This window comes from Loxodonta africana, chromosome 19 (genome assembly GCF_030014295.1).
Source record: "Loxodonta africana isolate mLoxAfr1 chromosome 19, mLoxAfr1.hap2, whole genome shotgun sequence".
NCBI lineage: Eukaryota > Metazoa > Chordata > Mammalia > Proboscidea > Elephantidae > Loxodonta > Loxodonta africana.
This window is the reverse complement of record NC_087360.1, coordinates 26,588,911-26,712,321: the sequence shown is the minus strand read 5'-3', so window position 1 is coordinate 26,712,321 and position 123,411 is coordinate 26,588,911. Positions and strand designations below refer to the sequence as shown.

The window sequence follows — 123,411 nt, the reverse complement described above, 5'->3', positions numbered from 1 at the left end:
TGGAGCCTCCATTTCCTATCTCTGCGCCCTGCCTGTCCCTAGTTCTTGACCTGAAGACTGGGCGACCCCTCCATGTGCTCTAGCTCCTGGGATTCCCCATTCTGGGCTGGGAGTGGAGGCGCTCAGAGCCATCGGGACTCAGCTCTGAATGCAGAGCAAATAAGCCACGGCCCTTGTTTTAAAGACAACCCCAGCCCCCAAAATACAGCACAGTAATAGGCTCACACTGACATCCCAAAGTCTCCATTAAGTGGAGTTAGACTTAACACTCTCCTGTGTTTTGGTTTTGGGGAGATCTGTTGAGTCCTCTGCTTGTAGAGTTTGTTTTGACCATGCTTGTAAACCCAAAGTGGCCAGCCGCCCCTCATGGGTAGTTGTGGCATTGGCAGTACCCCTGTCTGGGCCATTCTGGGCCCCGTCGTCCTCTGCCTTCGGCCCCCACCTGTAGCGCTGTGTGCTGGCAGCTGCTCCCTGGGGCAGCCCATCCCAGAAGCCTTCACTTTGGAGGAGCGGATAAGGAGCCACCCACGTGTTATGAGGTGCTGGCAGGAAAGGTGTTGGTGAGAAGATTGCGGCAGCCGTGTCTAACCCAATTTCTTGCCAGTTTGGGGAAGAGAACGTTGAGCCATACTCCTATTCCCTGGCTTCCCCCAGACAGCCCAAAGCCGCATCTCCACGCCGAGAGGCCAAGTACTCTTCTCCCTCCCCAGCGGGGCAGGCTCCCTGGCAGCTTGTCATTACTGCATTATGGCCGGCTGCAGGCCGCAGTCCCAGCTCCATTGGGAGGCCCAAGCCGAGAACAGGAGACAGCTCCGGTCCGCGAAGCAAGGACAGAGGCAGCTGAGGAAAATTACAGAGCCCACTTCCCAGCAGCAAGGACTTGGGCTGACTCAAGAGAGGAACCCCATGGTGTCCTCTCGCAATCCCCACTGGTGCCCATTTCTCAGTGGGCTGGTAGCCCCAGGCTAGCTAGCACCTGGCATGTTGCCTGTGAGCAGAAATCAAGGCATCTCCTGAGGAGCTGGGTGGGCAGCCGCTGCACACGCTCCACCCTTCCCAGAGGGCCAGAACCTGCCTCCCCCTCTGAAGAGAGGGCTGACAGTTATACCTCTGGTTCCCTCAGGGATGTCAGGATAACAGGAACTGAGGCAAAAGTACTCAGACTTCTAAGAAAAAAGGGGTATGGTTCTGTTACTTACAAAGAATAGCGGCAGCAAGTACCAAGAAATAGGGAGGGGTTTTTGTTTTTGTTTTTTGCCACCAGCCACGGAGTGAGTGGGAACCAGCCCAGCTGAGTGGTTAAGAGCCCCTGACTTGGAACTCAGGTGAACCTGGGTTCAAATGCCTGCCAACCACTCCCCAGCCACATGATCCTAGACAATGTACCTAGTGGTGTCTTCATCTGTAAAATGGAATTTTCTAGGGGCTTATGGGGGTTCATAATGCCCAGACAGCTCTAAGCACAGTACCTGATCTGGAGTCTCCACTGCAGGAGGGAGGGATGGCTTTTTTTCTGACTGGCCCTTTAGTGGGGCTGGGGGACACCGTGATCCAGGAGGATGTCCTGGCTCAGAGGGACCTAGGCCCACGTGTACCTCCCTCCAGCTCCACCTGTGCCAGGAGCTTAATGAACCTGCATCGAGCCTGTTTGCCTGCGCTGTTTGCTCAGTGCCAGCCGCAAAGCCCAAGAGATGATATATAACCCGGGGATGGGGCTGCCTGGGAAGGATGTTCTTATTTTGTCACATTAATGCCCGCCACGCGGGTCAATAATTGACTGCAGGCTCCGGTGGGAGAGCGGGGTGGGCAGCGGTGCTCTGCGCAAGGAGCGCTCGCTGGACCTGAGCCCTGGGTACCTGGGCAGTAAAAAGGCAACTGCAGGCTCGGGGAGGCACACGGTGACCCAATTCTCTCTTAACAGGCAGAAAGAAGAAGTCCCCTTGGAGCCTTGCCCATTTGCAATATAAGTAATGTACTTCCCCCGCCTGCCTGCCCTTGGAGGGGGCAGCCTTTGATCTGAAGGAATTAAGTCGGTAAACAAAAGCAAAGCTTTGGAGGGTGTCTCAGCGGCATGCACTTGCCATGGCAGCTCCCCCAAGAGAAGGGAATGAAGTTCAGACAAGTGGAGGGGTCCAGTGGGGACAGCCTCCTGCCCGCTGCTGTCCCTCCCCCAATAGCCCTGAATCTGGAGCTCCCTGAATTTTCCCCAGCTGAGCCAGGTGACTCCCCTGGCCCCTGGGACATACCTGGCACAGCCGAGCCGCTAGTGGTGTCTCCCCATCTCCCCCCAGCAACGGTGGCCTTGGGCTCCATGTGGTTTTCAGTGGAAGGTAATTCTGAGGTGGGGTGTGTGTAAGAAATGGAAGGGGCTGCTCAGCCAGGGTCATGTCATGGTTGCAGGGCCACGGGATGCCCTTCTGACCACCTGGGCTCAGACCTCCCCAAGGACTGTCCCAGCAGAGCATGGCCCAGGTGTCCGGCCTGGGCTCAGGAAAGCAGTCCACAGGTTCCAGGTAGCACAGCACTTCCCCTTGGAGCAGTGTGACCTGAAGTGAGTCCCTACCACACTTGGTTTCCACATCATTGGCTGTAGAAGGACACGTTTTGGCCAGAGGAACTCCGAGACCCTTGTGGTTCCAGAACCCTGTGAATGGAGTGTTTCTAGAGGACTTCCACGGGCCAGTCTCCCCAGGCACTGTCCACGCTCCGGAAATGAAGAGGGGGCAGTGGCTGGCCCAGATGCCTCACAGGGATAGCCAGCCTGGGCTTGGCGTCAGGCGTCCAGGCAGAAGACCAGCCAGGCGCGACATGCCTCTCTGACCCGTGCTCCTCTGGCTGAAATTGGGCAGGGACAATTGTGGTGCCAGCTCCCGAGTCAGTGTTGAGGGGCAGTGGGCACAGGGTAGGTGTGCTGGCATTGCCGCCTCCCTGCTGAGCAGTGGGCACCAGCTCCTGTCAGCTCAGGTGGAGGGTGGGGGCAGAAGCTGCTTGGCCACAAAGCCAGCTGTGACAGTTGCTCTACCCCAAAGCCCTCGGGGACCTCCCTTCTCTGCCCACTCCCGAAGCCATCCCAGCCCCCAGCTTTCCGCTCCCAGCCTGAGTTCCCGAGTCTGAATCTATTAAGTCCTTCATATTAACCAGCAAAGGGGGAAACAACCCTCTTTCATCTTAACTGGAGTGAATTTGCATTAACACCTGGGGAGTTCTGTTTGCCTTGAGAAAGCACATTGCTATTCTGAGCTGTACACGCTGTGGAGTTAGTCGCAGTATCCTATTCTTTTATTAATACGGTGGATTTTCTCTCCTCCCTCCTCTTTCCCGTGGAAGGCGGGGAGCAGCTGGGGATGCCAGGGCTCCCTGCCCCACTTAGGAAGGTCCCCGAAACACCAAGGAGGGCGGCAGGAAGCTGCTCCCAGGCAGAGAGAGCACTTTCCCCTGGGAGGGCAGCTTGTGACTGCCTCAGTGCGAGGCCAGGAGGCTCCAGGGCAGCGCCTCCCCAGTCCAAACCAGGGTCCCCTCTGTCACCCAAACAGCATGTACCAAGCTCTGCTGTGGCCAGTCCATGCTGGGTGTGTGGGGGGTGGGGGAAGGCCCAGAAGGGCAGTGGTCAGGGAGACATGACCACCCCCCTGAAGGAGCTCCTTATGGCAGGGAAGGGATGGAAAGCGGGTGGCTGGGACACACAGACAACTCAGCGATGGCTTCCACTGGGCTGAGGGACCCAGTGAAGTCACAATGTGAAGTTACAGCATTACAGGCAGGGCCACACTTGGTGGCTGCGGCTACTGACCCCCCACCCCCCGGCAACAGGATGGACAGTGGCACCTGACATGCTGTCAAGGGCATGACTCATGGATGCCAGTCGTTCTTCAGGTGTGGTCAAGCCCAGAACAGGCGGGGTCGGCAGATGTTGGTTTTCAGGTTCTCAGACCTGGATGTAGAGATTCAAGGAGGAGAGAGGGTCCCAGCAGGGAAGGTATCAGGGATCAGCACTGCCCTCACCTTCAGGACTCTCAGGAGGCCCAGCTCCTCCCCCAGGCCCCTTCCTCCAGCTCCCGTGGGCTGGGAAGCTAGAGCCCAAAATGAACCTCCAGCCCAGGTACCTTCCCCCATCACCCCCCATCTCCTCGTCTTCCCACAGACGAGGAAGGGGCGACTATGCAGGCAGACAGAGGGGCCAAGCCTGTCTTGAATAGAAGAAGGGGCTCCACGAGGCTGTGGGTGGCTGGCAGAGCTTGAGGGGTCCTACCTCAGGACTGCCCGGAGAAGGGGCTGGGCCTCCCTGGCCGCACATCCCTGTCCCTCACGGTGCGCTGACCACAGGGTCATCATGGAGGTTGGCTGAGCTCACGGGTGCCACGTTGTGAGCCAGAGCCTGCCGTAGCACGAGTTTATTAGCTAGAGCTGCCGCTATGTGCTTATTGCTCTTTACTGTTAGCTGGTCCCAAGTCCATTATCAAAGGAGACAGCTCAGCAGGGGAGGAGCATGGGCAGGGCGCTCAGCCACCAGTCTGCCACCGGCCCCTCTTTGGGTCACCAGACTACCCCCATGAAGAGAGGGACAGGAAGTGGTAGTCTGGGGGGACCCCTCCCTGCACTGGGGGCTGGCCCTTGTGGTTTGACAGAGGAGAGGGACTAGCAGCTGCAACTGCCCCTGTGAGTGGGTGACACAGCAGCCACCAGCTGGCTGCAGCCTCTCCTTGGGCCTTGGCAGGGGCATCAGCATTCTACAGGCATCCCCGGCCCCCAGCAGCCTGCCCACCCTCACCCACAGCTAGGCCCATGCCAGGTGACATTTACCGGCCAGGAAGTGGCCACCGAGACGTGAAATCACTGTGGCCTGGGGCTAGCCCACTTCATTAGAGCTGGCTCCGCTTGGTTGGGTAGCTCAGCACCAGCAGGTAGGGCCCTCCACAAGCCCCCAGCTCCCCCCAGCTGGTCCAGCCCACCCGGCCTGGCTCTGGAGACCAGGCCCTGATGGGCTGAACCCCCACCCGAATACTGACCCTATCTGCCTTTGGTCAGGGACACATGTCTCCTGAACACCAGCACTGGCCAGCACGCACTGAGGAGGATGAAAATGACAGGAACAAGAGTGGCCCGTGCTGGCCTTGCCACCCTTGGTCCCTCTTTCACAGCAGTCCCAGGAGGGGCCATGGTCACAATTGTGCACACAGGGTCCAGGTCCTGGCAAATGCTGCCAGCCAGAGATCCCCTACCAGGGCCCTGTGCAGTAAGACAGAGGGAAATTGAGGCTCAGACAGTCCATGGGTTCAAATGCTGGCTCCATCCCCCCTCAACCTGGGTGACCCCAAGCATGTCACCCCACCCCTTTGACGTTCAGTTTTCTTAGCTGGAAACCGATGTCTGCCTCGGTCAAGTACACGGATGTGGTACTAAAGGAGCTGAGCACAACACCTGGCCCTGAGCACAGGCCCGTAACTACCAGGGAGCCTGAGGCCACCTTTGGGATGATGCCCTGACTTTCTTGTTGATCCAGCAGGCCCAGGTCAATGCACACCCCAGACCAATCCCTCAGAAACTTCCAGGGTCCTGGGGGTAAGCAAGTGGTCTCAGCCTTCTTGCCAGATTCCCCTGTGTCCAGCATGGGGCCTGGTGCATAGTAGGTGCTCGGTGCATATTTGCTGAGGGAACGAATGAGCCTCAGTTTACCCATCTGTGAAATGAGGATCTCCATGCCTGCCTACCCCACTCCCTAGGCCATTGTGCAAATGAGGTGAAATAATGGTTCAGAAAGAGCTTGTTTTTGTAATTAAAATGCTGAGAAGGAAGAGGGAGGTGGTGATTTCCCAGCAAAGGGGTGTGAGGGCTGGGAGAGTGTCCCAGTGCTGGAGGTGCCTGCACCGAGCCCTGGCAGGCCAGCTGGGCTGTCATCACCTTGAGCCTGGGCATCACTCAGCCACGGCCCAGCCCCCAGCCTCTCTGGCCAGGAGGAGCATCTGTCTCGTTCCCCCGTTGGCCTCCTCTTCCTCTTCCTCCCTTCCGCCTTACCAGCCTGAAGAGCAGAGGCCAGGCAGGAGATGTAACACCTTACCCCTGCTGCCGGCCCCGCGGGGCACTGGGAGACACCAAGGTTCTGCCTCATCTGTGAGTCCTCTCCTCTCTTTGTGAGGGGGCACTGCTTCGTCCCCATTTTACAGATGAGGAGACTGGCTCCTAGAGGCCAGAGAGTTGCCCAGGGCCACACAAGCCAGTCCTAGAGCAGTCACTCAGATGCTGGTTGGTCTGGCCCCAGAATCCCTGCTTTTACCCTCTGCTGCCCTTACCCCTCCAGGCCTCAGTTTCCCCTGCACAGGAGAGAGCTGCAGATTTTTCAGAAGTTATGGCCTGACAGAGCCTGGTGCAAGGGCTACGGCCTGCTCGGCCCCATCCCTACGTCCCAGGCGAGCATGATGGATGAGGACCCCCTGGGGGGCAGGTGTCACCCACACACGCAGATGATGGATCTTTTCCTCCTCTCCCCCTCCGCAGGGGCTCCGCTCCATCTGGCCAGGCACAGCGCCAGGCTGATGGATGGGGCGCCTGCCGGGCCACCCTCGCTACTGCCACTGCTGCCACCACCACCCGCACCCTCACTGGCACAGCTCCGGGGTCAGGAGGCCAAACCCAAGAAAAAGGCCGGGAGGCCAGTTTAGTGGCCACTCACTCAGTCACTCAACAAACACACATTAATTGAGAGCCTACCATGTGCCAGATCACAGCAGTGAGAAAGACAGACCAGGAAACCAGCCGTCACTCTCTGGTGTGACCTGTGGTTCCGGGGAAGAGAGGGTAGCTATGAGAGCCAGAAGAGCCCCTGAGCCGACTTGGACAGGCCAGGGAGGCTAGTCTGACTGAGGCTGGGGAAGCAGCTTGTACAGAGGCCTGGAGTGGGAGAGAGCAAAGCACGTCCACACAGCTGCAACAGGCACAGGGTGATGAAAGCATGGAGACGAGTTGGGGTGAGAGGGAGCGGGGCCACGCTAACACCTCTGAAAGCCCCTGCTGCTGCCGGTGGGGGAGGTAAAAATTCAGGAGTGTGGGGTGAGGAGCCCTGAGGCAGGTGGGGGCTGCTGGGGCAGGAAGGGGAGGGACAGGAGAGACCCTGGAACCTCTGTGGCCTGTGTTTCCTCACCATACCTGTGGGGGACGCCCCATTTCATAGATGAGGAAGCTGAGGCTTGGAGGTAGGGAAGGACGCATAAGTTCATGAGGGGGTGAGTATCGGGGCCACACTGGAGATGAGCTTCTGGGAAGGCCCCTCGAGCCCCGGAATCCAAGCCTCCTCCCTTGGCCTGGCCTGGTGACACCCCCACCATCAGCGCCACCTCATCCAGGGAGACAGCTGTCCCCTTCGCGCCACCACGGACAGGAGCCAGGCAAGACATATCACATCATTAAAATGACAAATCCCTTCACTAACTGAACCGGAAGGCCTGCCTCCTGTCTCGGAGCCCCCTTCCCCCACCATGGGCTTGCTCCCCTCCCAGGCCAGCAGGGAGGTTTTCAGGACTATGGGGGCTGTCCAGAGTGGCTGGGACAGAGGCCTTGTGTGTGAGATAACCTTGGGTCTCTGCCCTTTGTTTCTTGGAAGGACTGGCATCTGGGGCCTTGTCAGAAGGGGAGGGGCTCCATTCTACAGGTGAGGAACGGGGAGGCTTGGAGAGAGGATGCAACCCCCAGGTGAGGCCCCTCCTCTGCAAAGGACTAGGCCGTTGGCCTCTAAGAGTCAGCCCAGGGCTGTGTGGAGCAGGGGCTGCCCCGAGGGGCCCCAGAGGGCCCTCCATCCTGGGATTCCACACCTGTGCCTGGTCCCTGCTCAGAAGAACAAGGCCAGGCAAGACTCATTCCCAGAATACTGCCTGCACCCAGGATCTGCTCCAGAGCCTTTCGTTGGAGTCACGCCCGCCTTCCCACCTTGGGGGACATTCTCTTGTTCGAGCCCCACCTTGTAAGGAGGATGGGGCGGGGATCATTCTCCTGAATTTGCCATTGCCCTCAGTTTCCCCGTCTGACAACGGGAGTTGGTCCTGCTCTTTATGGCTGTGGCTGAGGCTGAGCTTGTTCAGGGCCTGGAGGGAGCTGAGCACACACATATCCTTCCCTCTCCCTACATGTATGTCCACATCTGCACACATATGTGCAAAGTACACTATAGATGTATGTGGATGTGTGCACACTCAGGGGTACATGTGTCCACATGCATGTGCCCTGTCTCCTCTGGCCCTGCCCCATGTTTCTGGGGCCCAGGTGTTCAGACCCTGTGTGTGCACGCACACCCAGCACACACTGACAACCCGTGCCACATGTGCACATCCGGCACTGACAGGCCCATCTGCACCCATGCATGCCCACACCCCCTCACATGCCACCCAGACCCATCCCTGTGCATCTGTGTCATATCACTATAGCCGTTGGGAGCCCCACGTGGGGTCTAGGTCCCTCTGGGGAGCAGGCAAGTGAACAGCTGGCAGGAGACACTGCCTGGCCCCCGCAGGCAGCCCCAGTTCCCAGAATGATCCCCCCCCCCGCCACCTCTCCCTGCAGCCCAACCTACAAGGACATGCCATCCGTCCGCTCAGTGTCCTGTTCTCCTTGGACGCAGACAGAGCCCACGGAGGCGTCTGGCGCATCCTGACTCGTCCGCAGCTGTGGCCTGGCGCTGTCCTGCCTGTCCTTCCCACCTGCTGAGCCAGCCCCTGTCTCCGCCCTCCCATGTCCACAGTGGGGAGGGTGCTTCTTGCAGGGATCACCTAGAGGGCTCTCCCGAGCCCTCCCACCTGAACTTGGGCAGGTCCATTCTCTGTTGAGACCTCAGTTTTCCCATCTGAAAAATGGGAGGGAGGCCAAACTAGAAACTTTCCAAGGTCCTATACATCTCTAGCTGTCTGATTCTCCCAAAGGCCAGGAGAGGGAAGGACGAGGGGATCAGGTGGCTGGGGGACAGAGTTTTAGGAACAGACCTACAGGGTGAGGGTATTGGTGGTTGGGGCACCCCTGAGTCTGGGGCTGTACTTTGTATGCATTCTCCCAGCTCGTCCTTCCTGCTGCCTTCCAGTGGGTGCTTCATCCTCATTTTGCAGATGAGGAAATTGAGGCCTGGAGAGGGGCTACGAGGGTCCCAAACTCCCTCAGCTCCTTGCACTACCCCTATGACCCTGTAAAGGGCCAGGAGCCAGGACAGTGCCCAAAACTTTGCCTGCACTCCCCTGTCCTGCCCTTAGTCATTCCGGGAATGGCTTTCTTCAGAGCCAGGCACACCCCCCACCACCCCGCCTGCTCTTGCCTCCTGGCTCCAAGCCTGCCCCTCGGCACTGCCCATCCATCTGCTGTCACTTCCTGGCAGGGTGAGTGAACCATACATCACCTGGTAGAGGCTGGAGGCAGCCAAGCCAGGCAAAGGGCAGGGGGTGCTGAGGAGCGCTGGGTCTGGGGTTGGGCCTCGGGCACACCCCCACCTCACTCGTTGTTGGTGGGACTACAGGCTGTGACCCACCAGAGGACAGGTAGCTGGGCTGGCTAACGAGGGTCCCAAGCCTACCTCAAAAGGGACACTTCTTGTCGGAGCACAGAGGAGGCAGTGGGAAGCCATGGGGTGACCTGGCTGAAGTAGAGGGCTCAGAATGATGGCAGCACAGGTGGAGGAGACCGAGGTATAGAGGGTCCACAACATTTGGCAGAAGGACAGAGATTTTTATCTCCCCACCTGTCACCTTGCTGAGTAATTTGCCGGTGTAGGTCGCTGGGGTGCTGTCTCCTGACCAAGCTGCCTATTAAGGGGGAGTGTGGTTTGGGGTCAGCCAGAGGGAAGGGCACTTGGCCAGGGTGTCTCAGCTGCCGCCACCCCACATCAGCCTTCTGCTGCCCTCAGCCCACCACACGCCCCACAACCTGCTTCACTTTCTAAGGCTGGCTCTTTGGAGAGCTGCAGTTCCCCGTTCATTCGTTCATGAGCACCTGCTCTGTGCACAACAAGGGGTCAGCAGTGAACAAAATCCAACCCTGGGCAGGAAAGTAAAGTCTACAGTACGTTACAGAGAGGTCAGGGCAAGAAGGACACTGAGGTGGGGAGGGGAAGAGGAAGCTTTTGTTTTGGGGGCTTTTAAGCTTGTGGGGTCAGGGAAGGCCCACTGGGAAGGTGACTTCTGAGTAAAGACCTGAAGGAAGTGAAGGAATGATGCACAAACATCTGGGGAGAGCATTCCTGGCAGAGGGCACAGCTGGTGCAAAGGCCCTGGGGTAGGTGAGCAAGCAGGGGCCAGGTGAGGCTGCTGGACTGGGTGAGAATGTGAGCGAGGGGAGGGGAGGGCAAAGAGAGGAGGTGGGGGCGTTGCAGGTTCTTCCTAGGAATAAGGTGGGGGCCCCTGAAGGGGTCGGAGGGGGGACCATGGGTGGAGTCAATGGGAGGGACTGGGAGGACCAGTGGGCTGGGCATGTGACAAGAGGCTTTCTGACCATGATCTGTCTTTCCTCCCTCCCTCCCATTCTCCTCTTTTCTTTTTCATTCATTAATAAATCCAGTAAATATTTCTTGTATGCCAGGCACAATTCTAGCCTTATGTGAACTCAATCCAAAGGACACTCCACTCTGCCTCCCCACCAAGGCACCTCCCAGTGTCTGCACCATCTCACCTGGGGCGGGGCCCCAATAGCCCTTCTTCTCTACCCTCACCTGAGTACAGAATGGCACGTGTGTGCATGTGAAGAACTCACTCAAATGTTGGCATCCAGGGCTGGTGAGTGTGTCACACATGCACATGTGGAATGTACAAGGCTGCCCCTCCCCTCCCTGGGCCTCAGTTTCCCCACCTAAGAGCAAAGTGAAAGGACCTAAGAACACTGAGTCCCAGGCCACGAGGGTGGCCAGTGGCTGTGGCTCCACCCATGTAGGCAGGGATGCTGGTGCACGTGGTGAGCCCACAGGCAAGGTGGGGACTCCCATGTGAGCCCCATGAGCACAGGGACACTGGGGAGGACGCAGGTGGGGCTGGTCCTGTGAGAGCCCGCCTATGTGGGAACTCTGAACCTCTGGTATCCCTTCAAAGGCACACTCTCCAAGGCGCAGGGGCCCCCTCCTTCTGACATTATTGGTCCTCAGTTCTGGGAGGATGGCACCTAGGCCCTGGAGGCGGGGGGGTCTCACTCTGCTGTCACAGGGTCCAGGCTTGGAAGGAACAGCAGAGAAGCAGGAGGTCCTCGTGGTGACCTAGCTCTGGCCCCAAGACTCCCTACCCCCTGCCCCCTCACGGTCCCCCAGCTCACCCCAGCCCCCCATGGCTTCTCTAATTACACAGCCATAAAGCACAAATCTCTAACGATCCAATTAGTTACGCCATTACTGCTCTGTCCAAATTAAAATTACCAATTATACTGCCGTCGATTTTATCATCACTTAGGCTCGACATGACCGGGGCACTGTGGGCCACAGAGGCGGAGGCTCTGTGGGGGGACTCCAGAGGAGGGTGGAGGTGAGGCGTGTCCCTCTGCTCACCATGCCTGCTTTCTCACGCCCTGCCCAGGCTCTGCCCTGACACAGGACTCCAAAAGGTCATTGCCCAGTTCCAGTGGCAGTGTGGGGAAAGGGTCTTACATGGCCAGCCCCTCCCAGGCATCATCTCTAGTCTGAGCCTCTCCATGTCCCTGGTCCAAGCCTGCCTGCTCTATGGGCATCCTCTCAGTGCCAGGCTGATCGGGGCACTGAGCCCTGGGACATGGGCAGTGGGTGCCCATCTGAAAGCCTGGCCTACTTCCCCTGCCCTGACCAGCTGCCAGCCTCCCACCGCCCCCACCCTGGAGGGAGGGCACTACTCTGAGGAGGTTAGCAGAATCCTTCCCCCAGGTAGCATGCAAGTGCCCCCTCTTAGGGGCTCTTGGTGTCTTCTCTCAAGCCTGAGCCCAGGGAATAGGCAGGTGCTCAGTGCTGCCTCCAGGGGGTGAGGTCCTCCCTGTCCCTTGTTGTTAGGTGCCATCGAGTCGGTTCCGACTCAGCGACCCTATGTACAACATAATGAAAGACTGCCCAGTCCTGTGCCATCCTCACAATCATTGTTATGCTTGAGCCAATTTTTGCAGCCACTGTGTCAATCCGTCTCATTGAGGGTCTTCCTCTTTTTCCCTGTCCCTGTACTTAACCCTGTCCCTGGAGGTATACAAACACAGGTTGCTCCCGGGCTACAGGGTGGCAGCAGGCGGAGGCAGCAGTTCACACCCACGGAAGGGTAAATGTGTTGGAGTAGATGGCTGAACCAAAAAACCAAACTCACTGCTATCGAGTCAATTCCGACTCATAGCGACCCTACAGGACAGGGTAGAACTGCCCCATAGAGTTTCCAAGGAGCGCCTGGCATATTGGAAGTGCTGACCTCTTAGTTAGCAGCCATAGCATTTAACCACTACACCACCAGGGTTTCCAGATGACTGAAGGCAGATAAATCATTTGGCTGTCCCAAGAAGGAAGTCGCAATGTCGGTCTGAGGACCACCTTGTAGGAGACACAGGGTTTAGTGCCCGCTCACCACCCCTTGGCCTGGAGGCACTTCCGCAAGACGAGAGGGACAGAGGCAGGGGAGGTGGAGAGGGATGCCTGCAGGGAGGTGGTGGGAGGGGGCTCAGCCAGGAGGGACGAAGAGGCAGGCACCAATCTGAAAACTCAGCCCAAGGGGAGGTACTAAAGATGTGTGTGCCTGATGTCATGAGGACCCCTCCCGACATGACCCTAATCATGCTGGCAAGCATTTGTCTCTGAAATCCATGCCTTCCTCAGTCATCCCCACCTGAGGCATAGGGGCCTTATATCCAGATGGGGCACCAAGGCATAGAAGTTAAATGACTTGCCTGAGGGCACACATAAAGGCCAGCTTCTGGGGTTGAATTCTGGAGGGCATGTTCCCTGAGTGGGGGAAGGGGGCAGGGTACACCTGGTGAGGGCTGCAGAGCCCACCTGCAGGGTCTCAGCACCTGGGCAGCCCCTCGTTGGAATGGAGGCTCACACACAAGCCCTTATGTCACACAGAGCCGTGCAGAGCAGAAGGGACAGGCCCCTGGGGCCCTGTAGGATCTCGACCCCACCCACCCCAGAGGTGGTGAGACCCAGCCAGGCAAGGAGAGGTGACTGCATCCCCCAGCCCCAGTGAAGTCTGGCCAGCCAGAGATGGAGCCTCTTCTGGGGGAGAGGCCACTCCAGGCAGGTCCAGAAGCATGTGGTCAGGGGCAATAGACTGAGGACAATTGGGAGCTGCCTTGTACCTTGTCTCCTGCCAGCTGTCACTCAGGAAGTGGGCCTACAGCAAGGGTCAGGTCCTCGACCCATCATCCTCCTTCCCATCTGTACAGGTCCTGATCCCTGGGGAGCCTCCCAGCCTCCAACCTCACCATGCCCTGGGTACAGGCACCCACTTCCCAGAGGAGTAGATTGAGGGCCAAAGGGGACCAGGAGCAGGGATCTCTGGGATTTCCAGGCTCCCCTCACCCTGCCCCAGAGTTTCCCCCACTAGGTCTCCTTCCTCTGGAAGGGTGGCTCTCAACCCTGGCTGCACCTTGGAATCTCCAGGCCCCACCCCAGACCAGTGGGAGCCGAGTCTCTAGGGGCAGGGCCTGTGATTGTAAACGTTCACACATCCTGGCCTGTGCGTCTCTCCTGGGCCCAAGTTTTGCAGTCATGGATATCAAACCCTGTCTTGAGGGCTAGAAGCTTTTCTGCTTCTGTGGCAGGCCTCTCCCTGCCTTCCAGCTCCATCTAGAACAGCCCAGGAGGAGCCCTGGGGAGTGGGGAGCGGGGGGGGGGGGCGGTGGGGGCAGCTGCAGCCCAGGAGGAAGGGAAAGGAGGCTGGAGAAGGAGGCCCAAAAGGTCCAGCCTCAGCAATGCATCTCAAGCACTGTGCGTGGCAGGAGCAGTGGCACCAGGCACTGTTCCCTTCACCATCTCATCAGATCCCAGCAGCAACCCCCTTCTACAAGGTAAGAAACTGAGGCCAGGAGAGGCGCCACAGTCAGGCACTGAGCTGGGAACTGCAGTCAGGCTATGTGCCAGCCACACCAGACTCCAAGTCCAGTGCTCTTTGTCCATCCTCAAGTTGCTGATCCGGTTCCCTGCTCTGTCCTCTCTACCCTATTACCTGTAGGAGCTGGGTGTCTGAGGACTCCAAGGGGGTGGCCAGAGCAGGGATCAGGACAGACAGGGACCCCTGGGCTCCAGCCCACATCCCCCACCCAGTCCGTCTGTGTTCTCGAGTCTATAAATTCTATTATTCATCAAGTGACTGCGTGAGCTTGCTTGGACAATGAATATTTTATTCACTTCCGACACTGTCTGCAGGGAATTTGGGAACAATATTATTGTTCCCTAGCCAAGGAGCAGAGGCCAGAGCAGCTGTCCTACCTGAACACCTTCTCTCCAGCCCCTCCTGGCTGCCTTGTACCTTCTCCCCCAAAGGGTGCCCCAGCTCAGGCAGGGCTGGCATGACCTTGTGCTCCGTACTCTCACTCCCTCCACCTTGATTTCCTTCTCCAAGCAATGGGTTTCCTTATTGCCATGCCAGGCTTTCCAGGCCCGGAGGAGCTCTCCCTGGTACTGAACATGGCAGAGAGAGGATGCTGGCTTTGGGAGGCAAGGCCTCCGGCTGGGAGAGGGCTTCTGTTTCAAGAAAGGATGGGTCCAGCCTCTGGACAGGGTGGTCCCCACTTTACCTCCTGTCCTCCTGCCACTTGATGGATCCTCTCAGAGTCGCACGTGTCAGCAGGTCACCTTTCCCAGTGTTTCAACCCCAGAGCCAAGGACTAGGGGCAAGGTCTGGGCAGACCCCCTTGGGCGGGGCCCTCAGGCCATGAGTTTCCAAGTGGGCACCCCGGGGAGTGCAGTGTGACGGCAGCAGCTCCTTCCCCAGATGGGGGAGCGACAGACATAATTCACACCCTGCAATCACGCCATCTGCTCCCCTGTGACGTGCAGAAGAGAGGACAGGGCCACAATGCCAGCGGGCAGACAGCGTTTGTTCATTCATTCCTTCATTCATTCATGTGGCAGGTGTTCATCCAGGCCCTGCTACCTTCCCAAGCCCTGCCCTGTGGCAGGCATCGGGAGTCTGGAGGGCACAGACCTAGACCCTGCCCTCCTGAGCTGAGAATGGTCCTCTCACACCTCAGAGCTTTTGCCAACCCTGGCTCCTCTCTTGGAGCCCCCAGCTCATTATAGTTGCCACGGAGATCCGAGCCCTGACCTCCGAGCACTTCACGTGCAGGATCTTATAATGTGTTCCTGTTTAATAGGTGGGTAAACTGAGGCTTACAGAGACTAAGACATCCAAGGTCACACAGCAAGCTCTGGGTTCTTCATACAGAGTTATTCTACCCCATAGCCTCCTCTACCCCATGTCCAGAGACTTTTCAAGTCCTTCCTCCTCTGTAAAAACTGTCCTCCCCCTTCAGGCAGAATGAGCCACTGCCCAGCCCCGTGGCTCTTCCTCTGTGAGCAGCAGGCATGCGTAGTGCCCCCTGTCCTCTGACTCCCGGCCTGGCTTACAGCACCTGGTACCCAGGTGCTGCCCAATGAACTGTGAAGCTCAGCGGTAGAAGGCAGAGGGGGAGGAGAAGGAGGGGGAGAAGGCAGAGGCCTCCACTCTGCTGGGGTCTAGGCAGCTCCCAGAGGAGGCAGCATTCGAGAGGAGCCTGGAAGGGCAGGGAGAGCTTGGCTCCCCTCCCTGCCATGGGCTCCAACCCCAGTTCTGCCTCCTGTGGTTGTGTGACCCAGCCTCGTCCCTTCTGCTCCGAGCTGGGTGTCCTCCTCTATGAAGGGGGATCCCCACGGCTGTCCCAGGTGCAGGGGAATCAGCAGGTTGCATGCACAGCCCAGGTGGCATGTGGAAATGTGGTGCGGATGGGCAGTCCCGCAGGCCATGGCTTTGCACCAGGGAGGAGGACAGGGACTGGCCTGAGTCCCCGGGGGATCAGGGTGACAGGGACAGACCAAGCAGTGGCGTGCACCATAACCTTGGTACTGTAACTCCCAGGTGGGCCCTGGCCCCAGAGATCCCTCTGAGCCGACAGAACCTGCCCCAGGGAGCACCCTGGTCTCTAGGTGGGCATTGTGTCCCTTGGCCACAGATGGAAGCCAAGGTCCTAGGGGAGCCTGAGGCCCATGTCTGCCCATGTCATGCTTCCCCTCGGATTCACAGGACCAGACCTGTAGGTTCCCCCCTTCATTTTTGCTTCATTTATCTCAGGAGCTGTTGTAGCTCATTCCTTTAAAAACTTCCTGCCTGGATAGCAAGGCCAGAGCCACAGGGGACACGGCAGGAGCTGCCCCTCTGCTGGGCAAGCGCCAACCTGATCCTCTGCAGCCTCCCAGGAAGTCGCTGGGAGCTGGGTTTCCCACCAGCCCCTCAGCAGGCTCCTGCCCTCCTCTTCAGCCCAGGGGTCTGATTTAGAGCCGGGCTGCCCTGCTCACCGAATCCCAGACACACAGTAAACACCAGAGGAATGAGCTGTCACTGCTTGGCTTTCAATCAATACACGGCAGCTGTAATTATTATTAATTCATATTCCCCAGGGGATTTCATGCTAATAAAAAACTTGCAAGAGGTGTGGGGAGGCACTGCCAGGCACCTCTCATACATCCCAACACCTCATCACCTCATCCTCACGGCTGCCAGCTGCCCCGGTTACAGAGGTGGAAATTAAGGCCCTGGAAGGCTAAGGGGCGTGACTAGGAGATGACAGACACAGGAGGCCCTGGTTGGGCCTGCCTCTGAGCCAGTTCCTTCTTCCTCTGCTCCACCACAAACCCCGAGGGAGTGCAAAGCGTTCGGCACCGATGGCAGAATGGCAGGCCGAGGAGCAGACGTTTGACATAGGAACTTTTCTGGGGCCTCTCACACTCCCAGCCCCAGGTCTTCATGGCACCCAGTGGGTGCATAGAGGCCTGGGAGACACAGAGAGAGGGCTGGAGTTCTTCCCAGCTCCCCTGCAGGTCATGGATCTGCTGGGAGCTCCCTCCAGGGCAGTGCCTGGGAAGTGCTGGGAGGTCTAGCCCAGCCTGGCCAGGCTGCCAACTCTCACTGAGCCCCTCTCCCCAGGCTCCAAGATAGGGCTGAGAGTAATCATCCACAAAAGCAGGAACAAGCAGAAAAATGTAATCAGCTCGGGAAGGGCAGGGCAGGGTAGGACGGTGGCAATCAGCTTTCCCCCTGGGGCCTTTGGCTGATTGGACCAAAGGGGGCAGGAAGGTGGTTCCAATAGGGGTTCCAGGGTGGGGCCATAGAATCACCCCTCCCCCACAAATATACACACCTCTGTACACTTGTCCGTGACCCTACCAGCCCAAGGGCCTGCACACCATTCCTACCCCTCACAGGCTCAACCCTGGGCTTCTGTGCATCCCTCCCTACCAGCTCACAGCCTTGGCACACACAGGTGTCTGCACACACTCCCAGCACACAGCCATCTGCATGCGGACTTGAAAACACATGTCCACACAGCCGATGGCACGCACATCTCTGGTGGGTAACAGATAAAGCACACATGCTGCTCCCGTAGACGACCCCCTGCCCCGTGCGCACTCCTGCTCCCAGGTCTGGGGTGAGCCCTATGCACACACAGGAGGTCTAACCTGCAGCTGTGTGAACTGCAGCTGTGTGAACGGACAGGCCTCCAAACCAGCCCCACAAAGCAGAGAAAGCATTGGTGGCATCTGGATCCCTCACTGCCCCAGGCCCAGAGACAGATGCTGCCTTCTCCTCTGCAGGCTGAGTGATTGGGCTTTGGGGAGGATCCATGGCTGGGGTCCCCCATGCAAGGGGGCAGGGCAGCTGCTCGGCAGACCCAGAAGAGCAGGGTCGCAGTCATAGAGCAGAGGAGCTGGCCCCAGGCCGGTCCCCCTCCCGCTGCCGCCTCTACCTCATGACCTTGGTCAACGCCCTCTCTCTCAGCCTCAGTTTCCCCACCTTGGAGCCATTCCCCGCGCTGTGATTCTCCTCGAGGATCCGGGCGCCTGGGATCGTCCTCACCTCCCCCAACTCTTTGGGCCTCAGGTCTCCGCTCTCAGCTCGTGGCGGGGCAGGCCCGGGGGCCCGAAGCAAGGGCCCCACCCCCAACCTCCCCTACTCTGTCCTGGCGGCTGCAGACTTGGGGGCACGCCATCTGCGGTAGCCGCCCGGGGCAGGGGAGCCGGGCCGGGGGGAGCAGACGCCGGCGGGCTCGGGGCGGCCGCTCAGGGGCCGGCGGCGGGCGGGGCGGGGAGCGGAGGGGGCGGGCGCGGGAGGCGGGAGCGCAGCCGGCGCGCACAGCAGACCGGGCGGCGAGCTCGACCAGGCAGCTCAGGGCCGGAGCGGCGGGCGGGCCGGCAGCCGCGCCGGCGAGCGAACTAGCGGGCTGCGAGTGGCGGAGCGCGCGGGCCACCGAAGTGAGGGCGCGGCGCTGAGCGGGAGGCCCGAGCGGCGCCGCCCCCGCCGCCCTGCGGGGCCCGGCCGGGAGCCCGACTAGGAGGGCAGCCATGAACCCGCAGCCCGGGGCGCGGGGGCGCTAGGCCCCCGGGAGGACACCCCCCGCCTCCGCCGCCGCCGCCCGCCGCCGCCTCGCGCCCCGCCCGCTCCAGCTGCCCCCGGGGCCGCCGGCGGCCCATGAGCCCCGGCCTCAAAGTTTGCGGCGGGCGGGCGGGCGCCGAGCTCCAAGATGCCGTTCCACCCGGTGACGGCGGCGTTGATGTACCGGGGCATCTACACCGTGCCCAACCTGCTGTCGGAGCAGCGCCCCGTGGACATCCCCGAAGACGAGCTGGAGGGTGAGTTCGCCGCCGGGACCCCGCCGCCGCCGGCCCTCCTACCTGTATGCCCAGGTGGAGCTCGGCAGGGGCGCCGGGTCGGGGGGCTGGCCGCAGGTACCGGGTGCAGGTGCACGCTCCCGGTGCAGCTGCGCGCGAGGCAGGACCAGCTCGCACCCTGGGCGCCGCGTTGGGGGTCGCAGTGGCGGAGGGAGTGGCTCAGCCCCTGCCCGCGGGTTATCTTGCCCTGCGGAAACTTGCCCGCCCCGCAGCAGGGTCACGGGGCCGCGCGACCGCGGTGACAGTGCGGCAGCGCGGCGGGCCGGGCCGGGGTTCGAGCTGCGCCCCACGCGCCGAAGCACCCGCATCTCGATCCCCTACGCGGCGCCAGCCCGCGGTTCTGCGCTCGCATTGACATTCTGCTCGTGTCGCTTTAAAAATTCAATCTGCTCAGGCAGCGGGAGAAGCCGAGAGGGCGACTGCCCAGCTCTTGCCCGGGGCCACCCCCAGCCCCTCCTACAGCCGAAGCCCCTTCCCCGCAGCCCTGCGGGGACCCCCAGCCTAGAGCGCTGGGAAGGCGGCCCGGGAGGCGGTGGCGACAACAAGTGGCTGGATTGGGCGGCTGGGTCGCGATAACTAAGCCTGGAAGGGAAAGGCGACAGCCAAGCCTGGGAGGGAAAGGCGGAGGGCTGGGACCCAGACACCTTCAGCTCCTCCATCTCCAAGACATGAGCAGGAGCCTCAGGTAGTGGGCTAGGAGATCAAAGCGGAGGACAAGGCTAGGGGTTCTTGGCCAGGGGTGTCCTGGGGCGGGGGCAGAAAGACCCCTGGGGCCTGCCTGGCTTGGCCTATGCTGGGTTGGAGGGAAGTGCTGTTTCCCCTCCCCCAAACCTCCTGGCCCCGTGTGGAGAGGGGGCTCTGGGCTCATGGGAGCCTTGCCCCTTGGGATCTGGTTGTCTGCCGTTGGGGGAGGGGCCGAGACCGCCTGGGGGTTGGGCCTACCTAGGTACCTTGGCTCCAGGGGGTCCTCTGAGATCCAGGGTGTTCTTCAGGACCACTGTTGGGGGTATAGCTGAGATGTGAGCACAGTCAGGCATGATGATAAGTGTTGGAGGGCAGCATGAAGGGCTGAACACCCCCCCCCATCCTGGAGCTGTGGTGGGGGCAGATCTTGGGGGAGTCAGACTGCGTTGTGGGAAGATCCAGAAGGAGAAGACAGTGTTCCCCCACCCACCACCCACCCACACTGCACCACAGTCCACAAGCCACCTGCTCCTCACCAAGTCCCCCACAAGCCCCTGGATGTGGGGAGAGCCAAAGAAAGGGTCTGTGTTTGCTGTCGGCAGGTAGGTGGATGGGTGCTCATGGCCTGACTGGTTCATCACTGGTCCCCAAAGCCCAAGCCCCTGCCTGGCTGGGTGGAAGCCAGTTGTCCAGGGCCTGGGGAAAGGAGAGGGTGTGATGAAGGCGAGAGGGCAGGGGATGGGGCCCCAGCCATCTCTTCCCTACCTTTGTCACCTCCTGCCCTGGGCCACTCCCAAACCTCCCACCAGTTTCCCCCTCCATAGCCCCTCATCCAGCCCTTCCTCCCGGTCACTTGAGCAAGGGTTAGCATGTCACTGTGCCCCCCACTTCATTCCCTCCCTTTGCTCCAAGCTACCCCCACCATGGCCCTGGTACCCTCACTCTGGACCTCACTGGGTCCCTCTTCTTCTGATCCCTCAGCCCTGGGGTGCAGACCATGTGGAAGAGGGGAAGCTGCAAGGAGGCCAGGGTGCAGGGGTGAGTGGGGCATGGGACAGGTGGCGCAGGGGCAAGGAGGCTGCGGCTCCCTTTGGGCCTCGTGGTGGACATGCTGGCAGGAACCCAGCAGTGTTAGTCACCAGCCACACCAAACACACTCCCTGCTTCCCTCCCGTCCTCTTCTTCTGGCCCGTGGAGAGGAGAGGGGCCCTGGTGCAGGGGGCATCTGAAGGGCAGGCCCTCCTTAGGGCAGGCAGGCAGGGGCTGGGGGGCAGGCAGAGACCTGGACATTCCCCCACAACATCCCCCATCCATCTTCTGGACCCTGGGCTGCTACGGATGAGGGTGAGAAATTCTCCACAACCCAACCCCTTCTTGGCTGCAGATACCCCCAAAACCCTCCTCCCAAGAGACCAAGCCTCTACAGCCCCCAGGTCCCCTGTGGACCTTGATTGCCATGGCTGGGTGGAGAGGGTGGCCAGCCCTGGCACAAGTCCCCTATGAGGACCCTGCCTTCTCTGCCTCCCCGGTGCCCCATTAATGCTCCTGCCCCAGGGCAGTGTGGGTAAGACTCAGGCCCTTTGCTGGGAGGACGTCCATCAGTGGGGGAGCCATGCCACACGTGCCAAGAAGAGGGAGCCCAGCAGCTTGGGATGAAATGCTGCAGACAGCATATGCCGCAGAAATCCAGGGGGCAGTTCACTTGATCGAGTGGGAGGAGGTCTCGGGGGGTGGTGCAGGGTTAGGACAAGAGTGTCCCAGCCAGGCAGTGCTGAGTTCAAGGGTCTGCACCCTGGACTCATGGAGTGACCTTGGGCCATTGCTTGCCTCATCGAGCCTCGGTTTCCCCATCTGTAAAAGGAGGCCGACATTGCCCCTCTGTGGGGCTGGCTTCAGGGGATGTGGTGGAAGTACTGAGCACGGCGCCTGGCACACAGTGGGGGCTTGGGGCCACGGACATGGCAGCAGGGGGACAAGGAGGACTGAGCCTGGAGTGTGTAGGGACCAAGGAAGGCCCATGAGGCAGGGATGCAGGTGTGTGGGAGGCCGAGAGAGAAGTGCAAGCTGGTGTCAAGGGCCTTGAAGATTGGGGACCTGTGGCCCTGGGGAGCCTCGGGTGGGCACGGCTGGGCAGAGCTGGCCCGAAGCCTGCCCGGCCCCCATGAGGGATCGACACAGGCTCTCCTAGACTCCCTCTTCACCACCCTCCTCTATAGCTGTGGAATATGCACACAGCAGAGATCACCAGGGCCTGTAGGAGTATGAGGCTGGCCCCAGCGCTACTAGTGGACTTGAGCACCCAAGGGTGGGAATGGGGTGGCTGCTAGCAAGAGGGGGAAAGAGGCAGACAACCACCAGGGCAGGGTCTTAGGGGTGGCACTTTGCCTGCTCAGTCGGACAGTGGAGCTTGGATTGAGAGTGGACAAATGAGGGCCTTCGGGCCAAGTGAAGCCCCTTTATTGCCCCTATTCCCTGCAAGTACAGCAGCTGCCTCTTTGCAGGCCAGAGGCTCTGGGAGGCCAGGTGTGGGGTGTGGCACCAGTGCTGTGGAGAGCACAGCACTCCAGGGGACAGACGCTGCCCCCCGACCCAGTAACCTGGAGTCCATGGGCACCCCCCCGACTCTGGCTCCCTAACAGAGGCTGCATCCTATGGGGCCTGCCGGGGGCTCATGCCTGACACAGCTTCACAGGTTGGGGAGGGACTTGGGGGGTGTCAAGCCAAATGCAGCCTATGGGGTACAGTGTCGTCCTGGAAGCCCAGCAGCCCTGCCAACCAGGCCTCCCCATGCCAAGAGGGAGCAGGACAGGCTTCCCCAGAGTGGGGACCAGAGCGAGGCTTTTGGGGAAATGCACTCAGGCCTTGGTGGCCATCAGGGATAACGTCCCCATTTCACAGACAAGGTGCCTGAGCCTCATCCGAGGTTACGCGGCAGCTTCGGCAGAGCCCGAATCCCAGCCTGGGCCTCCCGTCCCAGCACCGGCCCCAGTGCCAGCAAGAAGGATGCTAGCTTGCCCAGTCCTCCCTTTTCCTCCAGCTCTGCCGTCTGAGACTGGGCTGATATACAGCGTCCACCTCAGAGCCAGGCCAGCCAAGCACTTACACACCTTGTTTCCTTATTCAGTCCCCCCCAGCAGCCCCATTGTACAGGTCACCCAGCTAGCAGATAGGAGAGCTGGGATTTGAACCTGGCTGTGTGTGACTTAGAACCATCTCCCTCCTTGGCCTCCATGATGAGTGAGAGTCAGCTAGGGGTGGGGCAGCATGAGCATCGTGGAGGTGTGGCTGGATGAACACAAGGATGGAGAGGTGGATTTACCTGGCGGTCTTGGGGGAGCCCTGCTGAGAAACGGCCCGCCAGGGCCTGCCAGCTACCACACTCCCCAGTTTAGCCTACCCTCCGCTGCCTTCCCCTATGGTTAGATTGTTGTTGTTTGGTGCCTTCAAGAGGGTTCCTACTCATAGCGACCTTATATATAACAGAACAAAATTTTGCCTGGTCCTGCTCCATCCTTGCAATCATTACGTTTGCTCTCATTGTTGCAGCCACTGTGTCAGTCCATCTCATTGAGGGTTACCCTCTTTTTCACTGACCCTCTACTTTACCAATCATGATGTTCTTTTCCAGGGACTGGTCCCTCCTGATAACATGTCCAAAGTACGTGAGACAGAGTCTCGCCATCCTCGCTTCTAAGGAGCACTCTGGCTGTACTTCCTCCAAGACAGATTTGTTTGGTCTCTAGCCATCCATGGTACATTCAGTATTCTTTGGCTTCCCCTTCCCCAATGGTGCATTTCCTCAGGGCCTCCAGGAAGGGGGTCAGGGGCTCCTTTTGAAACAGCTGTGGCCTCTGGAAGCCAAACCCGGCCCCTGTCAGGGTGGGAGAGACAGCCTGGACCCCAGCTTGTGGCAGGGGAGGGGGCCAGCTCCCACTGGAGCTCCTGCCATCGCTCCAAGGCTTGGCCACTCCACCCTGAGATGATGGTTCGCCAACACCCACCCTCAGCTTGATTTCTCTCTCCCGACAGTGGTGGTTTTAGGGATGGAATTCTCACCTTCCATGTAGGAGACCTGGCTTTGATTCTGGCCAACGTACCTCATGCGAACCACCACCTGTCAGGGGAGGCTTGCCTGTTGCTATGATGTTGAACAGGTTTCAGCAGAGCTTCCAGACTAAGATGTACTAGGAAGAAAGGCCTGGCAATCTCCTTCCAAAAATCAGCCAATGAAAACTCTGTGGATCACAATGGTCTGATCTGCAGCCGACTGTGGGAATGGTGCAGAACCAGGCAGTGTTTCGTTCTGTTGTGAATGGGGTGGCCATGAGTCGGGGGCTGACTCTATGGCCACTAACAAGTGGGTGGCCCATGGGGTGGGTGGAGGTAAGGTCCTGGGGGGCTGGACAAGGGGACAAGCAGCCCCCTCAGCCTCCCCTCGTGCTTCTTGCCTGCTTGGGGCTGGAGGGCAGATGTCTGCCCTTCCTGGAATGGTCTGCAAATGAAGAGTAAATGGGCTCTAGGCAAAGGGCTACATGAGCTTCTCAGCTCCATTTCCCATGTGCTTGAATGGGCCAGCTTCCCCAAGTCATTCATTCATTCATTCAGCAAGTGTTTCTGCTTGAATAACGGGCACTGTTGGAGGCAGTGGGGACACAGCTGTGAACAAGACCGACCGGCCTTGCCCTCATGGCACTTAGTTCGTGACCAAGGTGGTCAGTTTGAGGACAGGGAAAGGCAGGGGTCCTGGGAGCCCAGAGGAGGGTTGGGGTCAGCCCAGAGGCAGGGAGGGCCTCAGAGAGGTGGTGCTGCCCAGGTTGAGAACCGGGATGCCAAGTTTGCTGTGGTGGGGGCAGAGTGTTCCAGGCAGCTTTCTCAAAGGCCCATATGTGGGTATAGCCCTGGTGCCCACCAGCAATGAAGGGGCCCTGGGGCTGGAGTTCGGGGCACCCAAGGTGGGGCAACACCGCTGGCCAGAAAGCGGGGGTATGCCTGCTTATGTGGCCAGAGCCTCTATCTCTGCCCAGAGACTCTCAGTGCCTGGAATCCCCTCAGCAGCCTCTGTGGATCCTAGGCCTCTATTCACACACCTCTGGTGATGGGAAGCTCACCACCTCCACGGCAACCAGTAAAGCTCCAGGTGGGAGTTGGCCTAAAGTTCATAGTTTTCCCAGCCCAGCTGCTCTCCTGGCCCCATAGCCACAGGCTAAAAGGCCAGATTCTCAGGTCCCACCTGGGATGAACAGGTTTAGGGTCAGAGGGCCTGGGGAACCCAGGCAACTCAGATGTAGTGCTCTGTCTTGACTTCTATGTCAGTCAGTCTGACCTTCAGGCCTTGTATGTGGATGCCAGGTGAGAACATGATGAGGGTTGGGGCCTTGGCCTCACTGTGTGGCCTGGGACACGTGACCACCTTCTCTGAGATTGAGGAATGACCTCAATGTGCAGGATCCCACAGGCAGTTTCAGGGGTTCATGGGCCCCTAAGGACCCCTAAGGACCCCTAAGGCCAGGCCTGGGCCAATCTCCACATTGACCCTGAGCTAGCCACCAACCCTCTCTGGGCCTTAGTTTCCCCATCTGCGGTGTGGGGCATCTTGCCTACCTGTACTTCCATATATACACCCATGAGCTCCCTTCTGCCTGCTGAAGCCCCATCCAGGGGAACAGCCCAGGCAAAGGCCAGGAGGCTGGCCGGTGAATTAGGAGACTCCCAGGGAGATGCGGCAGAGGCGGCGGAAGAGGGTTGCCATCTGGGCAGGGGACCTCCCTGGGGCTCTGATTGGAGGCTGAGGCTGAGCACCTGGCTGGTGCCAGTCTCCTGAGGGAGGGGATGGCGGCCCCTGGGAAAGAAATGCTCTTCAGGACCCTGCCGGGCTGAGTAGTAATTAAGGCTTCACATGCAAAGAAACAGGTGGAGGTAAGAGGGGAAGGCTCCCCAACAGTTTCTGGGTGTCCTTGGTAAAAAGCCCTTGTCCTTTCAACATCGTTAAACCAGCTGCCGTCAAGTTGACTCTGACTCATGGTGACCCCACATGTGTCACAGTAGAACTGTGCTCCACAGAATTTTCAAGGCTGATTTTTTGGAAGTAGATCCCCAGGCCTTCCTGCCACGGTGACTCTGAGTGGACTCGAGCCTCCAACCTTTTGGTTAACAGCTGAGTGCATCAACCATTTGCACCATCTAGGGACTCCCCCATACCATTACTGCCCACTTTACTGTGGCTAAGACCAAGGCTGGCCCAAGGTCACGGATTGAGTTACTTTCTTGATCCCAGGCTCCTGCCTACTTCACTCTCCCCACCCCTGAGTCCCCCAGGTCCTCAGTCTCCCCCTCTGTACAATGGGGGCAGAGGGAGACTCCCCACATCTGAGTCTGCCTGGGCCCTGCTGCCCCGCCTCTGTCTTCCCCCAGACCTTGGGCTCCAGGAGGCCGTCTCTGCCAAGCTGTCAGCCCATTAGTCGGAGCCGCTGCTGCCTCACGTGGCCACCATTGAGTGTTGGACAGTGTTAATGAGCTGAGCCTGGGGAGGAATTGCAGCCTGATGCAGAGGATGGGGCAGGGAAGCTTTTCGCAGCTCACAGAGCTCTGGCCTGGCAAGCTCAGCGGCCTTCTGCACCCCCCCGCCCCGGGGTCATCACGAGCATGCCAGAGAGGCTGTGGGTGCCTCCTCACTTTTGTTGCTGGGTTTGCTGTCTCGAGGTTCTGGAATGCAGCACCAAAGGTGGACTCTGGGCAGAGCTCTGCAGGCCCTGGAGTAGATTCTCAGTGCCGTGCTCAGGCTGCCGGTTCTGGATCCAGGGGTTCTGGGAAGGGGTTGTCAGGGCAGGACTGAGATCCCAGGCTGCTCTGCACCCCCCCACAGAGATCCGTGAGGCCTTCAAGGTGTTTGACCGAGACGGCAATGGCTTCATCTCCAAGCAGGAACTGGGCACAGCCATGCGCTCCCTAGGCTACATGCCCAACGAGGTGGAGCTCGAGGTGATCATCCAGCGGCTGGACATGGATGGTGAGCAAGGCCAGCACGCCCGCCCCCAGCCTGAGCGTCGTCATCTGGGCTGGGCGTGGCGTCTGGGGCCTGAACCCACCCTGGGGCTTTCACTGTCCCCCCATTCTGAGCCACCCCAAAGCCCATAGTGTGTTGTGGTCAGGCCTGGGCCCATTTCTCAGACTGGGGAACTGAGGCCAGAGAGCGCTAACCCAGCTCCACCCAGGGGCCAGAGTCTGCCTCTCTCACTCTCTATTCTGAAAAATTTTAAAAATACAGAAAAGTAGAAAGAAGAAAATACATACTCTAATTTCCACCACCCAGCATTAACAATTGCTAATTTAGTTGTATTTGCCCCGGGCATTTTATGAAGGAAAAATTACTAAGAATAATTGTGGTGCTTTATCCTTGCCCCTTCATCTCACATGGAGCCTCCCCCTCCTCCTCTCCAGTCCAGAGCCTGGGTGGTTCTCACCTCCCAAACATCACTTCCTTTGACGGGGAGAGTCTCAGGCCCCACACCCACCCAGGACAAGCAGCAGGGGGCTGGGAGCCCATGGAGGATTCTGAGTGGAATCAGAGTCTCCCATGTTACTCCACCCCCGGTCCTTTGGGCCCCAGGCTGCCTGCCCAGGCCCAGACATGGCCCAGCCCACTGATTGGCCCTGTGCCTACTCTAGGTGATGGCCAAGTAGACTTTGAGGAGTTTGTGACCCTTCTGGGACCCAAGCTTTCCACCTCGGGGATCCCAGAGAAGTTCCATGGAACCGACTTTGACACTGTCTTCTGGAAGGTACATCCTGGCTGGCTGGACCCAGGGCTGGGTACACTGTGGAGGGCCACACTGAGGCCAGCAAATGGCCCGGCTCACACTGTAAAGGGGGCGACAACTCCAGGCCTGTCCATTAGATGTCTTGCCTCCCAGAGGGCTCCCTAGATGGGAGGTGAGGACTCAGGAATGGGGTGAGTGGGTCCCAGTCCCCCAGGATCTGGGTTTGTGTGGGGTGCTAGGTGAGGACGGTGTTTGTGGTGGTGGTCCGAGCACTGTCTCCCCGCCCAAGTGTGACATGCAGAAGCTGACAGTGGACGAGCTGAAGCGGCTGCTCTACGACACCTTCTGTGAACACCTGTCCATGAAAGATATTGAGAACATCATCATGACGGAGGAGGAGAGCCACCTGGGGACAGCTGAGGAGTGCCCCGTGGACGTGGAGAGTGAGTGACAGACCCCTGGGGCCCCATGGGGGGAGCGAGCCCAGGGGTTTGAAGAGGGGATGGGGGACCTCCTTGCTTGCCCAGAGCCTTGGTGTCCCCATGCACCCCATGAGGTAAGCCCCTCCTGGGTCTGTGTGCAAGCGCAGATGGCTCGAGTCCATTGGTTTGCTGTCTCATCTCTCCCACTCCCCGGCGGCCATAGCCTGTTCCAACCAGCAGATCCGCCAGACATGCGTGCGCAAGAGTCTCATCTGCGCCTTTGCCATCGCCTTCATCATCAGTGTCATGCTCATCGCAGCCAACCAGGTACTGCGCAGCGGCATGAAGTAGACCCCGCCAGGCGCCCGTCCACACCCGCCGCCGCCTGCAGCCCCTTCTCCGTCAGCTGGCTCCCTGGGCCACCATCGTCGGCGTGTGCCCTCAGGGCCCGGACGCCGGCGACCCTACCATTTCCCCCTGCCACCCTGGGCCTTGCATGGAGCTGTAGCCCGGATGTGGAGGGCCTGGCGGTGGCTCTGAAGACAACTCCCAGCTCCACCTGCACCTCTGCCCTCCCCATGCCCCTACCCGGCCTGTATGTAGCACTAACTCTTCCCTGGTGTACACGCGCTCCTGGGAAGTTAGGGAAGAATTTGTACAGGAGACCCAGGGCTCGGTCACTGCTGTGGCCCCTCAGGTGCTGGGGGTGGGGGGCATCCTGTGCTCAGAGATAGCAGTCGCCTGCCTGAGGCCACACAGCCAACCTGACCCTAGTTCCTGAGGTTGCCCAGGGCTGTAGGCAGGGTGGAGGTAGGGGCAGAAAGCCTCCCCTGGAGGAATGCATGAGACCGGTGTCTCCCTGGCTCCTGCTCCCCGGCATGGCCTGAGGAGGCTCCTGGCCTTCTGCTGCATCCCTTCCTCTGACCCTCCTAAGCTTAGACCTAAACCCAGCCTCTGCTCCTCTCTGCACCTGCAGGGGCCAGAGAATTAGCCCATTTCACAGATAAGGAGCCTGAAGACTCAGAGGGCCCTGGGATATGGCCTCAGTTCTCCCTTCAGCAGGGATTTTTGGGGAGGGCAGAAGGTCAAAGGAGGATGGGGAATCAGAGGTGGCCCTGCAGCCCCCACCTCCAACCCAAGGGCCATGCCCCCTCCAACCACCTGAGTGCACCGAATCTAAAACTGTAGTACACTTGGGGATGGAGACAGAGTTGGGGAATGGAGGCAGAGCTGAGGAATGGAGGCAGAGTTGGGGGCTGGAGGCTCCAAGAACCTTGAGCCGCCTGTGAGACCTCTGCCGGCCAAAGGGCACCTCCAGGGCAGAAACCTCGGAAGGACCCCTGTGCCACCCCCAGGCCAAGGGCCTGCCCAGCCCAGTGCCATAGAGGCTAGGAAGCTCAGACAGGCCTCTCCCAAGTGCAAGGCCTGCCCTTGCGGGACCCCCACTTCTTTAGCCCTCAAGGTGGAGAGCCGGCTCACGCCCTGCCCCTAGTTGTGCCACCCTGCACATCTGGCACCGCTCAGCACGAGCGATGTGGGGGCTGCCAATCTGCCGGTGCTGGACCAGCAGGCGGAGCCACTTCTCAGAGGGTCCCATCACAGCTAGACTGCTGTATCCTGCCCAGCTAAGCCTCTGCCAGCCCCCAAGGGAGAAGCATTCGTCTCATTCCAGTCCTGCCCACCCCCGTCTAGGGCCAGAGACCGAAGCCAAGGGCAAGGGGAGTGCAGCCAGAGCCACGGTGGTGACGGGCTCTTTATACACATCTGGAAGTTCGTTTTCTCACATGTCCTGGGAGGGAGGGTGGGTGCAGCTGTCTGGCTCCATGCTGGGACCAGGGCTGCACCTGGAAGGGGTTCCTGGGTCTAAGTGAGGCCAAGCAATACTTTCAGAGGCTCTGTGAGGCCTCCCCAGTTCTTGTCTTTGTTGTGACTGATAGGAAAGCTGACCAGGTGGGAGCCAGGTAGGGCCAAGGGACTCAGATCAGCCCCACTGGACGCTGGGCTGCAGGGGCCACCCCCCAGGTGGGGGTGCCCGCAGGGATGGGGGCAGCTCCTGGATTGGTGGCCAGCCCATGGGGTACTGGAAGATGGTGGTTCTGGCGGGTTCAGCCCTAGGGAAAAGAACCAAGGCAGAGAATTAGATTGGGACATAGCCTGGGCTACCTCCTCCCACCTCAGCTGTGGGAAGGGTCAGCACCTGCATGGCTGTTCTAGAAGGCAGAGCCACTCCTTCGAGCCAGCAACCATACGTCTAGGGACTGAGCCCAAGGAAATAGCCAGGTCGTGGGCAGAGATTTAGTGACAAGAATGGCCACCCAAAAATAGAAATGACCTAAGTGTCCACCTGTGGGGGACTGATGAACTATGTTATGCACGTCCACAGCCTGTAAACATTATGGCAAACTTATATGCAATGACGAGGGAAGATGTCATGACGTACTATGTAAGCAGGGAGAAAAAACAGCTTATAAAATAATGTATATAGCATGATACTATTTTTGTTTAAAGATATATAACGTATATAAATGCATAAAAAAAAAACCTGGAAGACACAGCAAAATGTTAATAGTGGTTCTATCTGAGTGGCGCAATTACGGGTGATTTTTTACTTCTTTATATTTTTCAAAAGTTTTCCAAGCACGTAAGTCACTGAAATCAGAAAAAAAATATTAAGTCTAAAATTTTTTAAAAGCCTCATTTCTCATGCTGCTCTCTTCCCCTGAGGCCCTTGGTCCCAAACCAGCTTCCTCAAAGCCCATCTGAAGCACCTGCCCTTGGTCAGGCATCCTCTGTGCCCAGCTCGGGGCTGCTCATTCCTGGTGGCTGACCCAGCTCAGGGAGGTGCAGGGCAGGCTCCAGCCCTGTGAACCTGCCCAGCATTCCCATGGTAAGCAGGGTCCTCCTTGGGCCAGCTCTGCCACTGCAGCGCCCCTACTCTCAGACCATGGAGCACATTGAACCTTATGTTCCACTCTCTCTGTCTCCCTTTCTGGACTTGGAGTTCCCGAAGAGATGGGTCGGGGAGGTGGGGGGGCGGTCTGTCTGTACCCTCAGGGCCCAGGGAGGCCACCCAGTGAATGTTTGCTGAATACAAACGGCAATGCTGAGAGCTCTCTCTCATGACCAGGCCCTACTCTGGGTCAGAAACCATGGCTTAGGGGATCCTCAAGAATCTTTACACAAACCCCATTTTATACATGAGGCAACTTTTGGTGCTACAGTCAGGGAATGGAGGAGGGAGGCCTGGAATGCAACTCAGACGTCAACCCCACTTGTTTCCCTCCCCTCTCATTCCCTCTGCTCCCTATTCCCTCCCCGCCACCCCATCCCCCGGGGCCAGTGACCAAGGTCCTGGCAGCTCCTAGCAGGCTTAGGCCCCACTGGCCAACCCTCTGCAGAAAGGAAAGGGTCTCGAGGTGTGGAGAGGCCTCAGGCTTCCAAGGTAGTGGTGGGGGGACTGGGAGTTTGCCTGTCCTCAGGACCTGGCTGCTGTACCAAGTGTGGGCTTCAGGCAGGCTTCAGCCCTCAGTGCAGCCTCTAGGGCCTCCTGCTGCCAGAGGACAGGGAAACCCCCTGCTCTGCTGCTGGTTGCCTGCTGGAAAGAGCAGAAAGCAGCTCTCAGCATGATTTATGGTGATGGGGAGATTTCCTAGACTCTGCCAGCCAGCCGCAGAAGGGTGAGAGTGGAGGAGGCTCCGCGGTTATGGGAAGGGAGTGCCCCAGCTGTCAGGCAGACCAGGCTCTTCGCTGGGTTGGGGCTGATAGCAGGGCTCCCCCAGGGAGCCTAGAAATGGGCAAGATTCCCTGACAGCTGGGTTCCCAGCTACTGGGTTCAGGGTTCAGCCACAGACATTCACACATGGCCCAGGCCCCAGACACAGGCAAACCGCCTGATCCCCAGAGCGCACCCTCCAATCCCACATGGTGCAGATGGGGACACTGAGGCATGTGTGCGGCATGACTCTGCACTCGTGGCCTCTCCTGTAGCCTCAGTTTCCCCCATGCAGAAGGACAAACAAGAGCGACTCTGTTTTGCCTTTCTCCACCCATGTCCTAATCCTAAGGAAAAAAGAGTCTGGCAGGTGGCCGGGCCAGAACAACAGCACTGGCCCAGAGAGGGGTACACACGGGGAGATTAAGTGGGATACAGTCACAATCTAGAGCCAACAATGGGAAGCAGGGACAAGCTCTGGCCTCGCCGGAGGATTAGCCTGTGTGTCTGAGGCTGGCCTCTCCTTCCTGCCGCAGTCTGCTCTTGGCAGGTGCCTTAGGGTCAGTCTGCTGAAGGGGACAGGGCAACGCTGCCAGGCCGGAGCCCTACGGAGCTGCCATCTCCCGGGTTTACAAGGAGCATTGACCCAGCTGATCTCGAGGCTCTGCCCGGCGATGGGGGTTAGAGCCTGAAGGTCTGGGTGGCCCCAGGGTGGGCCAGGTAGCCATTGTGCCCTGTGCTCTGGGAGAGGAAACAGATACCCAGAGAGGGACAGGGGCTCCCTGAGGTCCCCTAGACTGGTCCCCACAAGGGGATCCCAGCACTAACACCTAGGGTGGCAGGCCTCCAGGTCGGGACCCTCCTCCCCTGAGTGCTCACTCATGCAGCCACCACACACTGGGCACACACCCGCCCGCCCAGGCCTGCCCTCCAGGAATGACAACGATGCGTGGTTAAGGGCCACCTCCGTGCAGGACTGGCTGGAGGCTGGAGGAGACTTGGGAAACAGAGCAAGGCAGCCGAGGGGTACAGTGAGGGGCAAGGGTGCAGAGACAGAGCCTAAAGCCCACGGGCTGCAGGGTATGGGCGTGATTTTTCACAAGATCGGCCCGCAGGAAGAGGGCTGCAGAAGACCAAGGTGGCGATGGGAAAAGTGATAATAAATGGTCACCTCCCTTCCAACAACCCCTTTTTTTCTCCAGGCTGGACAGGTCTGTCTGCCCAAAGAGTAATTACTTATGGCTCAGAGCCCTTAAGAAGCAGGTGGACAGGCAACAGGCACAGAGATCAAGTGGTTCCGGGAAAGCAGATCCCTGCAAGGGGCCAGGTTGGGCATCAGAGGGTTCAGACCCCCTAGAGCCTAGGGTGGTCCCCAGTTGTAAGCTCCATTCCAGATACAGCTACTGCCATCGTGGCATTCAGCTGCTGTCGCTGCAGGACTCCAGCTAGACAGGGCCTTTGGCCAGCCTGAACATGGCCCGTGCGACAGATGCGGCCTAGGGTCCAGACCTGGAGCAGGGGTTTTCTCTCAAGTGACAGCTAAGGACAGCAGGTATGTAACAACCTCCTGGAGAGGCTCAGATTTCTCAGCTGCAAAATGGGGTGCTAATCCCCCTAAATGCCCAGGCTGCTGGGCACACCGTAAGTACCAAACAACCCTGTTATGTGGTCCTCACCTCTCCCTGTGACTCTGGGCCACCCATTTAGCCTGAGCTTTTCGATTTCACCCCCTGGGTCCTCCAAGTCTCATGATCACTGGCGCTCTGCATTAGAGAGCTCTGGGACACACCTGTCTGTGTCAAGGTGGGGACTTCAGGGCATCCTGTCTCTACAGCCCGTGAGGTCCCCAGGCCTGAGTTACTCCCAGGGCAGGGCCTGGGAGGTCCGAGCAGGGAGGTGAGCAGCCGGAGTAATATGATAAGTAAGTGGGAGAGCACAGATGGGACGCAGTGTGGGCCAGATGCAAGGAGCAGCGTGGAGGGCAGTGGAACTGAACTGGGCTTATGATAGCGGGGAAGCCCCCGAAGCCCCCCATCCCAGGGCAGCCTCCAGCCAGCCCAGCCTCTGATGCCTGGGCTGAAGCAGCCTGGGCACAGACAGGGATCCTTAACGAGGGCCAATTCCAAGAGGGTGCCCACATGACCAAAATCACAACCCTTCAGACAGGCCCAGCAGGAAGGCACATCACATCCAACATTTCAATCATGCCTATACTGTTTTTTTTTTTATATACTGTATTTTCATAAGGTGGGAGGGACAAAAACTGGGCACAGGTTTAAAATAAGGGTAAAAAACAGTTATGTTCAACATCCTAGTTTGGTGAGTACTGTCTGGGGTCTTAAAAGCTTTCAAATAGCCATCTAAGATACTACTATTGGTCTCTCTCCGTTTGGAGCAAAACAGAAAGAAGAAAACCAAAGACTCAAAGAAGAAACTAGACTACAGGACAAACAGTCTACATGAACTATGGACTCATCTACCCCGAGACCAGAAGAACTAGATGATGTCCAGCTACCACTACCAACCATTCTAATCAGGGCCACAATAGGTGGACCCTGATAGAATGAGAGAAAAATATAGAAGAGAACCTTAAATACGTTAAAAATAATAATAATACAGACCTACTGAAGTGGTCAAGATTGGTGGACTCCTCAAGACTACTGCCCTAAGATACTCTTCAAACCTTAAACTGACATTAACCTCTGCGGCACTTTGTAGCTAAATTACAGAATGGCTCAAAAAATAATTAACATCACCTATATAAAAAAAAAAAAAAAATTTTTTTATAAATGCTGTGCTCTTAAAAAAAAATCACCTGTATGAGACCAAACGGTCAACAATTACTTTAAAACAAAGATTAGAATGTTAGGGAAAAGAGAAACTAGATTAATGGAAATGTAACCACCAGAATGGAAATAACGAGAATGTTCACGCATCGTGAAGAATGTAACCGATATCAATGAACAGCTTGTGTAGAAATTGCTGCATGGGAACCTAAGCTGCTGTGTAAACCTTACCAGAAACACAATGTTATTAAAATATATATTTATTGTTTTATATTAAAGTTATTTAAAAAATATATTTTTTTTCACTAGGCACAGAGAAGGCAAGAAGCAAACCCTTCCCCTCCTGGCATGGCCCTGAAGGCAGGCCTCACCCACAGATGGTTTGACCAGGCTCCCTAGGCCCACAAGCCACCAGCCCATGAGGCCAAACCACAGCAATCTGGGGAGGACCTTGGACATAATAGGGTCTGATGCCCCGTTTCACGATGGGGAAAGTAAGGTAGCCCAGGGTGGGGCAACTTGTACAAAGTCACCACTCACGGACACATTCTTTTAAACCCCTTGTTCTCTCCTTCAATACCTGGGAGAATTGCCCAGGAGACCTGGCTTTGGCCTTGACTCTGATGTTGTGTGGCCTTCGCAAGTCCCTGCCTCCCCTGTGTCTCGATCAGTGAGTGAAGTGTGGGCAGAGGCCCTCCCCTCGAGGAGGAGGGCACAGGATGGCACACAGCACACACTGAGGACCCCTTACCCAGCATGGTCCCCAGCACAAGAGCTGAAGTGGCTCCCGTCTACTTCTGAGCACTGAGGGCTGGGGCTGGCCCACCCTTGCCCACTTCCAGTGGGAAGTGGTCTTGTTGTCACACTCTGTACAATCTCAGCTCTGCCTCTTCCTAGCTGTGTACCCTTGTGCAAGTCATACCCTACTGTGAGCCTCAGTCTCCCCTTCTGCACAGTCAAGGTAACCATGCATACTGGCAGAGCCCCAGGGGGACAGCAGGTAAGGAAGCAAGTATGCAGTGACTGGCACCCAGGGGGGTGTCAGTGACCAAGGGCTCTGGCTCCTCCCTCCTAGAATAGAGCAGTGATGTGGAGTCAAATCTGCTTGGCCACTCCAATGTGGAGATGACCAACTGAGGGATAGGACAAGGCCAGGGAAACAGGCCTAGGGGACCAACAACTCCCAACATGGTCCTGCCCTCAGGGAACTCTGCTGGGGGAGTTATGTCTGGCCCCTGAGCCTGGACAGTTCACAGAGACTCAAGTCAGGGCAGGCTGGCTAGGGTCTTGCTTCCAGAGGGCATAGGAGGAGAATACTCATGGAACCTGTACCTGCTGCTTGGGGCTGAGCTCAGCCGCTTGGCTCTCTTCTCCAACCAGTCCTCCAGATGGACCTCGGGGAGCTCCACAGTATCAAGCGGCCACTCCTTGGCCCGCCTCTCCTCTGTGGTGATAGGGAGACAGAGGCAAGTGAGGGATACACTCATGCCAGCCTGAACCCCCCTCCCACCAAGAAGCAGGAATTAGCAGACCCTGGGGAAGTCCTAGGGATCTCATCGCTCCGTTCCTGGGAAGCAGGCTGAGCCTGCAAAGGCAGAGCCTCTGGCTTGTCCCCATTACGCTGACACCACCTCCCCAGGCCATCTATGGCCGAGGGCCACCCCCTGGCCTCACTCTGCTTCTCCATCCAATGAAGACCACATCGGTGGCTGCCTGAGCTTTTTGGGGATCAAAGCAGGAAGATGGATGTAAAGAATCCGACACTTGGGAGTGTCTAAGTCCAGGGGTGCAGGGAAGCAGCACGGGCACAGAACCAGACAGGGCAGGGCCTGAATCTTGACTTGGCTACTTGCCGGGTCTCTGACCCTGAGCAGAGTAATGAGCCTCAGTTTCCCTGGCTTTCCTTCCCATAAAATGTCCTACATAAACGTTTGCTCACTGAATTAAAACCAAGCAACAAGTGGCTTTCATACACACTGGGCATGAGAGTGTGATGTGGCCCAAGTCTCTGTGCAGTCTTGGGATGCGGCCTGGGGTCAGAGGAAAACAGTCACACTCACTTGTGGCCGAGCACTCACTCTGTGCCAGGGCCTGGGCTAAACACACATGTGCGTCACCTTACTTCATCTTTACCAGCACCACACTGGGGAGGTCAGGACACTGCCCCCAAGAGGCTAAGCCTTGTGCCAAGGTCACAGCTGGACAAGGCAGAGCCAGCACTTGTCTTGAGCTGCCAGATGGGGGCATGCCTCTGCTCCCGGCCTCCACAGGCCCCTCAACATCCCTGTCTCCATCAGGCATGTCCCCAGCTCCAGCTGCGTGGCCTGTGCCCTCCCCACCAAGGACCAACTGTTCCCTGAGAGCCCACGGCCATGGAGACCTGGAGACGCCACTGCTACCAGGGCTCGCTGGCTGTCCGCATGAGCCCTTGCTTCCACGCTGAGAAAGCTCCTAGAAACCCTGCAGCCACACTGCCACTGGCTCCCCAGGGCAAGGCACTTAGCCCGCAGGCCACCATGGGACAAGGGCAAAGGCCAGGCTGCCCTAGAACACTTGCTAGCTCCCTGAGGCCACCTGGACATAGAGAAGGGTAAAGGGCCGAACACTGCCTCCTAACACTGAGGGGCTCAGGTCAGGCCTTCTGCCCCTGGCGCTGGTCTTGGTTTCCCCATCTGATCAATGAATGACTGCGAGAGAAGACTGATACGAAGGCCTCTAAGTCAGAGCTTCCTCGTTCTCTAATAGATGGGCATACCAGTTTCTTTCTTCCCTGGCAAGCTGAACTTACTCTTCCCTCAGAATCAGCAGGCTGTGAGAATCTAAAGGGCAAGGAGGGTACTTTCTTCATCTATATCCCCAGGGCACAGTGGGGCATCTGCCCGGTGCAGAGTAGGGTCTCTGTATATGTTGACAGATTGAAGGAGGAAGGGGCAGAGGGGGAGGGTGAGCATATATGAAGAGCGCCAGGCTTGCAGCCGCTGCACAGGGCTCAGGTGGGGCAGAGGCACACCTTCAGGGCTCCTGGGCGCAATACCACGCAGGTATCACGTTAAGCCCCATGGGGGCACAGATGGGAGCTCCTGCCAGCCCTGCTCCTTCTCCACAAATACTCACGCCTAGGGTGGTCTGGAGGCAGTTCCTGACACCCTGCCACACTGGTGCTCAGGGCTCCCCTATCTCCCTGGGCATCCCTTGGCCTCCCCTGCATGGAGGCCACAAAGAGAGGGGATGGTGGGGAGGCACAGGGCAGCTTCCCCAACTCAGGTCCCTCCCCACTTCCCCAACACTCCCAGCATCCCCCCCTGCCCCAGCCCAGGTCCCTGCTGAGACTCACCCTCCACTTGGAGGCTTAGCTTCTGCAGGTCTTGCCCCGACATGTGGGAAAATCTGCACTTGGAGCCAAAGTCACACTGGCCTGCGGAAGGAAGGAGCAGAGTTACCCACTGCTCAGGGAAAACCCCACAGTGGGCTCCTGGGAGTTTTAGGAGCAGGACTTGAGGGACTCCACCCCTGCACAAAAACTTGGAGTTTCTCCAGCCCCGCCCATACACAGCAGCCAGAACAACGTTCCTGATCCACTGCTCTGCTCAAGCCCCTTCCCTGGCTGCCCACTCCTCTGGGGGTCCAATCCAACTGCAGCCTTCCACGAAGGCTTGTCTTTTGTTACCACCTCCCCCAACCCCACCCCTGTTCCTCAATGACCCATGAGTGGGTCCCTGGAAGGGTCATTTTTCCCTCCCTCTAGGCCCCTGCATGTACTGTGACTCTGCATGGCACTCCACCATCTCCTCCCCTTTGCTCCTGCAAGCAGCTGAACTGCTCACATAAAAAGCTTGAAGGGCAGGTTTGTTAAGGAAGTACCAAAGTCCAGGGTAGCTTTCTGAATCTCAACGGAGGAGACCAAAACGTGTCTCAAAATAACGGGACTGGGGGTGGCCTATAACAGTGTACCCTAACCAAGATCAAACCAAACCCAGTGCCGTCGAGTCGATTCTGACTCATGGTGACCCTATAGAACTGCCCCATAGAGTTTCCAAGGAGTGCCTGGTGGGTTCGAACAGCCGACCCTTTGGTTAGCAGCCATAGCTCTTAACCACTACGCCACCAGGGTTTCCTCCAGTGTACCCTACCGGTGGCATATTCATATCCAGGCCAAGTCTGTAGGGAATCCACTAATCTGCAAGCCTAGTGCCCGTTCTAGGGGCAGCACTGTCTCCTGAGTGGAGCATGGCCTCCCCTCAATGGTAAGCTCCCTTTAAACCTTGTTAATTATTGTGGCTTTCCTCTTTGTCTTAGCTGCTAGGAAGCTCAGGGCTAAACTCCTAGAGAGCACCCATGACCTCAAGGGCAAACATAACCAAAAAACCAAAACAAACTCGTTGCCGTCAAGTCAGACTCATAGCGACCCTATAGGTCAGAGTAGAACTGCCCCATAGAGTTTCCAAGGAGTATCTGGTGGATTTGAACTGCTGACCTTCTGGTTAGCAGCTGTAGCATTTAACCACTACGCCACCAGGGTTTCCCAAGGGCAGACATAGAGGATAGTAATCGTACTCCTAGATTTGTTGTATTTTTCCGACTCTTTTCACCTGCCTTTGGTTCCTTTACTTGCTTAAGTTTTTATCTGTTTGAACTGTACACATCTTTATTAGCTGAGTATTATCTGCCAAATCAACACCTAGCATCCTTGGTTCTCATTCTGAACGTCCTCAGTGGCCTCTGGCCTGTGACGATCTCTGGCCCTGACTACTGGGAGGGAGGGCACAGGGAGGCCCAGCTCCCATGCCAGTTTAATCAGCTAAGCTATTACACCCAGCGTCTCTTGGATTTACTTTCAATCTCCGAGTGCTTGCTTGTTCTGGGCAAGTGGATAAAGTCACATTCTAGGCCTGAAGAGCTGAGGACCAGGCCCTGAAAAGGCTCTGGAAAGTCAGCCAAGGAAGCCAAGGTCACAAAGTAAGCTTGGGGTGGTAGCCAGGGGGCCAGCCTGGGTGTTGCTGGTCAATGGAGAGGACCTGAGTGGAGCAGAGCACTGTACCTATCAGCAGAAACTTCCAGCAGGGCCGCTTGTTCTGCTCATCCACCAAGATGGTGGCTGCATCTGCAAGAGAACAGAGGGGCAGATTTCAGACAGGATCCACCAGGAAACATGGGAGGTCAGGGTGGAAGCCACAGGCCTGGACTATAGCTGGACACAAGCACTTCCTCACACTGACATCTGTTGGGAGGAAAGAGCTCCCATCCATGGAAGAGCACAAGCAGTGGACGACACAGGTGGGGATGCTGAGCAGTGGACCCCGGCTTCGGGAGACCCCAAGCCTACCCACCCCATCCAGAACTAGCCAAAGGCAAGAACTGGGTTTTAGGTCAGAGGCTGTTGATTTTGGCTGTGCAATGGAATCACCTGGGGAGCCTTGTAAAAATCCTGGAGCCACAGAACCTCTCTGTACTGTCTTTGCAACTTCCCATGAATCTATAATTATTTCAAAATAAAAGCTACATCTCTCCACAACCACGACTGAAACCGGCTGCTCTCCATATTCCCTCCAGACACTAGCTGTGGGCACTCAGAGTCACATCACACTGGCCGTGGCGGGCTTTGTGGCAATCATTCTGGATACCCGGATTTTTCCTTTCTTTTCATCATATATGTATTGTTTTAAGTTTTATATGCTTCTTTGTAGGCAAGGTATCAATGAGTCATATCCACAGGTAAGACATTTAACTAAGGACAGTACCCTGATTCAGAGACTCTTAGGTCTGCCCTGGAAGAGGGGAGAAGCCAGGCCTGTGCTGGAACCTTTCTGGTCTACCACCTCTTCTAGAGGCCACTTGGGGTAGAAGAAAAGCCAGGGATTAAGGAACCTGAGCTAAAGTCCCAGCTACACATGACCACGGGCAAGGTGCTTGATGTCTCCAAGTCTCAGTTTCCCCACACGTAAAATGGGAAAAAAAAACTCCCACTTGGCAGGCTGCTGTGAGAGTGTGATAAGATAATGGACAAGAAGCACTTGGCAGAGTCAGGCAGTGGTTCCCGGCCCTGGCTGCACGTTAGAATCACCCGCAATGCAGGAACAATTCAATCAGTCTCTGGGATTGGGCCCAGCCTCCAGCCTCCGCATCATGCTGCCCAAGTGGGGCGAATGTACAGCCAGGACTGAGAAGCTCTGCGGTAGGTGCTCAACAAACGGAGCGATTATTTCATTTCTCTTCACAAACCTGCTCTGTGGTGCTCACATCTCCATTTTGCAGAGTGGGAAACTGAGGTTTAGAAAGGGAAAATGATTTGCCTGTGGGCATGCAGTTAGGAAGTGGCAGCATCAGGTCTGACCCCCGATGTGAGTCTAAGGCCTGCTCTTTCCCGTGCTGCAGGGTGTACAGCAGACACTGATGGGGCCTCCTCCTTTCCCCAGGACAGCAGTGTATGGGAGGCAGGAGCTCCAGGGTCAGGAGTTACTCACCAGGGTGGCCTGGCAGAGCCATGGGTGGGACGAGCAGGGTGGGAAAGGGGTCCATCTGTTAGCACTGGGCTGATTAGACTCAGCCCACCCAGATGGTGCTGTCCTGCCTGCCCTTCCCGGGCTGATGTGGGGAGTGGACATTGAACATTGCCTAAGACCACCCCAGCCCGGCCGGAGCCAGCGCAGCTGAGCTGGAGGGCGGCTAAACCTGAGCCCTAGACAAGGGCTCTGGCTGGATGGCTGAGTGTGGGAGGAGAGTTCCTGGCTGCTCATTTTCTGACAGGTGGTTCTTATCCCTGGCCATACATTAGAATCACCAGGTGGGTTTTTTTGTTTTTTTTTTTAAAGTACATGGAGGCTGGGACCCACTCCTCCTAGGCTCTGCTTTAATCCTGAGGGGAATCAGAATTGTTAAAAGCTACTCAATGACTCTGAAGTGCACCCAGGGCTGAGAATCTCTGGCCCAAGCCCTGCGTAAAGCAGCCTGCACTCCTCTGCTTGGTGTTCAAGGCTCCTCGTGATCTGACCCTGTTGGTCCTTCTCGCTTCATCTCCCAAAACTGACGGCTGCCCTGGGGCCCCATGTTTGTTCGTTCATTTAGATGTTCATTTAGCAAACATTTACCAAGGGCATCCTGTGTGCCAGGCACCACGCCAGGCCGAGGGCTTAGTGGACAATAAGTCAGATCAGGTCCTTTTCCTTCCAGTCTGATAGTCACAGTAACCCATGTGGAGATAAACAGGTAAGCATTTGGCAGGTAGCTGAATGGCCTGACCTGGCTCAGGGTCTGCCTGAATGAAGCTCTGAGGTGGTTCACGTCACCTGGCTTGGGGAGTGGGGAGAGCAGCAGGAAGGCAATGCCCGCAGAGGGAAGAGTAACACGCAAACAGTTCATGCAGTGGCCAGTGGGGCTGGAGCTCAGAGGGAGAGGCCAGCAAGGTATGGCGGCCTCAGCTGGACAGGGGCTCTGCCAAGAACACACTATTGTAACTGGGCATGAGGCCTGTCTTCCCATGCCTGGGACAGTGGGCCCTGTTTTACTCATCTTGGTGCTGTCAGAGCCTATCTGGGAGTGAGGACACATTAGGTGCTCACCAAGTGTTGGCTGAAGGAGTGAGCCTACTACGTAAAGAGTCTTAGGCCCACCCTTTGGTGGACCAGTAGGCATCATTAGCGCTCATTAAACCCTTATGAGCCATACAGTCATTGTGAGATTACTGAGCTTTTGTCACAGCTTTGGGAGGTGGGTCCTGTCACTGTGGCTGTTTTACACATGACAAAATTAGGGTCACCCTGTGAGTGAGTGACAGAGCCAGGACTGATGTATGCTGACTCTGGGCCTGGGCTTGCCCTGACTGTGGCGATGGAATGTCAGCCCTTCTGAGGGCTAAGGGACCGGGCCAAGGCCATGAGGCTGGGGGCAGAGGGGCTCAAGTTGAGTCCCAGCCCAGCTAGGGCACCACGGAGCCTCCTCAGAGTCTGTGCATTGCTCAGGGTAAGCTGGGGTCCAGGGAAAGCCTCTTGAGGGTGTGGAAAGAGCTTGGGCCCAGTGCAGGCACCGGCCACTGGGGCCCAGGGCAAGGCAATCCACCACTCTGGACCGCAAAGAAACTTGTATGTGGGGACACTGCGACATCTGCCCAGCTTCCCCACAGAAGCTGTTCTGAGCACTGAATGTGGAACTGATGCGGATGTGGGAGGACCCTGGGAATGTGGGAGCCCTGAGAAGGGGCAGATGGTCACGCTGTTTCATCTTTTCTACAAGTACCAATGGCCCTTCTGGGCTGAGATGGGGACTAGGAACAAACAACAAGGGGACCATTGAGGCCCAGCTCCATGCCAGACTCCAGGCCACAGCTCAAATGGACTTGGGGTACAGGGAGCCTTTCCCTGACACCAGCACCAGAGGCCTCTAGGCACACAGAAGACCTCCCACCACTGAACTCCCCCTTTGTCTCTACTCCCAGCCCCTTACATCCACAGCCAGACCTGGTCCACTGAGTGGCCAGGCCACACTCCCTCATCTGAGCCTGAGCCTCAGCATCCTCATCTGAAATGGGGAGGGCCTAGGCGAGCTTTCCAAATGCCATGCCTAGGCCATACCCCAAACCCACCTCTGGAGATGGGGTCTGGGACTGGTGTTTTTTATTTCAAGGTCTGGGATGGGACTCAACTTGACACCTCTCTGCCCCAGCCCATTCTGCATCCAGGGTTGAGAACCACTACCTTAGAATTCTTGAGATAAGCAAAGGACAAATGACAAACCATGGAAGCCTGGCCTGCAGCACGTGCTCACGTCCTTCTGGCGAGTCCTGAGTCTTACCTCAAGGACCTCTCCCTTTTCCCACATCTTGGCTGCTGGGATTCAGTTCCTTCTTTCTGAGTTCAGGGCTCAAGTCTCTGCACCGTCCCAGAATCCTGCTCCTCAGTTTGAGGGTGTGAGCCCCACCCAACTCACTCCAGGGCTCCTGGCTTACCCCTGCCCCACAGCCAAGCTCCCTCTCCACTTGGTCTGGCTCTGGGCCTCCAGCTTCTGCCAGCTCCGTCGCTCTTCCCCAGGGTGCACGTCTAGTAATAACAGCAGTGCAGCCGCAGCAGCAGTCACAGTCTTACAAGCACCTCCGGGTGCCAGGCCCTGTGCTCGGGTCTTACACCCCTGAGGTGCATTCACCCCAATTGCATCTGCTCTGCGAAGACTTTCCCGGAAAAGCCTCCCTCTGGCAGCTCGGTTATTCATCCATCTGTCCAGCCATCATTCAACAACCATTCCTGTACGCCCAGTGCTCACCATGCAGCAGTCAGTCATAGCTTTCAAATATAGCTCTGGTCATGTCAGCCCCTGCATCAAGCCCTTCAAGGGCTGCCTTCTGCCCCCAAGACATCCTGATGCCCTTATTGCTGCCTCCGTGGGTCTGTATGATCTGGTCCCTGCCCCGTCAGCCCTTACCATTCTCACCTACCACGTGCCAGTCATACCCTCTCCTTTCTGCCCAGAAAACATCAGGTGCCTTCCTCATGGCTGCCTGCTTCTTTGCATGCCCCCTACCCAAAACATTCTGCTCCCAGCACTTGGTGTGGCTAGCTCTTCCCTTCCTTCAGCTGTTCGCTCAAGCATCACTTCCTTGGAGAGGGGCCTTCCTTCTGGCCCCTGTATGCCCATAGCCTGGCCCTGCACCTGGAGAACTGATGATCAAGATTGCTGGGGGACAGGTGTGCACACCCCACCTGCCCATTCAGAACACCCATCTGCCTCAGGGGCAGCAGCTCCCGACCTCCCACTGTTCAGCTTCTCAAAGAGTCCAGGCCAGGATTCTTGCTGACCCATGGTACTTTCTTAGCTGATGGTAAGAAAGGTGAGGGAGCAGGGTCCCGTCCACCTGGCTGCTGAGCCGGTGGGCACCCACCTCGGAACATGTCGTACCAAACCTTCTTGGCCTTGAGGTGCTGCAGCCCATTCAGGTGCTTCTTGCGGTTGTGGAGGCTGTCCTGGAAGGAACGGTCGCAGTAGTCGCAGAAGTATCGCTTTCCCATGGCCACCTATGCCAGGTGCTGCCGCTGCCTGGGAAGCCACAAAGTGCTCATCAGACCCTTGGAAAAAACACCATAAACCATAGCTCACTGTCCACTGGCCCTGACTGAGTGCTCACGGTGGGCTGGCCTGGGTCATGGCTTTGCTTACAGGCACTTGCTCATTTAAACCTCACAACAGCCTGTGAGGAGCTACGTGGCCCTACAATTACAGCCAACACAGACTCCTTCCAGAGTGATTTTTTTAAACAATATTCATGTCCAGCCTCCATCCCAGGCCAATTAAAGCAGAACCTCAGTGGGTGAGGCCTGAGTACCAGTACTTTTTAAAGCCCCCCAGGTAATTCCAATTCCGATATTAGAATTAGGGTGAGAGCCACTGCCTCATACCATCTGGCCAACCTCCCCCCTGCACCACCCACCACCCTACTAGCCTCCCCTCTCTGGCAGTCTCTCCATGCCAACCCTGCCAGCCTCCTTGCTGCTCCTCCCAAGGCCAGGCACACTCCCATTGCAGGGCATCTGCACTGCTGTTCCCCCTGCCTGGGATACGCTTTCCCTGTATGTCTGCCATGCTTGCTCCCGCAACTCCTTCAATCTTTGCTCAAATACCACCTTCTCAGTAAGCCATCATGACCACTTTACTTAAAACTCCAGCTCGTTCCCCAGCTTTCCCCACTCCCTTTATCCTGTTTTATTTTTTCTCATAGCACTTATCACCTTTGAAGTTAAAAGGACTTATTATATTTCTTGTCTCTTTTCCCCAACAAGAATATAAATCCATGAGGGCAGGGATTTTTTTGTTTTATTTGTTGCAGAAGCCCCAGCACCCACAATGGTACTTGGCACAGAGTAGACAGTCAGATATTTGTTGAATGCATGAGTTAATCCCCATTTTCCATATGGGACAACTGAAATTCAAAGAGAGGACGTGATCTGCCTGAGGTCACACAGGTGGCAAGTCAGAATGCAAACCCAGGTCCCTAACGTTGCTGCTTCATCATCGTGCTATCAGGGGTCCTCTTCCACAGCCCATTCAGAGCCTAGAGAGGCTGAAGAGGGTTCAGGCAGCCAATAAGAAACAGCTTCCCAAGTTGATGAGCTAAATGCTCAGATGACAGGTCTCTAGCCAATCATGGTGGGAAATGAGACTGTTGCAGGGTCTTAAGACCCCTTAGCCATGGGGACCCCACCTGGTCCAGGAGCTCTGCACCCCAAGGTAGGTGGCAATTTGATGACTCTCATGGCAAACTCTTGGGTCCCAGTTCAGTGCCACAAGACCAGAGGAGGAGTGGATCCACTCAGGCCCAACAAGGGGGACCTGCAGAGGTGGAGACCCTCACCCTGGAGCTGGAAGCGAGGTGGCCCTTCAGGTCTGTGGTCTGAGCCCTTACTTCACAGAGCAGATACCTGAGGCCCAGGGAAGAAATGACAGTGACTTTCTCAAGGTCACAAGGAAGCAGCTCCGGCTAGCAGTCAAAGTTCCAGACTCCCTGAACCTATTGCCGTCGAGTCAATTCTGACACACAGCAACCCTATAGGACAGAGTAGAACTGCCTCATAGGGTTTCCAAGGAGTGGCTGGTGGATTCAACCTGTTGACCTTTTGGTTAGCAGCCGACCTCTTAACCACTACACCATCAGGGCTCCCTCCAGACTCCTAGGACCTGGTAAATAAGGTGAAGCTGTGACTTGATCAACAGGGTGGACTGAGGGGAATGCATCGTGGAAGGAAGAGACAGGGGAAGAACACAGAGAGAAACCAGCCTTCTGGACAGTACAGAAAGCCAAACAATTTGATGCAGAAAGCCATTCCTGCGGCAGACAGGGACAGCTAGCCATTAATTCAAGGGCTGTAATGGGATCAGGAACAGACAGCCATTCAAAATGAAAACGTATAAAACCTCTCTTCTCCCATTACTGCTGAGAAACCATGTACCAGACACATGGACTTGATATATTAAATTTGGCAACTCTAATACACCCCATCTTGCCAATAAGCTTATAGGAATTGGATTGAAATTGTAAAAGATGAACGTTTAACAGCCAAGTGCTTAACCAAGCCATTCACGAACCTTGATGCTTTGGGGAGCTGCTGGCTCTGGAGAGTAATGGGGCAGGAATGGGCAGGGAGGGGTGTCCTTCCAGAAGACCAAGATGGAACAGTGGCTCTGCAGCAGACTTAGCTGGACAAAACCACACAGGACACTGAAAAGATTGCTGTGTGACCTTGGGCAAGTCACTTCTCCTCTGTAGGCCTCTACTTTTGCTGTAGGAAAATGAGACAGTGGATCCGATTGGCTGATTGCTTGAGGAGTGATAAAGAAAAGTTAGTTTATTTGAATGGATTATTAATAAGAGTAATAGCAGCAAAAATAACAATAATAATGCCCAGCATTGAGCAAGTACTCAGTAAATGTTATCTATTACTAAACCAAAACCAAACCAACCCGTTGCCATCAAGTCAATTCCAACTCATAGTGACCCTATAGGACAGAGTAGAACTACCCCACAGGGTTTCCAAGGACTGGCTGGAGGATTCGAATTGCCAACCTTTTGGCTAGCAGCCAAATTCTTAACCACTGTGCCGCCATGGCTCCTACCTATTACTAGAGCTAATAACTTATTGAGCACCTACTATGTGCCAGGCTCTAGGCTCAAAGCTTTAAATGTATCATCTCACTTAACCTTCAGGACAACCTGTGAGGTAGGGACTATTACGCTTTTTCAGATGAGGGAACTGAGGCTCTGAGAAGTGAAGTGACTTACCCAAGGCCACACCGTGAAAAAGGAGCTGAGATGGACTTAGAATCCTGGCAGTGTGACTCCAGAGCCCACACTCCTAATCACTTATGAAAGTCTCCTCCCAACAAATCATAATGATGACAGCTTTCCTTTGTTAACCTCGGACTGCACCCCTGGGACCATGCTGGCCACTTTAAACTGCAAGAGATACCTCCATTTTACAAATAAGACAATGGATGCTCAGAGAGGTCACCCTTCTAGAAGGGGCAGAGCAGCCTGGGGTTCAGGTCTGCTAGGAAAGCCTGAGTTCACTCTATCATGCTAATTGTCCCAAATACCAATCCACCAAGAAATCAAGACCATGGGGCCATCCCTCTCTGCCCCCTCCCTGCCCAGCAACACTGACCCAAATGATGGACACACAGCAGCTCTGCCTGCCCATCCTTCCTTTACCCACCCTGGCCACCCTCACCTGTAGTGCCTGGCACATGGGACACACTCAATAGTTGAGGACAGGTCAGTGGGACCCTGTGTTTTAGTCCCAGCTCTGCCAGGACCACAGGGAGCCTCTGGCTCAGGGCCTTGCCCTCTCTGGGCCTCAGTTTCCCTGAGTATAAAGCAGCAAGAGGGTGGCTGGACTAGGTGACCTCTAAGGTGATCAGATGAGAAGATGCCCACGACTGTGCCTTCCACCAAGCACATCCAGCACTCAGGTTAGGGAGAACGCCGGCACCGTGGTCCCTCCAGACCTGAACCCCACAGAGCATGGCCAGGGCAGGGCCCTATACTGATCATCTCCCCCTGCAGGGCAGGTCATACCACCCCCATCTCAGAGCAGGATACTTGGCCTGGGGAGGGACTGAGTACAGGGCCTGCCATCACTTCGTTCTCATGCCCTGGGAGCCGTGTGGAAAAAGTGCTGAGAGCTTGGCTCCAGAGTCAGACGGTCTGGGTTAAATCCAGGTGCCACCATTTTCTACCTCTGTGACCTTGGGCAGTTATTTAACTTCAGGTTCAGTTTCCTCCAATGAAAACTAGGGTAATAACAGTGTCCACATCATGGGGTTGCTGTGAGAGGCACTTAGCACAAGGTCAAGAGGCCCCAGTTAATGCTGCTGCCATCACCATCATTATTACTGGCCTCCAAAAGTCTGTGTCTCCAAAAACACAGGCTTATGACAAGGAGCAGAATGTCAGTATCAAAGTGACCTTTGGGGCCTGGTGATCAGTATTACAGATGAGGAAAATAAGTCCAGAAGAGGGGAAGTAAGCTGCCCAAAGGACACAGCACAAGAGGCAGAGGTGGGACTGGACCCTCAGGCCCCCACCGGTGGCCCCAGCTCCCGCTCTGTCATGACAGCTGTGCTAAGCACCTGCCGCCCAGGCCTGCAGACTGGCTGCAGTGGGGCCAGTGTTTCCCGCCTACCTCCCAGGCCTGTCCCCATGGAAGCAGAGGCCTGGTTCTGGGCTAGGACACTGGCCTTCAGTAAGGTGATCTTGGCCAGGCATTACCTAGGCACGTACTTCTAGGACTGTTAACCCAACCCTCCCACTTCAGGGCCTTCGTGCACTTTCCAATCACACAAAACGGTCAGCAGCCTATGGGCTGGATTTCAGCTCTGACTCACCCCCTCTGCCAGGTGTCCTTGTACAAGACACAACCTGCACCATTGCACTTGGCAGCCCTGGGGTAGGGGTCAGGTAAGGGGGAAGCGGGGGACAGCTGGAATGTCTCTAGACAGCGTCCAGACACCAGCATGGGTTGCTGACTAAGCTGGCCCTCTCTGCCTGTGATTCACCATCCTGAGGCTGGCTCACTCCACAGCATGTGAGTGAGGCCTTGTCCAGAACACAGAACAATCACCCTACTTGCTCGCTGGGAACACAGGTGGTGCCACCCACCACTCCTGGCGACCACGGTTACTGCAGCATCTGCTGGCTCCTTGGAGCTTCGCCAGGTGACAGAGCTGGCTCCTCGTGGCTGAGATGCAGTAGGCAAGGTCAGTGGGGCAACCCTCCTGGGACACACAGGATGGGATTCGAATCCCAGCTCTGCCACCTATAAGCTGGGTGATCTCAGGAAAACGATCATCCCCGAGACTGTCCTTCGCTATAGAACAGGGCTCCCGCCACTGCTGGGGACCTACCAAGGTGGTTTAAGTAAGGTGCCTAGCATACAGTTGGTGCTCCAAGAACGAAGGCTGTTTCCTTTTCTTACTATTATTATCCAGGTGGCTCCCTCCTGACACCCAATTTAAAATCTCAGCGGCAGGCACTCCTGCCCCTTACAACCTGCTGTTTTCCACAGCACAAGGCACCTTCTCACATGCTGACCTAATGCCATGCCCATCTGCTCCCCGCCCCTGCCCCCCAGGTTACATTCCCAGCAGCAAGGCCCCCAGCCAAGGCATCACATAGCCAGAAATTCACACTCAGGTCTGGCTGACCCCAGGCCCAGTTGTCTGCTTGTCCAACTGCTGTTGGACCAGGGCCTGGCACACACTAGTGCCACATAAGTGCTGGCAGAATGAGTGAGCGAGTGACCCGCAGAGTCCGAGGGCCCCTCCCCGGCTCACCGGCAGCACGATGCTTTCTGTTTCTCAGCTGTAATCTGGGGATGAGGAATGGGAATAGAAGAAACGGAAGGACCCAAAGGCAGCTCTCTCACCCCCAGCCCCCACCAGGACTTCTGACTCAGCAGTGCCCCAGGCCTGGCCAGCTAGGCGGCTCACCATTTAGCCCTGTTCTACAGGCTTAAACGAGGCCTGGCTGTCCTGTGGAACCCAACTTCAGTCTTTTGGGCTTAAAGAAAGGATCGCTAACTAGTTGAGACACTGTGGGATGGAAGAGGAAAGAAAAGGGAATGGTGAGATGGGGGGAGATAGGTTCAGATTTGATTCTTGCATGCTAGGCACCTGATTTTCATTTTATTTAATCCTCACAGAGACCCTCTGAGGTAGAGGTGAAGGGGTTCCATTTCGCAGATGAGGAAACAGACTCAGAAATACTCCTAATTTGCTCAAAGCCAAGGCTAGGAGGGGCAAGGATAACACCTCGCCCTGAGTGCAGAGGGCTCCGATGTCCCCTCAGACTGGTGGGGTGGGGGACCAAAGCTGTGAGGAGCAAGTCCCCCAGCCAAGGCATCACACAGCCAGGATTCACACACAGGTCTGGCTGACCCCAGGCCCCATTCTCTCCTCACTCACCAGTCCGCTGGGAGGCTGTCATAGGGCAGACATTCGTGCTTCATCAATATTCTTGGTTCCTCGCATTGCATGTGCCTTGGGTTCTGGGCGCCTTGGCACAGGGCTAAAATAAGCCAGCAGCTCAGCCCTGGCCAGGAGCTGGGATGCGTACTGTAATTATCCTGGACTTGTGCTCACCACATGCTGCCCTCAGGCTCACCTGTCATTTCTTCTAATTATGGCACCACCAGACCCCAGGAAAACAGTAAACTGCAGTCAGAGGATGGCTTTATAGCACCTACCAGGAGCGCAGCAATGTCCTGGCACCACACATGCCTGCCGTCTGGAGATGATGGCATCAGGATAGCCCCATGAGGGTGAGTGCAGACTGCCCTGTTTAGGACTCTGCTTCTACTGATGTGCCACGAGGACCCAAACACCTTCTCTGCCAGTATGTTTGGGTATCCCTCCAACACAGCCTCTCATCCTGACCTTGTTCATAGGTTCACCTTCCACCACCTCTTGGGGTGAGGTGCATCATCTTATTCCTGACAGTCGTGGGCAGTGGGAGCCCCACTCACGGCAATTTCTAACTTAGCAGATCTTGGGGTGGGGGGCGGGCAAATCTATGGAAGTTCTGATGCAAAGTCCACAGACTACACTCAGAGAAATGCTCCTGAAGGAGATGAGACTGAAGAACAGAGAGGGCAAGAGTTTGCTCAAGTTACATAGACCATTCAAGCCAATCTTCTGAAGTTGTTTTTCCTTAAACACAACTACCCTAATCACTCAACCCGTGTCTGAGTCCCATCCCTGGTACTTTCAGGCTGTGTAACCCTCAATGAGATAGACTAATGCAATAGCCACACCAATGGACACAAACATACCAATGACAGTGAAGATGGTACGGGAGCAGGCAATGTTTCATTCTGTTGTACGTAAGGTTGCCATGAGTTGGAGCTGGCTCAACAGCAACTAACAACAACAACCCTTTCAGCAAACTACTCACCCTCTGAGCCTCATCTGTGAAATGGGGGTAATAATACTATTTCATCGGTTACTGTTAAGACTGAATCGTGCATGTGAGGTGCTTAGCACAGTGTCTAGCACACGGACACTGCTCAGTATGCATTTGTGGGTGTGGTAACAGTCTCCGAAATGGCCTCCAATGATCTCCACCTCCTCGTATTCACACCCTTGTACAGACCTCTCCCATGTGTTTTCAAGAGGCCGCAGCAGAGGTGATGGTATGTCATTCCAAGATTAAGTTATAAAAGATACTGCGGCTTCCATTTTAGTCTCTCTCTTTCTCTGGTCACTGAGAAGCTGGCAGCTATATTGTGAGCAGCTGTATGGTGAGGCCCACATGACGAGGAGCCGAGGCTTCTGGCCCACAGCCACATGAGGAAGTCTGGAAGTGGATCCTCCAGTCCCAGTTAAGCCTTCAGATCAGAATGCAGCGCTGGCCAATAGCCTGACTGTGACCTTGTAAGAGACCCTGAGCCAGAGCCACCCAGCTAAGCTACTCCCAAATTCCTGACACTCAGAAGCTGTAAGATAATAAATGTTGTTTTAAGTCCATAAGTTTTGGGGTAATTTGTTATGCAGCAATAGATAACTAATGCGGTGGAATAAATTAATGAAAAAACGAAATCACCTTACAATCTGTGATGGCCACAGGTACAAAGTATCCCATATTCCAAAGCACTCTTGAGCCAAGTCCAAGGGGGGCCCCTCCTTCCACTTATATGTACACAACCCTAAGGCTCCACAGTTCTCATTCATCCCTTCATCAGGCAAGCATTAGCTGAGCACTCCCTCTCTGCCAGACTGGAGTTCACATCTCACGGCATACAGTTCCTGTTCTCATAAGCAGGGACACTGAGTACACACTGGTGTGACTGAAACAGTATGTCCCCCAATAACAGTACTGGGTAATGAGCTCTGCAGCAGAATGACGCACAACGTGCTGGGGGCACTGACCAGAGGCACCTGCATTGACAGGGAATTCTTCCAAGGAAATGATCAGAGATGACCACACAGTTCTAGGTACCAAGATAGTCACTGCAATGTAGCTTATCCAAAGGTTCAACAGTAAGAACCAAACCACTTACCATTAAGCCGATCCCAACTCACGGCAACCCCTCGTGTGTCAGAGTAGAAGTGTGCGCCATAGAGTTTTCAATGGTTGTGATCTTTCAGAAGTAGATCACAAGGCCTTTCTTCCAAGGCACCTCCGAGTGGACTCAAACTTCCAACCTTTTGGTTAGCAGCCAGGCACATTAACCATTGGCACCCAGGGACTCCCAACAAGAACAGCTGACATTCTCCATTGCTCACTACCTGCCAGGATGCTGCTCAGTGCCCTGTGTGGGTCGTGGTGGGGGTCAGTGACACGATGCACACAGCCTGTGAGCTTAGTTCTACTGTTATCCTCATCTTACCCTGGAGAACACTGAGGGCAGAGAGAGCCCACAGCTGGCAAGGAGCAACAAGGCTCACAACCTACACGAGCCACGTCTGTTGAATGGAGTACCACATAGCCATTAAAAGTCAAGTCCAAGGAAACATTCCTTCTTGCGGGAAAATGTTCATTCTTGTATCACAATATGGACAACATGATATTGCTTTTTAAAGAAGAAAGAACCCCCTCCCCTTTTCTCTGTGAACACACACACGGAAAAAAACTAGAACAGACAAAAAACATTTACTGCGGTTATGTCTAGATAATAGGACTATGGGTGAGATTTTTTCCATTTGTTTTTCTATTTTCTAAGTTTCTACATTTAGCATGCATTGTTCCAAAAACACCTCAAAAAATTCCCTTCAAAAATGTAGAAAATTTGCCCTTCTTCTCCCTTAAAAGTTGCCATGGATGGCTGCTGTGACCTGTTTCACCTGGATGAACAAGTGGCAGTGGTGGCTGAAAGGGACAGAGGAAGACATTTCCCTTAGAACCTGGCTGAAGGCTGACAGGGCGACCGTAGTTCCGACCAAACCTGGTCAGCCTAGCACACTCTAAAACCCAGTGAAGGTCAGCCGCACCCAAATCTGGGCTCCAAGGAGCTGCAGGCTGGAGACACAGTTTCTCATCAGACAGTTACAGGTCCCAGGGGGCCAGAGTTTCCAAACAAGAAAGGTAAAAATAGTCTAAAGGAGGCTCCTGAACCAAATACCCAGACTCAGAACCACCGCTGCCTCCTCCTTCTCCCACCCCCAGTCTGGACTTCAAATATTAGCTGACCCTTGCCATCACTACTGTTACTGCGGCCCGAGTCCAGTCCTCGTATCTGGGCACAGCCTCCTCAGTCCACCCCACCCTGGGCAGTATCTGATCAACCCTTCTAAAAGAACTGCTGCTGAAAAGCTTCCATGGCTCCCCACTAGGGAACTCGCTAAAAGTGAAGCCTCCCGGGTCAGATCCCCAGCAGTTCTGACTCGCTAGACCTGGAGTAAAGACCAGAAATCTGCGTTTTTAACCACTGATCCCAGTACTACTGTACTTAGCTGTTGTCAAGTCAGCTACCAATTCATGGCGGCCCCACGCACAATGGGACAGAATGCTGCCCAGCCCTGCTCCACCCCACGATCGGCTGCAGACGGGGCCCTAGATCCACAGTGTTTTCTTGGCTGATTTTTCAAAGTAGATCACCAGGACTTTCCTCCTGGTCTGTCTTAGTCTATCAGCTCCGCCGAAACCTGTTCAGCATCACAGTAACATACAAGCTACCACTGACAAATGGGTGGTAGCTGCACAGAAGGGTCATTGGCCAGGAATGGAACCTGGGTCTCCCGCACGGAGTATGAGAATTCTACCTCTCAACTACCAACGACCTCAGTCCTCGTGTACGGAGCCCTAAGAAGCAAAGGCCTGGAGTATTAAGCATACCCCTGGTCATTCACCTCTTCATTCCCCACATTCTAAAGGCAGCCTCTGCTAGAAACAGCCACTCTGGGTGGACACACTGTTGTTGGTATTGTCAAGTTGTTCATAGTGACCCTGTGTACAACAGAACAAAATGTTACCCACTCCTGTGTCATCCTCACAATCATTGTTATCCTTAAGCCCGTTGTTGTTACAGCCATGTGTCAGTCTATCTCCCAGAAGGTCTTTCTCTTTTTTGCTGACCCTGTACTTAACCAAGCATGATGTCCTTCTCCAGGGACTGGTCCCTCCTGATAACATGTCCAAAGGACCTGAGATGGAGTCTTGTCATCCTCGCTGCTAAGGAGCATTCCAAGACAAATTTGTTCGTTCTTCTGGTAGTCCATGGTATATTCGATATTCTTCACCAACACCATAATTCAAAGGCATCAACTCTTCCTGGGTCTTCCTTATTCACTGTCCAGCTTTCCTGTGCATATGAGGTGAATGAAAATACCATGGCTTGGGTCAGGCTCACCTTAGTCCTCAAAGTGACGTCTTTGCTTTTAACACTTTAAAGAGGTCTTTTGCAGTCGATGTGCCCAATGGAATACACCATTTGATTTCTTGGCTGCTGCTTCCATGGGTTTTGACTGTGGATCCAAGTAGAATGGAATTCCTGACAACTTCAATATTTTCTCCATTCATCATGATGTTGCTTATTGGTCCAGTTGTGAGGTTTATTTTTTTAATGTTGAGGTGTAATCCATACTGAAGGCTATAGTCTTTGATTGTACTCTTCACTTTCAGCAAGCAAGACTGCATCATTTGCGTATCGCAGGTTGTTAATGAGTCTTCCTCCAATCCTACATAGCCCAATTTCTCAGATAATTTGCTCAGCATACAGATTGAGTAAGTATGGTGAAAGGATACTACCCAAACACACACTTTTTTTATTTTAAACCCTGCAGTATCCCCTTGTTCTATTTGAATAATTGTACAGGTTCCACATGAACACAACTAAGAGTTCCAGATTCCCATTCTTCACAACCTTATCCAGAACTTGTTATAATCCTCACAGTTGAATGCCTTTACATAGTCAATTATAGAGGTAAACATCTTTCTGGTATTCTCTGCTTTCAGCCAAGATCCATCTGATATCAGCAATGATATCCCAATGATATCTGGATCCTTGCCCCAATCAGAAATCATTGTGATTATGAATAACCTCAGCTTGCTGTGATGGTAATCCCAACTTGCTTAGAATGCTAAGCATAACTCATCTGAGTAGATGGAACTATTTTTTTTACCGTGGAAATATCCTGTAATACTCCTGGAAAGCTTAGAACTGAAAATAGAAGTGGTAGGGTAAATCAAACTCCCTGTATTAATGTTCCTGCCCTAAAACTGGTAATAATCCATATATATTTCTTATTAAAAAAGTATCTGTAATATTTCAAAGAATTTGGCATCTTGAGTATCTGACAGATGAGCATTGTGATTCCAGTTTAAAATACAAAGTCAAAATATATAGTTAGGTAATTGGTAAAATATATCAGTAATTGATAAAGATTTGCAATTTTGAGAGGTCAACAGTGGTTGGAAACGGTGGCTGCAAAACAATCATCTAAAATCAAACCTGTTGCTACTGAGTCAATTCCGATTCATAACAACCCTACAGGACAGAACAGAACTTCTCCATAGCGTTTCCAAGGAGTGGCTGGTGGATTTGAACTGCCAACCTTTCGGTCAGCAGCCAAGCTCTTAACCACTATACCACCAGGGATCTAGGATGCTATAAAAACTACTGAAGGGGTGTCCCCATATTCTAATTCCATATCAGAGGTAGAACCTGTAATTTTTTTTTTTTTTTTTTGCTCCCCAGACTGAGAACCACTGACATGAAAGAATATGACTGTCTGTGGAAAGTATTGAAATGTTTAAAAGAACACGAAATTCATTACACTTGTAAGTTTAGTTTATTAGATTTTCTAAAACTAAGTATTCTAGGGAAATTCTGCTTGTTAGGTTATCCATCTGAAATGCTAAAAAAGGAAATAAAATATGTTAAATTTATAAATACACAAACCACTGACATAAAAGAATTTGACTGTGAAAAGTATTGAAATGTTTAAAAGAACACGGAATTCATTATGCTTATAAGTTTAGTTTATTAGATCTTCTAAAACTAAGTATTCTAGGGAAATTGTGCTTGTTAGGTTATCCATCTGAAGTGCTAAAAAAGGAAATAAAATATGTTAAATTTATAAATGCAGTTAAATGTTTAAGGGAATTTAATTAAGCTGTAAATAGGACTGGCTATTTAAAGGAATTTAGTTTGTTCAACTTGAGTCAAACATTAATCAAAGAAAAAGTTAAGGTCATTTTTCTCTATTTTGCTAGATTTATTTATAGAATAATAATCTCTAAGTTGAAACAAAAGGCTTAAAGACAGTTGGGTTTTTAAAATTGTTACTCTAAAATGAGAATTAATTTAAAAGGCAAAAAATAAAACATGCCACACCTTAACCTCCAGTGATCTCCCATACTCATCCCACCTAAGAATGATTCCTGTCTCTCTGAAATTCCCATCAGCCATATTTGATGCTGATGACTAGCAAGGCGTAAGTATTCTTTCCCTGCAGCCTCACTGCTTCATGACCCAAAGGACTACCAGGATGCTCTGCAAATAGTAAATAACCACAGTAAGGGTAACTCTTCATGTGTACAGCATTTCACATTTTTTCTTTCCAATCCCCTAACTGAGCATTACTGTTGCTTTTTCAACATGGAAAAAATATGGCCCAGAGAGTAACTTCCTCATCAAGGTCACACAGAGGCAGAAAGCAAATCCAGGCCTGGAGTCCAGCCCTGGGTTTTGAATGCCACCCCTGTCCTGATTACTTCTATCTCTGGTTTAGACCTCCCTCTGAACCCCAGACTCATATCCCATCTGCCTCCTGACATCTCCACTTGGATGCCTAACCTCTGCTCAAACTTACAGAACCAAACAGAACTTAAGATCGTCTACGATCTTGTTAGTGGCACTTCTGTCCATCCAGTTGCTGACGTCAAACTTAGATGTCATCCTTGATTCCTCTTTTCTTGCACAACCTACACACATTTGTCACCTTGTTCTGCTAGTTATACCTCTCAAAATGCATCCCAAATTTAACTACTACTCTAATTTACACCCTAATCTAAATTACCATCTTTCCTCTACTGAGACACGGCAGTATCTTCCCCTCTTCAGTCCACTCTCCAGAGGCACCAGAATGATGGTATTAAAATGCAAATTATATAATTTCACATTCTTGCTTAAAACTCTTCTACACCGGCTTCCGAATGCAATTGGAACAAAATAAAATACTCCTTACTATGGACTACAAGGCCAGATGTGAGGTGACCTGAGCCCACTCTCTACAGTTCACTGGGCTGCTTTCCCGCAAACACTTAAGGACTGCAGCTGCCTCAGGGTCTTTGCATCAGCTTTTCCCTAGGTTTGATAGCTCAAACGTCATCCTCGAGAAGCCTTCCCCATCACCCTGTCTAAAACAGCACACCTCTCCTCCCTAATCCCATCAACTTCTCTGTTCTTCAAAGTACTACTTATTTGTCCTTCCTGTACCTCCCCATCCGCCCACACATGCACTAGAGCGAGGGCCCCATGAGTGAAGGGACTTATTCACCAGTGGGTCCCCAACGCATGGCCAAGAGGACGCGCTTAAAACACATTTGTTGAATGGATCTACTACTCCAAAGCCCATGCTCTTTTATTCCCAAGAAGGAATGAGTGAGTGGTCACAGGTCTCCCGCCTTCCAGGTCAGGAGACCCGGGAGGGAGGAGAACAAAAAAGCACAGGCCAGACCTAGATCCACGGCCCCTTCCCTTGAGGAATTCAGCCCCCAGGATCCGACTTTCACCACAAGCTCAATTTCTAGGCCTCGGAGACAGGGCGAGAAGACTAGCCAGCAGGGCTCGGACGCCAAAGTTCGCTTGCCCCTCTACCAATCCCCCACCCCACGCCGTGAAGTAGTTCGCACCGCCCTGGGTACGCGAACTGAGAAGGACGAGATCCGGCCCTCCGACGGGGAGGAAAGGAACTAAGACTCGAGCCCCTCAACGACCCGCGGAAGAAGGTACCTGGCTCCGCTGGGCCGAGCGGCTCCGGGCTCCTCCTCCTGCGCCCTTGCGTCCCCGCACTGCTTGCTGGGATCCGTAGTCCTTCCTTGGTTAGTAAGTCCGCCTTTCCCAGAAACCTTTGGGAATCAAAACAGCGCCCTCGGGAGGGGGAAGCAGAGGAAGCGCAAGGACTTCTGGGAGTTGTAGTTTGAAATAAACCATCAGCAAAAAGATTGAGGAAAGAAATTCGGTAATAAATCCTAGCAAACTAAATTTCGGCTGCGCTAATTTAGAATTTATGGGACTTTTCTCTCTTGCAGGCTAGTAGTTGTCTCTGGATTACAACGACTAGCACTGAGAGTCAGAGGATTCAGAGGAACTACCAGTCCCATAAAGTGTTGCACGTCGAGGGCCTTTGAAGGCGAGATCGGTCGCGGCGCAGGCGTGGTGGTGCGAGTTCGGCAGTAGGAAACATGGCGGCTCGGACGTTTACTGCGAGGTTGTACTCCCTGTTGTTCCGCAGGACCTCCACTTTCGCCCTCACCATCGCCGTGGGCGCCGTTATCTTCGAGCGCGCCTTCGATCAAGGCGCGGACGCGGTCTACGAGCACATGAACGAGGGGGTGAGGGCCTGGGCCGTCCCTGACCTTGGGACCCACCTAAGGGGTGACAGTGGAAGTGGGGGTGGCGCGGCACTCAGTCAGCCTTTCCTAGGAATGGGGGTGAACCGTGGGCGTCTGCTCTTAAGACTGCTGCCTTCTCGGCCAGGTGTAAATCCTGACACGTAAAACGAGGTCAGTAGGTCCCACTTTGCATGGGTTGTAAGTACTGGAGTCTCCCACCCCACGTACCCATTTGTTCATTTGCAGAAGCAAAAACTAAAGCCTGATGAGAGCAAAGGGCTTACTAGGGTACACCACCAGCAAATTAGGGCTGGAACCCGGGTCCCTACCTCTGAGGATTTCAAGGGCAGATTTGAGCAGGCGATGAACATGGAAAAAGCATCTTAGATACTGTGGCTGGCTCTTTCAGATAGCACTTTCGGATTCCCAAGGCTTCCCACGCAGGCAGCTTTGTATTAATAATGGTTAAGAGTGGTGGCTGTGAAATCAGACCCCTGGGTGGGAATACCTGGCCTTGTCACCTAATATTTGTATTACTTTGAGCAACTTACTTAACATTTCTCAACTTTAGTTTTCTTATCGGTGAAATAGAGATAATACTAACTGCCTCAGGGAATTAAATTGTGAGGATTATATCAATGAGATATTGGCAAGGTGCCACAGTGCCTGGTAGGTGGTACAACTCAAAAATAACATTGGTTACATTCCTAGGGGAAGAGTGGAAACATGATTCAGGTAAATAACTACGCCTTTTGAAGTAATATGTGCTAGGTGCTGTGCATGCTTTATGTCATTAAACCACACAACAGCTGCACAGACAAGTATGGTTGTTCCTTCTCTTCAGTTAGAGAAATTTCGGTTCATACTGGGAAAGGCCTTGCCCAGATAGCCCCATTCAGCCCCACAGCCCAGGCAGGCTCTTTCCACTAGTGCTGTATTGCTGGTGTCCAAGACAATTTTCTTCCCGTATGAAAGTGCTGTTACTCTTTCATCTCCTATAAGGGGATCTGTGGGTCACTCCCACTGGTCTGGAAAAGCATCTAAGTTGATTGTTATCACAGCCCACCCATTTCCCTGTGCTTTCAGGAGTGACAATCCAGTCAGTTCCTATCCCAAGGATCATAGGCCTAAAGAAGTAAAAACTGGCACAATATGAAATATGTGGAAACTGTGCACGTAGGGGATTACGTGATACACTTAGGAAGGAGCCCTTGTGGCGCAGTGGTTAAGTGTTCAGCTGCTCACCAAAAGGTTGGTGGTTCTAACCCATTAGCCTGTCTGTGGGAGAAAAGACCTGGCAGTCTGCTCCAGATTACAGCCTAAGAAACCCCATGGGACAGTTCTACCGCGTTATATAGGGTCACTGTGAATCAGAATGGACTCAACGGCAGCAGAACAGCAACATGCACTTAGAAGGTTCCTGGATGGCGCAAACAGTTTCGTGCTAACCAAAAAGTTGGCAGTTCAGATCCACTCAGCAGCATCACAGAAGAAAGGCCTGGCGATCTGCTTCCATAAAGATTACACCCAAGAAAACCCTGTGAAGCGCAGTTCTACTCTGACACATGGGGTCACCATGAGTTGGAATCAACTCGACAGCAACAGGCTTGGTTGTTGTTTTTCATTATGCAGTTAGGACCTCTTGAATAACACATGGAAGTCCAAGAACTGAGATATTTTCCAGACTGTATTCCTTTATACTACCAGTTGCCGTCAAATCTATTCCAGCTCACGCAATGTTGTGTGCTTTTGGTCAGTTCCTTCAGTTTCCTATAAAAGTAAAATCATCCCTTCCCAACCAAAAAAAAAAAAAAAAAACCTGTTGCCATCGAGTTGATTCCGACTCATAGTGACCCTAAAGGACACAGTAGGACTGCCCCATAGGGTTTCCAAGGAGCACCTGATGGATTTGAACTGTTGACCTTTTGGTTAGCAGCCGTAGCTCTTAACCACTATACCACCAGGGTTTCCCATCCCTTCTCAGTTACTTTATATAGTGATTAAGAGCATGAAAGCATTTTATAAATGTTAGGAGCTGTGTATCAACCCTGGTGTTGCTTCCGTTTTACCTACCACAACTAAATGTTTTGAATTCCAGGCTGTCTGACTCCACAGCCCAGGCAGGCTCGTCCCACTGATGCTGTACTGCTGGTGGCCAGGGCAGTTTGTTCTTCCATATGAGAGCGCTGCCTCTCTTTTACGTTTCTCTCAAGTTTGTTTTAGAGACCAGGGCGATGGGGTTAGTCTTTGAAGGTGAGTGGCAAAGCTAAAGGTCTGTGGCTCTTGTCTTTAAAATGCAGAAGCTGTGGAAACACATCAAGCATAAGTACGAGCAAAAAGAATAGTTCCTCAGAAGCCCTCCGCCAGGCGAGAAGGACCCAGCCTGCCCAGTGGCGTTTGCCCAAAGAAAGGCCTCAGCTTGAAGGTGGTGCTCAAGTTACTCGCCAAGGACCACCTTTACCTGCTGGCAAGAAATGGCTTCACCTAACGGACTCGTAACTTCTGCTGGGTGTGAAGTATGTTTAGTCAGCCAGCGGCAAATAAACGTAAATTGTCCTTGATGTCTGCTTCTGAATCAGATGCTTTGTTAACTCACCTGACCTTCACTTGAGGGTTGAGGCCACTATTTTGGGTTTCTGGTTAGCTCCCCAGAATGCCGGTTTTCAAAACATGAGCCAGAGTTGGAGATGTTACCTTCAGCTTTGGCTTCTGAACCTATAATTCCATCCTTAAATTACACAGAGGAGAGCTAACTGGCTTGGCCATGGGGGAGGTTCTGTAACCTTATTGTTAGGTGCCTTCGAGTTGTTCCGACTCATAGCGACTCTGTGCACAACAGAACGAAACGCTGCCCGGTCCTACGCTGTCCTCACAATTGTCACTATGCTTGAGCCCATTGTTGCAGCCACTGTGTCAGTCTATCTCGTTGAGGGTCTTCCTTTTTTTCACTCACCCTCTACTTTTCCAAACATGATGTCCTTCTCCAGGGACTGATCCCTCCTGACAACATGTCCAAAGTATGTGAGACGTAGTCTCACCATCCTTGTTTCTGAGGAGCATTCTGGCTGTACTTCTTCCGAGACAGTTTCATTCATTCTTTTGGCAGTCTGTGGTATATTCAGTGTTCTTCGCTAACACCACAATTCAGAGGCGTCAGTTCTTTGGTCTTCCTTATTCATTGTTCAGCTGTCACATATATATGAGGTAATTGAAAACACCATCCTTGGGTCAGGCGCACCTTAGTCTTCAAGGTGACATCTTTACTTCTCGACACTTTAAAGAAGTCTTCTGCAGCTGATTTGCCCAAAGCAATGCATCTTTTGATTTCTTGACTGCTGTTTCCGTGGGTGTTGATTATGGATTCAAGTAAAATGAAATCCTGGACAACCTCAATCTTTTCTCCGTTTATCATGATGTTGCTTATTGGTCCAGTTGTGATGGTTTTTATTTATCTTTTTATGTCGAGGTGTAATCCATACTGAAGGCTATGGTCTTTGGTCTTCAACAGTAAGTGCTTCAAATCCTTGTCACTTTCAGCAAGGACAGTTGTGTCATCTGCATAATGCAGGTTGTTAATGAGTCTTCCTCCCATCCTGATGCCCCCATTCTTCATATAGTCCAGCTTCTCAGGATTTGCTCAGCATTCAGACTAAATAGGTATGGTGAAAGGATACAACCCTGATGCACACCTTTCCTGACTTTAAACCATGTAGTATCCCCTTGTTCTGTTCGAACAACTGCCTCTTGATCTATGTAAAGATTCCTAATGAGCACAATGAAGTGTTCTGGAATTCCCATTCTCCGCAATGTTATCCATAATTTGTCATGATCCACACAAGTCAAATGCTCTAGTGTAGTCAGTAATGCACAGGTAAACATCCTTCTGGTGTTTTCTGTTTCAGCCAGGATCCATCTGACATCAGCAATGATATCCCTGGTTCCACATCCTCTCCTGAATCCAGCTTGAATTTCTGGCAGTTCTCTGTTGATACACTGCTGCAGCTGCTTTTAAATGATCTTCAGCAAAATTTTGCTGGCGTGTGATATTAATGACATTGTTCCATAATTTCTGCAGTTGGATCACCTTTCTTGGGAATAGGCATAAATATGGATCTCATCCAGTCGGCTGGCCAGGTAGTTGTCTTCCAAATTTCTTGGCACAGATGAGTGAGCACTTCAGCGCTGCATCCGCTTGTTGAAGCATTTCAGTTCGTGTTCTGTCAACTCCTGAAGCCTTGTTTTTTGCCAGTGCCTCAGTGCAGCTTGGACTTCGTCCTTCACTGCTGTCGGTTCCTGATCATATGTTGTTACCTCCTTGGCCTGTGTATCTTGGGCCATGCCCCACCCTGTGTTCTAGTCTCCACTCTGCCTTTAACTTGTTGAGTGTCTTTGGGTAATGTGCACTACTTCTCTGGGCCACAGCCCATCTTAAAGTTAGACTGGAACTCAAACCTTCTAGAACTGTTCTCTGATGAGTTCAGTTTGTCATGGTACTTATTTGGTGGGTTTGAGATCTCACTAAACCTGTTCTAGCTGTGTGGATCAAGAGCGAACCGCTTGACCTTGCTGAGCTTCAGTTCTCTGATCTGTAAAATGGGGATAGTAGAAGTACTTCCTGTGTGTGGTTTTTGTGAGTATTAAATGAGATGACACATGGAAAGAGGCTTAAGGACCCAGAGATCCAGATAATACCAGAAGCAGGGGCAGATTATTCAATAGACAAGGTAAGCATGGTGCATACCTTGCTTACCAGATCATCTGTGGTGAACAATTTCACATTTTTTCACCACATCAAAGATTCTGCTTCTAGGTAAGACGGGCATCTGTCTCTCTCCCAACCCCACAGCACCTTCCTACAGAATCAAAGCCTCTTTTTAAATTTACAATCCCTGACAGGCAGTGACCTAGTAAGCAAGGTAAGCACGACTTTACTAATCTGCAGTGAAAAATTTCTACAGATGATCTAGTAAGCAAGGTAAGCACTGTGCTTACCTTGCTTATTGGATAATCTGCCCCTGACCATAAGGCTGTTAATAGAAGTAATGTGAAAGAGAAGGGTTTAAAGAACATGGTCTGATCATTCAACACATTTCATTGGCCACTGTGTTTGCAGCACTGTGCTAGGTGCTGGGCACACGGTGATAAATGGAGCATACGCATACGAGGCTTGAACTCCCTTAGGGAGAGGCTGTAAATCGCATCCTGTATGATTACAGACTGGGCCAAAGGCTCTGGGGAAACAGTGCAAGGGGAAGGAGTAAGCAGGAGAGATGGTGGCCGGGGAGGCCTTGGAGGAAGTAATGTTCAAGCTGAGACCTAAGGGTATAAAGGTGAGCACCGGTGTTGGGGGATGGAGGTAGAGCAGAGGGTGTAGCAGGTTTGAAGGCCCCAAAGTGGGGAAAGCACTTGTATCTGAGGGAGTAAAAGGCCCCTGCAGCTAAGGTCGGTTGAGGGTAGAGAGTAAATGGGTCAGATCTTTCAGACCCTAGTGAACCACAGTGAATAATCTGGATTTTGCCAAAACTATACTGAGAAACTACTGAAACGTTTTCAACGAAGCAACAAGTTGTTTTATAAAAATATCAGTCCTCAGTGTAAAGGACTAATGGACCACAGGAACCACAGCTTTCACTAGCCTGAGCCCAGAAGAACTAAATCATGTCTAACAACCACCACCGACCACTCTGACAGGGATCACAATAGAGGGTCTGGGACAGAGCAGGGAGAAAAATGTAGAACAAAATTCAAATTCCCAAAACAAGACCAAACTTGCTGGTCTGACAGACTGGAGGAACCCCTGAGACTATAGACCCCAGACAGCCTGCCAATTCAGAACTGAAGCTTTTCCCAAAGTCCACCTTTCAGCCAAAGATTAGAGAGGCCTATAAAACAATAACACACATGAGGAACGTACTTCTTAATTCAAGTATATGAGACCAAATGGACAACACCTGCCCAAAAGCAAAGACAAGAAAGCAGTAAAGGACAGGAAAACTGGATGAATGGACACGGGGAACCCACAGCAGAAAGGGGGAGAATGCTGACACATTGTGGGGATTACAACCAATGTCACAAGATGATGTGTGTATAAATTTTTGAATGAGAAACTAATGTGCACTGTAAACTTTGATCTAAAGCACACACAAAACAAACAGTCTTGCAGCTGTGGGGCGATTAGATTTGAAAGGGAGACAGGAGCGGAAGCATAAACAAGCTAAGGTGATTCCGTTTTCCCAGTTAAAGATGGTGGCTGTTAGAGACCTTGAAAACAGTGCGACCTGGCTGGAAATGGTGAAGGAGGGCCCTGGGAAGTGCTGAGCCTGTGTAAAGCAGTCCTGCTTTGTAGCTGAGAAAACTGCGGGCCTTGGAAGGTAAATGACTCACCTGCCTGCAGTCCGTCCGTTCACCTGGAGCCTGGTCTTTGGCATGATCCAGCCAGAGCTAGATAGGGGAAGATTCAGGTCAGGACACCCACACGGTTTTTCTACCTAAAGCATATCTTCATGAAGATGAAGTTGAGGCCCGGATAAATTATGGTCTGTCAAAGGTAGTGGAGGCCTGGTGGTACGGTGGTTAAGAACTGGGCTGCTAACCAAAAGGTTGGCAGTTCTACTCTGTCCTATAGGGTCACTATGAGTCAGAATCGACTCGACAGCAGCGGGTTTGGTTGTGTGGTTTTGGTGGTACACCTGAGTGGCAAGGGCAAGAGTTGAACCAAAGTAGAATGATTCCAGCATCAAGTAGAGGATAGTCCTGGGGGTTGAAGATTGCAACTTACATTACGCTTTCCCCAGTGATTTAAAGGCAATGTTCTGGTAAATAATAATGATAATAAAATAGGCAACAGTCTCTGAGTTGAGTTCTGGCAGAGGCATTCTGTTATGGTGCCTGATGACAAGGTCCGGGCAACAGGATCGGAACATACTTACTATTATTGTGGAACATTCTTATTTGATCGCTTGCCTTGGGTGGGGCACATTCCCAGACTCCGCCCAGCCAGCAAGGATATCCATGAGCCAGTCTTCAGTTAAGATGCACCATAATTTGTCATACGCATTTCTGGGCGGTTGCCTTTTTTTTAAAATAAGAGTTAAACATTGAAATAATAATATCCTTGGTTTACCTATTGTACTATATTGAAAAGTGTACCCCAAAATTCATGTCTACCCAGAACCTCAGAATGTGACCTTGTTTGGAAATAGGACCTGTGTAGACGTAATTAGTTAAGATTAGGTCGTACTGGATTAGGGTGGGCCCTAGAGCCAATGATTGGTACTCTTGGCACCTGGCCAGGTGAAAACGGAGAGATCGGAGTTAGGCTGCCACAAACCAGGAATACCAACATTGCCAGTAACCACCAGACACAAGGAAAGATGTGAGGAAGGATTCTTCTCTAGAGCTTTCAGAAGGAGTGTGGTCCTGCTGACATCGTCATTTTGAACTTCTAGCCTCCAGAACTGTGAAAGAATAAATTTGTTGTTTTCAGCCACTCAGTTTCTGGTAATTTGTTACAGTGCCCTGAGAAACCAATACACCTATCAAATTGGCCAAGGTAAAACGTGATGTCACCTAACCTTATCAAGTACATGAATAAATGGCATTCATATTCTGCTGACGGGAGTGTGTGAAGTGGTACCCTTTTTCCTGAGGATATTTTGTGCATGTGCATGAAGAACCTTAATGTGGCATATATTTGACCCAAAAAAAACCCCTCTTCTGGCAAATTTCCCTAAAAAAAAAAAAGGAAGGACATGTCCACAGGAGATGTTCATCACGGTGTTGTTTATAATAAGGTGAAAAATGGAAACAAGTAAAGTGTCCAAAATTAAACTTAATAGTTGAGGTGGAATACTATGCAGTCATTTAAAACCATGTTTTAACTGGGAGAAAATACCCAACAGATATGGCAAAGTGTCAGCCTCACTAATACGAAGCAGTCTTTCAAATCAATAAGAAAAAGATGGATAATTTAATAGAAGCTAGGGAAAATGACATGAATCAGTGATTAAGATAAGAAATATAAATGGCTACAAACCTGAAAAAATGCCCAGTTTCACTAATAAAGACATACAAATTAAAACGCAATATGATTTGCCCATCAAATCACCAAAAATGAAAAAGATGAGCAACACTAGGTTTCGATCAAGGAGCAGGCATGGCCCATGTGTGTAGGAACAATGGTTTTGGCCAGCACTTTGGCAATATCTACTTTAAATATTCGTTCCTTTTGACCCTGAAATTCTACCTCTAGAAAATTATCCCCAGAATCACATGAGTGGGGCGCACGCACGCGTACACATGCGCACAAAGAATCATTGGAATATTGTTTGGAACTGGGAGAAAAGAAGGAAAAAAAAGTCCATCCTTAGGGAAGTAGCTAGCTAGATGAGTAGGTTCATACAATAAAAATCTATGTAGACATTAAAAAGACTGAGGTGATTAAGCGTGTTGAGTTGCTTCCAACTCAGGGCGACTTGTGTGCAGGATAGAACTAACTCCATTGGGTTTTCAAGGTGACCTTTCAGAAGTAGATGCCAGCCCTGTCTTCCGAGGTGCCTCTGGGCAGGTTGGAACAGCCAAACTTTTGGTCAGTAGTCGAGAGCTTAACTGTTTGTGCCACCCAGGGAATCCTAGTGATAAAGATAGATTATGTAAAAAAAAAAAAAAAAAAATCAACTGCAAAATGATATATTTAGTTGTTAGTTTGATCCATGTAGGTAAGTATATGCACACAGATAGGTACACGCACAAAATAACAAGTATGTGCACTAAACTGTTTGCATGGTTATCTTGGCGGGGGGGGGGTGGGATTTCAAAGGATGTTCACTTTGTTCAATAAATATTTTTTTTCTTACAACGAGCAAACTTTAATCATGTAATAAAAATATTTTATGAAAAAGGAAGCAGTTAATCCCACTTTGAACTGTGGCGTCTGGGGTCTTAAATGCTAACAAGCAGCCATCTAAGATGCATCAATTGGTCTCAACCCCCTGGATCAAAGGAGAATGAAGAACAACAAGGTCACACGATAACTATGAGCCCGAGACAAGAAGGGCCACATGAACTAGAGACTTACATCATCCTGAGACCAGAAGAACTAGATGGTGCCCGGCCACAGCCGATGACTACCCTGACAGGGAGCACAACAAAGAACTCCTGAGGGAGCAGGAGAACAGTGGGATGCAGACCCCAAATTCTCATAAAAAGACCAGACTTAATAGTCTGACTGAGACTAGAAGAATTCCAGTGGTCATGGTCCCCAAACCTTCTGTTGGCCCAGGACAGGAACCATTCCAGAAGACAACGCATCAGACATGGAAGGGACTGGACAATGGATTGGAGAGAGATGCTGATGAAGAGTGAGCTACTTGTATCAGGTGGACACTTGAGACTGTCTGGAGGGGAGATGGGAGGGTAGAGAGGGTTAGAAACTGGCCAAACAGTCACGAAAGGAGAGACTGGAAGAAGGGAGCGGGCTGACTCATTAGGGGGAGAGTAAATGGGAGTATGTAGTAAGGTGTATATAAGCTTATATGTGACAGACTGACTTGATTTGTAAACTTTCACTTAAAGCACAATAAAAATTATTTTAAAAAAACGAAAAAAAAGAGAAAGCAATTAAATAAAAATAGGTCAGAAGAATCCTCACGTGAGAATACAAAGTATACAGCTAAGTGAATAAAGGCCACAAAATTGTGTAGACTGTTTTTTTGTAACCATGTATAAGAAAAAGACCAAAATGCTCACACCAGACTGTTAAGAGTGATTAACTTTGGTATGTCGTTTTCTTTTCTGTTGTATTTTTTCCACCAATCTCCAAGTTTTCTGCACTGAGCATGTATTATTTTCATAATGGGGGAATAAATAAATAAAAACAGGGCTGCCCAGAAGAGAGAGTGAACACAGACTGCTGAGAAATGTGAGCGCCAACCTTGGCTCCAGACCCAGAAGCCAGCTGCCTGGCAGCACAGGGCTCCCCTTCCCAAGGTCTTGATGAGAATTTGCCCTTGGGTGGCATCGCCAAATGAGAGCTGGACTTCCCCCAGCTCCCTCAGTGGGCCTGCCATTCAGGTAGGGGAAGAGAGCATTAGCACCTTCTCAGATTGGCACTGAGAAAGTGATTATTACTAGAAAAGAGCTCTCTGTCTTAAGCTCAGCCTCAGGCATCTCCTGGAGTCTACAGCTGGGACAGTCTTTATAGTTAGAAAGCCTTAAGGACTCCCCCACCTGTTTCTCTAGCACAGGTGTCAGGCAAAGCTTGGATACCTCAAAAAGGAAGTTTTAGAAGGTCCCTGAAATCCTCTTCTGAGAAGTTGACATCTAGTATAGCACTCAGCAAGCAGGTCAGATCTCTTGGCTAAGTGTTTTTGCACCAATGCCCAATTCCCCTAGCTTCTCAATTGTGTTCACAAATATCTCTTCAAACTGGTAGAAACTGTTCTTTCCTTCATTTTCCCAGTAAATCTTTATCAGCTGCCTACCTTGCCTGGCACTCTTCCAGACCCTGGACATATAGTGGAGAACAAGAAAGATCCCTGCTCTCTTGGAGTTTATATTCCAGTAGGGGAGATCAATAATAAACAAGAAAATAGAATTTGCACTCACGTGAAGAGCTCTGAAGAAAATAAAACTCAATTATGTAGAGGAAGTGACTCAGGTTAGAAGAGCAATGTTAGATGAGATAGTCAGGCAAGACTTCTCCACAGAGACAACATTCAAGCTGAGACTTGAATAATACAGGAAGGCCAGTCAGTTGAAGAAGAAAAGTGAGAGCATCCCAAGAAATGAGAACAGCAAGTGCAAAGGCCCTTGGGTGGACATGAACTTGGAATGTTCATGGAACTGAAGGAAGTGGGGGTATTATCAAGAGCATCAGATACTGTGTTGTCTTGTAGGCCATGCTAAGGAATTTGGATTTCATTCCAAGAAAAAAAGAGAACTCCCTGGAGGGTTCTTGATTAATAAACGAAAAACCCAGTGGTGTCGAATCAATTCTGACTCATAGCGACCCCATAGGACAAAGTAGAACTGCCCCATAGAGTTTCGAAGGAGCTCCTGGTGGATTGGAACTGCCGATCCTTTGGTTAGCAGCTGTAGCACTTAACATTACACCACCTGGGTGTAATAGGTAACATTTATTAACCACTTACCGTGAGCGAGGCCTTGTACAAAGTACTTTGCAATTTTCATGTCATTTAATTTGAACGATAATTCATCACATTATATTATTATTATTATTTAATGAGTGAAGTGTAAAGGAGCCCTGGTGGTTCAGTGGTTAAAGTGCTTGACTGCTAACCGAAAGGTCGATGGTTCAAACCCACCAGTTGCTCCACCTGAGAAAGATGTGGCAGTCTGCTTCTGTAAAGGTTTACAGCCTTGGAAACCCTGTGGGGCAGTTCTACTCTGTCCTATAGGATTGCTATGATTTGGAATCAACTTGATTGTAGTGGGTTTAGTGAAGTGTAAAGAGCACTCATTTTTTTTTTTAAGTTGTGCTTTAAGTGAAAGTTTACAAATCAAGTCAGTCTCTTATACACCTTGCTATATACTCCTAATTGCTCTCCCCCTAATGAGACAGCCTGCACCTTCCCTCCACTCTCTCTTTTCTGGCCATTCTGCCAGCTTCTAACCTCCTCTGCCCTCTCATCTCTTGATCCAAGAAGCTCATTCTTCAGCAGCATTTTTTTCTATCCTATTGTCCAGTCCAATCCCTGTCTTAAGAGTTGGCTTTTGGAATGGCTCCTGTCTTGGCCTAACAGAAGGTCTGGGGACCATGACCACTGGGGTCCTTCTAATCTTAGTCAGACCATTAAGTCTGGCCTTTCTACGAGAATTTGGGGTCTGCATCCCACTGTTCTGCTCCCTAAGGGGTTCTCTGTTGTGTTCCCTGTCAGGGCAGTCATCGGTTGTAGCCAGGCACCATCTAGTTCTTCTGGTCTCAGGCTGATGTAGGCTCTGGTTTATGTGGCCCTGTCTGTCTCTTGGGCTTGTAATTACCTTGTGTCCTTGGTGTTCTTCATTCTCCTTTGGTCCAGGTGGGTTGAGACCTATTGATGCATCTTAGATGGCTGCTTGCTAGTGTTTAAGACCCCAAATGCTGAAGAGCACTGATTTTTATAATGAGGCAGTCCTGGGCTAGAATTTCAGCCCCACCATTCACAGTCTGTGTGACCTTGAGGAAGTTACATACCCTCTCTGAGTCAGTTTCCTCATCTGTAATATACCCTGATGATATTGCACAATGGCAGCTATGATTCTTGGTATTTCTAAAGATGCCGTAACCTGGGAAGAGTGTCAAGGAGAGTAAACTCTGTACAGTAAACAGCCACCCAGCTTAACGAACCTGGCCAGGGGCTGCACTTGGTAGCCTCTGGCAATCCAGGGCCACCTGCCAAAGCTCAAACTTTTCACCTCTGGGTGGAGCCCAAGTTATCCTGGCAACTCAAAGAAAGAAAAAAGACCCAGCCCTCTGGGAACATTCTAGGTTTGAACACCCAGCATACCTTGCGCTGGTTCCAGGTAAACACAAGGATGTCCCTGTTGCAGGCTGGGTTCTCAGGAAGCAGACTCAGCAAACTGAGCTGGAGGTTAGTGTGTGGGAGTTTATTAAGGAATGCCTTTGGGGTCAACACCATGCAAGGGAAGAGAAGGAAGCAGGACTGGGCAGAGTTCAAGCTGTGAGGCAGGCTCAACAAAGGAACCAGCTGACCCTCCAGGTGTTCTGAAGACAGGATGACCCTTCATAGCAGTCCTGAACCAGGTGAAAGGTTCAGCCGCTCATAGTCCTTGTTGATCCTGAGAAGTCCCTGAGTGGTGCAATGGTTATGGCACTTGGCTGCTAACCAAAAGGTTGGAAGTTCGAGTTCACCCAGAGGCACCTCTGAAGAAAGGCCTAGCGATTTACTTCCAAAGAATCAGCCACTGAAAACTCTGTGGAGCACAGAGTAGTCTGACACACATAGGGTCACCATGAGTTGGAATGGACCAGATTGCTAGCAACTGGTCTCAAGTTAAACCCCTCACTGGATGCAGGTGCCTGCTAGGAAGGGGCGTGGCCTGGGCAGGGCAGCTCTCCTCTGCCTAGCCAATCCCTGCCAGCACCACTTCCAGCATCTGGATGGGAATCTGGGTGGCCCATCACAGGTTGACCACACTCCCCTCACCACTTCTACATCTTTCTCAGGCCCACTTATATCTGCATCTCCTCCTTAAGGCTCTGCAAGAACCGATTTGCAAAATGAAAATAACTAGATACACTTCTACCTATTCAACTCACAAAGACTTTCTTTTATTATAATAATACTGAATGTGAACCAAAACATGGTAAATGATCATTGTCAAATTCTGCTGATGGGAAAGCCCGTTTGACCACATCCGTCAAAAAACTTGAGCCAGCAACTCTACGTCTAAGAATTTATCCTAAGGAAATAATCATGGGAGTGGGTAAATACTTAACCATGAGGTTGTTTATTAGTTTAATAGCAAATAATTAGAAACAACCTCAATGTGTGACTGAAGGGAATTGGTTGAATAAATCATGGTACTATAGAATACTACTAAGCTATTAAAAATGATATGGGTGAGAAATGGAAAAATGTCCACAATGTCTTATTAACTAGAAAAAAAAAAGGGGTTATTCCTTTTTCCAAAAAATGCTGGAAGAATAAAAACTAAAATCCTAACAACAATTATTTCTGGGTTTTTCTTTCTTTTTGCTTATTTGTGTGAACTACACTGAGCTTGTTACTGCTTTTGGAATAAAGAAGAAAAAGTGGTGTAAGTTATTAAAAGAAATAGATTCCATCCGTGTGACTCAGCCAGCCCTTCCAATAACAAGGAACAAGGACTGTCCTACAAATGAGTTTGAAGTCGTCCGAGGAAAGGACAGAAATCAATGAATTTAAAATGTCTGTGCAAAGCGCAAAGTTGGAGGGAATACAAATTCCTTGGGCAAGATGGAGGTCACGGCAGCTGGTTGAGCTAACTCAAAGGACGAACACTCTGTCCCGGGGCAGGCAGCCGGTGCGTACAAGATCACACACACAAAAATAGCTGCCTTCTCTGGGCGGTCATCCAGGGCCAGGCCTGTGCTGGGTGCTGTAAATGCACCCTATGTCACTGGCTCCTCATTATGAGGTGACCACTGCTCTCCACCCCAGTTTATGGGTGGAAAACGAGGCTCAGAGAGGTTGAGTGGCTTGCTCAGGATAACACAGCTAGAGAGAGTGGAGCCGAGGTTCAAATGCAGACAAGAGCCTCCTGCACTCATCATCCACTGCTCCACATTGGATAAAAATCATTTCTCTTTTCATTGAGGCCTTGGCCTGATATGCTTGGATTTATATACAGACTGAATGCCAAGAGCAGACTTCAGCCGGCATCAAGGACAACACAATGATGGAATGCAGGGAAAGTGCTGGCTGGGAGCTGCTCACCTGGCAGTCTGTGTTCACAGAGCCGCTGACCAGCTTCCTGCTGCACCTGGCTTATCCTCACTTTGAAACTCCTGCACAGAGTCTTCCTTGGCTGCTCTGGACCCTTCCTCTTCACTGAAGCCTCAGAATCCTGCCAGATCAACTCCTCTGCTCAAACACTTTCAGTGGCTACCCATTACCTACAAGATCAAGTTCAAATTTCTGAGTCTGACATTTAAGACCCAGGCTACCTCAAACCCCGCTTCTCTTCGCAAGCCCACCAAATACAGTTCCTTGCTGTGCAGCCTTTGCTTTCTCATCTGGTGCCCAGGCATGGGCTATGGAAACAACACATGCCTGCGTTTGAATCCCAGCTTCGCTACTCTCCTGCTGGGTGACCTTGGGCAGGTTGCTTCCCCTCTATGAGCCTCAGTTTCTTTGTCTGGAAAATGGGTTAATGATAATAATACCTCACAGGGTCGCTGGGAAGATACTTGAGCTAATGCTTGTGATCAGCTTAGCATAGGCCTATTCAGGATGGTTTCATTACGTTGCTACAGTGAGTAAGTCAAATGCGCTCCTTGTACAGTCTCCAGGGGCCAGTGCCTAATTAGCATATTCAATCCACCACATGCAGGCTGAGATGACTTTACAGCTGAGTCAGCTAAGTGCCTTCCCTTGCCCCAGCAGCTTTAAAACCATGTTCCCGACATCCTTTCCATCCCTCTGGCCCAATCATGTTTTTATGTTCCCCTTTGTGTCCCCTGACAATCTCCTTTTCTGCATCTGTAGCACTGTTTTAAACCTCAGCAGCCTTGTGTCTTCTGCGGGCAACTCTTATCTTTTCCCCACACCTTCCACCATGTAACAGAGTTCTCTTCTGTTTCTTCCATCCCTGGTGTCTGAGCCTGCTCCTTTCTCCCTCCTGTATGGGCCTCCAACAGCAAGCAGCACTTTCTGCCCTGGGGCTGCCATTCCAGGTGATGCTGGATCCCCTCAGCTTGCTAAACTTTCGTAATGAAACACCTCCTTCATACCGGGCCCTCCAAGAGACATCCCTTTCCTCTGCTGGCAGACAGGGGAGAATGTGGCAAAGTGGAGATCGGGGAAATCAGTTCCCTGGGATTGCCCAGCTTCCTGATCTCTCATTTTCCCCTGCTTCTCTGTCAGTGGAATGACTTAAATCATAGGTTGTATCAACAGAAGTATGGTGTTTGAAATGAAGGAGATGATAGAGTTTTTTTCCATGCTGAACCAATCACATATGTATTGTGGCTTCTGCTTCACATGCCAAAGGAAGGCAGGAAAGCAAAGGGCTGAAAGCACGGACTTTAGAGCCTGGCAAACCTGAGTTTGGATACTGACTAGGCCACTCCTCAGCCAGGAGCAAGTGACTGAGCCTCTAAACAAGAATTATAATCATACCTACTTTGTTTCAAGGATTCAGTGAGGTCATTTCTACTCTGTGCTGTGCCCTGGCCTGGAGGCGTCAGATCCCCAAAAAGGCTGGGTGGGGCCCCTCTTCTGGGTTCCCAGGGCACCCATCGCACGCACACTTACCGGGCTGGCAGGTGACTGTTTTTTCCTCTGTCTGGCTCCTGTGGCCCCAGTGGGGATCTCACCTGAGCCTCACAATTACTCGTGAGGCAAGAGGGTGGAGGAGAATTGCGATCCCATTTCTCACAAGAAACTGAGGTCTAGAGAGATGAAGTGACTCATCCGTGGTCACAAGGCTTGTTGAAACCAAGGGTCCGGACCCCAGTCTCCCGGCCCTTGATTCAGTTCTCTTTTCACTGTCCCAGGCCACCCTTATGAACAAATGAATGATAAAAAGGACAGACATGTTGAGGCCCTGGTAGGTGTTCGTGAAAGAATGCTAAGTAGATCAGACCTTGAAATGGGAGATACGGTGGGAAAGCCCTTCATGAGAGCCCTGTATATACAATTCTTAAATTTACAGGAATGATTGGTGCTTGCCCCACTGGGGGCCCCTCTTCCGCCTGCCTCTTCTGGAAAAAGCACTTTAAGGAGGAGAAAACCCTAATTACCTGCCTTGGGATGGCAGAGCACTTAAGGGACATGTCAGAATGCTGAGGGCAGACTCATGCAGCCGGAAAAAGCATACTCAATGTCATAGTTCCATATCTGGAAAACTAGAATTAAGCACCCATCATTTTTATAATTCAGACCACAGAAAGTAAAGCTTGACAAGCCCCTTGGCTGGGAGAGACCTAGAGAGGCCCATTGAATTCTTAAGCAGGATAAAGCTCCCCACCCCCAGGGGATGGGGGTAGGGGGTGCCTCTGAAATTCCAGGGCCTGAGACTGGGGGTTGAAGTAGTTTGAGAAATGCAGCATTAAACGCCCCTTAAGACTCTCTGAGTTGTGTAAGTCTGTGTAAAATTCTCTTGATGATTATTGATTGCTGGAAGAGAATTTTCTGTGTGATGCAAAGTTGGAATTTCATGCTAGTTTTCAGGATCGCCTAGACACACACACCCATACAGACAGAGCTGGAGATGGCAACCTCTAGACAGAATAAATTGTTTAACTTGGCCAAGGCCACAAAATTGCAACAGCAGTCTCTGGCCAGTCAAGGCCCCTCCTTGTTGCCTCAGTGCCCAGAGACCTAGGTCAGCTTCAGTGCCAGCATGCCATAATATGGATGAACCTTGAAAACATCCTGCTGAGCAAAATGAGTCAGTCCAAAAGGGTAAATATTATATGATCTCATGTATATGAAATGAGCAAATAGATAGAAACCAGAGATTATTAGTGGTTACCAGAGTTGGGAGGGAGAGGAGAAGGGGATGGGCTTGCTTAGAGGGCATTGAGTCTATGTTAATAGGGATGGAAAGATTTGGAATCTTTGAAGAATGGTGATACAGCTTGAAGGCTGTACTCAGTGATACCAAATCAGACATGTAGAAATTGCTGAGATGACATGTTTTGTTATGCATATTGTCACCACAATAAAATTTAAAAAATAAAATAAGAAGCACCTCCCCCCCTCCAAAAAAAAAAAAGATCTAATGCTAACCGGCCCTTCCCTGGTCTGGGAGCTTCTGCCTGGCCCTGGCCCCAGCCCGATCCCATTCCTCATTGGGTGCTGACCTTCCCCAGGTGGGTCTGCTGAAGCTCCAGCCTCACCAACTCTGTCCAGGCATTTCACAAATCAATGCTGAGTGCCGATACTTTCTCTTCACCTCCGAGGTCCATTGGCCTGTCTTCACTGCCAAGTTCCTTTCAAGAAGGCCCTACTCTCCTACCTCCTTCTCTTATCTCCCACTCCTCTCTCTGCTATCTCCCCACTGCTTCCTGGCAAAGCTGGTTAGAGGATCCAGTGAGCCCCATTGCCAAGTCCAGGGAGTGCCCAGCCTTTGCTTGGTTGACCTCTTGGCTGCCTCCTGATACTGCAACTACTCTGCTTCTGGAATGTCTCTTTGCTCTTGGCCTCTTTCTGGTGGCCTTGCCTGTTTTCTTCCCTACTCTATTTCTTTATTCAATTATTAGAACCTAGCACAACTCTTAATTTCTCCAACATGTCGTATTTAATATCTATCTTGCCCATTGGACTGTGAGCTCCATGAGGGAAGGGTCTGGGTCTTTCTTACACATGCCCAGCACAGTACCTAGCACCTGGTAGAGGTTTGATAAATGTGTGCTGAATGGTTGGATTGTCCTCTCTGTTCTTGACATTCCCTGCCAGGCTGACCCTCCAAGCCCTGATAGCCTCTAGTACTTGATAGCTGCTGCTCTGGACAACTGACTAGGCCATGGCCTAGCCTGCCATGTGACTCTAACTCTGGAGGTCACTCCCTCCCTGCCACCCCCCAACATCCACAGTCACCCCGGACATCTGGACTTTCTCAGCCTCTTCAACCCCTCCCAGGCCTTGCTGCTCCCCAGGTTTTGCTGTCACCGTCTCAGCTGAGAATGTTCTACCCCCAACCCTTTCCCTTTCCCTCCAGAGAGGGATTGGAGACAAAAGTAAAGAATTAGTCAAGGGGCTAAATGGCAGACTGGACCCAGTAAAGGAAAACAAAAAGTGGCGGGGGGGGGGGGGGACAGAGCATCTGAAATCTGTGAGACGGTATCAAATGGTCTAACATACATGTAACTGGAGTCCCATCAACCTGGCCTGATGAGATGTGACTTCCCATCCTCTTGTTCTGCAGTTATTTTACTCATGTCTTCTTTTTCATTGTAAAAACAGTAACAAGGATATCAGAGATAGCACAAGGGTTGGGGTAGGAGGAAGAGAGCTATGGCAGGTACGAATCTTAGGGGTTAAGACAACGAACTTTAGGAGACAATCTTGGACTGAATCCCTCCTTGGTCCTTTGCTAACTGTATGACCTTAGGCAGGTCGTCTAATCTTTCTGCACCTCAATGTTCTCATCAGTACCTACCTTGTGAGGAGACAGGGTTTGGGGCCCTGTACCTCACTCGTGCTGATGCCCATTTGTCCACTTGAGATAATGCAAATAAAGAATCCAGCAAAGTTTGGCCACAGTAAGTGCTCAGTAAGAGCTTTTATTCTTATTATGACATACTGTTGTCTCACCACCACCATCACCCACACTGTCACCATCATTTTCATTTATGTACGTTCCTGTCCAGACTTGATCTGTATGCATTTTTTTTTTAACATTTTCACAATCATGGTGCATCACCTTGTATATCTGGCGTTTATTCTTCAGTATTTAGTTCCCTACGCTGCTACTAAATCTCTATTGATGTCATTTTAAAGGGTTACACAATACTTCCCTGTATTTTTGGTGTGTTTGTTTTTTGTCCATCCCCCCCTTCCACCTCAGCTGCATTATTCAACCCAAGCTCCTTGTGTGGTAGGGACAGGAAGGTCCTCGTCAATCATTTACTCATCAAGGTTACACTTGGCTGTTTAACAGGTAACTCAGTAAGGAGTTGCATCCAGACTCTGTGCTAATTTGCCACAGGCTTTGGGCAAGCCACTTACCCTCCCAGGGCTTCCGGGCTCCTTTCTATAAACAATGACAGGCTCTGTCCCGCCCACCTCACAGAGGCCCAGCAGCACTACATAAACACACCCACTATCATTGCAGTTTGTGAACTAGAAACAGACACTCAAACCTAAGTCCTCTCAGAGGCACAAAGCCTTAAAAGCTTCCTGGGGAATGTCTGTGATAGTCATGATCTCCTGCCAGGGCACAGAGCAGGCACTTAAAAAATATCTGCTTAGGAGCAGCAGTGGAGATGGTGGGCTCCAGTGACTAAAGAGGCAGGGCTCAGGGCCCCCCACCCAGCTTCACCTATAGCAGTTCTGCATTTGTCCATCTTAAACCTTGGGCTCTCTTCAGACAATTTCATAGGTGTCAAATGGTAAGCATTCATCCGAGCATATTCACTTTACAGAAGGGAAAACTGAGGCCCCAAGAGGTAAAGAGGCGTGCCTATGAGCACCATTCTGGATGACCCCTGAGCTGTCTTTAGCCACCAACCCCCCCCGAAAGAGTACCTTCAAGGTCTGAAATGACAAGGCATGGGAGACTAAGTTTGACCTGGGACTCCTTTCTGAAAATTAAATTATTTCTGTCTTCTCAAGTGCTTTGAACCATGATGATGATATAAGGCCTGAACACCACCTCAGGTAGCTAGAAGGTACAGGTGACAAGGTGAAAGCTAGAGGGGATTTATGAACAGTAACAGGCAAGACATGTAATTAACACCCAAGAGCTCTCCATCCTGTCCTCCCTGCAGACGAACTGTGAGCAGCTCAGTGGGGGAGAAAAGAAGTGGCCCCTGCCACTGAGGTCAGTCCCTGGCAATGTTTCCTGGAGGAACAGTCTTGCTGCTCCCTGTCGGGATGGCTAATGCTGAGCCTGGTCTCAGTTAATTTAGCAGTGCGACGGGAGGACGCCACCCTGTACCTGCTCTGCATCTCAAATGCACCAAGAGAACCGGTGCAACACAGAGGAATTGCTATTGATTTTCACTTGTGCAGGCTGACCTAACAAAACCAATTCGTCAAATACCTGTCTACCTCTCTGCTTCAGATGCTCATCCTAACCACGTGCAAATAAATTGTACTAGCATTGAGGGTGATTTGTCAGGGTCCAGCTGGGCTTGGGCCCTGGCTTTCATTAATGGACTCCATGCCGGGCTGGGCAAGGATCAACCCAGCAAATCCCCCACTGTTGATCCCCCTCACTGACTGGCAATGTTCTGGAAGGAAGTGGAATGACAATAACTGGCAGCCGCTGCCATGCTAGGAGTTGGTTGGCCATGCCCAGGAGGGAGCTTTGAGAAGCCAAGGCCTTCAACAGGGCTTAGCAGTGACATCCTGACTTGTTTCTTGAGGTCTCTGATCCTTTGATTTTGGGGGGGGTCTATTTTTTTTTTATTTTACAAGTGTACTTTTTTTTTTTTTTAATACAAGTGTACGTACAGCTGGGAGGCAGAAGGCCTGAGTTCTTCATGGCACTGGCTCTACTGCTGGCAGTGTCCTTGGGCCAGCTGTGAGGTGGAGACGACACCAACTACGGGGGTCTAGGACTCCAAACCCTGGTCAGACTAAGTGCCCGATCCCCGTTCCACCACTCCCCTCTGTGGCCTGGGGCAGCCACCTTCAGCAATTGGTGCCTCACTTTCTTCATCTATACAGTGGGGTCAAAAACAGTGTCTACCTCCTCAGGTGGAGGTCATCAAGACTGACCGAGACAGTGGGAAGGACCACCTCCTCCAGGCCTTCGTTTCACAGTAGAGACTGGAGGTTAAGAGAAGGACTGATGTCCTCAGGGTCATGGAGCAAGGCAGGAGCAATGCCAGGAGGGGTTAAAATGAGAGCAAGCATGTAAGCATAAAAAAAATGCCATGATGACCTCTTGACAGCAACTTCACTGAAGAATGGGACGCAAGGGGAGTGGGTCATGGGTGCATCATGGGTCATTGCTCGAAAGGTTTAAAAACTTTATGCGTAGGCCTCTTTTTTGTTTTTGTTTTTTTAATATACAGGTTTCCTGCAGTCCAGGGAAAAAGCGAAGTGGTGTCTTGCTGCACGAGGTTTGGGGGTCTTGTCTTGGGGCTCCACCCCCACCCCTTTCCCACCAGCACATCTCGGGTAAGGCGCCTACTCGTTGGCCCATGGGTCCTTCACTGTGGGGTAAGGCACTGCGTGTTCGGCAAGAAGGTGCTCACGGCTGGCTGGTTGGCGGGCAGTGAAGTGGCCTTCGCAGGGGCTGCAATGCTGAGGCTGTTGAGGGGTCAAGCTGAACTTGGGGCCCTGGCATGGGACCAATGGTGGGAGGTCCAGGCTCTGGTACTGTAGCCTGGTGGGTCCGGTGCCACTGTTGCCCTGCTGGCAGTGGCTTCAGGATGGAATCATGCCTTTACTTCTCTTACGGTCAGCCATGGCCCTCCGGTTGTGGTTGGCTCTTGCTGCCTTGTTGGCTTCTTTCTTCCTGCGTTCCTGGGTTGTCTCACGATTCTGTCCGTGGCCTCGGGGGCTGCCGACCACTGCTGTTGAACTGTCATGCCGGTACCTGAGTGAGAAACAACCAACCCCAGGAAAACCCGTCAGATGGAAGAGCCTCTGATTGGAGGCTCCCAGTGGGCATCAGAGGTCACAGGGAGAGGACACACAGGCTTCAGCCAGGACACCCATGTCCCCACTTCAGGGTAGGAAGAGAAATGGGGCCTGGCAGGGGCAGGGCTGTCAGGGCTCCAGCCAGCTCTGTGCCAGGTGTTTTCTCGTCTCTGGGTCTTGCCTCCACATGGGCTCATCACTAGGCTGTGCGGGGAGGAAAAGCTAATGGGCTGACCACACCCCACACAAGGAGAGGAGGAGGGCTTGGGAACAGGTCACCTCCCTTATCCCACCAGGCCCACCTGCTACAGATGAGACACTTACTTCAGCTCGACACCACAAGGCCTCATTTGGTGGCCTCCAAAGACCTAGCAGACTCACAGACATTACCCAGGACCCTTTCAGACCATCTCAACTGTCAGAATGTGCCCCCAGCTCCATGCTCAGGGGGTTGGGATGAATGAGGAGTCAGGGTTGCTCTGCTCCCTGCTCAGCAACCTTCTGTGGCTCCCTACTGCCTTCAGAATGTGACCCAAATGCCTTCCCTCCTTGGCGAGGCCCTCTGCACCCAGCAGGCAGTGCTGTGGGGGGTCCCAGAGCCAGGGAACCTGGTTTGGCCTTAAGTGGAAGAGCGACCTCAGGCAGGCTTTTGGCCCCTCTGGACCATTTCCTCATGGGAAGGCAAAGGGGCTGCTTAGAGGGATTTCTGGTTACCCTCTCCCAGCTGCGTCCAGTCACACCCGGAGACTTCCCTTCCTGGCCACACCCTGTATTTCAACCTTTCTGTCCAGCTTGGGCTGCTTCCCCATCTCACATGACAAATTCCTCCTTAAAAGCCCCTGCCCCTACTATGCCTCTCTCAGCGATAAGGGATGCATGTCTGTCAGTCTGCCTGTACTCTCTCACATCTCACACCAGTTAGCCGTGGACATGTCACTCTCCACACTGGGTGATAAACCCCTTGCAGCATCTGTCAAGACATGGTTATAAGTGTAGACTCCAGAGCTGGGTCACCTGGCTCAAATCTCACTCTACCTACCACCTACTAGCTGTGTGACCGTTGGCAGGTTCTAAGCCTCAGTTTCCTCATCTGTAAAATGAGGATAACAACAGTAGCTACATCGTAAGGTTGTTGTGGGATCCAAATTTATACATACAAAGCACTTAGGGTGGGGTTTCCCAGTCATCAGCTGGGACTTCCCCAGCTGGGTCCCCTCCCACCAGAAACAGCCCCTTGAATGCTCACCCCCTCCTGGCGAGGAAGGCTATGCGCCTGGCTTCTGCCTTCTCCCTTAGCACTGCAGGGTCCTGCACGAAGTGGTCAGGCTGGGGAGGGAGAAAAGACAAAAACCAGAATTGTGAGGACCCCAATCCTAAGCAGTGGTGGGGTTGCACCAAACTGGATTCTGTGACTGTTCTCGGTTAGGGGTGGGAGGAAGTGCAGCATGGCAGGGCGATGTCCTGGCTGAGCTGGCTTGCTGTGGTCCAGGCTTTCATTAGAAGCCCCCAACCTTCCCACTGGCTGGGCTTGGTGGGACAGGCATGGTGGGGCGGGTTCGCCATTGGTGGAGTAGGACAAATTGGCGGCATCATGGGGGAGCAAGGGAAGGCCAGGATGGCCACCTGACAGGTCAAGGAGGCCACGTCAGGCCTTGCATGGTAGGAGAGATGACTCTTCCCTGGGAGCAGGTGGCCTCACTCTGGCTCCACCACCCACGAACTGGGGAAGGGCCCATCCTTGAGGACTATGCTTTTTTTTTTTTATTGTCACATTCTTTTTTTTTTTAATTTTTATTGAGCTTCAAGTGAACGTTTACAAATCAAGTCAGTCTGTCACATATAAGTTTATATACACCTTACTCCATAGTTCCACTTTCTCTCCTCTAATGAGTCAGCCCTTCCAGTCTCTCCTTTCGTGACAATTTTGCCAGTTTCTAACCCTCTCTACTCTCCCATCCCCCCACAGACAGGAGATGCCAACACAGTCTCAAGTGTCCACCTGACACAAGTAGCTCACTCTTCATCAGCATCTCTCTCCTACCCATTGTCCAGTCCCTTCCATGTCTGATAAGTTGTCTTCGGGAATGGTTCCTGTCCTGGGCCAACAGAAGGTTTGGGGACCATGACCGCCGGGATTCCTCTAGTCTCAGTCAGACCATTAAGTCTGGTCTTTTTATGAGAATTTGGGGTCTGCATCCCACTGATCTCCTGCTCCCTCAGGGGTTCTCTGTTGTGCTCCCTGTCAGGGTAGTCATCGGTTGTGGCCAGGCACCATCTAGTTCTTCTGGTCTCAGAATGATGTAAGTCTCTGGTTCATGTGGCCCTTTCTGTCTCTTGGGCTCATAGTTGTCATGTGACCTTGGTGTTCTTCATTCTCCTTTGATCGAGGTGGGTTGAGACCAATTGATGCATCTTAGGTGGCCGCTTGTTAGCATTTAAGACCCAGACGCCACGTTTCAAAGTGGGATGCGGAATGTTTTCATAATAGTATTGTTTTGCCAATTGACTTAGAAGTCCCCTTAAGCCACAGTCCCCAAGCCCCTGCCCTTGCTCCGCTGACCTTTGAAGCATTCAATTTATCCTGGAAACTTCTTTGCTTTTGAGGACCATGCTTTTTGCCAAGAGTGAAAGGAGGCTGGACAAGTGCAGGGGGACAACTGTGACCTAAGGGCCATAACCAAGCAGCGGTGACCCACAGTGTTGAAGAAACAAAATGGAATTAACAACATTTGGAAACTGGAAGATTTCACATAAAAATTTGGGCTGTCTTTCTTCCCTGGAAAGAAGGGAAGCTTCTGAACTGGGGGGCCGACATTCTTGCTGAGGAGCTCCTCAGACAAGTCTGTTTCCCTCCCCTCCACCACATCCTGCACTCATTTACATGGTGGGCTTGCCCCGGAAACATATGATTTCTCACCCTGGTAACATAAAGGCCTGGGAGGGCACAGATGGTGGGGTTCTAGCCAGCCACTCTGTTCAAGGGGGGTAGTGCTGCTTTCACCTGTTTTATATATTGAGGTTCTAGTTAAGACAGATTTGATGCATTGAACACTATTGACTGAAGACCAGATGAGTTGTGGAATGGTATCAAGGACATCATACATGAAGAAAGCAAAAGCTCATTAAAAAGACAGGAAAGAAATGAACAAAATGGATGTCAGAAGAGACTCTGAAAGTTGCTCTTGAATGACGAATCGCTAAAGGGAAAGGAAGAAATGATGATGTAAGAGCTGAATAGAAGATTTCAAAGGGTGGCTTGAGAGTAAAGTATTATAATGATACATGCAAAGACCTAGAGTTAGAAAACCAAAAAGGGAAAATATGCTCAGCATTTCTCAAGCTTAAAGAACTGAAGAAAAAATTCAAGCCTTGCATTGCAATACCGAAGGATTCTATGGGTAAAATACTGAATGACACGGAAGCATCCAGAGAAGATGAAGGGAATACAGAGTCACTGTACCAAAAAGAACTGGTTGACATCCAGTCATTTCGGAAGGCAGCATATGATCAAGAATCGACGGTTATTACGGAAGAAGTCCACACTGCACTGAAGACACTGATGAAAAACAAGGCTCCAGGAACTGACGGATTACCAAATGAGGTGTTACAACAAAGGGATGCAGGACTGCAAGTGTTCACTCACCTGTGCCAAGAAATTTGGAAGAGAGCTACCTGGCCAACTGACTGGAAGAGATCCATATTCATGCCTATTCCAAAGAAATGTGATCCAACCGAATGCAGAAATTACAAAAAAAATCACTAATATCATACTCAAGTAAAATTTTGCTGAAGAGCATTCAAAAGTGGTTGCAGCAGTACCCCGACAGGGAACTGCCAGAAATTCAAACTGGATTCAGAAGAAGACGTGGAACGAGGGATACTGCTGATGTCAGATGGATCCTGGCTGAAAGCAGAGAATACCAGGAAGATGTTTACCTGTGTTTTACAAACTATGCAAAGGCATTTGACTGTGCGGATCGTAACAACTTATGGGTAACATTGAGAAGAACGGGAATTCCAGGACACTTAATCGTGCTCATGAGGAAACTGCACATAGATCAAGAGGCAGTTGTTTGAACTGTGTGATTTGAAATCAGGAAAGGTGTGGGTCAGAATTGTAACATTTTACTATATTTATTCAATCTGTATACTCAGCAAATAATCTGAGAAGCTGGACTATATGAAGAACACGACATCAGGATTGCAGGAAGACTCATTAACAATCTGAATTATGCGGATGACACAACCTTGCTTGCTAAAGTGAAGAGGACCTAAAGCACTTACTGATGAAGATCAAAGACTACCGCCTTCAGTGTGGATTACACCTCAACATAAAGGAAACAAAAATCCTCACAACTAGGCAAATAAGCAACATCATGATAAACAGAGAAAAGACTAAATCTGTCAAGGATTTCATTTTACTTGGATTGGTAACCAACACCCACGGAAGCAGCAGTCAAGGAATCAAACAATACATTGCATTGGGCAAATCTGCTGCAAAAGACCTCTTCAAAGGGTTAGAAAGCAAAGATGTCACTTTAAAGACTAAGGTGCGCCTGACCCAAGCCATGGAGTTTTCAGTCGCCTCATATGCATGGGAAAGCTGGACACTGAATAAGGAAGATCAGAGAAGAATTGATGTTTTTGAATTATGGTGTTGGCGAAGAATACTGACTATACCATGGGCTGCCAAAAGAATGAACAAATCTGTTTTGGAAGAAGTATAACCAGAACGCTCCTAAGAAGCGAGGATGGCAAGACTTTGTCCCATATACTTTGGACATGTTATCAGGAGGGATCAGTCCCTGGAGAAGGACATTATGCTTAGTAAAGCTGAAAAAGAGGAAGACCCTCAACAAGAAGGACTGACACAATGGCTGCAACAATGAGCTCCAGCATAACAACCATCATGAGGCTGGCAGAGGACAGGGCAGGGTTTGTACAGAGTCGCTGTGAGTTGGAAGAACTTGTCGGCACCTAACAAAAACAAGAAAGGATTTCCTTTGAAGAAAAAGTTCAGCTGCTAAAAAAGAGAATTTTCAAACCCCTGGCCCAGGTGACCTCCAAGGGCACTAGGCTCTAACTCCTCTCTGATTTTCATAATTGCCATGCAGGGTGCAGCGGCTGACAGCTGCCCCTTACTTGGACTCCAGGCTACTGGGCCTAATGAACTCGATAGTTCAAAGGCTTGGCCTCTAATTCATCCACTGGGCCCTTGTAGGCAGCAGAGGTGAGATGTAAGCCAGCGGCTCTCCAAGCAGACATCCTGGGCCTGAAAGGACCCCTCCTGCCTCAGGCAGTGATGCTGGGGTGGCCTTGAGGCCAGATGCAGGGAAGAAGGGCCGTAATGCTCCCAATTCACCCTTCAGAACTGCACCCTCCCCCTTATCCACTACCTTTCTTCCTGCCCACCCTGCCACCGGCCAAGGAGGTACCTTGGGGGCGTCCTCTTCAGGCTCTTCTTCCTCGTCGTCCTCCTCCTCATCCTCTTGCCTTTCCCCGAGGACTCTGTTTCTCAACACCTGAGGGGTAGTGAAGGGCCTGAGGGTGGAGAGAGAAAGTGAGGTCAAAGAGTAGGGTTGGATCTGGAGAGAGTGCCTCAAGGTGGGGGGAATCCCGATGGGGGAGAGGAGACAGCTCAGGAGGCAGGCACAAGCCATGACAATGTGAGAGCTCTTCCTGCCAGCTCTCTTCAGGCCCAGGGTTCTTTGAGGGGACCAGGGTCAGATGTAGGAGCCTTATTTTTATCTGAGCTGGGGCTGTGGGGATCACTAGTTCTCCCTTTAGCCAGAAGAGCCTTATTTTTATCTGTATTGGGCGTCTCTGTAAGATTCCACTGGGAAAAGTTTACTGTAATTAAAAACTACTGCGTGAGACCAAATAAATGCTGCCCTGCACAGGTTGGGCTGGGACAACCAGCAAAGGAGGAGGAGGGAGAGGGGGTGGAGGGAGCACTCGAAGAGGAGTCAGGTGGCCCGAGTATGGGCCCTGGTTCTGCCACTGTCTTGCTCACGTCATCAGGCCCTTGGTTTCCTTATCTGTACAAGTAAGAGGCTACAGGAAAGCCTCAGAGGCCTGAGAGCCACTGTCCACCTTGAATTCCACCCACCGCCTGGCCTCACCTGCGGCTGATGAGCTCATCATCTGAGTCAACATCGTTGGCGCCCACCTGGTTGCCATCGTATGTGTCATCGTACTCATCCTCATAGTCATCATCATGATAGGGCAGGCCTTCCCCAGGCTGCAGTGGCACCTGCAATGGCGGAAGCATGGAGTGGCTGGGGTGGCCCAGCACCTGGCTAGGTCTCCCTCCCCCAGCACGGGTCACATCCTGGGGGCCGCCTACCTCCTCCACCACCACGCTGTACTGCTCATAGCGCTGCCGCTGCGCTGCCACTGCTTGCTTGTCGTTCAGCAGGCTCCGCGTGTTCTCCTCCTTCCTGATGCCCAAGACACAAACAGGGGAGAGAGGAAGAAAAACCCTCAGGTCTGGAGGCTGTGGGACGCAGAGGATCCAGGGAGCTATGGGCTCAATCCTTCAGCCCTCAGACTGGCCCAAACTAAGACGACTAATGTTATCAAGTGCTGGTGAGGGTGAGGGACTCTCACTTGATGCTAAAACAAAAAAAAAACAAACCTGTTGCCATTGAGTCGATTCTAACTCATAGTGACCCTACAGGACAGAGTAGAACTGCCCCATAGGGTGTCCGAGGAGCAGCTGGTGGATTCGAACTGCTGACCTCTTGATTAGTAGCTGAGCTCTTTAACCACTGCAGCACCAGGGCTCCTCACTTGTGCACATGTAAATGGTTCCACCCATGTTGGAGGGCATCCCAAGAGTAGCTATTAAAATAGAAAACATACACACCCTTCAACCAGGCCACTGCCCTTCAGGGAACACTGCCCAGGTGCACAGAAGTCTGATCAGAGGTTTTCTTTCCAGCACTGTTTGTAGCAGTGGAAAATGAAAACCCAGCTAATGTCCATCTCGAGTGGAGTGGCCAGATGAACTATGCTACATCTGTGTTACAGAATATCACAAGGCAGTTCCCAAAAATGACAGCCATCTTCTGGAACTGCCAGGGATTGAGTTTTAAGGCTTATTACTGATGAAAAAAGCAAGTTACAGAAAAATGCCTATGGTGTGATCCCATCTGTATAAAAAACAAAAAGTAAAGCAAACCAGCTCTGTTTCCATGGCACATATGTAGTTGTTGTTAGCTGCTGTCAAGTCACCTCCAACTCACGGTGACCCCACGTACCACAGAATGAAACGTTGCCCGGCCCTGCGCCATCTTCACAGTCTTTGATAGGCTTACGTCCACTGTTGGGGCCACTGTGTATTTTGAGTGTCTTCCAACTTAGGGGCTCATTTCCTAATGCTACCTCCGACAACGTTCTGTTGTGATCCATAGGGTTTTCACTGGCTTATTTTTTGAAGTGCTTTCCAGGCCTTTCTTCCTAGTGTGTCTTAGTCTGGAAGCTCTGCTGAAACCTGTCCACCATGGGTGACCCGGCTGGTATTTGAAACACTGGTGGCATAGCTTCTACCATCACAGCAACATGCAAGCCACCACAGTACAAGAAACTGACAGATGAGTAGTGGGCATATATATATATATATATACACATATGAAAATGTACACAGATGGCTAGTGAGTCCCACACCAAGTGACAATGGTTACTCCACAGCAGAACCTGAGGTTGTTTGAATCTTTTAAAACAAACACAAATTTAAGAGGACTCTGGCCTCTTCCTCTCACCCCCACAGAAGCCTTTTATCTGTTTTATAGTTGGAGCTGCCACGTAAAATTTCACTGGAAGCAAAAGTTAGAAAGTCCAACTCCCACCATGTAACAGGTGAGGAAATTCCTGTGTGGTGGAGGGAAAAGAAGGGCGACGCCTGGGATTACAGGGACGGTGCAGCAGAGCTGTGGTGGGGACTACGGTCTCTTGACTCGTGGCTTTTCAAATCTGTAGAAAAATCTAGTTTGTCAGACACAACCACCGGCCTGTGGAATGTAGCTTCTAGCTCTGCAGAGGAAATCAGTGAGATGCCAGGTGACAAAGGCCAGCTGAGCTGTGAAACCAGGTCCCTGGAATGTATCAACAGCAGGCAGAGGAGAAGAAACACAAAGCCCACATGGTCCTGCACAGATTCCATAAAATCTTCTATTAACTGGCTTTTGGAGTTGGGAGGGGCAGGCGTCCGAGTCTGCTGGGCTGGCTGGGGCCTGCAGGCAGTCAGGACTGCAGCCCCCAGTGCAGCGTGGAAGACTGGCTCCCTTCAACAAGTCTTTATTAAGGGCTACTATGTGCCAGGCAAAGGACTCAGGCCAAGGTAGGGGGAGATTCAGAAAAGAATACGCTATGGGTTGGCCCTCATGGAACTCACAGTCTCATGGGAGTGACACACAGGCAAATGGCAGCCAACTGGAGGCCGGGATGCATGAAATGTACTGAACAGAGGCATGCATGCCTGGAGACATGGAGACACAGAGGAAGAGAAAGGAGCTCTGGCTCAGGGGGCCGGCAGGGGGCCTGGGGAAGGGATAATGGAAGCCTGTCCTTCAAGGCCCAACTCAAACTGGTCCTCAGGGGGACTCCTGCCTTTGAACTCCTAAAGGGCTTGCAAAGTCACAGAATCTCAGTCCCTCCTTTTCCAGCTGAGGACTCAGGAGATCCAGAGAGACAGAGCAACCTTTCCAAGGCCACAAAGCTGCTAACAGCGGAGCCGGGCCAGAGCACATGTCTCCTGACTCAAGGCTTTGCTCTGCCACTTCCTGAGCCACGTGATCATGGGCAAGTCCCTTATCCTCACCAGGTTCCTTCTCCCAGGGTTGACATGAGGATGAAATAAGATGACCTACAGAAGTGGATGTGGTACCTGTCGGGCTCAATAAAACAGATCTGGTTTCTTTCACTGAAGGACTTGACAGAGTCTTTACTTTAGGAATGTGTTCTGACTCTTCAAGAGGCAGATAAGACTACGCGGACTTTTTCAGCCGTAAGGTATTTTTCTGGAAGGAACACTTGTTATCATCTTCTGGGGCCCAACTTTTCAGTCCAAAGTGGTTAGGGGAAATCCCACCTTATGCAATCTGCCTCCTTCATTTGGCCAAGATATCTTGCAGCTACACATGCTTGGTGTCTACCCCACAGCCACCCTCCATCCAACGTTCCCTCCTAATAGACCCTCATTTTTTCAGCTCTCTCTACTCATTCATCCCTCTTACCAGAGCCCTGGGCCTCAATCCTGTGACCCGGTTATCCCAACGGGATGTGAAGGGAGTCTGGGAACTTCTGGAAAGGTTTCCTGGTTCTAAGAGGGCTACAGAAAGAGCTGTTTCAGACTTCTCTCGACACTGTTTCTGGAGGTGATACCCAGAACAGCTGCAGCTACTCTGTGGCCTGAGGCATTGAGACATGGAAAGATGCAGCATCCTTGATGATGTCTCTGTACCCCTAGGTTAACCAAGCCTAGACCTGCACTACCTTGCAACCCCATCATGTGAGGGAACAGATTTCCTTACTACTTAAGCCACTGAGCACACTTTTCAGTTACCTGAAGCTGAAAACATTCCATCTGATTCAACAAACACACATTTTAACTGAGGTATGATTGGCCTGTGCTATTTCATCTCATATGCTTCCTGACAGCGGGGAGCCCCTGTGATCTCCCCAAATTAGGACAGCTGCCCCCACCAGCCATCCCCCATCCCACCTCCCTTGATTAATGATTCTGTCACATTTGTTCCATGTTCTAAGTCTTTCCCATAGTCTCTCGCCTTTTGAGGGCAAGGCCTGGGTGCCCTGTCCACCCTTGTCTCCCTGGTGTTCAGCACAGGATTAGTGCTAGTAAACTGTTAAATGAATATTTGCTGAATGAATAAATAATGAACACATGAACAAAAGCTTTGCCTCTTCACAATCCCTACCCTGCAGGCACCGAGCAGAGAGTTCAGTAAATATTGCTGCTTGGTCTCTCAGCCTGGCAGCCTGAAGCAGCCCATGAGCAGGGTCACAGCCCCGCCCTGAGAGCTGGTCGACTCAGCACCAGCCCCTTTGCTGACCCTTACAACTGAGACCAGCCCCTGCAGATGCTCTTGGGTGACTTGAGACCGGGTAGGGTGAAGCGCAACCTCATGAGACTATGGGTCCCAGGCAAAACCAAAGACCAAGGTCAAGGTGAAAGGTCGCTGCTAGAGATGTCTGAGCTCAGGAGGACCCAGCCATCAGGTTCCCTGAGTCAGAGCTGGGGGCTAGCCTTCTACCAGCCTGGGGACCCCCTGTCTACCCCTCCCCATAGCAGGAGCCTCCCAGCAGTCATGCTATCTGGAGCAGTGGCCACTGATGCGGGATAACATCTCATGGGCTAGGAGCTAAGATGTAGCAATATGTGTGACTGAGCAGATTGTGACTGCTTCCTGTCCAGCCAAGCTATCCTGGGCCTACTCCCCAAGCTCTCGGCCAGTCAAGCTTCCTACATCGGATGGCGCTGGGGAGGGGGCACAGCACAGGGTTCCCACCGAAGCAGCCTGTGTCTCTGCCACTGGGGAGCCTACCACAAAAACCACAAGAAGAGGGAAAATCCCCTCTCCTCTCTGAACCTTACTGTCCCCATTTATATGATGGGGGAAAGGGCAGGCTGCACTTGTGCAGTGGTTCCCAGATGTCTGGATTCCATGAACTAACACATTTCAGGAGAACCTGAGGGACTGGCATAGCGTTGCCAATTTCTTACTTTGTCATTCTCTTCTATACTGTGTGCTTTGTCATCATTACTGACACTGGGTCCCCTCCGGTCAGTTCTCCACGCCAGAGCCAGGTGATCATCTCAAAATATAAAAGGTTTCGGCTGCCTGGACCCTAGCCGGGCTTCCTATAGCCTCAAGGCCAGCACCCCTGCCGCTAACTCTGCCTGGAAAGCTTCTCCTTCCCCCTGGCAAAGTGATTTCTCCTCAACCCTCAGCACTCAGTCAAGTGTCCTCTCCTCAGAGGATCTTTCTGCCTGGTTGAAGCCCCTGCCAGAGGCTCTGAACTCCATGCACCTCCAGCTCGTAGTCCTTGTTGTATTTGCACTTTTATGTAGCTTGTTTGATGAGTTGATTAGTGTAAGCTCCACATGGGCAGGAGCCGTGTCTGTTTTGCTCCCCACTATATCCCCAGCACCTAATTCAGGCTGAATGTTGTATGCGCTGGGCAAATATTTGTTGAATGAATGAATAATAAATCATGAATGGACATTTCAATGCCAAAAAATTAGGAAGGGCATCAACCAAAAATAAATAGGAAGGCCTTCAAATGGAATAGCCACCTTCTGAAATGCTTCATCAGTAAAGATCCTTATTTTTCTCTTTTTGCCACAGACTGGGGAGAATCAGGTCAAGGACCAGCTTCTGGGAAGCATAGCCCAGATCTACCATCCAGTGATTTGACGGTCAGGATGTCAAATTTCAAAGGGGAGGAGGGCAGTTTTGGCTTCTCTGGCTTTTTGCTATGAACAAGTAGAAGTCATTGAAAACCTTCCTCAAGGAGCCCAAGCCAAAAGCGTAACCACTGAAGAATCCACCCCACCTGCTGGGAGCCACAGGCTCAGGACTACGAAGGGACCCCTGATTTCAGCCTCCATGGCTGGTCCCTTAACGTGATAGGCCCTTCTGTTTCTCCTGGTTTCTGTCTGTGCTCCCAGAGCTGGGGTACCTGTGACCCTGCAGCCTACTGCACTCACCTCTTGCCCTTGTGCACCCGGCTTAGGTCCACTGAGTCCCTGCTGAACACGTCAAACTCGTCGTTCTGGAAGACGTTGAGACGAGATGTCAACAGGGGCGTTGGGTCTGGCTTCATCTGCCTAGAGGCCACATGGAAATCAATTTAAGTGGGCCGGGCCAGCAGACACCCCCCTGCGCCCACTTCCCCCTGCCACTTGACATCCATTGGATCCTTCACTCCTTTTCAAATCTCAGTAACTTTCAGGGGAGACAGACCTGCCCTATCTGGCCCCTGCCTGGATACGCAGCCACTCCTCAGCAAAGCTCCCCTCATCAGTCACACGGGTTTTCTTTCTGTGTCTTAAAAGCTCCTTCTCTTATTTAATGCTCAGGACAGCACTATGAAATAGGTACCCATAAGTCACTTAATCTCTTTGTACATCAGTGCCCTCATCTGTAAAATGTGGCGCAAAGTGGCTGAGAAGCTTGTCCAACGAGACATAGCTAGCTTCATTCATTCATTCATCCAATAAACACCATTTGTTCACAGAAGAAACACCTATCCATTCCCTCATTTCTGCTGCTCCACAGGGTCTTCAGGAAAGCAGTGGGCCAAACTCTGAAAGGGCCGGTATGAAGGAAGCGAGCAGCTCGGCCGTCCTCCCTCAGGAATCTACTGGGAAGGCGGTAGTGACAGGGGCTGGCCAAGAGTTTAGGAAATAGAAGGCGCTCACCAACCCCTGTCACATGCCGTGTCCCTAATGGGTCTTCCCATAGGTATAGCAGGGATGTCTGCTGTGCACACTTTCTGCCCTGCAGGGACACGTGAGAACCTCCTGGGGGTCTAAGATCTGTATGTTTTCCAAAGAGAGTACCATGTAAACAGTTGGGAAATACCACTCTGGGGAAGGGAAAGCAAGCTGAGTCCTTGAACATGAATGATGTAAGTGAGAAGTCGAGGTGCTGAGAAGGGGCGCCAGATGAGGGCCCTGAGGCAGCCTGGGCCTGCCACGCCTCCTCCCACCTGTCTGTCCTACCTGTCTAGGCTGCGGTCCAGCTGGCTGAGGGCCGGGGCCAGTCGCTCCTCCAGGATGTTGTTGATCACCTGCTCCAGGTTGTAGCTGTAGTGCGCCAGGCAGGCCAGAATGAAGCCCTCGCCAAGGTCCGGCAGCAGGTCCTTCACTTGGGAGATGAGCAAGTCCAGCTCCACGCCAGAAACGGGGGGCCCCAGGGCAGCAGCTACCCCCATGCACTGTGGGAAGAGGCAGAGTGAAGGAGGGGCAGGGGATGTTTTGCTTGGCCAAGCCAGGGGGTGACAGGATAATAGGCCATAGGTAGAAAGGAAACAGTGCTGGACTGGAGTCCGGGGCCCTGGTGTGAGTCTGGGCCCTGCTGTTCCAGGCTGTGGGACCTCAGCCATGTAACTCCAGTCTCTTTGAGCCTCCATTCCCTTCTCTGTGGAAAAAGGGGCTTTAGACCTTATCTCTGGGCTACTTGTGGCTGTGGGACTTTGAACAAGTCACTTCCCGTTTGAGTCTCAGTTTCCCCCTTTAGAGAATGGGCAGACCACCACCCACCCACCTACCTCAGGGGATTGTTTCAACGGTTTGAAGAGGCCCTGCACACAAAACACTGAACCTGTGCCAGCCTCGACCAGGCACTCAGTAAACAGCCATGGTTCCTACTGACAGCAAAGGCTCCTACTGACAGTGAAAGGTCCTTTTCCAGACCTCACAAGTTTAGTACTGACGTCTGGGGAACACAGCAACCACCACACCTGGACTGCATGGAGATGCTCCCCCTTGCATTACAGTCTTTTCAATAAGGGTGATCCACTTTATATACTGCTCAGTGTGGCTTGACTTTGTTAGGCCTTTTAGTTAATGAAATTCACAAATCAAATAATAAAAACTCTCCACAACTCAGATAAGAAGTGGTGGAGAGAGGGTAGGAAAAGGCAGCAGGAGCTGTCATCTTTCTAACAAAGAAGACCACAGTGTCTGTGAACAGGGTCCCAAGGCCAGCCAGCTCCCAGAGCTCTCTACATGGCAGCTCTGGAAATCCTAACAACCCTATGGAGGTGGGGACTGCACTGTCCCCACCTTACAGATGAGAAACCAAGGCTCACAGTGAGTGATGTGCCCAGGGTCACAGAGCTGGTGAGTGACAGAGCCGAAATACACCCGAGCTGCCTGACCCCAGTGACTATGTGGCTTAACCTGTGTCACGCTGCCTCCCAACACACAGTAAGAGTCCTGGGCTTGATGGCCAGTTCTGGAGAAGCCTGAGAGAATGTACTAGACCAGAGGTTTCCAAACTTGTTTAGTGGAGCCCTACGGTTCCATGGAGAGTCTCCCCGGGAGGCCAAGCAATGGGACCAGGAACTGCTCCTTGCCGCAACCAAAGCAGCCCCGTTTGTGCGTAGAGGAGGCTCAGGAAAGATTTCATATGAAAGCTTCGCTTCTTCATTTTATAGAGGGAAAGCCAAAGCTTCAATGGCTTAAATGACCTGCTGTCTCCTTGTACCCAGTCTTACTCAGGGCTCTCCAAGGGCAGCAGAGAGCTGGCCACCAGCTCAGGGCTGTCAATTCCAAAAGGAACCTTTTTCCCTGAGTGCAGAAACAAAGAAGGGATATTTCCCAGCTGCCCTGACCTCTCAGATGGGGACTGGAGGGCAGGGGGCAGGAGGGGACAGCCCTGGCCTAGACACACACCTCCTCACCCTCCTCCCAGTTCTCTGGGTGTGACGGTGTTTGACTGACTGGCTCCGCTGTCGCTGCGACCTCATGAGGATCCTCAGCCACCAGTGGGTCTTTAGCCTCAGTGGCTTTCTGTCTGTTTACCCCTTCCCACGCACTCTCGACTGCCTGGAGGATATACGCAGTGCGTGTCTCGTCGCTAGGAGGATGTTAAGGGTTTCTCTCTCTCTGGTCCCACAGCCTTCTCTGCCTCTCCAGCTCTGAGGCAGTGGAATTTCTCAACCCCTCCCCAGCATCTGATTATATGGTTCTGCTAGGGAGGTCTGGGCTGCACCCAGTAGACATCAGGGACACCTGGGTTACATGGATAAAAGGGCCAAACATGGCCACACTGGCCTTGTAACCCAGCACCTGCCACTCGGCAGAAAGTAGCTCTGGATCAGGCCAGGGCTGGGGGCTGGCATCAGAGCACCCTGGGACTTGTCAGCAGTTCTTCCCTCTGTACTGACCACCAGAAAGAGGGACCAACAGGCCTGCTGCACCTCCAGTTCGACCTGCTGCGGGCTTTCTCAAAGGCTGGGGGCCCACAAGATTTCCCTGAGGCAGGACTGAGCAACCTACCCCAGCCACCAGAATGGCCCACAGGCCTGCTCCTCCCTGTCCCTCCTCTTTCTCTGCCACTCTTGGCAACGCCAAGCCAGAAGCCAGAGAGTCACCTAGACTCCCTCACTCTATTTCCAGTCCAAACCCCCATCTTCCTGGCCTGGATGCCAGCAACAGCCTCCTCACCAGACCCTGGGCCTCCGTGGTGGCCCCAGGCCAGTTCACGTTCCTCCCTGTGGTCAGACAAAGCTTGTCACTCTCTGCTTCACATCCTTCCACAGTGCCCCAGAGATTGCAGGGCAGAGCCTGAATTTCTTAGTAAGGGTTACCACAGGGCTGTGCCGGCCCACCTCCCTCCAGCTCATCTGCCACACTCTGACGCCTTCCCCTCCACTCCCCCACAGCCCAACCCCATGCTCTACACACATATGTGGGCTCTTCCAATAAGCCTGCTCTCTGTCCTCTGAACCTTCATACTGAGAACTCTGTCGTTGGCCTTAGCTCCTACTCCCTCCGCTGTTCTCAGCTTGGCCATCATTTGCACCTGACAGCCCACCCCAAGCTCCCCTGGGTTAGGTACCTCCTCTGTTCTCCACGTCCTCTGAATTCTCTCATCATGGTGCTATCTAACTGCCTGTTTACTTGTCTGTCTCCCCACTGGAGTGAGGCCCGTGAGGGTAAGGGCTGAGCCTATCTTGGTCACACAGGCACAGACACAACACCCAGTAAACACTAGAGAAAGCACGACTGGATCTCCCCTACCCCAAGAATCAGGGCAGTCATCTCCTCCAGAAAAACAGGGGCTGGGGCCTTGGCGTGCCTCCCAGGAAAGCTGGCTGACCTGTGTGTTCTTGGACTAAACCTCCCTCCACTCCTCTGGGACCCAGCAGTCCATCTCCAACCTGGCCAGGCCAGGCCAGGCCAGGCCAGACCCCTTTCCAGGGGCAGTGGTTGAAGGATACAAGACCGACGAGGCCTGCTGCAGCAAGCTGATGTCATCAGCCACAGGGAAGAGCATGTCATAGTCCCGGAGGAACCTGCCAGATAGAGCACACAAGGGAGGGAAAGGCTGGGGCCACAGGGGCACTGCTGCAGGCCACTCCCTGTGTGTGCCGCCCAACCACAAATTCCAGATGTCAGCGGGTGCCTACTTTAGAACCGTGGAGGGCATCTAGCAGGGGCTCAACTACATAAGGCCCCATGGGACCTGGTGGGGAGGGTCATAGGCTGTCCCACTGCTGGGCCTCAGCTCAGCCACACTCACCTCTTCTCCTGCAGCAAAGAGCTGAAGATCTGAAGGAACTCCTCGATGAAACTCTGAATGTTGTCACAGCTGGAACAGGACACCAGGAAAGAGCAGATCACCCAATGCAAGACAATGTGCACTGCCACCCTGAGCTCACCCCTCCCCAGTTAAAGGAGAGAGGCCTTTCTCTCAGTCTCCCATCTCTGTTTAGCCAGCCCTAGAGAGGGGGGGGAGGAGGCAGAGCTGAAGTGGTGGGAACGCTCCTGGTGGGCTTGAGAAGAAGGTTCTCTCACCAGTGAGGCAGCGCCTCAGGGCTTACCTGCTTTCTAGGATGGGCAGAAGGCAGATGTGATTCATGAGGATGTGAAAGATCTCCACCAGCTTCTTCCTGGAATGGGAGAGCCTCTGCCACAGGTCACCGAGCAGCCTTTCAAGGTCAGAGAAAAACCAGAAATGGGGGTTTGGGAGACAAAAAGGCACCAAGAAAGCTTATCCCCAGCAGTTGCAGGTGCCCCTCCACGGGGATGAGAGGACCTCACAGTTCACCACTGAGAGCAGCTGGCAAAAGGCTGCAGGCCCTAAGTGGCCAGCTGGTTTCAGAGTCGCTTCTCAGATCCAACAGTGAGTTAGGAACCAGCAGGCCATTTAACAAAAGCCTGGAGCAATAGCTGACGGGGAAGGATCTGGTACAGGGGCCAGGAGGCTGCTAGGGAAGATGCACAAGGCCTGCAGCTACACGGTCCTCAGTCCAACCGCCTGTTTAGATGGCGATGCTACCTAAGGCAGGCAGGGGTCCCTGCCAAGGCCAGCTCAAGCCCAGGCCTCCTGACACTAGGCCTCTCTTTCCCACAATGTTCTTAGTTTGGCGCCACCTTACATGCTATCTTCAAGCCTCCTCTTCTTAATTGCAGACTCCAGTTCAGGAATTGCTGTTTCATAAAAGGAAGCTAGTCTGTGGAGGCAAAAACAGGTAAAATGCTGGGTTTAGTTCATAAACACTACACTTCAATAGAAAATCAAGACCGCAAAAGCAAGTGGGAAGGCTCGTTTTTTTCTCCCATAACATATTTTCTCCTGGGACCACCCTGGCTCTCCCCCGAGCCCACCCTAGAATGGCTGGCTGTAGCTGGCTCTCAGGAGCAGTCTCAGGGAAACCTGGAACCGTTCTCCACACTCAGGTGGGAAACCACAGCCCAGCCCAGATAGGCTCATTCTAACAGATAAACCATGGGGCCTCCAGGACTCACTGCAGATTCAGAAACAGGCACAAGGTCACTTTTTTTCTTGCTCTAAAACTACCCATAGCTCCCCACCTCCTACTCATCAGACCATAACTCCTCCTCTGGCATAACCAGATCTGGCACAGGGTAGCCAACCTTGCTTCTTACCTCAGTGACCTCACTCCTACCCCTTCCCAGCTCAAGGTCAAGCATGCATTCCAGCCACACAGGCCCTCACTGTCCTCCCCACAATCGGTGCCCCACAGCCCTCCCAGTCTCTCAAAGGCTAACGTGCACCACAGCTGTCCTCCTCCTCCGGGTAGCATGCCAGGCCCCTCCTCCCTGGGTTCTTCCTCATCACGCAGACCCATGGGGCTTACTCCTTCCCGGAACTAGTTGCCAGCACTTCGAACACGTTGTCCTTATAATTTCAAATGCAGTTGTCCCGCTTTAGAAAACATTTTGGTGGGTCCTCAGAATGGTAAACACAAAATTACCATATGACCCAGCAACTCCACCTCTAGGTATATACCCAAAAGAATTAAAAGCTGGGACACAAGCAGAAAACTGAACAAAACAATGTTCATTGCAGCATTATTCACAATAGCCAAAAGGTGGAAACAACTCAAATGTCTATCAACAGATGAATGAATAAAGAAATTGTGGTATGTTCATAATGCTATATTATTCAGCTGTAAAATGGAATCAAGTCCTGATACATGCTACCACACGGATAAACCTTGAAAACATTATACCAGGTGAGGTAAGACAGACACAAACTATCCTATGATTCCACTTATAGGAAGTATCTAGAACAGGCAAATTCATAAAGACAGAAACCAAATTAGTGGTCACCAGGGGCTGAGGGGAAGGGAGAAAGGAAGTTATTATTTAAGGGGCACAGAGTGTGTGGTAATGAAAAGGTTCTGGAAATGGAAAGTGGTGATACTTGCACAACATGATGAATGTAATTAATGGCACCGAAATGTACACTTAAAAATGGTTAAAATGGCAAATTTTATGTTATATTTTACCACAAAAATGTTTTAAAAAATTAAATGCAGCTGGTGCTTCTCTGTGGTACAATTCTTCCTCAGAATACCTGAAGCATCCCAAGGCACCAACTGCAGCTTAGGTGCCTAGGACAGTGCTAAATATGGAGCAGGTACTGTCAACACCTGTCTGTTGACTGACTGGCTTCTGGCAACTTCTATCCTAGGGTAGTGCCAGACCTAGCAGAAGATAACTAGGCCAAAAAGGGCGGGCCCTGCTGGGCCTACAGATAGCACCAGAAAAGGACAGGGAGGGCAGTCTGGCCCAACGACTCAGGTGTTGCCAGGATACATTGCTGGTGGGAGGGTAAATTGGTACAAAGCCTATGGAGGGTGATTTGGCAAGATCTACCAACGTTTAAAAAGCACATACCATCTGTCCCTGCAATCTTACTTGTAGAAATTCACTCCTCATCTATACTCGCAAAAGTGGAAAATGATGAGTGTGCAAAGTTAATCTTTGTAACATTTTTTTGTAATAGCTGAAAACGACCTGAAGGTCCATCTGTGGGACCCGGCACCCCTGACAATGGAATCCTACACAGTCATACCAAAAATCACGGCTGCTCTATGCACTGATGTAGCACCACCAATAGGGAAAAAAGGAAAATGCAAACAGTATGTGTAGTACTTAGAATATGCCAGCCTTAAATTTAAAAAAAGAGGAAAAGAGATATATAATGTACACATTTGTTTGTACATTTTTATTTTTGGAAAATTTCTCCCAAAACTAATGCCAATGGTTGTGTAAGGAACAGAACTAGGGAAGGGGTAGGGAGGGCTGTTTACTGTATATTTTATACTTTTTCAGTTTTGAACCATGTGAAGGTATAAAAACATTTATAAAAGCAAAGGGCAGAAAAAGGCAGTAAGGAAGAAGGTTGCTGAGATGGATTAGGTAAAGAGCTGTCTGGATGACTTCAACGGAGCTCTCAAGGACTGGGGTTGTGTCATTTGCTGAGTGGGGTGTTCCTGGCAGGCCTCAAGCACAGTTTGAACAGGCTGGGCCAGCCCTGGGTTGTTTCTGGGTAAAGGCAGTGTCACTTTCGGTCAACAGTGTTTTCCTTTCTTCCTCCTCACCCTCAACCCCTCCCCTACCTTGACTTGCTCCTAGCAGGAAGTCAGTGTTTCCAAAACTTGGAGGAAGAAGCGTTAACAAAATGTGGGGTGGCCTGTGATTAGTGAAAGTAAGCAGGATACACAATTCTAAGAAGAGTATGATCTCAAATTTCAATAAAACCTGCGAAAGCCAGAACCTGTGTAAGGTGGAAATGTGTCAGAGAAGGAAAACCCACTGAGTGTTTATGAAGTAAGATTCTTAATAGAAAGCAATAGAAAAGTGGTAAGCCTGCACCCTGTCAAAGGCAGAAAACTTACAAGACCTGGAAAAACAAGGCAGTACCGCTGAATTTCAGCTCTCACAGGTTTCACTGTAGTAAGATCTCTCACCAGTGATTTTAATTTCATACCTGTTCCTATTTTCCAGATTTCCTACAAGCATGTGCCACTTTTCTCATCAGAAAGCACACCTTTTAAACCAAGTGGACAGCTACAATCCTATCCCAACCCCTTTCTTCTGGGGGAAATGCTGATTGGCACTTTATTAATACTCTCTGGTGGACTGATCAATCCTAAAGTCTGGTTTTCACAAACTGAGGAGACCAGGGAGGGGCCAGAGCACCAGATGCCATCCTGGCATGGGTCAAAAAAAAAAATGTCAGCGGTGGATATTTTGTTGAATGGACGAGTAAGTGACTGAATGGACAGACAGCTGGATGGATGGGTTGGAAAGCTCCCAGAAGCTCCTGCAAACAGTGGGCAGAAGGCTGGCAAGAGCGACAGCCCAGGCTACTGAGAATAGGCTAGTGCCCACCGTTGCCAGGCCACATGCAGGGTGCCAGCCTCTTCACGCTGGCAAGGAATGGCCATGCCCAAGCACCCCTCTCTTACTGCCCAAGTAACAGACACTCATGGGCTAACTGGGTCTCCCTCCCTGGTCCACATTCTCCTCCACTTCTTTCTTTGTCCCAGAGGGTACTTTCTATGACTTCTTTGGATAAAAGCCTCCAGTGGCTCCCCCTTGCCTGTAGAATGAAGGCTTCACTCCCTACCAAAACATTCAAGGATCCTCACAGTCTGGCTTCTACGGACTTACCCCCGGCCTCATGGAACACTCCACTACCTGGCTCTCCCCTGAACACTCTGGGCCCTTGCATGCTTCACTCTACCTGCCTGGAATGTTCTTCCTGCCACTGCATCCTCCACCTTTCTGTCCAGAAGATTCCTGTTCATTCTTCAGCAACTAATTTAAAGGTTGTCTCTGCCGTGAAACCTTGCCTTACCTCACCAGACAGAGTTTGCCTCCCTCCCGTGTGTGTCCAAAGTGCTTCATAATATGGCTATGGTAGGCGGCCACACATGTAAGCACATCTGTATTTTCTTGTGTGTATTCTCCCCTGGACTAGAGGCTAAGTCCTCAGGGAGGTAACCACAGCCTGCTGTTTATCACTCACTCCCTTGTGCCCACCCAAACAAGGGCTTTGGAACAAAGTAGGATTGAAGTGAAACTCCCCTGTTCTTGGTTATCTTTTTCTCTCCTGCCCTGTTCTCAGCCAAAAGTGGGCGTGCTTCTAACATGCAAGCTCCACATGCACAGGAGCCTTATCTATCTTCTTCCCTGCCTTATTCCCAAGTTGGAAGATGGTTCAGCACAGTCTAAGCACCCAGTAAATATGTGTTGAATGACTAGGTAAACCAGATCTCTATCTTCACAGCTAGGACTGCCACTGTACCTGTAACAGAAGTCGTGTTTCTGGAAGGTTTGGCAAGCCACAGGGAAGATGTCTAGAAAGGCCCAGAGCGTAGTACAGGTATCACAAAGGTAGAGAACAATGTCCTTCAATTCCTGTTGCGAAAAAAGAACATGGTATTATTCTCCCCCACCCCCATATACAGCTCTGCAGAGGGTCTGAGATAAAGGTGACAAAGTCCAGGGTCTCCCAACAGCAGGATGCTGCAGACAGGGCATGATAACATTGGACCAGGTGGCAGAGGTCTGACCAAAGCCTGATGTGTCCATCTCTAGGATCTCAATCTGAACAAGTCCCTCATTTAGCATCTCTAAGCCTCAGGTCTTGCTATAATAGCTCAAATGGGCTTCCACCCAGTGGTCTCTAGGTTACTTCTATCACTAATATAATGTGATTCTCTCTTCTAGGCCAAAGGGAAACCAACCCCTGAACCAGAAGATAATCCCAGTGAGGACAAGAATATCAAGCCCATACTTTTCTCACAGTTTGAAGAGGGTTTAGAACATTTCTTATACACTTAATTCTCACAACTCTGGAAAGTAGGCTGAGCAGCCCTTAATATTCCCATTTTACGGATAACGAAATTGAGGTTCAGGGGATGAAATGACTTGCTCCCACAGAACCTGGCATGTCCCCTTCTGAACCATTTAATAGCTGTTTTCCACACGAGACTGTAAGCTGCTTTATTTCAGCTGTATCTCCCTCAAGTGTTTTGCACAGGGCCCACCATGTCCAAGCTTCTTAGTATCTGCCTTCTGTCTGTCATCCCCATATGACTCTGAGTTCCATGAGAGCAGGTGCTGCGCCTGCTTTTACTTACTGCTTTACCACCAAAGCCTAGCACAGTGCCTGACCTGCCCAGGGCTCCTCAGTATGAATTCAATGAATGATTGATTCAATGAGTAATGTATGAATGAACCTCTCAAGCTGAACCAAGTGAAGACTAGAACCTTGCCCTCTGAATTCTAGTTTCCTGCTCTGTACCCTACCCCATAAATGAAGCTCCCAGAGAGGAACGAAAGCCTGCTGAAACCACACGAAACCTGTGTGATGGGACTAGCTGGTCACTAAGTTGGGCAAAGGGGCCGTGAGCAGAAAAAGCTGCTGAATAAGTGAGTGGTTTTCATGTCAATTTTCCCAGCCAAGGGGTAGCCAGATTCTGGCTGAAGGGGACCCTGCCAAAAAGAGGCTAGGTTTTCAGGGCAATCTCACCTGGAGAGGCATGTCGCTGGGGGTCAATCGGTCCCTCTCCTCGAGCCTCTGGGGTGTGGCACAGGCCCCGTCCCCTTGCAAGCCACAGTGCTGCAGGATATTGCTGAAGACCTGTCAAATGCAAGAGGTGACTCTCCCCACAGTCTACCAAAGCATCTAGGACCTTGTCCCTACAGCCAGGGTTGCTCAGCCAGGTGTGAGACAGGTGATACCAAAACTGTGTTCCATACCAGTGTATCAGCTGGGACAGTGACTTTTCCAGAAAACAGGGTCAAAGTGGAAAAAGTACAAGATGAGGATGATGGGAGCATCCTTCTTACAGGATTGTGGTGACACAATGGTGACAAAATGTATGTAAAGCCCCTCGAATCCCATGGATTTTATCTGACTGGACAGGCTGAGCAAGTACCTGGTAAAGAACATTTAAAAATATACATTTCAGCAACATACAATACATTTTGCTTCTCCTGCAGATGCTTATTTGTGGGAAAAATATTAAAACAAAAGATAAATCAACAAAGAGGGGAAAACAAAGCCCATGGTAAAATCGTGTAAGTACTGATACTGCTGATAATGCTTACAAAAATTACCATGAGCAGTGGCTATCTCTTGGTGGCAGTATAGGGAAAAAAAAAAAAATTTTTTTTTTTTTTTGCAGTATAGGGGGATATTAATCTTTTTCTAGGTTTTCCAAATTTTCTACAATGAACATTATTATTTTGTAAAATCTAAAGCTCCCATTAGAGAAGCAAAGGTCTCTTAGGGGTGTATCCTTAGAGGGATATGGCGGTTGGCAAACAACGCTGAACACAAGCCAAATTTTTTTGCCTAAGAGCTGGAAAGGCCTTTAGATGTTAGTCCTATTCAAGAGGGAAAAAGGGCAAATATGAAGGTGTGTGGGGAGGTGTAGAACGGATACTGTCTGGAGATGGGTCTAGACAGAGAGACAGGGAAAACAAACATTTCTCCCTGGCTCTTCCAGGAATGATAAGGAACACCATCAGGTGGGGGAAAGGGGTCTGCTCGCCCTCCACCAGGGCAAGGCCAAGCGCTGGTACCTGAAGGATGGTGGGTATGGTTTCATCCAGGTCATTATAGTAATTTGGCTGCTGGGTAAAGATGTTTCCTAAAAAGAGAAGAGAGTGGTAGGAATTGGGGAAAGAGGGCAGGGTGGAAAAGACACATTATAAATAGCTGCCAGCATGTTCTGCAACCTTTCTTTCACCCTTTCCTAAGCCTGTCTGCTCTAGGAGGAGCCCTGGCCCCGGTCCCTGCTGGCACTGAGCTTTGGCCCAGCCTAGAAACTTCCTCCGGGTAGGGGTATGTAGAGGGAGGAGACCTTGCTCAGCACAATTTAACCTTTTAAGCACTCCTGCCTAGAGAATTATGTAACAGACCAACCTTGGTCAAGCAGCTGGCCCCACTGTGTCACAGAGCTATCATACTTGGGCACAGTGCCTCATGTAACAGCACTGGCTTTGGAAGTGGAGTCAGTCATCCAGGAAAATTAGGAGATAGGGTCTCTGTTCAAGAAATCTGGATGCTATAATCCAGGATTCCTGCCAGACCACACCTCCAAAACTGTGAGGACACTCCAGGGAGAAGTTTCCCTGGAAATTCCCTTGCTCTTCGCTTTTGAATATGCTAGCCATACTAATCTGTCCTACTCCAAGGTGAGAGGCCTGGAAGAGCCTGGAGATAGATTGACCAACACATCTGGGGTTGTTCCTATAAAATGAAGCTCCTCTCCAAGTGCTTACTATCCTCCAAGTGCTGCTGCTGTGAGCGTGTAGGTTGAGGACATATGGTAAATTGAACAGAAAGCAAGTGTTCTGGCCATCCAAATGGTGAGGGAGGGAGGGAAAATCACAGCTAGCTGGGAGCATGATGATACGAAATGCCAACGCCCTTAAGAAGAGGCCAGGGCTCTTCATCCCCCCTGTAATCCTAGTAATATAAGGCCCGCTAACTGTCAGGATGGTCTGAATTCTAGGTTTCCTCTGACTTTGGGCAGGCCTGTCCTTGGTTTCGTTATTGATTCCACTGTAGTCCTTACCCACACCCTGGAGGACTTGAAAATGAATGAGATCAAAGGCCAGATGCAGTTGGGTGAGGCAGCAGCAAGTCACTAGGTGGCTGGACTTTCCATAAAGTTTTACCTGCATGAGCTTACTCAGTACCTCTCACCTCCAGATGGGGGCTGATCCTACAACCTGGGAAAGTGTGCCCAGATCATCTGTGCCCACCTTCGACTCCTGGCAGGTAAGCTATCCCCCCAGCAACCTCTGCTGTTCCTTGAAAAAGCCTCCTATTGTTATCGTCATGGTCAAGCCCATACTTCTGAGCATAGCACACTGGGCTGCCTCCAAGGTAAGACAGGCAGGGCCACACCATCTCCCCATTGTACCCTGAGCACCTAGCCCAGTGGGTGGATAGGCACTCTCACAATCCTTCCATCACTTGAGTAATAGGAATGTTTTACAAGCATCAGAACACATCAAATTTCATAATCCTTGAGGTCTTTGGAGTCCTCCCTTTACTCTCCCTTTCTGATTCTGACAACAGTGGAGATTTCTCTGACTTTTGATCTTTTAAAGCAATAACAAGAAGGTATGGGACAGCAATGGCACCCTTTGAAATGTCCATTCTTAGACTAAAGTGGATCAAATGCCTAGGGTAAATAGAAGGTATTTCCAAATAGATCAGGGTGGTCCACGGTAGGGACAAGGCCCCAATTTATTCCTGGTTTGCAAAATAGCTCCAAGAGAGTCTAACTGAAAGGTCCTGATTTCAAAATTACACCTGCTGATTCACCATACCAGCTTTGAGGTTAAAATTTTAAAAAGGGCAGGTTAAGGACCAGGCTTCTAACCAAAGGCCAAATGACCTGTTCCCTCTCTCCCTCCATCCCCTGCCAAGTTCCTTACAACTGATCTGCTTTGCCCAGGAGCTGCTGTGGCACAGAGAATGGAGGCTGCCCATCTCCTTGCTGTGCTTTCTCCTCAAGGGCTAGAAAGAGGGTTCTGAGGTGGGAGGAGATGCCTGCAGGCCTCTTCTCTGCTCCCCACGCAGTGAAGGGGCTCCTGATGTCCTGTCCCCACCTCTTTTCTGCAACCACCCTCTGAAAGCTAAAGAGGGTTCTCCCTAATGAGCCAGCTAGAGTTCTTGATATGAGGTCTGAGAACACCCTAAAACACCTCAAAATCTGTAAGGGGGGACATTTTTTTTTCTGGAAAGAAGCTTTCATCTCATTCTCAAAGGGGTCAGGGGCCCCATATTAGGAACTCTAGCAGCAGGCAGAGCTCTTGCTCCACCCTGGCCTACCTGGAACTGTAGCCAGATATAATCTTCTCCTGCAATCACACAGGCTCCTTACACTCAACACATTCACTGTGGACCTTGCCTTTACCCACAACCTTCTCTCTCCCGCATCTCCCGACAAGCCCTTTCTCTGCAACCGACACCAGTTTTCTCTAGAATCCTTAAGACTTCTCCCTCCAGCTCACCTCACCAAGCCCTGCTTTATTCTGCCTCTGTGATGCCCTGTCCCACTCCAGCAGCCCAACCAGGCTCTTGCCTTCAAACCCACATGAAATACTAGCCTCCTACACAGTCTCCCGTCTCCACCCCTCCCCACCTGCACGCTGCCAGATTAACCTTGTGCCCAGATGGCTCCTCGCCCTGCTCCTAGCTCGGAATAATAAGCTCACACTTACCAGCTGCTTATAACATGCTAGGCACTGTGCTAAGCACTTTACTTACACTACCTCATATTCAATCCCCACAGCCATCCCAGTTTTCCAGATGAGAAAACCGAGGCTTATAGTGGTTGCTATGGATTGAATTGTGTCTCCCCCACAAAATGTGTACTGTAAATGCTAACTTCTATACCTGTGGTTATAATCCCATTTGGGAATGGTTTTTCTTTATGATGTTAATGAGACAGTATTAGTGTAGGGCGTATCTCGAGTCAATCTCTTTTGAGATATAAAAGATATTAAACAAGCAAGCAAGCAACAAAGATGGAGAAAGAGAGATACCAAGCCACATAAAGATCACCCAGGAGCAGAAGCTCAAAAGAGACAAGGACCTTCCTCAAGAGCCAACAGAGAGAAAGACATCCCCTAGAGCTGGCACCCTGAATTCGGACTTCTAGCCTGGTAAATTGTGAGAAAATACATTATTGTTTGTGAAAGGAAACCCTGGCGGTGTAGTGGTTAAGAACTATAACTGCTAACCAAAAGGCCGGCAGTTTGAATCCACCAGGCACTCTTTGGAAACTCTATAGGGCAGTTCTAGTCTGTGCTATAAGGTTGCTACGAGTCGGAATTGACATGATGGCAACGAGTTGGGTTTTTGGTTTTATTTGTGAAAGCGACCCATTTGTGGTATTTCTGTTATAGCAGCACTAGATAACTAACAGTGGTTAATTGACTTGGTGAAGGGGATATGGCCAGGAATAGAGCTCAAGTGCTAATCAGGCAGTTCAACTTCAGTGCCTGCCTCCTTAGCCACATGGGAATGCTGCCCCTCAAGCGCTGAAGCCTGGCATGGAGCCTTCCCCAGTCTGTCTCAGCTTCCTCTTCCTTCTGCCTCAGGCTACTGCCCTCCTGGAATGCTCTGCCCTAACCAAGCTTGCACAAAAATTGCTTCTCTAACTAATCCTACCTGTTTTTGCTCCCTTACCCCATTACTTTAGTCTACACTAAAATTATTAAGGGCCTTTCCGTGGGAAAATAAAAAACTAATTGATGATTAGGAAATAAGTAGATTTAAATAAGAAATCAAGAGATCGCTCAAATGAAAAGCTAGATGCAGGGAAAAGTCAGTCTTTTTTAACAGATGGTGCTGGCAAAACTGGATGTCCATCTGCAAAAAGAAACAGGACCCATACCTCACATCATACACAAAAATTAATTCGAAATGGATCAAAGACCTAAATATAAAACCCGGAACTGTAAAGATCATAGAAGAAAAAATAGCGTCAACGCTAAAGGCCCTAATACACAACATTAACAGGATAAAAACTGTAACAACACACAAACTCAAGAAAATAAGCTAGATAACTGGGATCTTATAAAAATTAAACATTTATGCTCATCAAAAGACTTCACCAAGAGTAAAAAGAGAATCTACGGACTGAGAAAAAATTTTTGGCTCCGACAAATCTGACAAAGGTCTAATCTCTAAAATGTACAGGAAAATCCAACACCTCTACAACAAAAAGACAATCCAATTAAAAAATGGACAAAGAAAATGAACAGACACTTTGCCAAAGAGGACATTCAAGTGGCTAACAGACACATGAGGAAATGCTTGCAATCGCTAGCCATTAAAATAAATAAATAAATAAATAAATTTTTTAATGCCATTAGAGAAATGCAAATCAAAGCCACAATGAATTACTGGCACGAATCAAAAAAACAGAAAATAACAAATGTTGGAGAGGCTACAGGGAGACTGGAACTCTTATGCACTGCTGGTGAGAATGCAAAATGGTACAACCATTTTGGAAAACGATATGGCGCTTCCTTAGAAAGCTAGAAATAGAAATACCATATGATCAGCAATCCCACTCCTAAGAATATATCCTAGAGAAATAAGAGCCGTCACACAAATAGACATGCACACCCATGTTCACTGCAGCACTGTTCACAACAGCAAAAACATGGAAACAACCTAGATGCCCATCAACAGATGAATGAACAAACAAACTGTGGTACATACACACGATGGAGTGCTACGCAACAATAAGGAACAACAGTGAATCTGCAAAGCATCTCACCACACGGATGAATCTGGAGGGCATTATGCTGAGTGAAATAAGTCAACTGCAAGAGGACAGATATTGTATGAGATCACTACTATAAAAATTCATGAAAAGGTTTACACACACAAAAAAACAATCTTACGAGGGAGGGGAGGAGTGGGGATGGAAAAACACTAAATAGACAATAGGTAAGTGGTAACTTTGATAAAGGGTAAGATAGTACACAATACTGGGGAAGCCAGCACAACTTGTGCAAGGCAAGGTCACATAAGCTCCATAAACACGTTCAAACTCGCTGAGGGACTGAACTGCTGGCCCAAGGGCTGTGGAGACCATGGTCTTGGGGAACATCTAGCTCAACTGCATAACATAGTTCATAAAGAAAACGTTCTACGTTCTACTTTGGTGAGTAGCATCTGTGCTCTTAAAAGACTGTGAGTGGCCATTTAAGATACTCCACTGGTCTCACCCCTTTGGGAGCATGGGAGAGTGAAGAAAACTAGAGACACAAGGGAAAGATTAGTCCAAAGGATTAATGGACCACATAAACCACAGCCCCTCCCAGACTGAGTCCAGTACAACTGGATGGTGCCTGGCTACCACCACTGACTGCTCTGATAGGGATCCCAGTAGAGGGTCCCGGACAGAACTGGAGAAAAACACAGAACAAAATTCTAACTCACAAAAGAAGACCAGGCTTACTGGCCTGACGGAGACCGGAGAAACCCCGAGTATGGCTCCCAGACACCCTTTTAGCTCAGTAATGAAGTCACTCCCGAGGTTCACCCTTCATCCAAGGATTAGGCAGGCCCATAAAACAAAAGGTGACTAAAAGGGCACAACAGCCCAAGGGCAAGGACGTGAAGGCAGGAGGGGACAGGAAAACAGGTAATAGGGAACCCAAGGTCAAGAAGGGAGAGTGCTGACATGTCGTGGGGTTGGTAACCAATGTCATAAAACAATATGTGTATGAACTGTTTAATGAGAAGGTAGTTTATTTTGTAAACCTTCATCTAAAGTACAATAATGAAAAATAAATAAATAAATGGATATTTAAAAAAGGCTAGATGTAAATTTAAATATATACTGTGATCTAAGGATTTTTTGAAACGCACATAAAAAATACTGGAAGGAAGTAATAGCTAAAGGTTAACAAGGGTTGTTTCTGGGTGAAAGATTTTGCTAACTGCTTTCCTGATTCTTTTTTTTTTTTTAATAAACTTTTCTAACTTAACATACGTTACCTTTATTATCAGAAAAAGCAAGCAAGCAAGTAAGGCCATCTCGAGGGATAACTGGTATGTGGGTGATTGTGTCCTACAGTCTCAGAGTGAGGAGGACTGGCAGAGGTGTCCAGGTGAGCACATCTCCATAATGGTCTATGCCATGAGCAGGCAGCCAAAGGAGAATCTGCAGGGGCTGCAGCATCTCTACAGTGCTTCCATTTCTGATAGAACCTTCCAGTTCACTGCCTTCTGATGGGATCTGAAGTCCATTCCTTTCACAAGCCAAGAGCCCTCTTTGAACTCTGCCCTCATCTGCTCTCGCAACAGTGCAGATCGTGACATCTTTGATGCCAGCCCCCAACACCCCTGAAGCAGGTAGTGGAAAAGGGCAAGGGCTTGAGAGTCACGCCTACGTGGCATGGAATCCTGGAGCTTGGGCCAGGCTTCTGTGGACCTGAATCCTGGCTTGGCCACTTATTAGCCATGTACTCTCAGGCAAGTCTCTTCCTTAAGATAACCTGTTTCTTTATCTGTAAATGAGGATAAAGAGTGCACTTATCTCTGGGGCTATAGCAAGGATCCAATTGAGATAACTTATGTACAAGCTTAGCACAGTGCTGGCCCCTGTAAGCACCCAAATAAAGGCTATCACTGCTTTCTTACTCTTATCTCCAAAGTAAACTTCCCCATTCCTTCAACTGTTAATTAATGACATACTTGTTCAATTGCCTAAGACTTCAAGATCCTCAAGGACAGGAACTATGTGTTAACACATTTTTATTTCCTCTCTCCCACCTACATCCCTCACTTCTAAGCTGACACTCATGTATTTGTGAAGTGACTTGCAAGCACCATTCCACCTCCCATCCCACTGCTGCCCTGAATCCCCCTGCGCCCACCTAGGCGCCCACCTTTGGAACCTTTAATTTGGCATGTGAGGGCCGTCTGTGGGCCACCCTCCAGGCCCCGCTTCCTACGAACCTATCATCTTTTGGAGCAGTGGCAAGTTGCCTTTTCCGAAGAGCACACAGAGGTCCAGGATCTTTGGGATGTCGAACAGGAAGTTATTGTAGAGAATTTCTCCAAACACAGATGGGGAAATGAAGTGATCCTAAGGAAAAGTACAGAGAGAAAGGATGAGAGACATGCGTGGGGGTTCATTATACTTTTGTGTATGTTTAAAGGCTTCTATACTAAAAAAAAGTTTTTTTAAAAAAAGCAATCTCCTATATGGGAACTCTCGGTACTTTCTGCTCAATTTTTCTGTGAAACTAAAACTGGTCTAAAAAATAAAGTCTATTAAAAAAAAAAAAAACAAGATACTATTTTTGTCTATTTGTCTGCATCAACAGAGGAAGGAAAGTCAGGAATAGAAGGAGGGTATGGAAAGTGTGGCTCATTGCCTCAATGAACAACTGCCTCCTTTGCCATGAAACAAGAAGAAATGGATGGTGTCCGACTACCATTACTGAACATTTTGATCAAAGATTCTATAGAAGAATCTTTGATCAAAAGGAGGAAAATGCAAAACAAAATTTCAAATTGTCATGGACTCCAAATTTTCTGGAGCCAAGAGGGCTGGATGAACCCCTGAAACTATTGGCCTGAGAATTCCTCTAAAGTCTTCTTAATACCAAACAATAGTTTAGCTTATGTAGTAAAAAATGCCTGCCTTGAGCATTATGCTTTTAAAAACCATCTATATGGGATCAAAGTGACAACAGCAACTCAAAAGATTAGACAGGAACCTTAGTGGGCAGTGAGTTTATGTTAACAGGGGAGAAACAATTCAGAAAAGATGGGTGAGAATGGTTGTACAACTCAAAGAATATAATCAATGTCACTGAATTGTACGTGTAGAAACGGTTGAGTTGGTGTACGTTTTGCTGTATATATTCTCAATAACAAATTTTTAAAAATCCTATTTTTGAAATAAATATACATACACAAACTCAAAAAAAAAAAAAAAAATCCCCAAAGGAACATGCGTATTAACAGAGGGAGGGAATTTTGGGACTGACCTTCACTGTCGACATAACATATTTCTGTAAAGTTCAAACAGCTCAGAGACAGCATTATTATTTTAAAAATAGGAAGAAAGACAGTAAAAATTTTTGAAAAACGCATCAAGCTCCTTTAAAAACTCAGAATCAATGTTTCTACCCTCTGACGCACAAGTAAAGGTGCAGTCACGTGTCAACTGGCAAAGAGCCCTCGGCTCCCATTGAAGAAAACACTGGATGTAATGCAAACTGGCCAGGTAAATGAGAGGATAAGGGCAGTGGCACAGATTTCTTCCCCAAAGGTGGAAATAAAGGCTGAGGGGAGACAAAGAGGAAACTAGATGCTTCCAGAGCCTTCATTCCCAGGGGTGGCAAATCTGGCACAGAAGTGTTAGGTGTCAAGTGGTGACGTGTCACGGGATCAGGAGCTTACTTTGGATTCCTTGTGAGTGGACATACGGAGGAAGGTGAGAAAAACACTGTGATGGAGGTGCTTCTGCATGTCAACAACCTCAGGGGTTGGGGCCACCCACTCATCAAATTTTCGGGGGACATAGCAGAGGTAGGAGTCCAGGCACTTCTGCAGGGTCTCGTCGAAGATAACCTAAACCAGGAGACAGGAAAGTGAGGGTTTATCTCTGAGGCCTGAGGGCTTACAAATGGCTTGGGGGGGGGGGGGGGCTCCCGGCCCAACAGCCCTGGCCTAGTGCAAACACACCAACCCCCAGGGACCAAGGAGGTATGAATGAGCGGGCTAAACACAAAAAAAAAAATTCTAAAAATAACACTTCGGAAGGCGTTATGTAAATATCATCAATACTGTGACACAAGAAAGAGTAATCCAAATCATAATTTGCTGTTAAGGATCAGTGTAAGAAGTAGACAAAAAAGCACCTCCTGGGAGGAAAAATACAACAACAGCAACCAACCAATGGCATGTCACATGTTTTGTCTTAGTGTTAATTTTGATAGAATGTTACCTGGCACCAGAACTTATCGTGAGGCAAGGCCAGGAGCCAGTCGAGGTCATTGGCTACGAAGGTGGCGCGTTCCAGGTACTCCTCCACTAGGGCGGGAATGTTGTCTTTAGGGGGCGGTTTGTATAACACAAAATACCGGTCTGCCTTCTGTTCAGGGTGCTACGGATCCAAAAACCACGTGTTAACGTGGCAGAGGTTAGTCAGCGAGGGCCCATTTGCCAACCCACAGCAATGACAACACTTGGCTGTTCTAACCGGTGACCCTCCAAGGAGCTTTTAAGCATAAAGAACCAAGTGTACCTAACAAAAGGGGCATGGTTGCATCCTGGGAACACTACGCAGTCATTAGAAGCCATGTTTTTGAAGAATATTTAATGACATGGGGAAAGGTTAGGGGAAGAAAAAGCAGGATACAAAATTCTCTACTTAACATAATCAGTTTTTTTTTGGTTTTTTTTAGTATATTTGTTTAACACATTCATACATTAGTGCAGATTTTTAAAAAAAGAAGTGGGGACTATACCAAAGAACTGTGCTTATCTCTGGGAGATGGGATTATGACTTAATATATTTTCCAATTTTTCTAAACTGAGCATGCATTACTTTTTAAATTAATTTCCAATTACACGAGTGAGCATCCTTTCTTTCAAAAACTTAAAACAGTACAGAGAAGGTGAGTCACATGGGACCTCGGCCTTCTGGAGGTAACCACTCATTACCTACCATGTGCTCAGAGAGCACTAGGTATTTACATTAAAATATACCCACATAAAACATTTGTTTGGGTCTACTGTTTTTTCTTTCTTAGACAAATAGTATCATACAGTATGTATCATGATGCTGTACCCTTTTTATAATTAGAAAAAAACTTCAGTAATTTTCTTAAAGAAAAGATTCTAATCAAGTTAACTGAAGGTCTCATCTTAGAATCATAAATTCTCTTCCAACCCTTACCTCACCATGAACAAACCCTACTTTGCTCACCATAAAGAGGAGTCGATGGGCTCAGTTTTCTCCTCTGACTATATAATGGGCTACCTTCGCCAGGAGAAGTAGTAAAAGGGGAAAGGCCTATTATCTCAGCTGTTATCAACCACAATCCATTCACTTCCAGGTCTGTCCATCCAAGGGGCATAGGAAAGACACATGTGATTGGTCAGCCTCCTCAAGAACTACCTATGCCTCTACTGCCTAATGCAAGTTCTCAAACTGGGGTTTTCTGGTTCCACAGGATTCCTTCTGTGCCACTTATCAGGTGGATTTTCGGGACTCCCTCCTGTTGAAGCCCGAATTTATATAGTGGGGTTCCAGGTACAAGTTTGTTTGAAAAAGGAATTGTGCTAACTACAACAAGTTGAAAACCACTGACTAGAACCTAAACGCATCTCCCTGGCATTCAAGTTCTTCCCTACTCCAATCTGTTGATACCTCACCTCCCAGGTCACCTCTCAGGCCAGCTTCTCACCATCTTCTGTGCCTTAACACAGATGACACCCCCCCTCCCCCGAGATGCTACCTTCCCTGCAATCCTGCTGACAAAAAATGGGGCCCTGCTGCGCCACGTGCAGTGGGAAACGTAAAGAAAGCATCCAGATTCTCACAGAGCCTACACTCAGAGGGGAGATGCACGTCTAAGCCACCAAATGAGCAAAAAACAGGAACTGCCCATTCAAAGCCTGGCAGAGGGACATGGGGGTGCAGAAAAGAATTAAGAAATTAACTATACCTGCAGGATGAAGGACAGTTTCCCAGAGCAGCCAGCATCTGAGCTAGGCCTTGGAGGATGGGGATTTTTAGATGAAAGAAATAGCATTTTTAAGTAGGAATGAAAATGGGCCAGTGTAACTGCAACACAGATTGCACTAGGCAGTGGGAGATGGATTTGGAGGGAATGCTGGAATGATGATAACAAAAGCCACCACTCACCAAGGACTTGCCTTGTGCCAGCTGCTGAATAGGCATGTTCCACAGCCATTTTTTTTTTTTTTTTTCCTTAATCTCCAACAACTATTTAGAAAGGAGATAGACTTCTCCCCATTTTAGAGGAGGAAATGATAACTCAGTAAGGTTCAGGAGCCTTCCCAAGGTCACAGGGCTAAGGAAGCAACTAAGCAGGATTTGAACCAAAGCTTATACTGCAGACCTACTAAATGACCTACAGTACCCACATGCCATCTTCATCTCTCTGTTTGTCCTTCTGACCCTAGCTCTCCTCCAGGAAGCCTCCTTAACTCCCATTCCGGACAGGTTTAGGGGTTCACTCTGTGCTCAACCTACTGTAGCACTCGTAGAACTGTATCAAAAGTCTGCTTTCAGATTAGTGGCTGCTGGGACAGGGCGAGTGGGGAGGATGGATCATAAACAGCCATGAGGGCACTTTGGGGGTGGTGGAAATGTTCGTTATCTTGATTATGGTGATGGCTTCACAGATGACTATATAGGTCAACGCTTTCAAATTGTATACTCTAAATATGTGCAGTTTAGTGTTCTTCAATTATAGCTCAATAAAGTTATATAAAAAAGAGGGCCTGCCTTCTCATCTCTCTCCACTAGCCTGTGGGTCTCAGGAGCGGTCTGCGCATTGTTCACCACAGCAGTCCCAATCTCTACAACAGTGCCTGACATTGAGCAGACTCTCCATATACATTTGCTAGCTATTCGAAGGGATGAACAGTGGTAATGGAGGACTAGATCCTGCCAAGGTCTTTGAAGGAACCTGAATGCCAAGCTCAAGAGTATTGGCTTTATTCTGTAGGAAATGGGGGGCGATGGAAGATTTCAGGGTGAAACTACAACAGGATCCAGCTGTGTCCTCTCTTCTACCCAAGTCCCATACCACCCTTCAAGCCTGGGTAAGGTCCTACCTGCTCGATGAAGCTTTCTGGACATTTTTGCTCACCAAACTTCTATACTATCAACGTGATATTGATAAGACGCTGTTTTGCACCGTTCTCCAAATGACCCACTTATATGAGTCTTGTCTTCTTCAAGAGTCCACTCATCCCTTCTGGCCAAAGACTTTACTTCCTTTGGACCTTCAACAGCACTAAATATGTGCTGTGCGCACAGTGGCTACTCAATAAACTTTAGCTCCATCTATCACTCTGCAAAGGCAGCATGGTGGCTGCCCCCTGCCTAGAGATCTTCTTCCCCAAAACCAAGACTAAAGGGATAAATGTAGCGTGGGCACCTCCTCATGACAACTTTCAGGAGCACCCCGTGGCCTGCACAGTAACATTGTTTAGTGACCAACAAGACCCCCTCCTCAGTCAGGCAGCTGTCTCCCTCTGCTTGTCCCCCTTCCTATTCCTCAGTCAACATTCCCTTCACTGTCACTGTTTTCATCACCATCATAACTACCATCTATTGAGTGCTTACTGTGCTCTGGGCACAGTGCCAATTCACAGATGTCTCATTTAATCCTCACAACCACTTCACAGTGCTGGTTCTACTATTACCCTTTTCAGATCCTAGGGCTTAGAGAGGTTAAGAAACTTGTCCAAAGTCACACAGCTAAATCTGTATGAGATTTAACACAAAGCCTGTGCTCTTTAACTCAACTATCCTGCTTCTTCCCCAAGAGACTTGTGACTCCCATCCTGGCTTCCCAACTTACCGTGCTCCATGATCTTGAAAAAAATCTCTCTACTTTTTAGTTTCCTCATCTGTAAAATCAAAACACCTACTTATAGGGCTATGGTACAGCTTAAATGAGATAATCCATGTGAAGTGTTTAGAACACCTTGAGACAGAGCAAGTGCTCTACAAATGTGAGATACTATTATTAGAAAGTATTTAGGAAGTAATTAGAAGCCATCCAGAAGGCAGGAACTAAAACACCAAGCCCGTTTTCCATGACTTTACTCAAGCCCCCAGAAAATACTTCCTTCCACCTTGTTCCAGTAAGCTCATATTCTTGGGAAAACAAGTGGGTATGGGGCTCCAGTCCTCCTGAATGTCTCCTTCAGCACCCTGGCACCTCTCCACAGCTCTAATCTCTCTGCCACCAGTAATCGGCATGTTCATAGTCTCCTTGGTTTTCAATCTCACAAACTCTGCTGGAGTCTTTGTACCTGGGCTTCTCATACAGTTGAGATAAAAGATAGCCCCAAGCTCTGAAATCGGGGTTCCCATGGAAGTGTGGATAACAGCTTAAAGGTTCTGAAAATGCCCTGCCTGAAACCTGAACACCTCCCTCAGGGTCAAATCCCCATCCTGCTTTGGCCAGATCCATTTCCAGGCCAGCTCATACTGAATCAGAACTGCCATCAGCCTCTGAGTCAAAGTTAAATGCTTTGAGGGGAAAGTACAGTGTGGCAACATGGGAAATACTATTTAAACTCAAGTTGCTGCTCAGAAGGAAACTTCTACCTGGAAGGCCCCATGATGCCCTAACTATTGAATTACAACCACGGCCCTAGGGTTATTCTTGGAACAGATAAACGTGGAGTTTACTTTTTGCTTCTGAAATTGCAAGAATGGTACTATCAGGCTGAAGGGCCTCAAGGCACTGGCTCACCAGGGCTGGTGAAGTACTCAGCTTTCCTGTCTTCGGGTCCTTGTGGGTGATCTGGAGTTCGTCCAGGGGCAGAGCTGGCATTGTGCTGCGTGACCCTCCTGAAAAGAATATGGATGGGAAGAAGAGAAGAGGCACCCAGGCTCCCAGGGGCAGGGGACTGCTTAAGGCTGCCTCTTGAGCCCAGACAGAAACTTCAACATCGGGCCTTTAGGGCTCCAGACTTGGGCCTTATTTATGCACCTTGCAATTCAGACTGAAATGATCTTTTTGGCCTGAAGCAGTACTTCCCAGCTGAGGAGGAAAACACTCCTCAGGTGATTTCTGACATACTCTCACCCCTTGAGAAGCACTGACTAAAAGTACCTAGATGTTCTTTATTATGGCTCTGGCTCTGTACCCTCTGTGGCCTGTGAGCTCTGTGAAGGATGGGTCCAGGCCCTCCTCCCACTGCCTCTCCCATGATCGGCACGAGCTTGGCACGGAGGTGGCCTCATCAAATGTCTGATGATGAACAACTGAGAATTAGGGCATTGCTGTCCTAACCCTAACCAGATTTTCAGTCTTTTGAGGGTTGGAGATATGGGCCTTTTCTCACTTGTAGAGGGTGCTGAGATTTACAATCTCCTTAGGCTTCAGGAAAGGGATTACCATTCCCATTTGTCAACAAGGACATGGATGAACAGGAGGTTCATGAGCGCACCAGAGAGGATGACAGAATTCATAGAAACCTGCCGGTGCAAGCTTCTTTCTCCAGAGGCCCAAGTTGGCCTCAGAGCTCCTGACCGGCAGACCCCAGTCTCCTGTCTTCCTGTCCAACATTCTTTTCATAATACCACGCACCCTGACCCATAGGAGGGACATGCAAGTTGGGAAATCATAGAACTGAAATGAATTAAGGCCCCTTAAAAGACATGCCACAAAAGGTTGGCACAGTCTCAGTGACAACATGAAGACAGAGCAAGGCTGGGCTGAGGAAACCATGACCTCCCAAGCACTCACAGGTGAGCTGAGGGACAGGGGCAGCCATGAGTTACCAGGCGTCCCACATCTCAGGTATGGAGCCAGGCCCTGGTGATATGAAGACAGGCTGATACGACAAGGGTCCAACAATTATAACAGTAGTAATAATAATGAAAATAGCAGCAGCAATAACATGCTAGGTGCTATTCTATGTGCTTTTCTCATAGTAACTTACTTTACACATTTGAACTCCCTTTACACAGAGTAATGCTCACAACAACTCAAAGGTGAGGTCTGTTATCAACCTCCATTTTATCAATGAGAAAATAGAGGCTCCGAGAGAATAAGAAACTCGCCCAAGGTCTCAGAGTTAGTAGTGATGAAGCAGGCTGACTCTTAACCATTCACTATATTGCCTCTGGTTTAGTTTAGCTTATGGAGGGGTGTGGGGGGACGGTAGTTGTCAAGAAAAGATTTATAGAGGAGATGAGCCTGAGTCTCGATATTGAGGGCTGACCAGGTAAGAAATAGGAGGGAAAGGTACCCCAGGCAGAGGAAACAGCAAAAGCAAAGAAAGGCAAGGAGGTGGAAAGCAGGCTAGTACACAAGGAACCTTGGTTTATGGTTTGTTTTAAGGGCTGTAGAGATCCCCATCCTACAGGAATCTTAAGAGAGAATCATCCTGCTTAGTCTTTGAGGTCCGTTCCAGCTCTAAGATTCCAGCAGATCAGATACACGGTCCCTGTACACATGAAGCGGTCTAAAAAAACAATCACGAGGCAAAGCAATGAAAGGGGTCCAGGGTGAGTTTTCATCGTTCAGCTTTGTGAAGCAGATAATGCCCTCTGCTGTGCGTACCTTGCTTCTAAACACGTTACTATCTTACTAAAAAAAAAAAAATTTTTTTTTTTTTTTTAGCTTCTCACAAAATCCTGTTAAAGACAAGGATTATTATGCTCAGAGGTCCAAAGGGGGGCCTGACTTGCTCAAGGCAAATACATCAGTGGCCCAGTTGAAACTGAGGCCCAGTTATTCTGCCTTGGCACCTGGGGTTCTTGTGTTGAATGTGCTAAAAATACTTCTTCCTTAACTCCCCAGCAATGCTGGAAACATCAGTGGTCTGCACACCAGTGCGGAGAAGTCTAAACAATTCACAGGCCAGTTCTTTCCATTCTTACCTGCTGTGGTGATATGAGTACTTTTATGCGGCCTTCTGCCCTGTTCCTTTGGAAAAACAGCTTGAGAGATTTTTCCTCTAAGCCCTGAGGAGTTAACTTTGCCCTAGTGTTCTATTCCAGAGGGCTTGTTACTTTTGTCCAGGTTGATTGACATTTCCTGAGTAACCTGTAAACAAGGGTTGTTTGATATTTTCTGCCTGCCCCTGGGCTGCAGCCTGCCCTATGACTGGCATGCACCTTGCAGGGATTCGTCAATAAACTATGCAAATGAGGTGAGTTGCCTACTGTGCAAAGGAAGTATCTGTGGCCTGCTGAGTGGAGGCTGGTTAGTTTGTGCCTCCCCCACTGGGAGGGGCCATGCCTTCAAATTGACAAGGAGTTGTGTATGTAAGCAGCCAACCCCACAGAGGTCTGAGAGACAGAAAGAAGCAGGAAGAGACACAGCAGGAAGAAACTGAAAGAAGAATGAAGAAAGAGAGGTAAAGAGAGAGAGAGAAAGGAGGCAAGGAGTCTTTTAAAAGAGCTGTAACACAGGTCGGGGGCTATAACACTGAAGACAGAGACAAGTCCAGAAGGGGCCCAGCAGCAGAGCGACAGCGATAGATGGCAGGGCCAAGAAAAGCCTGTCCTGAGGGGGCCAAGAGTGTTATACTAAAAACAGCCTCAAGTGTTACGCTAACAATTGTAGCCATTCATGTGAAGACAGTGAGCGGTTTTTCAAGCAGAGGAAGAATACAATCAGAAAGAGATGATAACCTGGTGGCAGGAAATGATAACTGAGATGACGTCTGCATGGCCAAGAGGAGCTGAGAGAGTTGTCCTGCACTGAAGAAAGGAAACTTTGCCTACATGCTTCCTGATCCTGATCCTGAGTTGTAGTCTGTTGATCCTGATCCCAAGTTATACCCTGTTCCTTAATAAACCAGTTAAGTGTAAGCATACACTGTGAGTTCTGTATGGCCATTGCAATGGATTGTCGAACCCAGGAGAGAAGGAGAGTGTCATGGGGAGGAGAGTTGGTGTCAGAATTGGTAAAAAGATTGGAAAGTGGACGTATGTCTGACCTCCATTCATGGGAATCAGCTTCGGGTTGATCCTGGTCATTATCCCCCCTGAAGTTAGACAGGTTCTGACGCTATTACTACTACCATTTTATACCTGCTATTTTTTTTTTTTTTTTAATGGATGGAACTGAGAGTCCAGCGTGGGGGCCTAGGGTGGGAAAACTAGGAAGGAGGACACACTGTGTTTCCGCTCTTTAAACACAGCTGAAGTCCAGGCCCAGACAAATAGAGACAGCACCTGCCTTCAAAGAAATCTACTTCTACAAGCCAGTGCTTGCAAAGGCAATGAAGGGCAGGCTGATGCAGTGGTTGAATGCGCAGACTCCACAGTCCTGCAGCCTAAGTTCAAATTCCAGCTCTGCTTTTTCCTATTTATGTTTTGAACTGAGATAGTTCCTTAACTCTCTGAACCTTGGTTTCTTCATCTGTAAAACTGGGATGATAACAGTATATAGTCTTTTTGGGTTACTATGAAAGGTAATCAATGCTAAGTGTTCAACACAGTACCTGGCATATAATAATCACTCAGTAAAGTTTAGTTGTTGTTACTGTTCAAGTTTCTAACCATAGGCAGAGCACTTTGGGCTTCCTCATTTATTCAGCAAATGCTGACTGAATACATTTTGGGACCTGGATATTTGGTGTGGTTAAGAGATAAACAGAGGAAATTTCCAAAACTGGAGCATAGCAGAGAAAAGAAGTTCTACGTGGAAGGGCACCACAAAGCAACCTATAACCTGGGTGTTGAAGGATAAAAAGGAAAGATGGAGATGAAGGGCATTCCAATGGAAGAGCAAGCGTGAGCAAAGGCTCAGAGTCTTAAAATGTTTGGCTTTCACAGAACAGGGAGACATTTGATGTTATTAGAAACACAAGGCCAGGGAAGGGATGACAGAAGTGAGAAGAGGCTGAATAGGGAAGAGGGAGCCAGTTTAAAAGGAGCCTCGAGTGTTATACTAACAATTACTGCCACTCACCTGAAGGCAGTGAGCAGTCTTCCAAGCACGGGAGGAACACAATCAGAAAGAGATGGTAACCTGGTGGCAGGAGAAACTTTCTATGAACTACTCAAGCTCAAAGACTGTGTGTTAACCTTTCACTCATACATTCAATTTTTTTTTTTTTTGAACATCTACTATGTGCCAGGCACTGAACCCCAGAGAACACTACGGTGGTCCAATAACAGACCTGGACCTGCTATTCATAGAGCTTACAATCTAAATGGGAAAGACAGATACTAATCAAATCGTCACACTAACAAGTAAAAAAAAAAAAAGATTATGTATGTCACGTAGGTGAGTCCCATGGGATTATGACAGCATTTAACAGAGGAACCTGACTTGAGAGAGAATGTCAAGGAAAATTTGAGTTTTCATCTAAAGTGTGAGTAGAAATGGACTAAGAAAACATTAGAGAATATGCTCTAAAAGCAGAAAGACAATGATCATGACTATGGCTGTGCCCCCACTGTAACCCCAGTGCTGGGCAGGACAGCAGAAGACAAATGTTAGGAAAGGGCTTTCTTTAGAAGGGAAGGTCAGTCTATGCATCAATTACAATAAGGGCTGGAAACTGAGCATTCCCAGGGCTACCGCTGCCTCAGTTTCTCTGTCTGTCATCATCCTTCTGGTCTCGGCCCAATATAATCCTACTCAGGTACCTTCCCAGACAGCCCTACCTAAAGTATTCACACCCCTAATTGCTGACATAACTTTAATTATCTCGTGCATTTACTTTGTTTTACTGTCTCCTCCCACTAAACTGAAAGCTCCATAACGGCAGGAACCTCGTCGGTATTGCTCTATTTGTATCCCCAGTGTCTACACCTGTGCCTGGCATGTAGCAGAGGCTCGACAAATACGTGCTGAACGAATGAATAAACCCTGGGGAAACTGAAGCCTGGGGTGGGGGAGAACAGAACCGTGACTTATGCAAGGTCAATCTGGAGTCGTGCTTCGAACCCGGGGTTGCCGACTCCCGCAGCTTGGCCCCTGGGGGCCTAGGGCCGGGTAAGCCTCGGCCTGGGGCGAGGAGGTCCGAGGCCGCCTGAAGAACCGCCACAGCTCCTCCCGGGCCCCAGGCCCCGCAGGCAGCAGGGCCTCGCCGCACACTCACCTCGGCGGCTCTACCACCTCCGTTGTACCGCCGCCGCCGTCGCCGCCGCTCACGGTGACAGCTCCAGAGAGCCGGCACTTCCGGGGTCAAACGGCGATTCCGCAGGCGCAGACAGGAAGCCTTTTCGTGGCCCGGCCCCGCCCCGCCCCCGGGCGCTGCAAGGCCCCGCCCCAAGCCCGAACCGCGGCCTCGTCACTCCTCCCGGAAGCTAGACCCAGCCCTGGACCACGCCCCCAGCCTTAATACTCCGCCCCCAGGAGAGCCGTCAGGCTGTGGCCTCGCCGCCCCTTCTCGCTCCCGTTTGGCCTTCGTAGAGAAGGTGGAGGGCCGGCAGTGGGCGGGTTATGGTTCCACCATTT

At 51.1% G+C, this 123,411-nt stretch overlaps 4 protein-coding genes across 11 annotated transcripts; 2 read left to right on the top strand and 2 right to left on the bottom strand.

The window, feature by feature from the left end:
• The first annotated feature begins 18,651 nt into the window (after nucleotides 1–18,651).
• Nucleotides 18,652–30,276, top strand: CABP7 (calcium binding protein 7). 2 transcript variants are annotated; one of them, XM_003419072.4, is made up of 5 exons: nucleotides 18,652–18,772; nucleotides 26,358–26,501; nucleotides 27,161–27,273; nucleotides 27,542–27,695; nucleotides 27,898–30,276. In XM_003419072.4, the coding sequence occupies exons 1-5, from the start codon at nucleotides 18,664–18,666 to the stop codon at nucleotides 28,023–28,025; spliced, it is 648 nt and encodes a 215-aa protein (XP_003419120.1). In that variant the 5' UTR covers nucleotides 18,652–18,663; the 3' UTR covers nucleotides 28,026–30,276. The 2 variants fall into 2 exon arrangements, with proteins under 2 accessions (XP_003419120.1, XP_023415019.1); XM_023559251.2 differs by lacking the exon at nucleotides 18,652–18,772 and having other exon boundaries at nucleotides 25,576–26,501.
• ZMAT5 (zinc finger matrin-type 5) lies at nucleotides 29,398–58,221 on the bottom strand. 5 transcript variants are annotated; one of them, XM_023559252.2, is made up of 7 exons: nucleotides 58,100–58,168; nucleotides 46,236–46,429; nucleotides 44,038–44,192; nucleotides 39,211–39,273; nucleotides 37,507–37,587; nucleotides 35,505–35,616; nucleotides 29,398–29,785 (listed from the first exon to the last, which is right to left on the bottom strand). In XM_023559252.2, exons 3-7 carry the CDS (start codon nucleotides 44,162–44,164, stop codon nucleotides 29,656–29,658), a joined length of 513 nt encoding a protein of 170 aa, XP_023415020.1. In that variant the 5' UTR covers nucleotides 44,165–44,192; nucleotides 46,236–46,429; nucleotides 58,100–58,168; the 3' UTR covers nucleotides 29,398–29,655. The 5 variants fall into 5 exon arrangements, with proteins under 5 accessions (XP_023415020.1, XP_023415021.1, XP_010597053.1 ...); XM_023559253.2 differs by having other exon boundaries at nucleotides 46,236–46,468; nucleotides 58,100–58,157; XM_064272493.1 differs by lacking the exon at nucleotides 29,398–29,785 and adding an exon at nucleotides 31,024–31,269 and having other exon boundaries at nucleotides 58,100–58,172.
• Nucleotides 58,222–58,519: 298 nt separating this feature from the next.
• On the top strand, nucleotides 58,520–61,262 carry LOC100659857 (cytochrome b-c1 complex subunit 9). The gene is made up of 2 exons (XM_003419070.4): nucleotides 58,520–58,701; nucleotides 61,002–61,262. The coding sequence occupies exons 1-2, from the start codon at nucleotides 58,552–58,554 to the stop codon at nucleotides 61,044–61,046; spliced, it is 195 nt and encodes a 64-aa protein (XP_003419118.1). The 5' UTR covers nucleotides 58,520–58,551; the 3' UTR covers nucleotides 61,047–61,262.
• Nucleotides 61,263–77,221: 15,959 nt separating this feature from the next.
• On the bottom strand, nucleotides 77,222–123,160 carry ASCC2 (activating signal cointegrator 1 complex subunit 2). Of its 3 annotated transcripts, XM_010598749.3 has the most exons (21): nucleotides 123,053–123,160; nucleotides 121,915–121,974; nucleotides 117,736–117,833; nucleotides 113,217–113,375; nucleotides 112,670–112,840; nucleotides 111,215–111,344; nucleotides 104,296–104,363; nucleotides 103,238–103,348; nucleotides 102,008–102,120; nucleotides 97,821–97,895; nucleotides 97,263–97,370; nucleotides 96,962–97,030; nucleotides 96,660–96,734; nucleotides 95,110–95,293; nucleotides 93,433–93,647; nucleotides 92,416–92,535; nucleotides 87,031–87,124; nucleotides 86,807–86,937; nucleotides 86,120–86,225; nucleotides 81,931–82,010; nucleotides 77,477–80,640 (listed from the first exon to the last, which is right to left on the bottom strand). In XM_010598749.3, the coding sequence occupies exons 3-21, from the start codon at nucleotides 117,814–117,816 to the stop codon at nucleotides 80,469–80,471; spliced, it is 2,262 nt and encodes a 753-aa protein (XP_010597051.1). In that variant the 5' UTR covers nucleotides 117,817–117,833; nucleotides 121,915–121,974; nucleotides 123,053–123,160; the 3' UTR covers nucleotides 77,477–80,468. The 3 variants fall into 3 exon arrangements, with proteins under 3 accessions (XP_064128561.1, XP_064128562.1, XP_010597051.1); XM_064272492.1 differs by lacking the exon at nucleotides 123,053–123,160 and having other exon boundaries at nucleotides 77,475–80,640; nucleotides 121,915–121,939; XM_064272491.1 differs by lacking the exons at nucleotides 111,215–111,344; nucleotides 112,670–112,840; nucleotides 113,217–113,375; ... (1 more) ...; nucleotides 121,915–121,974; nucleotides 123,053–123,160 and adding an exon at nucleotides 103,468–103,646 and having other exon boundaries at nucleotides 77,222–80,640.
• Between the last annotated feature and the right edge of the window lie 251 nt (nucleotides 123,161–123,411).

Excerpts from the sequence above, each read along its gene's own strand:
- ZMAT5 (XM_010598751.3), bottom strand. The coding sequence starts at position 44,164 with ATGGGAAAGCGATACTTCTGCGACTACTGCGACCGTTCCTTCCAGGAC. Across the intron at positions 35,617-37,506 it reads GCTAAGCCTCCAAGTGGAGG|AGGAGAGGCGGGCCAAGGAG; the intron begins GTGAGTCTCAGC and ends CTATCACCACAG. Across the intron at positions 29,786-35,504 it reads AGCTCAGCCCCAAGCAGCAG|GGCTGAACCCGCCAGAACCA; the intron begins GTACAGGTTCCA and ends TCTTTTCCCTAG.
- ASCC2 (XM_010598749.3), bottom strand. The coding sequence starts at position 117,816 with ATGCCAGCTCTGCCCCTGGACGAACTCCAGATCACCCACAAGGACCCG. Across the intron at positions 104,364-111,214 it reads ACTGCTCCAAAAGATGATAG|GAAACATCTTTACCCAGCAG; the intron begins GTTCGTAGGAAG and ends TTCTCTTTTTAG. Across the intron at positions 93,648-95,109 it reads ACTGGGAGGAGGGTGAGGAG|TGCATGGGGGTAGCTGCTGC; the intron begins GTGTGTGTCTAG and ends CTCTTCCCACAG.
- CABP7 (XM_023559251.2), top strand. The coding sequence starts at position 26,138 with ATGCCAGAGAGGCTGTGGGTGCCTCCTCACTTTTGTTGCTGGGTTTGC. Across the intron at positions 27,274-27,541 it reads TTGACACTGTCTTCTGGAAG|TGTGACATGCAGAAGCTGAC; the intron begins GTACATCCTGGC and ends TCCCCGCCCAAG. Across the intron at positions 27,696-27,897 it reads GTGCCCCGTGGACGTGGAGA|CCTGTTCCAACCAGCAGATC; the intron begins GTGAGTGACAGA and ends CGGCGGCCATAG.
- LOC100659857 (XM_003419070.4), top strand. The coding sequence starts at position 58,552 with ATGGCGGCTCGGACGTTTACTGCGAGGTTGTACTCCCTGTTGTTCCGC. Across the intron at positions 58,702-61,001 it reads ACGAGCACATGAACGAGGGG|AAGCTGTGGAAACACATCAA; the intron begins GTGAGGGCCTGG and ends TTTAAAATGCAG.